General features: G+C 34.6%; 25 protein-coding genes, 1 non-coding gene and 1 pseudogene across 32 annotated transcripts in view; 8 read left to right on the forward strand and 19 right to left on the reverse strand.

The window, feature by feature from the left end:
• Positions 1 to 4913: 4913 nt before the first annotated feature.
• LOC103866357 lies at positions 4914 to 6834 on the reverse strand (annotated as a pseudogene).
• Positions 6835 to 7065: 231 nt separating this feature from the next.
• LOC103866358 (SWI/SNF complex subunit SWI3A) lies at positions 7066 to 9572 on the reverse strand. Its single transcript, XM_009144265.3, has 7 exons — positions 9255 to 9572; positions 8668 to 9173; positions 8155 to 8589; positions 7873 to 8015; positions 7742 to 7794; positions 7510 to 7655; positions 7066 to 7427 (listed from the first exon to the last, which is right to left on the reverse strand). The coding sequence occupies exons 1-7, from the start codon at positions 9337 to 9339 to the stop codon at positions 7251 to 7253; spliced, it is 1545 nt and encodes a 514-aa protein (XP_009142513.1). The 5' UTR covers positions 9340 to 9572; the 3' UTR covers positions 7066 to 7250.
• A 126-nt stretch (positions 9573 to 9698) lies between these two features.
• Positions 9699 to 11271, reverse strand: LOC103866359 (60S ribosomal protein L7a-1). Its single transcript, XM_009144267.3, has 4 exons — positions 11115 to 11271; positions 10286 to 10828; positions 10092 to 10184; positions 9699 to 9992 (listed from the first exon to the last, which is right to left on the reverse strand). Exons 1-4 carry the CDS (start codon positions 11115 to 11117, stop codon positions 9861 to 9863), a joined length of 771 nt encoding a protein of 256 aa, XP_009142515.1. The 5' UTR covers positions 11118 to 11271; the 3' UTR covers positions 9699 to 9860.
• A 1527-nt stretch (positions 11272 to 12798) lies between these two features.
• Positions 12799 to 15791, forward strand: LOC103866360 (magnesium/proton exchanger). 2 transcript variants are annotated; one of them, XM_009144268.3, is made up of 9 exons: positions 12799 to 13005; positions 13325 to 13759; positions 13825 to 14000; positions 14103 to 14221; positions 14321 to 14487; positions 14573 to 14688; positions 14815 to 15031; positions 15110 to 15239; positions 15322 to 15791. In XM_009144268.3, the coding sequence occupies exons 2-9, from the start codon at positions 13369 to 13371 to the stop codon at positions 15617 to 15619; spliced, it is 1614 nt and encodes a 537-aa protein (XP_009142516.1). In that variant the 5' UTR covers positions 12799 to 13005; positions 13325 to 13368; the 3' UTR covers positions 15620 to 15791. The 2 variants fall into 2 exon arrangements, with proteins under 2 accessions (XP_009142516.1, XP_033148021.1); XM_033292130.1 differs by having other exon boundaries at positions 12848 to 13054.
• A 160-nt stretch (positions 15792 to 15951) lies between these two features.
• On the reverse strand, positions 15952 to 17832 carry LOC103866361 (blue-light photoreceptor PHR2). The gene is made up of 4 exons (XM_009144269.3): positions 16766 to 17832; positions 16444 to 16688; positions 16302 to 16367; positions 15952 to 16210 (listed from the first exon to the last, which is right to left on the reverse strand). The coding sequence occupies exons 1-4, from the start codon at positions 17735 to 17737 to the stop codon at positions 16126 to 16128; spliced, it is 1368 nt and encodes a 455-aa protein (XP_009142517.1). The 5' UTR covers positions 17738 to 17832; the 3' UTR covers positions 15952 to 16125.
• Positions 17833 to 18919: 1087 nt separating this feature from the next.
• Positions 18920 to 19011, reverse strand: MIR164A (microRNA MIR164a). The gene has a single exon (NR_120804.1). It is a non-coding gene; the product is annotated as a microRNA MIR164a (primary transcript).
• Positions 19012 to 21557: 2546 nt separating this feature from the next.
• LOC103866362 (U1 small nuclear ribonucleoprotein A) lies at positions 21558 to 23010 on the reverse strand. The gene is made up of 5 exons (XM_009144270.3): positions 22797 to 23010; positions 22533 to 22705; positions 22271 to 22364; positions 22096 to 22181; positions 21558 to 22020 (listed from the first exon to the last, which is right to left on the reverse strand). The coding sequence occupies exons 1-5, from the start codon at positions 22918 to 22920 to the stop codon at positions 21721 to 21723; spliced, it is 777 nt and encodes a 258-aa protein (XP_009142518.1). The 5' UTR covers positions 22921 to 23010; the 3' UTR covers positions 21558 to 21720.
• Positions 23011 to 25415: 2405 nt separating this feature from the next.
• On the forward strand, positions 25416 to 26561 carry LOC103866364 (RING-H2 finger protein ATL5). The gene has a single exon (XM_009144272.3). It carries the CDS (start codon positions 25539 to 25541, stop codon positions 26226 to 26228), a length of 690 nt encoding a protein of 229 aa, XP_009142520.1. The 5' UTR covers positions 25416 to 25538; the 3' UTR covers positions 26229 to 26561.
• An 83-nt stretch (positions 26562 to 26644) lies between these two features.
• LOC103866363 (probable pectinesterase/pectinesterase inhibitor 20) lies at positions 26645 to 29247 on the reverse strand. The gene is made up of 3 exons (XM_009144271.3): positions 28644 to 29247; positions 27937 to 28383; positions 26645 to 27380 (listed from the first exon to the last, which is right to left on the reverse strand). The coding sequence occupies exons 1-3, from the start codon at positions 29188 to 29190 to the stop codon at positions 26686 to 26688; spliced, it is 1689 nt and encodes a 562-aa protein (XP_009142519.2). The 5' UTR covers positions 29191 to 29247; the 3' UTR covers positions 26645 to 26685.
• Positions 29248 to 30738: 1491 nt separating this feature from the next.
• On the reverse strand, positions 30739 to 36273 carry LOC103866368 (proline-rich protein 3). The gene is made up of 2 exons (XM_009144274.3): positions 36108 to 36273; positions 30739 to 33202 (listed from the first exon to the last, which is right to left on the reverse strand). The coding sequence occupies exons 1-2, from the start codon at positions 36271 to 36273 to the stop codon at positions 32844 to 32846; spliced, it is 525 nt and encodes a 174-aa protein (XP_009142522.1). The 3' UTR covers positions 30739 to 32843.
• On the forward strand, positions 33243 to 35943 carry LOC103866365 (transcription factor IIIB 60 kDa subunit). Its single transcript, XM_009144273.3, has 14 exons — positions 33243 to 33371; positions 33446 to 33497; positions 33619 to 33673; positions 33759 to 33880; positions 33956 to 34032; positions 34110 to 34166; positions 34239 to 34345; positions 34464 to 34558; positions 34637 to 34702; positions 34781 to 34852; positions 35001 to 35144; positions 35227 to 35337; positions 35486 to 35631; positions 35720 to 35943. The coding sequence occupies exons 1-14, from the start codon at positions 33352 to 33354 to the stop codon at positions 35721 to 35723; spliced, it is 1128 nt and encodes a 375-aa protein (XP_009142521.1). The 5' UTR covers positions 33243 to 33351; the 3' UTR covers positions 35724 to 35943.
• A 961-nt stretch (positions 36274 to 37234) lies between the features above and the next one.
• On the reverse strand, positions 37235 to 40125 carry LOC103866369 (ethylene response sensor 1). Of its 3 annotated transcripts, XM_033292128.1 has the most exons (7): positions 40107 to 40125; positions 39897 to 40013; positions 38708 to 39624; positions 38269 to 38637; positions 37935 to 38201; positions 37726 to 37853; positions 37454 to 37625 (listed from the first exon to the last, which is right to left on the reverse strand). In XM_033292128.1, exons 3-7 carry the CDS (start codon positions 39611 to 39613, stop codon positions 37454 to 37456), a joined length of 1842 nt encoding a protein of 613 aa, XP_033148019.1. In that variant the 5' UTR covers positions 39614 to 39624; positions 39897 to 40013; positions 40107 to 40125. The 3 variants fall into 3 exon arrangements, with proteins under 3 accessions (XP_033148017.1, XP_033148019.1, XP_033148018.1); XM_033292127.1 differs by lacking the exon at positions 40107 to 40125 and having other exon boundaries at positions 39897 to 40036; XM_033292126.1 differs by lacking the exons at positions 39897 to 40013; positions 40107 to 40125 and having other exon boundaries at positions 37235 to 37625; positions 38708 to 39613.
• A 911-nt stretch (positions 40126 to 41036) lies between these two features.
• On the reverse strand, positions 41037 to 44462 carry LOC103866371 (fumarate hydratase 1, mitochondrial). The gene is made up of 18 exons (XM_033292131.1): positions 44287 to 44462; positions 44039 to 44197; positions 43847 to 43964; positions 43602 to 43751; positions 43410 to 43520; positions 43233 to 43316; positions 42961 to 43059; positions 42829 to 42879; positions 42700 to 42749; positions 42539 to 42620; positions 42366 to 42460; positions 42215 to 42281; positions 42082 to 42132; positions 41898 to 41993; positions 41711 to 41809; positions 41597 to 41626; positions 41437 to 41502; positions 41037 to 41288 (listed from the first exon to the last, which is right to left on the reverse strand). The coding sequence occupies exons 2-18, from the start codon at positions 44179 to 44181 to the stop codon at positions 41202 to 41204; spliced, it is 1479 nt and encodes a 492-aa protein (XP_033148022.1). The 5' UTR covers positions 44182 to 44197; positions 44287 to 44462; the 3' UTR covers positions 41037 to 41201.
• Positions 44463 to 46277: 1815 nt separating this feature from the next.
• Positions 46278 to 51220, reverse strand: LOC103866372 (kinesin-like protein KIN-14I). Its single transcript, XM_009144278.2, has 18 exons — positions 50919 to 51220; positions 50643 to 50809; positions 50436 to 50579; positions 50130 to 50363; positions 49966 to 50037; positions 49770 to 49838; positions 49600 to 49674; positions 49398 to 49529; positions 49222 to 49303; positions 48866 to 49135; positions 48682 to 48788; positions 48424 to 48602; positions 48159 to 48320; positions 47815 to 48068; positions 47570 to 47733; positions 47363 to 47476; positions 46792 to 47288; positions 46278 to 46712 (listed from the first exon to the last, which is right to left on the reverse strand). Exons 1-18 carry the CDS (start codon positions 51037 to 51039, stop codon positions 46610 to 46612), a joined length of 2946 nt encoding a protein of 981 aa, XP_009142526.1. The 5' UTR covers positions 51040 to 51220; the 3' UTR covers positions 46278 to 46609.
• Positions 51221 to 55122: 3902 nt separating this feature from the next.
• On the reverse strand, positions 55123 to 57308 carry LOC103866373 (nicotinamide adenine dinucleotide transporter 1, chloroplastic). The gene is made up of 8 exons (XM_009144279.3): positions 56820 to 57308; positions 56625 to 56720; positions 56402 to 56508; positions 56268 to 56316; positions 56071 to 56180; positions 55750 to 55933; positions 55591 to 55685; positions 55123 to 55509 (listed from the first exon to the last, which is right to left on the reverse strand). Exons 1-8 carry the CDS (start codon positions 56881 to 56883, stop codon positions 55294 to 55296), a joined length of 921 nt encoding a protein of 306 aa, XP_009142527.1. The 5' UTR covers positions 56884 to 57308; the 3' UTR covers positions 55123 to 55293.
• Positions 57309 to 59291: 1983 nt separating this feature from the next.
• Positions 59292 to 60428, forward strand: LOC103867723. The gene has a single exon (XM_009145819.1). It carries the CDS (start codon positions 59292 to 59294, stop codon positions 60426 to 60428), a length of 1137 nt encoding a protein of 378 aa, XP_009144067.1.
• Positions 60429 to 67087: 6659 nt separating this feature from the next.
• Positions 67088 to 86110, reverse strand: LOC103866375. Its single transcript, XM_033291868.1, has 2 exons — positions 86076 to 86110; positions 67088 to 67797 (listed from the first exon to the last, which is right to left on the reverse strand). Exon 2 carries the CDS (start codon positions 67730 to 67732, stop codon positions 67307 to 67309), a length of 426 nt encoding a protein of 141 aa, XP_033147759.1. The 5' UTR covers positions 67733 to 67797; positions 86076 to 86110; the 3' UTR covers positions 67088 to 67306.
• Positions 67811 to 69949, forward strand: LOC103866376. Its single transcript, XM_009144281.3, has one exon. It carries the CDS (start codon positions 69415 to 69417, stop codon positions 69763 to 69765), a length of 351 nt encoding a protein of 116 aa, XP_009142529.1. The 5' UTR covers positions 67811 to 69414; the 3' UTR covers positions 69766 to 69949.
• On the reverse strand, positions 70490 to 72977 carry LOC103866377 (protein disulfide-isomerase like 2-1). The gene is made up of 11 exons (XM_009144285.3): positions 72730 to 72977; positions 72525 to 72609; positions 72337 to 72434; positions 72187 to 72242; positions 71822 to 71939; positions 71709 to 71736; positions 71521 to 71612; positions 71266 to 71422; positions 71054 to 71178; positions 70861 to 70960; positions 70490 to 70763 (listed from the first exon to the last, which is right to left on the reverse strand). The coding sequence occupies exons 1-11, from the start codon at positions 72879 to 72881 to the stop codon at positions 70689 to 70691; spliced, it is 1086 nt and encodes a 361-aa protein (XP_009142533.1). The 5' UTR covers positions 72882 to 72977; the 3' UTR covers positions 70490 to 70688.
• A 13395-nt stretch (positions 86111 to 99505) lies between the features above and the next one.
• On the reverse strand, positions 99506 to 105445 carry LOC103866378 (transcription factor MYB12). The gene is made up of 3 exons (XM_009144286.3): positions 102729 to 105445; positions 101834 to 101963; positions 99506 to 100678 (listed from the first exon to the last, which is right to left on the reverse strand). Exons 1-3 carry the CDS (start codon positions 102859 to 102861, stop codon positions 99793 to 99795), a joined length of 1149 nt encoding a protein of 382 aa, XP_009142534.1. The 5' UTR covers positions 102862 to 105445; the 3' UTR covers positions 99506 to 99792.
• Positions 105446 to 105719: 274 nt separating this feature from the next.
• LOC103866379 lies at positions 105720 to 108236 on the reverse strand. The gene is made up of 3 exons (XM_009144287.3): positions 107795 to 108236; positions 107290 to 107705; positions 105720 to 107202 (listed from the first exon to the last, which is right to left on the reverse strand). The coding sequence occupies exons 1-3, from the start codon at positions 107852 to 107854 to the stop codon at positions 105975 to 105977; spliced, it is 1704 nt and encodes a 567-aa protein (XP_009142535.1). The 5' UTR covers positions 107855 to 108236; the 3' UTR covers positions 105720 to 105974.
• A 2455-nt stretch (positions 108237 to 110691) lies between these two features.
• On the reverse strand, positions 110692 to 118482 carry LOC103866380. Of its 2 annotated transcripts, none has more exons than XR_001958627.2 (2): positions 115634 to 118482; positions 110692 to 115311 (listed from the first exon to the last, which is right to left on the reverse strand). XR_001958627.2 is itself a non-coding variant. In XM_009144288.3 (2 exons), the coding sequence occupies exons 1-2, from the start codon at positions 115790 to 115792 to the stop codon at positions 114920 to 114922; spliced, it is 774 nt and encodes a 257-aa protein (XP_009142536.1). In that variant the 5' UTR covers positions 115793 to 118482; the 3' UTR covers positions 110692 to 114919. The 2 variants fall into 2 exon arrangements, 1 of the variants encoding a protein (XP_009142536.1); XM_009144288.3 differs by having other exon boundaries at positions 115411 to 118482.
• A 17-nt stretch (positions 118483 to 118499) lies between these two features.
• Positions 118500 to 124741, forward strand: LOC103866381 (histidine kinase CKI1). 2 transcript variants are annotated; one of them, XM_033292571.1, is made up of 7 exons: positions 118500 to 119570; positions 120312 to 120373; positions 120953 to 121183; positions 121286 to 121870; positions 121946 to 122312; positions 122463 to 124228; positions 124296 to 124741. In XM_033292571.1, the coding sequence occupies exons 2-7, from the start codon at positions 120317 to 120319 to the stop codon at positions 124524 to 124526; spliced, it is 3237 nt and encodes a 1078-aa protein (XP_033148462.1). In that variant the 5' UTR covers positions 118500 to 119570; positions 120312 to 120316; the 3' UTR covers positions 124527 to 124741. The 2 variants fall into 2 exon arrangements, with proteins under 2 accessions (XP_033148462.1, XP_009142537.1); XM_009144289.3 differs by having other exon boundaries at positions 118500 to 120373.
• A 24-nt stretch (positions 124742 to 124765) lies between these two features.
• Positions 124766 to 126267, reverse strand: LOC103866382 (ribosomal RNA small subunit methyltransferase). The gene is made up of 2 exons (XM_009144290.3): positions 125856 to 126267; positions 124766 to 125649 (listed from the first exon to the last, which is right to left on the reverse strand). The coding sequence occupies exons 1-2, from the start codon at positions 126159 to 126161 to the stop codon at positions 124918 to 124920; spliced, it is 1038 nt and encodes a 345-aa protein (XP_009142538.1). The 5' UTR covers positions 126162 to 126267; the 3' UTR covers positions 124766 to 124917.
• Positions 126268 to 127639: 1372 nt separating this feature from the next.
• On the reverse strand, positions 127640 to 128278 carry LOC103866383 (calvin cycle protein CP12-1, chloroplastic). Its single transcript, XM_009144291.3, has one exon. It carries the CDS (start codon positions 128165 to 128167, stop codon positions 127784 to 127786), a length of 384 nt encoding a protein of 127 aa, XP_009142539.1. The 5' UTR covers positions 128168 to 128278; the 3' UTR covers positions 127640 to 127783.
• A 193-nt stretch (positions 128279 to 128471) lies between these two features.
• Positions 128472 to 132879, forward strand: LOC103866385 (probable glutamyl endopeptidase, chloroplastic). Of its 2 annotated transcripts, XM_009144293.3 has the most exons (11): positions 128542 to 128809; positions 129033 to 130014; positions 130114 to 130242; positions 130343 to 130642; positions 130770 to 131228; positions 131365 to 131430; positions 131630 to 131690; positions 131790 to 131939; positions 132040 to 132177; positions 132271 to 132554; positions 132665 to 132879. In XM_009144293.3, coding segments are annotated over exons 1-11 (2838 nt in total). In that variant the 3' UTR covers positions 132666 to 132879. The 2 variants fall into 2 exon arrangements, with proteins under 2 accessions (XP_009142540.1, XP_009142541.1); XM_009144292.3 differs by lacking the exon at positions 132665 to 132879 and having other exon boundaries at positions 128472 to 128809; positions 132271 to 132558.
• Positions 132880 to 133168: 289 nt separating this feature from the next.
• LOC103866386 overlaps positions 133169 to 133606 on the forward strand; it is a 1783-nt gene continuing 1345 nt past the window's right edge. The window contains exon 1 of the mRNA XM_009144294.3: positions 133169 to 133606. This exon is cut by the window's right edge and continues 477 nt beyond it. The gene's annotated coding sequence lies outside the window, so the exon portion shown is untranslated.

Genomic DNA, 133606 nt, shown 5'->3' on the forward strand with positions numbered 1-133606 from the left:
AAATATGAAAATACTGTTTTAATGCATAGTTTCAATATTAAGAGCATTTTCCGAAAATTCAATATTATCGTAGGGGTTTTTAACACATAGATTTTGAGAAAAATTCAAAAAATATTAAAATATTGTTTAATGCATAGTTGCATCCTTCGCCAACATATGTTGCAGTTCAAAGATGTTTGGAACTTTTGTTGTCTTCTTTTCTCTAAAAAATAGGGATTTTATAGTGCTTACTCCACCAATTTAGGGAGTATTACGAAGTTTTACTAAATTAATTGACAAAAAATTAAAACGATGCCCATGTACCATGAAAGAGAGTTTAATATACATTAATACAAATGTATAATGTGTTTAGAAATTTTAAAACAACACTAAAGATCATTGGCTTCAGTATATAGAGCATTTACCGAAAATTCAATATTTTCATAGGGGTTAACACATAGATTTTGAGAAAAATTCAATAAATATGAAAATATTGTTTTAATGTATAGTTGTATCATTCACCAACATATAATGAAGTTCAAAGATGTTTGGAACTTTTGTTGTCTTTGTTTCTCTAAAAAATAGCGATTTTATAGTGTTTAGTCCACCAATTTAGGGAGTATTACGAAGTTTTACTAAATTAATTGACAAAAACTTAAAACGATGCCCATGTACCATGAAAGAGAGGTTAATATACATTAATACAAATGTAGAATGTGTTTAGAAAATTTAAAACAACACTAAAGATCCTAGGCTTCAGTATATAGAGCATTTACTGAAAATTCAATATTTTCGTAGGGGTTAACACATAGATTTTGAGAAAATTTCGAAAATATGAAAATACTGTTTTAATGCATAGTTGCATCCTTCACCAACATATGATGAAGTTCAAAGATGTTTGGAACTTTTGTTGTCTTCGTTTCTCTAAGAAATAGCGATTTTATAGTGCTTAGTCCACCAATTTAGGGAGTATTACGAAGTTTTACTAAATTAATTGACAAAAACTCAAAACAATGTCCATGAACCATGAAATAGAGATTAATATACATTAATACAAATGAAGAATGTGTTTAGAAATTTAAAACAACTCGAAAGATCATAGGCTTCAATATATAGAGCATTTTACGAAAATTCAATATTTTCGTAGGGATTAACACATAGATTTTGAGAAAAATTCAATAAATATGAAATTATTGTTTTAATGCATAGTTGCATCCTTCACCAACATATGATGAAGTTCAAAGATGTTTGGAATTTTTGTTGTCTTCGTTTCTCTAAAATAGCGATTTTATAGTGCTTAGTCCACCAATTTAGGTAGTATTACGAAGTTTTACTAAATTAATTGACAAAAACTAAAAACGATGCCCATGTACCATGAAAAAGAAATTAATATACATTAATACAATTGAAGAATGTGTTTAGAAATTTTCAAACAACTCTAAAGATCATAGGTTTCAATATATAGAGCATTTTCCGAAAATTCAATATTTTCGTAGGGGTTGTTAACACATAGATTTTGAGAAAAATTCAAAAAATATTAAAATATCGTTTAATGCATAGTTGCATCCTTCGCCAACATATGATGAAGTTCAAAGATGTTTGAAACTTTTGTTGTCTTCGTTTCTCTAAAAAATAGGGATTTTATAGCGCTTACTCCACCAATTTAGGAAGTACTACGAAGTTTTACTAAATTAATTGATAAAAACTTAAAACGATGCCCATGTACCATGAAAGAGAGATTAATATACATTAATGCAAATGAAGAATGTGTTTAGAAATTTTAAAACAACATTAAAGATCATACGTTTCAGTATATAGAGCATTTACCGAAAATTTAATATTTTCGTAGGAGTTAACACATAGATCTTGAGAAAAATTCAAAAAATATGAAAATATTGTTTTATTGCATAGTTGCATCCTTCGCCAACATATGATAAAATTCAAAGAGGTTTGGAACTTTTGTTGTCTTCCTTTCTCTAAAAAATAGCGATTTTATAGTGCTTAGTCCACCAATTTATGGAGTATTACGAAATTTTACAAAATTAATTAACAAAAAACCTTAAACGATGTCCATGTACCATGAAAGAGAGTTTAATATACATTATTACAAATGTATAATGTGTTTAGAAATTTTAAAACAACACTAAAGATCATAGGCTTCAGTATATAGAACATTTACCGAAAATTCAATATTTTCGTAAGGGTTAACACATAGATTTTGAGAAAAATTCAAAAAAATATGAAAATATTGTTTTAATGCATAGTTACATCCTTCACCAACATATGATGAAGTTCAAAGAGGTTTGAAACTTTTTTTGTCTTCCTTTCTCTAAAATATAGCAATTTTATAGTGCTTAGTCCACCAATTTAGGGAGTATTACAAAGTTTTACTAAATTAATTGACAAAAACTTAAAACTATGCCCATGTACCATGAAAGAGAGATTAATATACATTAATACAAATATAGAATGTGTTTAGAAATTTTAAAACAACACTAAAGATCATAGGCTTCGGTATATAGAGGATTTACCGAAAAATTCAATATTTTCGTAGGAGGTTAACACATAGATTTTGAGAAAAATTCAAAAAATATGAAAATGTTGTTGTAATGCATAGTTGCATCCTTCGCCAACATATTATGAAGTTCAAAGAGGTTTGGAACTTTTGTTATCTTTGTTTCTCTAAAAAAAAGCAATGTTATAGTGTTTAGTCCACTTATTTAAGGAGTATTATGAAATTTTACTAAGTTAATTGACAAAAAATATAAAACGATGCCCATGTACCATGAAAAAGAGTTTAATATACATTAATATAAATGAAGAATGTGTTTAAAAATTTAAAAACAACTCTAAAGGTCATAGGCTTCAATATCTAAAGCATTTTCCGAAAATTCAATATTATCGTAGGGGTTGTTAACACATAGATTTTGAAAAAAATTCAAAAAATATTAAAATATTGTTTAATGCATAGTTGCATCCTTCGCCAACATATGTTGAAGTTCAAAGATGTTTGTAACTTTTGTTGTCTTCTTTTCTCTAAAAAATAGGGATTTTATAGTGCTTACTCCACCAATTTAGAGAGTATTATGAAGTTTTACTAAATTAATTGACAAAAAATTAAAACGATGCCCATGTACCATGAAAGAGAGTTTAATATACATTAATAAAAATGTAGAATGTGTTTAGAAATTTTAAAACAACACTAAAGATCATAGGCTTCAGTATATAGAGCATTTACCGAAAATTCAATATTTTCATAGGGGTTAACACATAGATTTTGAGAAAAATTCAATAAATATGAAAATATTGTTTTAATGTATAGTTGTATCATTCACCAACATATAATGAAGTTCAAAGATTTTTGGAACTTTTGTTGTCTTTGTTTCTCTAAAAAATAGCGATTTTATAGTGTTTAGTCCACCAATTTAGGGAGTATTACGAAGTTTTACTAAATTAATTGACAAAAACTTAAAACGATGCCCATGTACCATGAAAGAGAGGTTAATATACATTAATACAAATGTAGAATGTGTTTAGAAAATTTAAAACAACACTAAAGATCCTAGGCTTCAGTATATAGAGCATTTACTAAAAATTCAATATTTTCGTAGGGGTTAACACATAGATTTTGAAAAAATTTTGAAACTATGAAAATACTGTTTTAATGCATAGTTGCATCATTCACCAACATATGATGAAGTTCAAAGATGTTTGGAACTTTTGTTGTCTTCGTTTCTCTAAGAAATAGCGATTTTATAGTGCTTAGTCCATCAATTAGGGAGTATTACGAAGTTTTACTAAATTACTTGACAAAAACTAAAAATGATGCACATGTACCATGAAAGAGAGATTAATATACATTAATACAAATGTTGAATGTGTTTAGAAATTTTAAAACAACACTAAAGATCATAGGCTTCAGTATATAGAGCATTTACCGAAAATTCAATATTTTCGTAAGGGTTAAAATATAGATTTTGAGAAAATTTTAAAAAATATTAAAATATTGTTTTAATGCATAGTTGCATCCTTCGCCAACATATGATGAAGTTCAAAGAGGTTTGAAACTTTGATTGTCTTTGTTTCTCTAAAAATAGAGATGTTATAGTGCTTAGTCCACCAATTTAAGTAGTATTATGAATTTTACTAAGTTAATTGACCAAAAATTAAAACGATTTTCATGTACCATGAAAGAGAGATTAATATACATTAATACAAATGTAGAATGTGTTTAGAAATTTTAAAACAACACTAAAGATCATAGGCTTTAGTATATAGAGCATTTACCGAAAATTCAATATTTTCGTAAGGGTTAAAATATAGATTTTGAGAAAATTTTAAAAAATATTAAAATATTGTTTTAATGCATAGTTGCATCCTTCGCCAACATATGATGAAGTTTAAAGAGGTTTGAAACTTTGATTGTCTTTGTTTCTCTAAAAATAGAGATGTTATAGTGCTTAGTCCACCAATTTAAGTAGTATTATGAATTTTACTAAGTTAACTGACAAAAAATTAAAACGATTCCCATGTACCATGAAAGAGAGATTAATATACATTAATACAAATGTAGAATGTGTTTAGAAATTTTAAAACAACACTAAAGATCATAGGCTTCAGTATATAGAGCATTTACCGAAAATTCAATATTTTCGTAGGGGTTAACACAGATTTTGAGAAAAATTCAAAAAATATGAAAATATTGTTTTAATGTATAGTTGCATCTTTCACCAACATATGATGAAGTTCAAAGATGTTTGGAACTTTTGTTGTCTTCGTTTCTCTAAAAAAATAGCGATTTTATAGTGCTTAGTCCACCAATTTAGGGAGTATTACGAAATTTTACTAAATTAATTGACAAAAACTTAAAACGATTCTCATGTACCATGAAAGAGAGTTTAATATACATTAATACAAATGTAGAATGTATTTAGAAATTATAAAACAACACTAAAGATCATAGACTTCAGTATATTGAGCATTTACCGAAAATTCAATATTTTCGTAGGGATTACTAACACATAAATTTTGAAAAAAAATCAAAAATATTAAAATATTTTTTTAATGCATAGTTGCATCATTTCCCAATATATGATGAAGTTCAAAGATGTTTGGAACTTTTTTTTGTCCCAGTTTCTCTAGCAAATAGCGATTTAATAGTTGTTGATCCCTTCCCCCACACAAAGTTCTATTCTACACTATGCCTACACAAACTAAAGTCTAAACCCAAGAAGGACAGTACGTTCATTTCCATCCATCAGGCTCAATTCGAAAGCTCACAATAAGTTTACCTTAGGCATTTTCCTAATTTCCTACTTCTCATGATTCTTTGTCTGAAGATTACAACGCAACGTGGATAGTAAATATTTAAGATCCTTTTATTTGCGGTAAAAAAAAAAGGTAACTTTTTTTTATAAAAAAGAGGGTTTATGGATGCACTATCCAGCTTTCCATGAAGAAGCTACAGGGAGAGATGTAACACCAAAGATGTCTAAAACCATAAAAGGGGCATTCGATTAATTGGCAAAAGAATGGCAGAAAAACTCCAGAGATGCTTCATCTCATGCAGTTGCTATCACAAGATTCGTAAGATCAAACTAATTTCAAAGGAGGAGAAGATAACAATTTGGATATAGTTCAAAAAGTAACATGTCTCTGATAGTAATATAGCAGAAATTTCTCCAAAGAGAATTAATACATATAACAATCTCCAAAAAACTAGTTTTCGATATCTTGAGGTGGAATCTGATAAGGAACACTATGTGGACCACTTACACTATGGAGATAGAAGGGGATGTCAGACACATCCACAATTCCCATTTCATCATAATCATAGATGATAACGTTGTTACGGAACATGCTGCCAGGAAAGGAAGAAGCAGGGACACAGAAAGGTTCAGACATTGAGAGGAACATGGCGAGATCTCCCATGTCTTGAGTGTAGACAGCGTTTCCTTCATCGTCTAGCTTGAACACCATTAAAAATTCTGTTTTCATTATGTCAACACCTTCCTTGTTCTTCGCTGTCTTCTTGTACTGCTTAACCAAGAAAGTCTCACGGGTGGGTCTTGACTCAACCAAGTGCTCGATCGTGAAGCACGAATCCATAAGCTCACGTGTGGCCATGTGAAGCTTAGTAAGGTTTTGGAACTGTACTTTGTGCAGCTTGGGGTCATCGCTGCCAGCAAGGGTCCCATGACCCGATGAGGTGTCCTCCAGATCCGAGAACATGACACGGGAGGAGGAGCAGAAGCAAGGGTTTTCGATCTTAATGTTGGTCCACTCGGGACTCTGACCAGCTGGTTTGCAAAAAGCTGAGCTGAGGTCCTAAGAACTTGACAGCCACGACACAGTCCTCATCATCCTCTGGAGAAGATGATGACATTGACACGTTGGTGATGATATTGGTTTGGCAATGAGGAAGGGTCACAAGAGGAGGCAGAGGGATACGTTTCGGATTTGCATCCGATGCTACAGGGTTTAGATCGTCTACGAGACGCAGGATTCCATCTTCCTTCAGAGTAGCTATCCACCCATGAGATGCCCCTATCGTTAGGGTTTTTTCATCATCATATTCTTTAAACACCAACTCCAAAGGTATCATCTTGTCAAGATCAGTCACGGAACGTTGATTAGCATAGGCAACTTCGAGTCTTCCTAGACCGTTTTCACTAGGAATAGCGCCCATGATGGAACAAGGAGGGGTTTGCCGCCGCAAGGAATTAGTTGACAAGGCCTTAGAGAGAAGAAGAGAAACAGAGGAGGATCTTCTCACTCCAAGACGGCTGAGAAACAAAGACATATGAGTGAGTGCTGTTAAACCAAAAAACAAAAAAAGCCAAGAGAGAACTAATGATCTTCAATCTTCTCCACCTAAAACATCTCCCATTAATACAGAGAAATAGCCTTGCCCACCAAGTTTTTTTTTTAGGTCTGATATTATTCACTATTTATTTTTATTGATACAGCAAAAAGAGCCTTACTCATTACTGCCTCGTTTCTTTTATACTTGTATTTTTTTTTCCTTTATTGCCGTTTTGCTACTCTCGCGGTCAATGTAGTGGAGATCGTTGGACCTCACACCCATTTTTAAACATTCAATTATTTCTTTACCGTAGTCTCTCTCATACATGTAGTAACAACAAAGAGACACCATAAAGAAAAGGCCAAAAGTGAACACAAACAAGTCCATCTTTAATCTCTCAACCATCAATCCTCCCCTCCTACGGACTAACAAATCCTTGATCTACATTAATTAGAAGGATCATTATTTATTTCACGCAAGTATGATCCCAACGTTTGGTAATACCGCCACTAAACGCGCTTTGCAGAACGCTAATCCTCTCTTGGATAATTGTTTCCTTTGCCCCCTCCATCACTTTCTCTTCCGCATCCATTATCACTTCCAACTCCTCCAGAAACTTCAACTTGCTCTTCATCTTCTTCAGCTTCATTTCAATTAAAAAACAGAACGACTGTGGTCAAGACACAACACAACAAATAATCTTCTGTTCGAACCAAGCAACCTACCTGTTGGTCAATTACACTCGCAACTAACAATTCCATCTCTCTTTCTTCTTGATCAGCCAGGACTTTTGCATGAGCAGCCGCGGCTCCAAGAGCTGTTGCCACTGACACTCTCATCCTTAAACCTACGGGTAGGTCCTCAAGCCCCTCTGCATCGTTAATTAATAAGTATTATAAAAATCTAAAAACGTCTTGAGCTTTTCATTATAAACACTAATTGGATAATAGAATTTACCTTTCTCTTCTTGCTGTTCCTCAATATCTGATGTATCTTTGTCTCCAACAGATCTGTGAAATATCGAAAGCTTAACATTTAGACTTGGCAACGACATGAGAAGCAAATTAAGGAGGGTTGGAGAATCAAACCTGTCAGCCGCAGAATTTTTGTAATCACTGGTTGTTTCGAAAATATCTTTAGGACAAGAGGCTTCATCACAAAGAGCAGCAATTGCAGCTTTTGCAGCAGCGGTTGTGACAGATGGACCAACTTTGCATGCCATTGCTGCGACCTGTTGCACAATATATGCAAATATTGAAATCTCTTTTTGGTTCCAGTAAAGCCACTCTTTGCTACAGTTGAGAAGTCCGAGTATTACACTCAACTATGGAAAGATAATATGATGAACACAAGGCAAACGGTTTATTAACCTGTTTCATAAGGTAACTATCACCATCTGACATCATTGCAGCACGTTTCCTTTTTGCTGGAGGCTCATCTTCTTCATTTTCTTCCCTCGTCTCTGTTTCCTTGTGTTCTTGTCCGTCAGTTTTCATCTGTTCCACAAGATTGGATGGAGACGAAAGGTGTTCATCCTCGGTGGGGACAGAGGATCTGAGTCTTCCGGAGGCAGAACCCATCAGAAAGTCTCCAAACGGGAGCTCAATGAGCTTGGAGATACAGTCAAGTCTAGACTTAGTAGAAACACTTTGTGCAACGAGTTCCCAGTCATCTCCATGTTTGAGCACAGATTCTAGCAAGAGAAGGGTCTCTTCCTCGGTCCAGGCAGCTGCAGCAGAACTGCCAATCAACTCTGCGGAATTGTTCTCCCCCCCATTCTTGAAACACTTGTCGCATAAGTTACTCTGCCAAACATCTTGTATGTTAAGAAAGAAAAGACAAGCCAATCCATAAACAAACATAGAAAAAAAGGAAAAAGTAACCTTGTTATTATGTTCATAGAAAGCAGCAGAATGAGAAGGACAAGGTTGTCCACAAACCAACGCAGGCTTCTTGAAAACATCTGAGTAAGAGGTCAATGGGGGAAATGTGAGGGCAGGCTCAGCTCTTTCCTCAACAAGGGGAGGTGCGATAACAGGTCTCGTAGAATTAGGGGTAGAAGTAACTCGAATCCCAGCGGGGGTGGTCCCTTGTTCGATCTTAGCTTCACTCTCCTCCACTACCACATCATCACTTTTCTGGAGGAAATTGATCAAACCCCATTTTTCGAGGAAGAGAAACACTTTGCGGAGCAAATTGACATCGCCGATGAGGTACTTGCGGATGCTGGTGAAGGTGAGCCTGCGAGAGGTGTCTTCTCTGTACTTGTTGATGATGAAATCTCTGTACTCCTTGTAGACCTTTGGGGTTCGAGTGATAGAGCTCTCACTGAAGAACTCAGTAAACTCGCGTCTCTCGATTTCGTGTATATCATCCCATACGAACCAACCTATCACCAACCATTATCAATCGCAAAATAGAAAGATCTAAAACGATGTTAGAGATATATAAAGAGTTGAAGGAGACATACTGGATTGAGCAGGGATGGTGTAGAGCTCAAGCTCAAGCTCAAGCTCTGCGTCTTTGCTGCTGCTTCGATCTGTCGTCACTTCCATCTCCTCCTTCCTTACAACAACACAGATTCCCTCCAAATCTATTCAGCCCCCTTGAATCTCTCTCTCTCTCTGTCAATATCACTATATCTAAACTTCTGACACGATAAATTAAAATCAAAGGGTCAATTTCCTAATTACTTCTTCTAACCTTGCAGGAACTTGGGTAAATTTTAACAAGAACCAGGCCCAAGCTGTTAACCTCTTTGTCAAAGCCCAAGAGTCAATGCCATTATCTATCGGATTCGAGCCCATTTATTTTTTTTGTCCAAAGATTCATTTGACTTGGTTAATTTTGGCAGTGTCATTTTAATCTGCTATTTGAGTTTTTTTTTTTAATCAAAAGGGATTTGATGTCAAAATAACCACCAAACAAGTTTAAAATTGGCAGACACACCATAAAGATAATTAAGCTTCAAGAAGATGGGAACGGTCCGAAGAAATTGCAAAACATCCATAAAAGAAAACAAAGAGTTCCAACAGCTAAACAAAAAAACTTCGCAATAAGAAGAATAGATCCCTTCTTAGTTCATCCTCTGGGCAGCCTCCTTTGCAAGAACCCTTTCCTTGGCCTTTGTCTTCGCCTGAGATTTGGATCCCATGATGCCTCCACCCCATTTCTTCCTGTACTCCTCGTACTTGTCGTTGAAGTTTGCCTACACACCCAAAAAAACAAAAGTTAAACATCATAATTTAGTAAAAATGTTTTCTGCAATTCACCATTATTCTATTGTCAACGGAAGAAGCTAATTTACCTTGATGGCCTCAAGGATCTTGCTGAACTCTAGCTTGTCCTCGTTCTTGACCGTGGTCAAACACAAGCAAGCAGCAGTCTTCTGGTGAACGACCTGGATGTAATAATAAATCAGGGTTAAGAGTGTAGTGTGCAGACAAACACTAATATGAAATGTAAAACCTATGTAGAGAGAGGCGAGTTATATAAACATACCGTTCCAAGACGAGATTTGCCTTTAACAATGCAGTAAGGCACTTCCATCTTTCTGCAAAGAGCAGGCAGCCAGACGACCAGCTCGATGGGGTCAACATCGTGAGCAATGACAACAAGCTGCGCCTTGTTCTGCTCGATGAGGTAAGTGACGTGGTTGAGCCCATACTTGACGACAATGGGCTTCTTGGATTCAGAAGGCTTTCCCTCAGCCTCGGCTTGAGCCTTTTTCAGAAGACGATCCTTCTTTGCGGCCTTGTCCTCTGGCCTGTACTTCATCAGAACCTTGAAAAGCTGGGTTGCAAGGTTCTTGTCAAGGGTCTTGGTGAACTGGTTCAATGCCGGAGGGACCTTGAGCCTCTGCTTGAGGATGCGCTTCTGCCTCTGGAGACGGATAGACTTTGGCCATTTGATGTAGCGAGTCAAGTCCTTCTTGGGAGGCAAAGCACCACCAATACCAAATTGCTTCGGCCTCCTCTCAAATAGAGGGTTGGTTACTTTCTCAGTCTTCTTCTTGGCAGCTACCTTCACTCCTCTCTTTGGGGCCTAACAACCAAATCGAGGCGTAATCAGTTCAAATGAAGTTCGGAATGCATTCATTAGCTCTTTTATACCAAACCTAACAATCCGCAAAATCTAAGCAGGTCAGTAATGCTAGTCTTCACCGTAAGTATGTTCAAGCGAAAGCATCTAGGAGGATGTTAAAATGGCTCATACCATACGAATTGAGATCTATTCCGTTGATTCTACCATGGAACTAAACTACTACTACAAGATCTCCATCAAATCAAAAGAACGTATAAACAAACAAAGAGAGCGAAGAGAGATGTACCATCGTCGCTCTCCTGTGCTGCACTCCAAATGATGTGGTCTCTCAAACGGACGGCTGAGTCAAAAGGAAATGTTTCTTAGGGTTTTGCCTTTATATATAGCTCAACTGATAGGGTTTCTTTACTTTTGATTCAAGTTTAAATTACATATATACCCTTATTTCATTTTGTCTCTAGATTTATTAACTTACTACTTACATGTTTATTTTCACGTTGCATGTCAACAAGGCAACAACAACAATTCAAGTTTTTTTTTAAAATATATTTCTAAAAAATAACAACAATTCAAGTTCTTCAATGTTTTATTCGTTTTTCTTCAAAAGGAACACTAACACCAAGTTATTACAACATTAAAACAGAAACGAGTTAAACCATAAGGAGAATTGGAGAAACAATAGCAATTCCGACCTACACAAGGCTCGTTATTGATGATGATCTGATCATTGATAATACCAAATGCAGCTTGATTCGAATAGTCTTCTACTTATTAACAAAGACGGTTCGAATTAATTGGTATTAAAAAGGAGGGAGAGAGTTGAAGCAAAATGTAGTTTTTTTAAACGGCGGTGACGTAGAAGCTTGTTATCAAAATTGGCTTGACCGTAAGACGTTGGCTACTGAATCCAATTACACTGCTGCGCGTATATCATCAAAATGATATCTCGATAAAATTAAAATCTATATAATTATGACGTGCGTTGGATGATATTAGCACGTAATAACATACCATGACAACGAACACATATTTTGGACAATTTGGAGTCCCACAAATTACACGTGATGAATAGGTCATAGGTGTCACCGTGTCATGAATGTCACACATCAACTACTACTATTAAATAGCTAAAATAAGCGAATGTGCATCAACTATTTGCTAATCACCGCAAAATAATTATTTTCTTATGTATGTATAAATGATACATAAGTTTACCACCAGGAATATTAGCAGATATGTATCCAATATTACATAGTTTTGGTTTCACGTGACTCTCGAAGCAAACGTTGTATGGTTCATGGTTGACAAAAATAAGCAAATATGTACAGGCTCCGGGGGATAAATCGCAAAACTATCGTCCTCGTGTGAGATTCTCTTTTTCTTTTTTCTTTTTTGGTAAGCAAATGTTGCAATGTTCTTTTAAAAAAATGTTTCAATGTCAATATTGATCTTTCTAGTTTACACGTGATAAATAATAAGGTGGATTGCTGTCAATCTCACACATCAGATAATATTAAATAGCTCACTAAATATATCAAAGAAAAGTGTAGACCAACTACTCAAATAATTATGATTTACTTATGTGAACATATATATCGAGGATGTAATTCCCAAAATTACTTGTAGTTTTGGTTTCACGTGAGGCTTGCAAAAATATTTATAAGAAAATACAAATTTTAAGCAGATATAAATACTAGCTCGGAGTCGGAGGCATAAATCTCAAAAATCTTGGTCTCATATGTGAGAGATTTTATGTTGGAAGCAAACGTTTCAAGGATGATATACAAACTCATTAATCGATTACATGTGAAAAGATATGATGCTATAAATTATGTTATTCTTAAAATTAATAATAAAAAAAATTATAATAAGGGTCTGATATTCTTATAACTTGCCAAATTAAGGCGATAAAGTTAAATCTCACGAAGTCAACAAAGACATCAAATAATTTGTGGCCACGTGTCGGTCACAGATCCGTGCAGAGATACATTTGTGGAAGAGTCGTCCGTCATGCAGGGATGGGATTTTGATTTTCGATTAGAAAGAAAGCCTTGATTACAAACAATATAAATAAATGGCTCGCAAGTCGCCACCGCCAAATCCAATCAACTTGTCTCCTCGGAATCCTTCTCCCGTGATCGGCGGATTGTGAATGCCGTTCACCGAGATTTTCTCCGGTACGTTAGCATTGATTTGTTTCTATTTCTTCCATTTCCACACGTGGTGGTTATGAGTTACTCTGTTTCTTCAGATTTACCTTCTTCATTGCTTATATGCTCTCTCTCTTCTAACTTGCCTGAGATTTGTTCGTGAGGTTTTAAGAACCCAATCTTTTGATCTCTGTCTGGATTTTGATTTCACACACACATGCAAATCTCCCGAGACTAGAAAGTAGCTTTTTTTTTTTTTTTTTTTTTATTCTGGTACATTGGATTTTTACTTGCATGCTCCGTTTGTTTCGCTTTTATATTGGATTATAATCGTTGCATGTGGCAGATTCTTTTCCCCAGTGAGAGCACAAGTGTTATCATCATCCTACAATGGCCTCGATTCTTAACCAGACTCAAGAGCTGCAGCAGTCTTCTAAGGTTCTTGGCCATGTAAGATGCGAAAGCTACTTTCTATTCCCCGGAGAAAGCAATCTATCTGATGGTCTCCGAGCTGTCTTGTATTTTCTCGGTCTCGCCTACTGCTTCATCGGCTTGTCAGCCATCACCGCAAGGTTCTTCAAATCTATGGAGAATGTGGTGAAACATTCCCGTAAAGTGGTTTCAGTTGACCCCGTTACTAAAGCTCAAGTCATCACCTACAAGAAAGTTTGGAACTTTACCATCGCAGACATCAGTTTGTTGGCGTTTGGAACTAGCTTCCCTCAGATATCTCTGGCTACTATCGATGCTTTTCGCAACATGGGCGAGCGCTATGCTGGAGGTCTCGTCTTGTACTTGACTTTTTAGCTCTAAAAGTCTTGACACATTGTTGTTTTGTTTGTATAGGTCTTGGTCCTGGAACACTTGTTGGCTCAGCTGCTTTTGATCTTTTCCCTATCCATGCTGTTTGTGTCCTGATGCCTAAAGCTGGAGAACTCAAAAAGATATCCGACTTAGGTGTTTGGCTAGTCGAGCTGGTTTGGTCTTTTTGGGCTTACATTTGGCTATACATAATCCTTGAGGTAGTGTTTACTGTGAAACTACCTGCCTAAACATGTTCTGTTGAAGTTTAGTACTCAATGAACGTGGTCTTAAGATGGTGTTTCTTTTCATGTGTCACAAAGGTGTGGTCACCAAATGTAGTTACACTTGTGGAGGCATTATTAACGGTCCTGCAATACGGTTTACTTCTAGTTCATGCGTATGCGCAAGACAAGCGTTGGCCTTACTTGTCTTTACCAATGTGGGGTTTCTTCTCCAGCCTATAGTACTACTAGTTTCTGCAAAATGGATTTCCGCTAATGATTTGAATCTTTGTGTTTGTATATGATTATCAAAAAAGGTCAAGAGGTGATAGGCCAGAGGAGTGGGTTCCAGAGGAGATTGATACATCAAAAGATGACAATGATGTTCATGACGTGTATTCGGATGCTGCTCAGAGAGCTGTTGAACCAGGAAACGGAAACATTGTTGATATCTTCTCTATTCATTCAGCTACCAATGATGCAGGTAACTTCAGCGTAATTACTAATCCACGCTATCTCTGTGACTGTTGTATAATATTAAAACTTCCCTGTAACGAACACCTTTGTAGGGATCACATATCATACAGTGGCAGATACTCCAGTAGGATCTTCTACGAGTAAGCGTATGGCCAAGAATGCTACTGTTTTTGACACTTGGAAACAGCAATTCGTAGATGCAATCACGGTAAGAGTCTTCAGCCTACCGTGTGCTTTTAGATTCTTCTATACCATACCCCCTTGTGGGGGTTTTAGATCATTATCAACACAAGTGTCTTAACTTGTTTCTCTTCCAATTCCCTAATCAAAACAGTTGGAAACATCTGAATCCAAGAAAATTGATAGCATTTACCTTCGAATAGCCAAATCCTTTTGGCAATTGGTCCTTGCCCCTTGGAAAATTGTTTTTGCATTTGTGCCACCTTGCAACATTGCTCACGGTTGGATCGCTTTTATCTGCTCGCTTCTCTTCATCAGCGGAGTAGCCTTTGTTGTCACAAGATTTACCGACCTTATAAGCTGTGTCACTGGTACACACACACACACATAAAGCTTCCATCAAAAGATTCAATATAATATTAGCTTTTGAACAATTGTAACTCTTGCAGGTGTAAACCCATATGTGATAGCATTCACAGCACTAGCAGCTGGAACTTCATGGCCAGATTTAGTAGCAAGTAAAATTGCTGCAGAGCGACAACTCACAGCAGATTCAGCCATAGCAAACATCACCTGCAGGTTAAAAAGAAAAAACTCAAAAGCCATTTCAAACTAATCAAAAAGATGTTCCAATGATCTTATTATTTTTTTGTTGTTGCAGTAACTCGGTGAACATATATGTGGGGATTGGAGTTCCGTGGCTGATAAACACAGTGTACAACTACTTTGCATACAGAGAGCCTCTATACATAGAAAATGCGAAAGGACTAAGCTTCTCTCTGCTGATATTCTTTGCGACATCAGTGGGATGCATAGTGGTGCTGGTGTTGAGAAGGTTGATTATAGGAGCTGAGCTTGGAGGTCCAAGGCTGTGGGCTTGGCTTACTTCTGTTTATTTCATGTTGCTTTGGGTCATCTTCGTTGTTCTTTCTTCTTTGAAAGTTTCAGGCATCATATAAAAAAGTAGAAGCAATCAAAAGGCAAGGAGAAACTAGTTACCTGTAATAATTTGCATGGCAGTTGGCTAAACATGTATTACAAACCTAAAGCATATTGAAAATGAACTGGGTTGGAATCACTACTGGCTATACAGAAGGGTTGGTCAGATTTAATGTAGTGGTTTTTCTACGATCCATTAACGCATAAAAATAGTAGTAGTTAGGATTGCAAATTTTGATTATTTTCGTGTGCTTTTTACTTTTATTAGCATCACAAATACATTCTTAGCCCTCTCAACTTGGTGATAACACCAATGGATCGGATCGAATCGTATCGTATCACAAATGTTTTGGAACTAGAAAGCGACAACATGATCAAGCAAACAAAATGAGCTTATGATTCAATTCTCCGGACATTCTCAGGTTTCAAAAGATGTAGCAGTTAAGTCCTGCCTCAGATAGCAGATAAATTCACAACTACAAAAACTATGGGATAGACCAGATAGGGGGTTATAATTTTGAAGGGTTTAAGCAAGAGCGCCGGTACATGCTGTAGCAGGACCAGGCTCCTCCACCTGCGTCTTGGCCGAGCTGTACTTCTTCGTTATAAACCTGTTCCCAAGTTATCAAAAGAAGGATAGATTCAGACAAAAGACAAATTCTACATGTTTGATAAGTTGAAAGTAAGCAGGAGCTCGCTCACCTGAAGAAATCTCTCCATAGCAACTCATACATCAACCAGTTCAATCCCGTATCTCCTGGTCCGTTCCTGATAAAAATCATTTTCAAAGTATTTGCTAAAACTACCCCTTTAATATGTCAACCTTGAAAGAGCGACCATTTACCTTGGAGCTGAAGGGGTGGTTGAAGCAGAAATAGTTTTCTTGAGCTCGTCAAACATGGAACGAGGAGAGATGCTTCCCATGGCTAACCAAGGAGAGATCTTGCAAGAGAAGTTTGCACCAAACACACTGTTATTCCCTCCTTTCTGATTGCCTCCCTTGGCCAAACGAGCTTGACAATCAGCTGCAAAGCTCTTTAGCCTAGTCAACGCCTCTGTCTCTCCTCCAACCATCGTCGGTTTCCCCTCCTAGACAGAACAAACAAAGTTTCCAACTTTCTAAATGCTAACACATAGTAGGGGGAATCAAATAAAGCACAACAAACCTGGCTGGTTCGGGCACTAGGGTTGATGCCGAGGTCCAAGAGAGAAGGAATATCGCCAAGCTGAACGTCTCCACGAGAGGGCAAGCTTTTCAACTGATCCAAAGCTGCGATCGTCTTCCTAATCTCAAGCTTCTCAACTTTGTCCTTGAAGGCTCCGTAGTTGGAAGGCAAGTCTTCAACTTTGAAAGGCAAGTCGTCTAAATGATAGAGAGTGCTTCCCCAAAAGAACTTAACTTCAACGCCTTCCTCCTTCATAGCACTCTCTATCTTCCCTTCCGCCTTAACCTCGTCGTGAGACACTTCCCTGTGAGCGTAAACCGCGTCGGCTCCGATCTCCTTAGCCAATTCCACCAGAACAGCTTCCGGTTTCCCGACCCTGACGACGAGGTTCGACCCTCTGGCCTCGAGATTCTTCCGGAGCTCGGAGACGGACTCGATGAGAAACTGGGCGCGGAAGGGACCCGTCTTGTCGAAGCCGGAGGAGGATTTGCCGTAGTCGCGAGGGTCGAAGCAGTAAACGGGGAGAACGGAGAGGCACTCGTCGTTGGCGGAGTTGAGACACTCGTTGTCGTGGACGCGGAGGTCGTTTCGGAACCAGACGACGGCGGATCGGCGGAGGGCGGCGGCGGAGGAGGGGTCGAGGGGGCGGCGGGGGACGATGGAGAGAGGGGAGTGGAGGGGGTTGGCGGAGAAGGTGGATTTGAAGGAGATTCGGGAAGGCAAAGGAGGAGAAGGAGACGAAAGGGAGGAAAGGGAGAGGTGTGTGAGGTAAGAGGCCTGCGTTGGGATCTTGACCTTGTTTGGATGATGTGCGAAGAGGTGTGCGAATCTAAACTGTGTTGTTGTTGTTGATAAGGGAGAGAAGGAGAGAGACAGCGAGGCGATTGGTAGACAAGGACAAGTGACAATGGCGTGTGCTTCTTCTTCTTCTGTCGATTTCGTTTCTCCGTCTACTACCACCTTCGATTCCATTTTTCTGGATTAGAGAGAAGAAGAGACGACTGTGTCTGAGAGAGTGAGGACGATAAGCTATCGACGATTCTCTACCTCTTTTTCTTCATTTCTGTTTTGTCATTTAACATTTTTTTTAATCTTCTTTTTTTGGTCGTATTCAAGCCCAATGGGTATCAAAGGTAAAGAAAAAAAGGCCCAAATGTATATATCATGTTTTTTTTAATAGAGATGTTGGTTTTCTGTTGACATTTACAACAAAAAAAATTATATATATCTATTTAATTATTACATTACCTTTGCGAACATTTACATTGAAATGTTATTTTATTTTGAAACAACAATTTTTATAAATAAACTAACATAGAACTTTACAAAGACAAAGCTTGAATAATAAGAGAATTGAAATTTGGATGATGTAATGTTTTTTGGTGTAATAGTTTCTCTTTGCTATACATTTCCACTGTTATTGATCATTTCTTTCACGTATATCAAAGATATATTAATACCATATCATTCTCTTTGCTTGTATAGTATCACTAGAGGAAATCACACATAAAATATACAAAATAAATTCAAACTATTGGTGTCCAAAGACAAGAAGATATATATTAAGCTAGTTGAAAGCTTCCTAATAGTTAATTATCCTTATGCACAAATGATTTCATCATTTACAAAAAAAAAAAAAAATTAAACGTCAACTTAATTGTTAAGAAAGGTTGGAGTCAGTACACACTACTACTGAAACATTTTCTTCAACTTAGCAGCAAAACATTCTAAAAATTTCAACATCAGTCTCATTATATTCATACATGTGCATGTGCTTAATTCCCAAGAGAAAAACTAACCACCATATACAAAGAAACTGTGCAGATCAACCAACCTAATTACTGGAACCATTCGCAAACAGACTTTCCTGAAAAGTAAATATCTGTATATAGTCTCAAGTCCACTCTTACTACCGCCAAATATAGTTTAAGTTTAGCAAACGCAAACACGCATACACATGACTAAACATCCATATATATACACGAGAATTTACTAACCATTAAATTTAATTCATATAGGTCAGTAACAAAAATAATTAATAGGAGTTAAAGACCAACAAAGAAAACGTGAGCCTTGGCTGTTCTGAACCCGATCATGTTGGAGGATATGTCAAAGAAAGGTTGAAGGATATAACATCAATGTCAATGGTGAGGAGCTCATGTTGGAGGAGTGGAGCACGTGCAAATTACATGAGATAGATCTCGTGTTTGTTGGTTTGCACGTGCCCTGCTTCTCCAACGTGGAGGTTCTCATCCGCATTTCCAAGAAGATATGTGATGTTTTGTAATATGAGGAGGTGTGGTTATGGAAGCTTTGTATATATAGGCCCAAAGATCGCATTAATGGAACATATATACACGAATATGTATAATGCATATTGGCGTGACTGTGTTTTACGTAAGGCAAAAGAACCATGCCATGCTATGATGGCACCTCACGCAAAAGAAGGGCTGATGAAGAAAAGTGAGAGAGTGAAGAGCGCTAAAAAGAAACTAGATCTAAACAAATAAATTGTCTTATAATACTTGCTAGTGTACAAGCTTTTATTTTCATTCAAAAAAAAAAATTAAACGTGGGTCTTGTCTGTCCTTAATTTCACAAACTCTATATAAACCGTAGGTGTACCATATGAAGTGTTGTTTGCAGGATCCTATGCAGCCTGTCACACTTTGACAAGCAATATCTTAGGCCTACCTCTCTACTAATCTTATAGCATCTACACTATAATAAGAAACATAATTTCCTCTTATTAATTAATTTATTATACATCCGTCAAATTTTCTATAGTTTTTTTTTGTAAAAAGAAAGATTTTAAAAAATTTGAAAACCAAACAAATGCTATAGCATATCGGAATGTCAGTATTAAATTAGAATTCTGGATGTTTACTCGATTCTAGTATATTTTATAGCATATATGAAGGATATTTGATTCTAACTAACTAAGATTGAAAAAAATAGTTCAAAAAAAAAACTAACTAAGATCGACCAAACATATAATTAAAGTTCCTACTATCCAAGTATTCGACTACTCCCGAAACATACAAATGTTTTCTTTTAATCACGGATTCATCAAAATACAACTGATATTATAATTATCTATTTAGTGGTAATCTACATTACATTTTCTTAAGCTATTGTAGTATATTTTAAAGTTTTTACATTCAAATATGAAATTATACATTTTCTCTCTGTAACGTTTATATTGCATACAGAAAATGTTATCATAGTTTTCTCTGTATATCATGATGACAAATGCCAAAGTATAATAGGAGACTCATTTGAATTAATAACATACGTGTGTGTGAGACAGAGAAGGATCAAAAAAGGGGAAGGTGGGTCGTCAAAGACTGTTGGGGGCAAAAGAAGAGAAGAATAATGAAAGAGTGCACGTAGGGCTTTGCGTGTTGGCCTAACTTTCTCTAACACTAAAGAAAAGCATTCAAAATATGATGAGATTGTAAGGCCCCTATGTTGATATCATTCCTCCCTCTCATATTAATTATGTATAGTATTTGGTCTATGTATATACTGTTGAATCCTCGACGCTTGTGTAAACATAGACTCTGGATAGGTAAAGTAATTTGTGGTCTTACTAAGTTACAAGCTAGGTAAAATCCTATATTAATTGAAGAGCCTAATCGGCGAATGTTTAAAGCTAAAGGTATCCAATAGTTGTACATATAGTATAGTGACATCAAATGTACATGTTTAGAGTTCACCTATTGTGAAAAAGTATTAACATGTACATGCAGTTTTGGTTGATAACTACTAGAACGATGGGAAGAGATAGTGATTATAAAGATTTTCCTTACATATACTAACATGTAGTATTATAAAATCATGATCTATAACATTAGATGACGAACTCCCGTGCTTGCACATGCATCTACATGTGTTATAGTACGTAATTTCGCCGTTTGAAAATATAAAAGGTTTTAGGTAAAAGAATGTTTTAGGTAAAGACATACATATTAAAATGATTTTATTTTAAAAATATCACTACAACTTTAAAATAAAATCTACTTAATAAATTACAAAATAAACTATAAAATATAATTTATTACAAAATTTCTGATTTAATTAAAGTTTACTTAGAATATAAAAAACATCTTAAATACTAGAATCTCCTAAATACTAAAACATCAAAAATCTTTATTTTTCAAAAAACATCAAAAATGTTTTTCAACATCCTACATATTAGGAATAAATGGAGTACTCTCATAAGCTTTGGCCGATGATTAAAAGAAACACAAGATGGAAGAGCAGCAAGAAGTGAGTGCGATACACGAATTAGATGGTGTCACCCAGAGAATAGATGAATCAGCAAAGAAATCTTTTTACTTGTAAAGAAAAAAAGAGGAGACAGAGAGTCTGACAATGAAGTCATCACCAAATCTATAAAACACATTAAAAGCTTACGTGTCCGTATCACACTCGTGTTTCCTACTATAAATGCTCACTGCCATTTAATATGGGACATTGTCTAATGAATGCTTAGTTTTGTTGTTCAGTAACTTAAATGCATATGGAGTGTCCAAAAATCTCAAAAGGGTTTCGAGAGAGCTCACTCACTCAGTTCTATTGACGACGCAGGAGTGTTGACCTGGCTAAGAACCGCTGACGCCATCAGAAACAAAGAAAAACAGCTACACAACAAAGACTTTTCTTTGACCAATCCAACATCAAATAATGATTGCTTATTCTTTTCTTTATTCTTGAACGATAGTACTACAAGAATTCATTTTTTTTGTGCAACACTACGAGAATTCATAAACACACCACAATGCTAAGCTAAAGATAAATTGGGTCAATAAAAGCCCGTTAAAAAGGCAAATTGTCTCTGTTGTTTAACTGGATGAAAGTTTTATAAGTTAGATAATTGTAATATATAAAAATCTCCAACAAAAAACAGAAGACAGAGATGCAAAGACAATACTACAACCACCAAATGGTGTTTATTTCTTAGCATAGGTGATGCGCATAGGGGTTTGCTGAATGGTGAAACCTTCCAGTCCGTGCATGGCAACCGTAGACTGCATCTCATCAGCAAACTCAACAAAGGCAATACCAGGCTTGGCTGCAACCATCCTAACCTCCTTGAAGCCATGGTACTTGTCGAAGAGATTCTGAAGAATCTCAGGAGTGGTGTCGTGAGGAAGGTGTTGGACAAAGAGGATGTTGTTTGGGGGTGCCGGCGCCTCCGGAAGATTGCTTTTCACACCACCACCACCACCAGAGTATGGTACTTGGGAAAGCTGCGAGACAAATTTAAGAGGAGAAGGATTAGAAGAGAATGATAGTGAAAGTGAGAAAGAAGTGAATTGACTCACAGGAGGTGCAGATCCATAGACACCAGGATATGCTGGCATGGCCACACGTGTAGAATCATGGTGCTGCTCTTTCTTTTTCTTACCACCTGCAACAAAGATTCATCAAATGAAGAATGTACATGCACAACAGTTGCAGCAATGCAAGAAAAAAAGAGTAACAACAAGTCGCACGCACCTTTCTCCTCGTGTCGCTTTCGTTTCTCGCGAGGAACAAAAGTACCATCGGCCTTGGCGATAACATCTGATTTTGTTTTTGCAAATTGTATTCTCTGCCAAGGAAAGAAGATTTGATATGACACAGCCAAAGTGATTGATCATAAACTATGAGAGAACATCTCAGCAAACTTAAACAAAACAACCTAAAAAATTCCAATTTTTGACTAGTAGCAGCAAATCACCAACAGAGCTTCCTAAAGGATCAAAAGGAAGGGGGGTACCATGGGTTTGTTGTAGAAGGGGTATCCATTCATCTTGGAGATAGCATTGGAAGCAGATTCGGGATTGTCGAACACAACCCAAGCTTGTCCTTTGTGCTTCAATGTCTTAAACGCCAACACCTCCACTATCTTTCCGTACGCTGAGAACACTTCCTTCAGCGACTTCTTCACCTCTGTAATTAATTACCGTTCCCATTAGTAGTAGTAAAAAGAACAATAATCAAAATTATATTTAAAAAAAAAAAAAGAAGAAGAAGATATTACCCTCGAGCTTAATTTTTTCGTTGAGATTATTGATGTAAATCGTCTGGTTTTGAGTTACCTCCGATCCAGCCTTATTAGCTGCTGCCGCCGCCGCCGCCACCTCCTCCTGCTGCATCATCTCCATTCTTCTTCGCTAACCCTCCCTCCGCCGTTATTGAGAATTTGGGAGATTTCAAGACCACCTTCACCACCAACCCCCCCCCCCCCCCCCAAAAAAAAAAAAAGTATTCGTAAAGCTCTAAGCCCACTTATTAGCCCATCCATTCTGTTTAATGGGCCCATTTGTTAGACCTTTATTTAAATCTTACCTATCTTTTAACCCCACTCCCTGGTGCTTCAAACCTAACTCTACATTACCTCATGCTTGCAAAGCACTAGCAGATTTGGTTTCGTTTAGTAAGCAAAATGGGATAACACTACCTTTATTAGAAGCAAAATTGTGTTATCGTCCAAGTCATGCATGAAGATGTGTCTGCTATGCGTCCTTGCAGTGAATTATGAAATGTCATGTTCGTTCCAACTTGATTCAACACACTACTACTGATGATTTTAAAGTGGAGGATAATGGAATACAAATGTTCTCAGAGCCTGTTTGGTTCGGCAATAACTTCAATCTAGATTTGTTACCAACATCACATATATATTGCAGCAAAAAAAAAAACCTGAAAAACAAGGATGAGAAGAAATATAATCTCAGTAAGTTTTTTTTTGAACTGCTTTCTATATATATGTATATATTTTTTATATTATATAATAGAGTTACACTATTTTAAAAAATTATCTCAGTAAGATAATTGCAAATATTCTTAAACTTCATTCATAGAGTTATGGTTCACTTGAAAATGTGCAAGATTATGGAATTCTACTGTTTATCAATCACGGTGAACATTCGTACATGATATTTTGATAGATTTCTAGATTCCCATAGAACTCTATCCCAACTTGGGGAATGTTTTGACCAATGGAGAATTTTATTCTCTTTATGATCATACTCATATAATCACCCTTTTCTCTCTATGATTGGTTAAACAATAATAATTCGAATAAAGTTACCCCAACATGGCAAAAACTGAACACCCATTGTTTCGCTATTTCTACGGCCGCCGTAAGAGCCAACCAAGTGGATACAAAACCAACCGTGTGTACATTAAAATACTTATTAAAATAACATTTTCACCAAACTTGTTGTAGATTTATAATAGTTGTAATGGTGTTCAACATTAAGAGTGAGAAAAGGGGAGGAAATAAAAAGAAGAAAAAACGGTGAAGGCAACTAATAAGAGACGAGCAAAATTCATTTAACTAATTCTAGGATTAGACCCATGTTGTATGTGGGCGAAATATTATTTGATCATATAACAGTTCAGTTTAAAATTAAGATGAAAATATAGTAAACATTATTAAGCAATATAAGCTTTAGTGTTTGAGTTTTAATTTAAAATACATGTTATATTTAGGAAAATCAGAATATCCCAGGCTAGTGATATTATATTTGAATGACGCAAATGCCAAATTATGTTATATATATTGTAGACCAGTGTTATTTGAAGTAAGACAGGAAAAGGCGTGGAGCATTAAGGTCTTTGTCAATTTGTAAAACAGAAAAGAAAATTCCAACGGAACCCAAATCATATCCTCTTCACGACAAAGCACTTATTAGGTTCTGATGTGTAAAAATGGTCTTAAAGCCATATTCTAAAAATGACTCAAGCTAAAGAATTAAAAGCTACGTACATTTGATGAAAATATAAAAAGAAGAAAATAAATATTCATTTATAAAAACAAAGAAAAGAAGTGCAAGATCCATCAAAGCAAATGAGGAGGGAGGGTCGACGATTGAGACAGTCTCTTAGCATCTAAGCAAGCACACTTAAATGACAATATTCCTATGCGTATGTTAGTTTAATTATGATTTTTTTCCAATTCATATCTATATATAATTCAGGCATGCATTGCGTTATATCATCCCCTGTTTTTGCCATATAAAAATTTACACTGCATGTAGATATAGTCGCTGTCTGGTATTACGAGATACACAAACCATCATAATAGTTAAATATGATATGTGATAATATATGGATGCTTATTTCTGGTTATGGAGATTCTCGGCACGGCTTTGTGTTTTTACGTTCTTTATTCTTTCTATCTAGTATATTTACTTTAATGCAAGAAAACTGGTATATATATGAATGCTCAAGTAATTTTCAATAGACTGAGTAGTCACAAGCGGGTTCAAGAACTTGTAGACTTTCTTTAGGCGTATGACTAACTCTTTGATTATGATTTATGAAGAAAGTGGCAGACACTTTTCTATATTGACCCAAAAGGAAATTAGTTTCCAAATACTTACAATAATTATGACACATCAATTTCCAGCTGTGATTACTAGCTAGTAATTATTATGTTGACTGTGTAATACACTATACCATCCATTGATATTTTCCAGACGTTGGTTGATTAATGTGTTACATGATACAATCCCATAAGGGATAGTTGGTCAAACACCAAAAAAAACACACACAATTATTTGAATATCAAAAGTATATAACAACATAAAATTATATTTTTTAGCAAAAAAAAGAAAACAATTTGAAAGTTAATTTGGTTTTTATTTTTTTGTTGCGGTAGCCTATATAAATAAGGGGATCTAAAACCCATACAACATATAATAAGCAGCTATACTCTCTCTGCCTAAACACTTTCCTTTTATATTCGTAGTCTTTCTCCTCTCTCTTAGAAACCATGGGAATCGCAGAAGAAAGCAGCAAGCCAATGTGGGGGAGCATCAGCCATGCGTCTCCAGGCCACGCTCTTAGTGGCAAAATCATGATATCCTCCGTGATCATCCTCTCCGTCGCCCTTATTATGATCATCTGCTTCCACAGCTACGCCAGATGGCTATTCCGTCGTCAGAACCGTCGCATTCGCCGCCGGATTCGTGCTCACCTCCGTGCTCTCTCCGCCTCAACCATCTCCTCCTCCTCCTCACTCTCCCCTCTCGATCTAGCGATCCTCGAGAAGATTCCGATCTTCGTTTACTCCTCGGAGACTCATCATCAAACGCCACTGGAGGAGTGTTCCGTTTGCTTGTCGGAGTTCGAGGAAGAAGACCAAGGCCGTCTCCTCCCGAAATGTGGCCACGCTTTTCACGTCGATTGCATCGACACTTGGTTCCGTTCCAGTTCCACTTGCCCGCTTTGCAGAGCTCCGGTTCAACCCGAGAATATGTCCACCGAACAAACCACTCCGGTTAAACCGGTCGAGGACATAGAAACCGGAAGTTCTTCTTCCTCCTCTTCGCCGTTGAGGTTTCCTATGGAGGCGTGTGAGAGGGAACCGATCGATTTAGCTGGTATCACGGTGGAGGTTCCCACAGAATTTGAAGGCTCGATTAACCCGGTTTTATCATTGAAAAGTCTATGGAGCATCTAAACCGGATGTGGCTTGTGGGCCAAGAAAGGAAACTTCAAATGGTTGTATTTTTCGCTAAAACCGCATGAAATTTCAACACGTGGCACTAATGCGGGCCCACGCGGCCGTCACTCCTGGACCCCCGAGAGCGCCGCCTCCGTCACCTAGTGCCTGTGGTTGTGGCCTACGAAGAGCTTTTTATTTACATTAAAGTTTCATTTGTCATTTATTTAGTGTTGTCTCTTGAAACCCGTTGATTTAAAATTCATAAAAGATGAGTCGGTTGTGAATGTTGCAGAAAAAGAAGTTGTAGTAATTTATTAAGACAAATCGTAGTCATTGTTGGAGTGGGAATCAGACACCACTAAGTTATATTGACCCGAATTCACAATTATTTAAAGAAAAAAAAAGAACATATGAATGATAACTAAATGATATAAAGAAACATAGTATATATAATGTTATAGTATAAAGTTAATTATGCAATCATTCCACCCACGAAAGGCACCCCGGTTTGTCCGATCCAACCTTCGCCAACAAGAAAATTGGTGACGGTGAAATTTGAAGCATCAGTAGCGTTAATGACATGATAACCTGGCCAAGTGACTCTGTTTGTCGTGCTAGAACCAGGTCCTGTGTTATTGTATTCCGCATAGTAAAGTGTGCTCAATGCGAAATTTCCAGACCATGCGTTCCAGCCAGTCGGGTCAAGAAACCCGTCTATGTAAGTCTGCATAACAACGCTTCTCGAATATTCCTTCCACGGCCGACCAAGATAAGTTTTTACTCTATAGCTGCTCGAAGCCAAATCATCCGCGGGTCTTATCGTACACCCATGTAACACAGTTCCAGTGTTCTGGTTCGGGTCGGTACGACCTTGAGCTGTAACCTCGTTCGCCTGACCTTGACGAGGCTGACGTGGATACAAATTACACTTTTGTAACACCACTGCAGCATTGCCGAATATAAAATCAACCGTGCCATAAACATCACATTCACGATAGAACTGTCTGAGAGAATGCGTATATAAGGTATCTTGATAGGCTTCAAAACTACAACTATAGAATACAGAGAAGTCTCCACCGCTCCTTAATGCGACGGCTTGACCCTTGGTTGGTCCTGCCGTGTTGCGGATTGTTATGTTCACGCCAATAAAGTTAGGACCTGTTAGAACTGCGGTTTGTGAACAAAATGTAGAGTTAGTTGATTATTTCACTCAAACAAACCTACCAGGTTCAAAGCAAATATGATTAGTTGGTTAGCGAGGGTGGTTATATATGATAAAGAATTCTAATGGAAATAATTATAAATTATATGTAAATAAATTAAAGTTTGATTAGTTTAATGGATTATGGTATTAGGTTAGTCGAGGACACGACGAATTGACGTGGAGTCAAGACTTTCGGTGGACCATCCGACCAAGTCGCCTTCTATTGCATGGACCAAGTCTAGACTTTCGGTGGACTTGCAATAATTTTTAAAATAGTTCTATGTGACAAACAAATGTTTCTAAAATTCTAATTATAATATGCCTTGATCATATTTTCAAATATTTGTTTACTTTGTGGTAACTAAAACTCTAAATATAATATGTTCATCCAATTTAAGCCACATATTATGTTCTACGTTTTTCACGTATAACACTATGTTTTAAAGAATAAAAACGAATATTTTTTACTATATAGATTGGTTTTTACTTTATGTTTTGTGAGATATATGAAGTACTTACTAAATGTGGCGGACTTGAAAGTGGTCCATCCATCAACGACGCTCCGGTTTCCGGTGATAACAGTTTGGTTAATGCCGTCACCGATCATCATCACATACCTCTTGTACTTCGGAATCTCCACGTATTCCTCGTACAGTCCCGCCGTTACGTATATCAAGAAATAACCGTTACTACCGTCAGTTTTATTAGGCGCGGCAGCTACAGCTTCGTTTATAGTCGTGAAGTTTCCCGTCCCATTCTGATTCACCGTCACGATATCGCTGACCTGAACAGCGTCTACTCCAGTTTGGAGAAGCTTTCTCCCAGACCTAGTCACGGTGTTGTAAACGGCACGCGTCCTTTCCGTCATCTTTAACGGTAATCTACCGTTACGGAAGCCGGAAAACTTTTTGAAGCTGGCTTCTGGTTTCCAAACCGGGCTCGATCTTTTCCTTTTTGGCACCCAACCTACAAAGTGAAAACACCAATCCATAATTTCATGTGACAGTATAAAAAAATGGCTATTCAGCTAGAGATTATTATTCTACATTTTTCTGTTGTGAGTAGGTCAATGTGGTAATCATTTCTAGAAATAAAACATCAATCCCACAAGTATGTAGAAATAAAATACAGATATCGTGCCACGTTATAGAAAATTACGTGCTGAGTAGATTATAATAAATGGAGAATACGTGCATGTTAATTTTTTTTTTGTTTTGTTTATATACCTTTGGAAAAGAGGGCAAGAGAGACCCCATAGAGTTTTGTATCGTTGTAAAGATCACCAGAGAGACCATTTTCAGATGCCGTGGATTTAAGTCCTTCAAGGCAAGTCTGTTCGTTGGTGATCGCAGCACTTAGGAAAGTATGAACATCGTCAGCCCTCGAAACCGACAGCGTTTTGGTTGCATCTACGGTCTGTGAGCTACTAAGGAGGAAGTCTATAGTCAGGCTGGCTAGGAATTTGCAGTCTTCGAGTGCCCGCACGGTGGATTTAACAGCCACTTTGCCTTTCCGGTTTAGTTGATAGTCGATCATTGAGATGAACCGCCTGGCACGTGAGATGGACCGTCTGAGAGAGAAACGACCGTAGGAGTAAACATCTCCGGGCTGGTTTGGGAGAACCGATCTACAGTAAGATGGATCCGGTGCGTAGCGACATACATCTGATGGGGACGTGGTGTTTCCGGTGGCCTGAAGTCTTGCGGCGAGAGAAGGAGATGACAATATGGAGAAGAAGCTAAGGGTGATCAAGAACATGAAAATTTGAGACATCTTTTGATTTTTGTTTAGAGCTTTATTGTGTGTTCGGTTTGAGGAATTGTGTCAAGTGTGTTGGATTATTTATAGGGATTTTAAGAACGTTGATTTCTGAATACATACAAGTTCAAGTCAATAATTGTGTGTGTACATCTATAGTTTGACGGTGTCACAAAGTTCAAACATATATATCATATTACTGTTATAATAATATCCACACGTATATATATAGATCTGTTTCTCACTAAAACGATTAGACAAATAGTTACCGTAACTAAAGCGTAATTAAACTACATCCTCGACAATCATAAATTGGTGTCCAAGTTGAAGATTAATTGATCTTTAATGACTTTACTTGTATAATAAAATTTTGACCAACTTTTGTTTTCGCAATTTATAATTGTCAACCAACGTTAGGCATTTCAAGAAAAAATTCGACTATATATATAACATGTTGGTAAAACAGCACATTACACATCAACTAAAGTCAAGATCTTGATTGACATTGTTAACTTTGATAGACTACAGACTATTGTAAATAGAATTCGTTTTACGACTTTACCTTATGCTGGCTGGGAAGTTTCCATGCATGTGAGAGTAAATGAGATAAACACTTATTCCCTCCATTTCATATTATATAACGTTTTATAAGGTTTTTGATATTTTAAATTAATATGTTTTAAGATTTTAATGTTAATTTTAACTTCATCGGAAACTATTCAGTTAGTCAATTATTTACGTTTTATAGTTTTTATGATTGATAATATTTTTTTAAAGTAAGTTTTTAATCTTTGTGCTTTCAGAGCATCTCCATTAGGAGTTCACTCCCAAATCTCTCACATTTTTCAAAAAAAAAAATCTCACATTTTCCAAAAAAAGAAAATTACTTCCTCTGTTTTTAATTATAAGTAGTTTTACTTAAAAGCACAAATATTTAGAAAGTTGTTATCTAAAAAGATATATCATTTAATCAATTAATTCAACCAATTATAAAAAGTTTAACATTATTTTATTGGTCACACAATATCCAATAAATGAAAAAATAGCATTGAAATATATAAACTACTTATATTGTGAAACAAACTCTTTTTGATAAAACTACCTACATTTGAAAACAGAGGGAGTATAATATTTATGAACTATGAACCTGTCTCGCAGAAGTATCTTATTGTGAACCTGTTTCATCACTATTTCGTCGACTCCACGCCACGTAACGACCCGCAATTGGTTCAGTTATTTCTTTTTGTCATAACATTATATATTATTACGAATCAAATGGAATATAATTCATGTGACATGACGTTGTATTTGACAACATGAATTGAGTTCCAAATATAAATTGACAAATGAAATGTACATACATATATTTTGTTCTCAACAAACGAAATTTTTTATTATTGTGATATATAATTGTAGCAGCTTTAATTATTGATAAATTAACTAATTTTGTCGCATTAAATTGGCTGGGTATAGAACTTTTGTTCTTGAGTTAAGACTTAATTAGAGGACAGCCAGGAGATACATATTTGGATTTTTTTTTTTTTTGAACAACTCATATTTGGGTATGTTTGTATATATAATAAGTATTTGATCAAAAAAAAAGTATATATAATAAGTTAATAACACATGAATCGCATCAGTTTGAATAGAATGTACTAGTAGTAGATATCAATATCTTTTTCTTTTCTGATAATTGAATTCATAAGCCACACATGCATATGGCCGTAAAATCGTTTCAATATGAATTAAGGTTAACTTTTTTTGTATTTTAGGAGTTAGGGGTTTCTTTTACTTGATGGCAAACATAACTTGATTTTTCTTTTAATGTCCTAAGTTTTTAATTTGTCTCCCAGAAAATATGTATATCTTCCAACCCTAAGATATCTCTCTAATTTTAGAATTGAAGCCTATCCTTAGCTTCACTCTAGTAGATATGTATAGGTAGGTATAAAATCACACAAAATTATGAGCATATACAGTAGGACCTGGAACTAAACTAGTATAACTAATATTTTTCTTATGTTTTTACAGAAATCAATTATGGTTTTTATAGATTTTTCTTATTTCACAATATGTATTTTAGTTTTTATACATTTTTAATTAGCTAATGAGATGAGTTTTAAAACTAAAAAAATTAGCTGAAAATTTTAAATTAATATCGGTTTGAAGTCATAAAATATTGTTAAAAGATACAAAATAATTACTATGTTTTAAATATATGTGAAACTTTTTGAAAATTTATCAATTGAAAACGGTAGTGGTAGTAAACATAGGTGATAGATCAGCGAAATAATTTTTAAATTTTTTGTTAACTACATCGTGATGGTCTATTAGTTTTCACTAGAAAATGAATTGTCAAGTTGATCTAGGCAAGAGACAGATTCTCCTTTATTACAAAATTATTAGCTACACGTGTGACCATGAATATATAGATCCATTGTTTACGGTTTATTTGAATATGCGAGAGAAGGTTTATCTATAGGGTGCACCTCCATTTGGAGTTAGTTTAGGTCATTCTATAATCCCCTTTAGGCGGATACCTTCAAATTAACATTAAAAATAAAAGTAAGAGTTTTTTCGTATGGATAAATCGTAAGTCCAAAACGAAATAGAATGAAAATAAATTTGATAGGACATTGACGTTGACTTATTAGTAAATTTAATCGTGTCTCAATTCTCAAGTTTGGGATCCCATTTACACCCAAAAAAAAGTTTGGGGTCCCAAGTCACTTCTCTCTCTCTCTCTCTTTGAATAAAGAAAGTCTTGAAACCGCGACGTTATTCTCATACAACGCGTGAAGAATTTCATGCAATGCCAAAGTGTTTGCGTAACTAAGATATATGTAAACGACTTTCGTAATCGAGTTGAAGATCATTTATATGAAGTATAGTTTTCGGTTAGTATATTGTATTTACTTAAGCAAAATCCACTAGCAGTGCTAGTTGGTCGAATTACGCGGATTAGGCATGTGCCTTCTTCTTGCATTATTTGACAATGAATACACTTTTCCGCCGGAATGCTGGCTACTTTGAAATAAGGTCAATACAAGTACATCAAGCATTTTCCCTAAGTGTAATATATAGTTGGATATATCATATATGTATTGCCTATTCAAAAACACATTAAAAGAGGTATCTATGTCTGTACAAACAGTATAAGCAGATTCTAAACGAAAAAAATCACAATACAAGTACTTGTACTAGCTGCTTCTAATCAGAGCAACTACATCCATTGGTATGAAAATGTTCTCAAAAAGCGAATAGATGGTGACTATTAAAAAAAAGTAATAGATATATAGGGTTTTCGGAATCTTAAATTTCCATCCAATAGTTTCAGAAACTTTATTTTCATACCATGGATGAAAATGTTTTGAGAGGTTATATGTTTCTCATAATTCTCTTTTTGTTTTGTGTGGTAAAACCTTTGCTAATATATTCATCAATTTGTTAGCAAGGTGTTGCTGAGAAAATCAATATATGTATATGTAAGAATTTGTATTTGAAAATTCATTATAACCACTCGATACTGCCGATTTCAAAACAAGGAAGCAAGTGATGGATGTTAAACAAGAAAGAAAACAACGTTTGACAATTGTGGGATCACAAAATTATGTGTCCCACTGACGCCCGTATAAGGCATGTATAGAAAAAGGATCGTTAAATCATATTTAGTAACCATCGGGGATAGACTTGTCCTGAGTTTCCTCAGGTGAGAACACGAAAGGGCCAACGGTGAAGAGCTTCATCTTAAGCTTGTTTTCTAAGAGACGATATGTCTGGAGAATGGCTCCGCTGATTCCACGGTTGATCTCAGTCGGATAAGAACAGGTATCAGCTGGAGAAAGCTCAAGAAACGCTCTGCACTCTTTAATCTTGATTACCTTCTTCTTCAACCCCTTCACCTCCGATGGAGAAAGCGTCGCCAGGAAATAACCCTTAGCATCCGTCGCTTGGCTAAGCACCGTCACGTCCTCTCCCTCGTAACCGTATTCGTCCGCCGTCTCGCATGTCACCCTCGCCACCGCACCTGTCCACGTATTATACTACTAATTATTATAGAGGCCTGCGGCCCATCTAAAGAACTAGGACGACCTTAGGGTTTTGATATAAAAAGCGTGACGAGTGTCTGCGATTCCTCATTCTCTCAGCCTAATAAAAATCCCTCTCTCGGTTGCGATGATGGTGTGCGGTCTTTTGTAAGTGTATATCGATTTGAAGGTTTCAGTTATGATGGATGATGAGCTTCTCGTTTATGTGTTTATGATTGTAGGTTATGTGATTCATGTCGGGTAGTCCTGGAAAACTTCAGTTTTGCTGGACAGGTAACCCTAATCCCTCCCTCCCGATGTTTCTTTGTTATAGCCAGATCAAGCTTTAACTCTAATAATCGTACCATCGACATATCTTTTTATTCGACCATTTGGTGTTGCCTTTATGCTGCAGAGCCATAGTGTTCAGTGTGGGATTCGAAGCACATATGAGAGTAGAACTAGTGCAGGTACTGTTTTTTTTTTCTCGGTTAGTGCATTGTTTGTTACCTTTTGTGTCAAATTTTGATCTTTTGTGTTTTGTTTTGTGCGCAGTAAGAGAAGAGCTTATGAAATTTAAAGATGCCTTGCAAATTGGCGATGGTGATGACAGTGATGACAGTGATGACAGTGATGACAGTGGTGGTGTCGTTGGAATTGCCTCCCGACTTTTTGTGGTATGTATCGTCGCTTTTTTACATATCTGGATTCTTCTTTCTCAACTTTATATATTTAATCTTTTATTCTCAAAGAGGTCAGATGACAAAAACTTCATCAAAGGGCGCAGATCTGAACTAGTACTCGCTTCCTGTCTCTACTATGCTTGCAGGTTTGGATTCTTATTTTACAGATTTTCTAGTTACATTTTTTTTTTTTGACCAAAAAACTTTTCCTCCTCATCTGCAGGAAATACGAACTTCCTCTTCTTCTTATTGATCTTTCAAGCTACCTTGGAGTTGCCGTGTAAGTTGAGCAAATCTTTTCCCTTTTGTCTACTGACTAATGGTTTTATTTCAAAACTTTTTTTTTGTCTAGTTGCGAGTTAGGTTCTGTGCTCTTGCAACTCTGTAAAGAAGCCTTCGGTGTGGATTACTATGAGGATCTTGTTGATCCTTCAGTCTTCATTCCTCAATTCACAAACGGTAAATTATGTCATTCTTTTGGCTCCCATTCTACTTGTTCAAGTAGTTGTTGTGAGTATCAGTCAAAATATAAACACTTGTATCGAATTCTTATTTCATCACACACACACACTTGCAGCCTTATTGGAAAGTGGACTTGACGATGAATCAACAACAAAGGTCATTGGAACGGCTATCAATATTATGGCTAGTATGAAGGGAGATTGGACGCAGGTGTGACTCAACTCCTCTTTTAATTTATAGTTACCTTCATTACTACATGTTCTTTGTCTTTATTTTTCTGGCTTGCAGACCTGCCGGAAACTAAGCGGAATATGTGGTGCAGCAATTTACATAGCTGCCCTTTCTCATGATATTGTAAGAATATCTGATTATTTGTTATAAGATTAATAGAGCAGCAGTGATGATGTTTCGATTTTGATGTGTGTTTCTCAGGCAGACGTGGGTGAAGAAACAATAACCTCTATATTGATTGAGTTTGCTAATACTGAAGCTGCATGTTTAACTGTGAGTTATTTCATTTTGCAGTATATGTTACATACCGTTTCCTAGTTGTAAGAGCTATTCGCTAACTAGATGTTTTTTTTTTTTTTTTTGCCTCATTGTACTTGTTTATGTTGATTGTATTTTCAATTGTTGTACATGCTTGGCATAGGTTGAGGGGCTCAAAAAAAGCGACAGTACATTGCTTGAAAAACCTTTTACGCCAAGACCAAATTCTGACAAAGAAGTTGTGAACTGTAAACATAAGGATTCAAAAAGTTTTGGTTATGGATTATGTGAGGTCTGTCACGTTAAGGTAAAGTCTCCAGACTTGTCTCTTTCCATTTGCCCTTGACAAGTGGAGTCGACAATAAATTCTTTTTGAAATTTTCTTCCAGTTCATTGAAGTGTATGCTGCTTTCCAGCAAGCAGTGAAGGAGAGAAAGGAAAAAGAAGAAAATGAGGAGAAGAAAAGTGAAGCTTTAGATGACCTCGATGGTGATCCTGTGGTGAGCAATAATACTTTTGCTCACTTTTGTGTTGTATGTTTAACCTCTGTGGTGGTCATACTATTTTCACTGTGTCCCAATAGGCTATCTTGTCTTGTATTTCCTTCTTAAATTGTTAAAAGCTTACCAAATTTTAATTGTTTTGTAGGAATCTAAGAAGCTTTCGCATCCCGCATCCACAGCTTGGACCAGAATGCATCAGAGCAAGGGACGCTTCGATCATTCCAGAATTAAGAAAAGGAAGATAAAAAAGAGGATGAAGAACAAGACAAGAAGTAATACCAAAGACAAGACGTAATACCGATCTATAACTCTCTGTTTCCTGTTGCTATTTTATTCTTTACTAACTCCCTGTTTTTCTTTTCTTTATTGGTTATAACAGGTGAAAGGAGACTAGAAAACAAGGGAAATAATCTATTGTCTCTGTTGCAACAGTTTTTATAAAACTTATGGAGATGTTTGTTCTAAGACTTAACTGTTGTGTTTTGCTACATTCGTTTAATGCATTATTATATTACTTAATTAAGAAATTAATTAATGCATTATTTAATAAAAAAATATCTTAAAATTTTAGTAGAATTTTATTAGATTTTTGTTCTCAACTTTAAAATTTATAATTAAAATTGATTTATTATCAATATTTTTATTGGTTATTATGTCATATTATGCAATTAATAAAATAGACCTAGTAAATTTTTTATAATGGTAGATAAAAATGGTATTTTTGTTTTAACAGAGAAAATATATTATATAGAGATGAAGAAAATTACCTTGGAGAGGGGTAAGCTTGGATCCTTGTTTACAGTATATGAGACCTTGAACTCCGATCATGGAAGAAAGTATTTCTCCGTCGGTGATTGTGGCTGCTCTGGCGGCGACCAGGGACGAGAGAAGCAGCATGCAAGGAATGAAGAAAAACGAACATTGTAGGGCCATTATTTTAGTTTTTAACTTGCGAGAGAAGCAACTTTCAACTGTATTAGAGTTGTATAAATGTGTTCTGAACGAGATGTTGTGCAATGAGAGTTATATAGGGTTCTAGCGACAAAGTTTAAAAGTACAAAATTATAGATGAGAACAAGGGATGTGAGTTGGGAGCACGTTTTAGCTCATATGATCCCCAATCATTTGCATGATTATGCATTAGAGGACGTGCGTGAGGCCACTAATTATAGATGATTTAATTAGGTTCAATTTTATTCCACGATTATCTTGTCTCTTTTCTTTTCCATACGAAAAAAAATCGTTAAATATAAAAATATTTTATATTTAGGGCATGCCGCCATGGTGTCGTTTATTAGAGTACTCACAAAATACAGTCCAAGCTCTGACCTATACTTTGGGTTCTTGGCTACGGCGTGATAAGTTTCTTGGGCTTTCAACTTAAAATCAATTGGCTATTAGTAGAGTGTTCCAAATCTCTTACATATTACTCATGTCCCTTACATATTTTCGATGTGGGATCTTCTCTCCAATATAGACAAAGAAAAGAAACGTTATATATTTGCTACTAGTTTTAGGGCATGATCAAAGCTTGTCCATCATATCTTACATAAAAAATAATTGGCGGTGGTCATCTGATAATGCTTTGCGAGTCTCCTCCTCTTCCTCCTAAAGTCTAAAGACAAGAACCAATTAGTCTCAAAATGGTGTCGGAAGAGAAGACTTTTCATATGATGAGTTTTGAGGCCAAGCTAGGCGAGTAGAACGACTTGCTCAGGTACAAACCAAACCTATCTTCTGTAAATAACGAAGAGCAAATGTACGTATTTGTATTGAAGCTCTTTTATTTTATAGGCTCCTGCTGTTCAAACAGCACACAGCGAGTTCATCTTTGAACTAGTAGTACATATGCCATGTTCTCTCAAGATATAACTTCAACAGACGCTGATCAAAAGATAAAAATACACCTCCCGGCATACACATATAAATATATATATCTGTATGTATTTTTTTTATTTACAAATTACATCCAACAAAAATTCCAATAAGTTAAGATCAGTTCCAACCCTTCCGTCCATTTATATAATAATACATTCTCCTTTCTCTTCCGGCTGCGTGTGATAGTTACCCAAAAAGCTCTCCTCAATGGAAGTCACCATCCATGGTAATGTTATCACCAGTTCCATGGTCTTGTTTGTGATTTAGCTGCAAGACGTAGCGCCATTGAACCGCTGCTACTGCCAGGACCGTTGCAGATACCCAGCCTTATTATGAACGAAGCCGTGCAGCCTTTCTCTATCCCTTCGCTTTCTATCCATATGCATCCTCCCATTAGCCCAACGAACCTAGCCAAAGATCAAATGCTCTCACTCTTTAGCTCTTTTGTTACACCACCACATGCTTTACACTTCATATTAATACATGATATACTTTTGAGTGCATTACCGTTTGCAGAGAGCTAGACCGAGTCCTGCACCCGCATGGTTCCTCTGAGCTCCAGTCCGAGGCTGCACAAATTTGGTGAAGAGAAAAGGAATGTCTTGCGTGTGAATTCCACACCCTGTGTCCTTCACCTGCACCCATATCATTAACATTTTTTAGAAACAGATCGAACTGTGAAGCAAATAACTATATGTGGATTGGTTGGGACTAACCTGCACGCATAGGTAGAAGTGATTGTCGCTTGGAACTGGATAGAAGTCTGGAGATGGTAATTCTCTCAAGGACTCAGGTTTCATGATAGAAGCTATTATGGAGACGTGGCCTTCCTTGGTGAATTTCACAGCGTTCCCCATGATGTTGAGCATAGTTTGCATCAGACGTTTCTCATCACCTATAGCATACGCCGGCAAGTCTGCAGATAGGATCAGATTCGTCGATAGTTTCTTCACCGACGCGATTGGCTTTATCAGAGAGATGACCTACAGATTCAAAGCTTTTGTGTAAGACAATAAACTTCACTGCTTAATCTATATAATAAGTAGTTACCTCTTCAAAGATGGCTTGGAGACTGAATGGTTCGTTTTCCAAGAGCAAGCTCCCATCCTCCAATCTCGACAGATCCAGAACGTCGCTGATGAGTGTAGCCACGAGATTGCTACTTTTCAGTATAGTCTCGATCATAACTCTCTGCTCTGGAGATAGCTCGGTCTCAAGAAGGAGAGAAGAGAGAGAGATGATGGCATGCATCGGTGTCCTCATCTCGTGGTTCATGACAGCTAGGAAGTCATTCCGAGCATGCACTGCCATCTCTGCCTCTTGACGAGCCTTGTCTAACGCAAAGTTCTGCTCCATAAGCTGGTCACGAGCGTGCATTGATTCCTCCAGAATCGCTGCGTGTGAAAGAGCCACAGCCACCTGAAATCAATAAAGCGAGAGTCAGAGACACAGATTGCAAAAATCAAAAACATATTATGAAGATATGGACCTGATCGGCCACAACTTCGACAAGTTCCAGCTCATGGTCTCTCCATTTTCTCGCACCATCAGTTGGAAGAATCAGGACCATGATAGCGTAGCCTTTACCAGAGAGATCAGACCAGTCACTTCCCTGGAAATTCGAGAGATGCAGAAGAGGTACACGGACAGAGACAACCTCAGGAGGCGCATATCTCCCAACAGGAGGCCCAATCTTAGCCAAGGGACACGTGTGAGGTATGTGCATCGCTTGAGCGCTGTTGAAGAGCTGGTTAATAATCGGGAGATTAATAGGCACACTGCTTCCGACTTGTATCTTATGGCTCAAAGTATGAGAAAGCTGAAGATACAAACCACTCTGCGAGGGCATCCACAAGGCGCACTCCTCGAGGCAAAGAGTCTTACCAAGCTCCACAAGCGTGGTCCTTAGGATAGTGTGTCTATCAAGAGTGCTTCTGATCTCATGAGTAAGCATCCTCACGTGCCTCCCGGTCTCCTCCTGGGTGAGAATCAGACCCATCTCTCTGTCAAGCTCGTCGGCCTTCTTCTTGAGGAACAGCTCACGGTTCTTGACGCTGAGAAGATCAGGGATGATGTGAACGAGCATGAGGGCGGTGGCGCAGGAGACGGCGGCGCAGGAGACTTTGGCGAGGGTCATGACGATGGCGACGACTTTGGAGTGGTTGAAGAACATCCAGAGGTTGATGAAGTGGGTGGCGCCGCAGAGGATGATGAAGGCGCCGAACTGCATCAGGACCCATTTGTAAGGGAAGAAGGCTGACTTGTTGACGAAGTAGATGAGCTCTAGTGGGATTGAGAAGTAGGCGAGGGCGATTAGCGCGTCCGAGATGTATTGGTATTTCACTAACAGATCGTCCTGATTCGCATTCGTCTCGAAACAATCACACGGCTCCATTTTTTTTGGACCTGCTCAAAACACACACACACACATCAACAGTTTTTTTTTTTTTTTTTCATTTTAATTCTCCAGTAACGTTCAAGAGACTTGGAGTAAATCGGAATCAATACAAAAAAAAAAAACGATCCAAGTCCGATCTGAGAGAAACTTAACTACACAGATCGATTAGAAGAAATGCTAAATCAGTGAAATCAAACTACGCCTAAAGCTATGGAGATTCTCATCAAACTTACGAAACTTGTACAGATGAAATGAAGAAGAAGGAGAAGAGATGACAAACCTTGGAAGGTCGTAGCTTATGAAGAAAAGGGAAAGCTCTCTTTCTCTCGGAGAGTCAGAGATCTCTCGTCTTAGCTTTCATGGAAAAAGAGACGACAGACAGTGAATCAAAGTGAACCTGCGAGGGAGAGAGAAAAAAGCGTCACGGAGAGAGAAGAGAGAGTCATGGCACGTGCCAAAGCTGACGTGGAGGTAATAACTCAATCCATACGTGGGAATAAGGTGACGTGTCGGTAGGTGATTGGATGTAGTTTAGGGCCTCCCAGCCCATACTTCAGAGTCCAATCTCAAGTTGTACGTACGTTCAATTATATATTTTATTAGGTTTTCCTTTATCGATTTCTCGATGTTCAGATGCAATGTTTCTAAAACTTTCTACTTACTTTAAGACATATAAAATGCGCTTTCTTTCAGTGATCTGTATTATATACTAAACACATGCCATGCATTAGCCAAAGTTGGTCCAAAATAATGAACTAGTCTAACAAATACATATTCTTAAAGGGAAATAAAACAAGTTTTGTTCATGATTTGAAGAAAGACAATTAAAAAAAAAAAAGAGAAGAAGACTGAAAAGGGAAGATACATTGAACCAACAATTGATTGATTGAGACAGGAAATAAATAAAAATCCAACAAAAACGGAAAAGTGTTCAGACAGATACATTGGACGCCCTCTGTTTTCTATAATTTTTATTTAAACAAATATTTTTCTGCCCTACAAGTGGGGGCGCTGCGATCCACCCACACGCGCGCCTTTTCTCCTAGATCCTCGGTTTAGCGCGTACGTTTGTTTGCGCATGGCAAAATCTCATTTCAGGCTTTCCGGATGTATTTGAACTAAATTTTGGGCTACTTTGACATGGCCCCATACTAAATAAAATCTGATTTATAATAAAACCGATTTCTTGGCTAGTTTAATAGGCCCATATTAAACAAATTGATACAGACCAAGTTGTAAATGTATCCTAAAGCCACAAAAGGCCTTCGAAAATATTGGCAAAGCGTCAACTCATCGTCAAGTCCTACCCCAGCACCCGTATCACACTCACCAAAGCTTTACCTTATGTAACACAAGCACTCAGTCTTCTCCTTCCTTCATCCTGGCATGAATAAATAGTTTACTTTTTCTTGTTTTGGTCTAAACATGAATAGTTGCTCTTTTATTCAACATAAAAGTAACTGTGTGATACATAAAGAATTGAATCCTTCCAAATGCAAAATTTGAGTCTGGGGATTTGCTTATTTGTCATTACAACCTCTTTATCAAGAATAAAACATGGCAAAATGAAGCTTTTGGCTCAACATCAATCGGAGGGACCGATCATCTTCTCGGGAACAACAAGGGTATCAAACTCTTCAGAAGTAAGAACACCTAACTTCAGAGCCGCTTCCTGTATGATAAAAAAAATTAAACTCAGAGATTTAACAAACTGATACAGCCTAAAAAACTCTGTTTATTTTCTTCTTGCAAATCAATTTTAACCTCTTCTCAAGTAAGTTTGATTTCCTAATGAAGCATAAAGACTTTGTTGTTTTTACCTTCAGTGTCGATCCTTCTTTGTGAGCTTTCTTGGCAACTGCTGCAGCATTGTCATATCCGATTTTCTGGTAAAGTAAACAATATGGTTTAAAAATTTCGCACTGACTTAAATTTTTTTTTGTAAAAAAAAAAAGCAGAGTTACACATTTGGAGACTTACCGGATTCAATGATGTCACAAGCATAAGAGACTACACATCCAGAAAAAAAATCATTATTTCATATTGGTGAATACTTTTGAGACCAGAAAAGTAATGAGAAGAAGACCTATATACCTCGTGCAATAGCTTTGAGATCCTTTCTCTGTTGGCCTCAATACCCCTTACACAGTTTTTCTCAAACGAAGCTGAAGCATCTGCTATTAACCTCACGGACTGTCAAAGACGCAAGTTCAATAGGTTAATATATTGGTACATTTTATAAGAAATATGTGCACAAAGGGAGAGAGAGAGATTAACGTACATGCAAGAGAGCGCTTGCAATCACCGGCTTAAATACATTCAGTTCGAAATGACCATTTGACCCACCAACTGTCACAGCTACATGGTTGCCCATTACCTGCAATTTTGTAGGATGCAACTCAAAAGAGTCAGGAACAATTTAGACTCCTATGTCAATAAGAATGTACTGATCAACAGGAACTTACCTGAGCACAAACCATAGTCAAGGCCTCACACTGTGTAGGATTTACCTTCCCCTGAGAGACAGCCAACGATTAAAATTCATTTGAAAAAAAAAGTATCGACAATGACGGATATAAAGGAAGACTGCATTCATACAGGCATGATGCTGCTTCCTGGCTCATTTTCAGGCAGAACAAGTTCACCAAGACCACATCTTGGACCACTATATAAAGACATGTTTGATCCATAAGAACATATTGCAACTCTTGAATAAAGATCAAAATTAAAACAAATCCCTGAAGATTACCTTCCAAGAAAACGTATATCATTGGCAATCTTCATCAACGATGTGGCGATTGTGTTGAGTGACCCACTGGTTTCAACACAAGCATCATGTGCAGCCTGGAAAGAGCAGAAAAACTCAGAAACTGATTTCATGTAGCAACAATATAAAGCATATTATCTCGTTTAGAGGCTAACCAGAGCTTCAAACTTGTTTTCTGCAGTGACAAACGGCAGGTTTGTTTCTTCGGCTACTGCAGCAGCTATCTTTACATCAAACCTGAACAGATATTACAAAAAAAGTGGACTATGAGGAGATGAACTTGAGATGGAAATAAATATTAAAATGAGACATATACCCTTTCTTGGTGTTTAATCCTGTCCCGACCGCAGTTCCACCTTGTGCAAGCTGGCCAAACATTTCTGGCAAGTTAGAGTTCAGTGAAAATTGGACAAAGCAGATCCTCAAAAGATATCATTTCACAAACCTGATAGAGGCGGGGTAGAGTGCATGTGACTCGATTAAGTCCATACTTAACCTGCGAACATGAGGATCCAAATTTAAAAAAAAAAAAGAATTCCTGACTGCACATGAATTTCAATTTTGGTAGAGAGCATACCTGAGTAGCATAGCCACCAAATTCTTGTCCTAGCGTCAAAGGAGTAGCATCTTGAGTGTGAGTTCTTCCAATTTTCACAATATCTTTAAACTCGAAGGACTGCCAGAAAACGAGATAAGTTTGAAAGATTTCAGAATACAGAGCAAAATTAACAAACGCAAGAGATATGCAAAGAGGAATATCTAGAAGAAAAAAAAAGAACAAAGCGCAGAAGATGTTCCTTAAAACGCAACATCTACAAAGCAACTGTCAGTTGAGAAGAGAGGAGAGACCTTAGAGTCGAGAGTGGTATGCAAAGTTTTCAGACTAGGGATGAGCCTCGAATTAATCTCGGTTGCAGCTGCAATGTGCATGACCTAGACAAAACCAAAATCAATACGAGACAATTAGTATAGAAGAAACAGCTTAAGCAATTCAACAAATAGCAGTAACTAAAAGCAAAAGCTTACGGTAGGGAAAGTGTCGTTAGAAGACTGAGATCTGTTGACATGGTCATTAGGGTGGACACATTTTTCACCACGTTTGCGACCAAGAATCTCAGCTGCTCTGTTGGCAATAACCTGCAGAAAATTAAAGAGCAAAACATAAACACAATGCCCTTGTATGTATTGTACCACTAAACAATGAGAGAAGAAAGTGACCTCATTAGCATTCATGTTACTCTGAGTGCCACTACCAGTTTGCCAAACAACAAGGGGGAAATGATCATTGAGCTTGCCCTCAGCAACTTCCTGAGCAGCTTGCATAATCGCTTTCCCAATCGTTGGATCAAGTCCATACTCCATGTTAACCTAAATTAAAGTTACTCAGCTCATCACCAACCCAAAACGACAACGCATAGATGACAAGAAAATCTCCAAAACCTTTAAGAGTATAATAGGTGTACCTTGGCAGCGCACTTCTTCAAGACGCCAAAAGCGCGGACGATTGGCTCGGGCATTCGCTCGCGCTCGCCGCCGATCTCGAAGTTCTGCAGCGATCTCTGCGTCTGGGCTCCCCACAACCTGACGACGCAGAAACAACAACGATTAGACAATACTGAGATAGTCAAATGGTAAAAAAAAATGAGATCCCGAACTTATCGGAAGGAACTTGGATCGGGCCGAAGGTGTCCCTCTCCTCCCTGAACGAGGTCGAATAAGATCTCAGAGCAGTGGCATAACGCAGCGTCGCCGCGGTTGTTCTGGCGGAAAGCCGCCGTGACGCGACGTAAATCGCCATGGGGTTCTTCTTCTGCCTAATAGTAGACGAGGGAAGAAGAGTTCATCAGATTAAGCATTTCTCAGATCAGAAGAACACTGCGACTTGACGAATCTGTAAACGTACCTTGGGGAGACGAGATGGTGGAGAGTTGCGGGCGCGATGTATCACGTTGCAGAAGATAGGGCTAACAAATGGCAAATTATTATATTCCAGAAACGATTCAACGAACCAACTCTCAACTTGGTTGGTCGAATTTTGAAATGTATTGTATTGGGCCGATAAAACTATTTTCTATAGTATTAATAATGCCTTTTCTATCAGTTGATAATTCTTTTTGACAATATTCTAATAAAATCTATTCTATTAAAACAGCAGTATGACCAATTGATAAAATGTTGTGTCCAATTTAAAAATATAACTGCAATGAACTGATTAAATAGAATATATCAATATATTGTTATTTGTCCTGATATGTTAATAACTGCAACGATCCATGTTTTTGTAACTGCATTCAACTGATTAAATAGAATATATTATTATCTATAGTGATGTAACTGCATCGAACCATATTTTTATAACGGCATCAAACTGAATAACTGCATGAACTATTTGTACACTTCGTAAGTTGGAGTATCTTTACAGTTATATCATTGACATATCTTTTTATAATGATATGTTAATTGTTTCTCATAATCTGGGTTAAGAAGTATAAAATGTAATTATTAAATTACACACTTTATATTTGTTAAGAAATACAAAAGAAAACACTTATAGTAGTTTTACTTTTTATTTTCACCCCTAATATTACGAAAGAAAATATATACTCTTTTCGTTCTCAAAAGATCCATGTTTTAATATTTTCACATTTTTTAATAAAACATATTAAAACTAAGCTACAAATACATAGTTTTTTATAATTTTATATTTCTTATATTTTTAAACCAATAAGATTTTAAGAAATACAATTATTTTTTTAATTTCTCATTATTAGTTGACAAAAATTGCATTGAAAATATAGAATATGTATCTTTTTGAAACATTTTTTTATTTAGAATATAGATCTTTTAGGAACGGAGAGAGTACTATTGTCACTGATTATTACATCATAATATCTAACTATAATAAACTTTGATATATTTTTCAAAAATCATTATCACACTACAGTACACATAACTTATATTTCAATCCAAAAAATTGAGACTTATTCAATCAGACATTAATTTAATCAAATTTGAAATATTCTACACAAACATTAAGTTTATCGTTTAACAAAGCACGAGATGTTAAAATAAAGTTTAACGGGGTTTAAGTGAATTTTTAATTGAAATAAATATTCATATAAACTCATTTAGTACAATAGGTTTTAAATAGGTTGTTCGATTAATTTTTTTTATTAAATATGATCTTACTTCAAGTTAGTGAAGACCATATATATATATATAAATAGTTGAACACTTTAGAAATAAATTTTGAAAATAATTTCTGAAATGTGTACGGCACAAGTGTATAGTTATGCAACTTTACATATTTAATATATTTACTAAAAAATATTAAATTAAATTTATAGTAAGCATGAATATGATTAAAAACTCAAATAGAAAAAATTAAATTTCTCAAAAAAAAATTAAAACAAAAAATATACAAAGGGCGGGTTAGAAGCTATTAATATGTTAAAACTGTTTTTTGCTTTTTGATTTTTACACGAGTCTAACAATAATGGTATATATAATCAATACTTTTAAATTAGGAACATGACCTATTCATAGGTGTGGTCTAACTATTTTTATAAAATTATAAAATCTTTTATTAATTATTTAAAAAATATTATACAAAGAAAAACACAGATATAACTAAAAACTAAAATATAAAAACTAAAAGTTATAAAAATATAAAACAAAAATATACCCGCCCTTAAGGGCGGGTCATAATCTAGTCACTTTTTCATTTTTCAACAGATAAATTGTCTGTATTTTTTAATTTTTATGGAATGGTAGATGATCAGAAGATAGCAAAAGTTGGCAACTCAATAGAAAAAATGCATTAACTAAATATTCTGGCCTCTGATTTGAAAGAATTAAACATGCCCAGTTTTACCTCTGCAAAATCAAGGAGAAAATAAAAGAAAACTCCAAACATTACATAAAAAAATCTCAAGCAAATAGTGTTACATACAAATCTCGTTTATGTTCAGCTACTGAAAGAATATACATAGAAGAACAGACAAAAGAAGAAAACAAAACCCAAGAATGAGAAGAAGAGCAACAAGAACAAACTATTGCTGCATTCTGTAGCTATCAACCATTGTCTGTGTTATATATATAGAAACATGCACAGCCAGAAAAAAAAAAAAAAAGAAGAAGAAACCAGAGTGGAAGAAAATAATCAAATAAAGAACCAGGTGTCGACTGTATTGTATATATTTATGCGTGTGTGAGTGAATGGTCTTTCAACGTCTGACGCTTGCTTTTCGCTTCATATCAGCAGCAAGACCAACCTGTTTCGTGCCACGAGAACCATTCGCTAAAGGACGTGTCACCGTGTTTGAGTTCCTGTTAATGAAAAACTGTTAAAAAGAGATTCTATATTCTTGTTTCACAAAGAAGTTTCAATGTAGTAGGTGAAAAGAACCTGAGTTGAGGACTTCTTATCGGTCTTGAGACAGGTTTCTTTGCTTTTGTTGACTCAATAGTGCTTGTTGTCGATGACATCTTGGAGGCGGATTGGTTATATTGCCAGAGCAAGTCTGGCTCAGATGACTCACTTGTGGCTGCATCTAGATCGTCTGCGCTGCTGTTGTTGTTTCCCATGAAGATGTTGTAAGAATGTTCAGAGAATATTCTTGAACTGTCTGAAGACACATCTCTCCTGTAAAAATCTTCCGGCAGAACACTTATCCCATTGTCTGTCATTCCTCCTCCCCAAAGACTCTCCACTCTCCTCATCTCGTCTTGCCTGTTATTCACCATAACCTTATCAACCCACTCACTTGACCCGAAACTTGGGTCTTCCTCTCTGTAGGTTTGGCCTGGACTGGCTACCGGTGGCCAAGGTGGTGAGTTTACTGTAATCTCCTCCACTTCACAGCTCTCTGATTTCTTTGTCATGATACTACTACTGTTATGAATCTGCAATCACAATATCCAGTTTGAGACATGGTTTTTAAATCAGAAGACTGAGTCTGAGAAGAGCGTAGAATCACCTCTACTTCACCAGTTCTGGCTTTGTGTTTCTCAGAGCCACCAGGAGTTGTTAATATATTGTTCTGTTGTGAACCTGCTTCTTTTCTAGCGAGTGCTGCTTTAAGAGTAGCAATCTAATAACATAGCAAAGCCCAAGTATGAGTCAGTTTAATCTACTATCAGCCAAGAAACTAAAAACCATGAGATTCAGTTAAAGCATACAAGACCTGTTCCTTGAGTTCCTTAACATCTGAAGTATCATTGTTTACTCGGGCAGCACCAAGCTCAACTGTAGCTACTCTCTCCGCAAACTTCAAAGTGCTTATTGTTTCTCCAACTGCATCTGCTTCAGGACTAATGTGCACAAACATCAATGTCTTTGCTTGTCCTCCTGATATAACATATGATCACAAACATAGTTAAGAACACAACGAGTTCTAAGCTGCAAAATGTTCAGGAACAAATACTTTACCAAGAGAATCCTGAAGGAGTTGTGTGAGTTTGCTGTTTCTGTAAGGAACATGAGGGTTCTTGTGAGCTAGTGAAGCAATCACATCTCCTAAAGCAGATAGAGATTTATTGATGTGCTGTGCTTCTTTTAATCTGTCTCCAGTAACTTCGGATTTATCTACCCTTTCACTGCCTGCTAGATCCACAAGGTGCATACATCCACGAAGAACAGCTCCTGAAGTCAAGTCTCTTCCTTGAACATGAACCGTCAAGCAACTGCAAAGAAGTTGACCATAATTTGCATAAGACATTTCAAAGATTAATGGGTTCTCTCTCTCTGCTCTTGAAAATATTTTTCCCTTTTACCTATGAGAACGGCTGCTTCGATCATTCAAGGCTGTTGATCCAACAGCACGATTCTTATGCCCAAGTTTCATTAGATCAATCACGTCACATGTTGAAGAAACCGGCACAAGACTTGCATCCGGTACACTTAGACCCTTTTGAGAGCTATTCCTGATCTCTAACGTATCAAAGACGTTAAGGAATATGAAACTAAAACATATAAAATGAACTCTCTCAAACCAAAACATTAAGAAGCAGAAACATTCATGAATAAAGAAAAGGATATCTTTTGGTGCTTCCATCAGTAACCAGAAGGTCTCTGACTTGTTCATTATAAATTTCAATCATCTGAACAGCAATATCATAACGGAATGTGTCTTTTCTTTGTTCAGCAAGAAGAAACAGGTCACCTAGTGCTCTGTAATTAACTCCTTGGCTCTTCTCCGTTATATCTCTCGGTCCACTCTAGAGAAAATTATACAAGGGGAAAACATATAAGATCTCTTACATTCAAAATGTCACAATCTTCCAACTATAATCTTACCATTGTGTATGTTTTCCCGGATCCAGTTTGACCATATGCAAATATGCAGACATTGTATCCATCAAGAACAGAACGGACCAGTGGCTGCATATCAGAGAATACCTCCTCTACAAAGAGCAAGAGATATCCTTCAGAATCAACTCAATCACTGGAGAGTAAGAGAGAGGCATTTTAGTTTCTTTACCTTGAGTCGCAGATGGGCCAAAGACTTTATTGAAACTGAAGGATTTGAGTGATTTTCCATGTCTTGACGCAGTGTTAATCCCTATGCTATCGTCCTGCATGCTCCCAATTGTACTGGAAAAGCTAGATTGTCCAGGCAAAAATGGTCGTACACGACAATACACACGGATGCTACCCTTGAGGTCTTGCACCTGATTGTAAAGTTTTCGGTTTTCTTCAAGAACTCGGTGATAGCCAGAAGCAGCGTGAGCTAGGCCATGAATGTGCATGCCTGTGGACATATATTGATCCATTAATTTCAAATTATTGGATAACCAAAAACTATCTCAGAAAGTAAGAGAATAAAGATGTGAATACCAAGAGAAGAGAACTCTTCTTGAAACTTCTTCTGCATAAATTTCATACCAGCTTTTGTAGTGTAGAGTGTCTGTCTTAGTCCCTATAAAACATAAAGAGCAGTGGACACACTCAGAATCTGTGGTATGGTATCTTAAACTCGAAGAAAGTTTGAAATGGAGTAGTGTAGTGCTTACTTCTATATCTTCTTGCTGTTGGTTGAAGATTGTCAGTTGTTTAAATTGTCGATTTTTCAACTCTTCATCAAGAACCAGGCTTTTCTGATTGGTTTCGTCTTTCTTTATTGCTCTGAAACTCTTCTCTTCCCTCTACAATGACAATCAGCAATCAGTGAAATTCCCAAACCTATCTTTTACAGAAAAAGTGTGAAGACTTTACCTCTCTTGCACCAACAGGTTTATGAAATGATCTGCTGTTAAGTGAAGAAGTTGATTCTGATGGGGCTGCTTGGGCCTTCATGTGACAGGAATATTTTGATTAGAAGAGTTTTGACACAACCGAAAAACATATTTTATGAACCAAGAGACAGAAGAAAGTTAAAAACATACCAACTTATACTGGTTTGTAACTCGATTTTCAAACTCCTCGACAACTTTGCTTAGCAGAGATTCAATCAGCTGTTATCACAACATTAGGCCGTTAGATTAAGAACATAACAAAGCCACATTACTTAAAGTAACCAGAAGAAACAGAAATGCCAAAGTTATATAACTTAGAAATTAAGTGAAGTCATTTGATACTCACTTTGGGCACTTCCTCAGGCCTTTTATCTGATAGAACAGCGCGGACCAGTGTGCTCAATGAACCTGAATTGGACTGAAAACAGAAATACAAAGACACTTAATACATCAAGCACTCTACTTCAGAAGACAGTACCAACAACCAGAGACACAGTTAAAGAGGCTAACCAGGTTGTTAGAATCAGTCTCAGAAGGAGACTTCTCGTTGTTGATAGAAGAGGTTCTGGATAAAGAGTTCATGAAGGGCTCCGAGTTTTTCCTCACGAAAGATGATGCTTTAGCCAGTGAAGGAGGCTTAATGCCACCACCAAACTTCCAAACACCAATTCCACCACTTTGTTTCCATTCATCATACGACTTAATTGCCAAAACACAATTCACTATACGAGAAGCTTTTCCTCCCTACAAATTAAAAAAAAAAGCCTATCAATGAGCAGTTCTTGAAGATTCTAAACAAGTTTTAAAAAATCATACTTGCTCAAGATCAGAAGCTTCAAAAGTAGGAAAGCCCATATCCTGGATAGCAACAAGGAAGTTCCTAACATTCTCAAAATACTGAAACGCTGATAAAGGAGCTCCATCAGCAACAAGAACCGCGTCACAAGGACCTTCCACAACCTGATCCAACAAACTAATAATCAAAACCTGTTCCTACAAATCAAAGCTGGAAAAGTTAGTTACCTTGGAAACAGCACCAGGGTGAACCTTATTGAGGACTTTGCAAAGGATGATTCCACTTCTTAAACCAAGCCTAAAACCTTCTTCCGTTGGCTCAGCAGGCAGATCTTTAGCTCCCACCACTCCTACCATCTTCCTCAGCCAATTAGCCGCCTCGTATCTCCTCGATGCTACACAAAATTCACAAGATCCACATTTATATATTCAGCAAAATGATCCAAAGCATTCTCTGTAATCATCAGCTAGACGCTAAGAGGATAATCATAAATGGAGTATTACCAGCTTCTTCAGCACGACGAGAGTCTAGATCATGATCTCTAAGGCCGTTTCCGTGTTGCTGCAACACATCCTCCATTACTGATGCCACCGTGAACCTCATTGCTCCATCCTCCGTCGTCATCTACCCCCTCCCCCGTCTAAGTTGCTCCAGAGAAAATGGAGAGAGAGAGAAATTGAGTTTATTATTATGATGAAAAAGGTAATGTGAGAGAGAGAGAGAGAGAGTCTCCTTTAGTATATAGCAATTGAGAGGAGAATACTCATAAGCACCATGAATGAATGCTCTCAAATACAAGGTTGTAAAGCTAAACTCTCTCTGCTTTATACTCTGTCTTCTTCACTCTTCCTTCTCATTCTCCGAACCTCCAGCTTCGGAGTTTATTAAAAACAAAAACGTATTTGAAGTTTTTTTTTTTTGCTCTTTTTTTCCCGCGCGTGTGGAGCAAGCGAGAATCTTTTTCGGTTAAGCCTCCCACTACCGTTTGGATTTTCTAACCTTACTTACTATTTCTATCGATTTTTAAGTTTCTTACTAATTATTTATTTATTGTTGCGTGAATTGGATGATAAATGATAGTTGTTGTTGCTATTATTATTAGATTTCTTTAATTATACTAGTATAGTCTTTGTCGAATCCAAATTTTATTGCAACTTTTTTTTCCTTGGAAGCAAGATATTAAAATTGTCATTTGGAAGTAAAATATTTGGGATCGTGTTTTGATTGTATTATGATTATCTTTTGATGAACATAGTGCAAATCTAATGTGGTAATTGATATGGCTAATTATTAAAAATTGTTTTTTTTTTGTTTTACTAGTGTTTAGTCTACTGCATTTTATTAATTTTAAGGAAATTCAGATATTGGTTATATGTAAATTTCTCAAGATTAATTAAGAAGAGGGATCGTTAAAATGGGCAACAAATCGATGTAGATGGAACAGTAGTTGTGAATAAGTTGATTCCATGTGTCTTTGCAATGCTTTAGAAGCAAAGAAATAAGGTTTTACGTTAGCATTGAGTGACCTAAGCTAAACATTTAATTACAATGAATGCTTATTTATTTTTTATAAAGTTGTTTGTTATATAAGTAGTAGAATGTTTGGCGAAACATTCCTTTCCTAATACACAGTTACTCCATTTAGGTCCATTACCCAATCTCTTCACTATTTTATTCCCCATTTTTTCTAGTAAACGATCCATTTCATTACATTTGGTAAGTTGCATAGGATTCTTTCCCCCAACTAAGTTATATATATAACGGTTGGCTCATTACTTTACCTTTTTTGTATATATAGTTAACTCTTTATTATTCCTAAATATAGTACTTTTTAATAGTACTTAGTATTTTCTTAAACAACAAATATAACATAGTAAGTATTAGCATGATCCTAAAATATATTACCATCTTGATACATGATTAAAATATTTATTTTTAAGTCGAGAAAATATGAAAAGATAAAAGTGAGAAAACTATTCAATGAATTTCATATGGCTAATTTGTTTTTTGTGTTTTTGCTTTAACTTTGGAATATGACTCATTTATTAAACAATGTTGTATACCAGATAGATTTTTGGTCTTTAAAAAAGACAATTAGACAAATATATATTGATTAACTGGTAATGACAAATCCTGTGATTAATAATTTGATCATTTCTTTTTTGGTCCATAACGGACGCACTTAGTTGATATGGAAATTTATTATAATCACGGTCTGAATTCCATGTTGATAATAAAGAAAACATTGTATATGGGCAACATATCAACATCCGACGGTGTCGATGAGATCACCACACCACCAAACACTGACGGCAATATTTTTGATTAAGACATCCGGTTAGGCGATTACATATTAGATTTTATAGTAAGGTTATAATAATCTTATTTAGAAAAGGAAAAGCGCATAGACGAACCGAAGTGGGTTAGCTTCAACGTTCAAAAAATTCAAACTGCTGCCTCGGACCCGAACTTAATCAGGTTGGGAATGCGAGCCTAGCAGGTAACCCCACGTAGAGCGTTTCTGACGGGGACCACGTCGCACAAAGAATTCAACTATGGAGGGTACTACGACCGACGGTTTACCTAAGTCAATAGCACAAGCGAATAGATTTTTGACACGTCTCTTATTGACATTTTCTATTCAGTCGTTTTGTATTAGCAATGACCACTCGCCTGAATAATTGAAAACTATATATTTTGAAATTTCAAACTGTTACCTGATCAAAGAGTCGACTAATAAAATATATTTTTGACTTTGGTTATGAAACATAAGAATTATTTATATATTGTCCTTATGTGTAAACATAATGATTTACTGCATTTACCTTTATAAAAACTTTAGGTGGTTAAACAAAATTGAGGAGAAAGAAAAGAATAAAGAGGAGAAACAGAGCATGTGAGATTCAATCATACTTCCAAGAAGACAGTTTTGATGTTTCGATGCCCCTTTATTTTTCTGGTGAATTAAAGCATCTTTTTATCTCCTAATAATCCACTTTATTCCATTGTTTTAAAGAGATTAACGAAAAAACATTGATATTTTGTATATATCAACAATGATGATAACAATTATTCTGATTATACTTTCCAAGAAAAAGATAGTACCTAACATGGACACTGCTAAGAAAAGCTACATCTTGCACTATAAAAAATCATTACTAGAAAGAACTGTTTTAACTAGTATTAGCATTGTAAATTTGAAAAGAAAAAAAAATCATGCGGCGTCATTTATCCATCATCCTTGTGTTTTGCACTGGAATCACGACATGAGAGATGATGAGTAATATTGATTAAAGCATCAGCTTACTTAGGCTGCAACTTGCAACTGGAATGACATTTTTTGAAATAAAATCACTTGGAATAGATCATTCCATGGAATTCTATAAATTAGTTACCGTTTATCATGAAAGTTTTCAGAACACAATTCTAAGCATTTCATTTTTGGAATGAAACAAAAAAATAAATCATTTGTAAAAGTATTCATTTTATTCATAATTCTAAACTGTCGTGAATGCATGGAATGTGTGAAATTTCTATTGCATTTATAATTTTAGTTTTTATTCCATTTTTAACATCATTCCAATTTTTATATTCCACAAAATAATCATTTTTTATTCTTAATATTCATATTAGGAATAACCAGTTACACCTTTAATTTTATTACTGTAAAACATGATATATTTTTGTCATTTTTATATTAGCATATAGTGTTGGTCAAAAAAGAAATTAGTATATAGTAAGAGTATATCACATGATTCACATCCTATGAAAAAGAAGAAAGAATTTTTGAATTGATGATTTCACCGCACTCACATCACATGTAATGCCGATCCGATCCGATCCCACAAACAAACATGGTTGTTAAATCGTATGGAGCTAGCTACTACGTACAGAATGCTGCGATCACATGTTGTCATGACTATGATGCTTCTTCACAAAAGATGTACTTTCGATTCATATGATTCCTTTTTCATACTTTCTTTTTTATTTGGTTTCCCTTTTTCGGTTTCTTTTTTGTTGTTTAGCTTAATCAGGAATTTCGACAAATAAAACTTGTATATATAAAAAAAAAAATGTATGCAAATGTGTGGACGTCGAGGAGCAGGCACGTCCTTAGTATTGAAAAATCATACATCATTTCATGTGTTGGTTTCCTGTTTAGAGAGTTCTGCCCTATTCATGTAATAATGCACACTCTATTTCTACTTCACTAGGTCGCAGGATTAGGTGCCTAAATGAAGATGAAGATATTTGTTGGATTGAGCAAAGCTGTGTCCCCATATGTTTCTTGTCTCCCATCTCAATTTTTTTGAGCTGAAACAGTATGATGGAGCAGAAATGAAAATAACAAGTGGCGATTTATATTTTCAAAAACGCTAGGCGGTTAGAGCATTTGAGCTTACAAATGGGCTCAAGAAAAATACTATAACCAAATGTGGTGAACAGTCTAGTAGTTAAATGTTGGTTATATATCACAAGCTACATCTTACAGGAGTAACATGAAGTCCAGCTGGTCGACCATCACTGGCGACTTGAGAGACCACAAACTCTCTCTCTTCATAAAAATATGAAAAGAAACAAAAAAAAAAAAAAAAAGAGAGAGAGATAAAAGAATCAGTCTCTCCAGGTTTCTCTTCTTAAGAAACCACTACACACACATCTTCTGATTTTTCCAACAGAAACATAAAAGCATGTGAGCTGAATCTAAGGCTTTGTCCAAAAACGTAACTCATGTTTTGATCTATTCAACCCCCAAAAAGGGAGTAAATAAACTTCTTTAATTCTGTAAAAATAACCCTGTTTACCTCTCACTTAACCACACATCTATTCGTCATCATCATCATCATAAAAAAAAACAATCTAAAGTATAGAGCTTAGCTATGAAGGTAAGTGAGTGACAAGGAAACGATGAACCATTTCGAAGCTAGTGAAAGTGATAGCAGCAGCAGGAGTTGTTCTCAGGAGATTAGTGGCACATCCTCTGTAAAAACCCCTAACACCATCTTTCTCAAACACTTTCTTTATGCAATCTCTTACCCCCGAGTAACGTTTCTCACTATGGTGTCCTTGCTCCTGAAGCCTAGCTCTTACCACCTACAGATTCAACACGTCATATATACTAAGCTGAATACCGAACTATAAGAAATACGGGACGATGGAAGTAGAGGTTTGTACCTCGTGCGGGTAAGTTAGTGTGGAAGCAAATATCTTTGCAATTGAAGAGGCAACTGCTACATCACGAGCATTGAGATCATCGATTGATTTGTTACCTGTTAGGTTTACACACTTTCAGTCTCATCTTATCCACAAAGACTAATGGGATAATAAAATTACCTTTGTTGGCCAAGTAGGTTTTGACCAGCTCATAAGTAGGAAACTGGATGGCAACGTGACTGATACCAGCTAGTGCAGGCACAAGTCCACTGTACAACCCGCGGATCCCTTCCTCGTAAGCTATTCTCCTTAAAGCAGAGAGTGTACTCTTGTATGGCACTACACCCTCTCTCATTCCTTGTGTCTGGAAGACGAATCAATATTCTAAATTTACATCTATGTGCGGTGAGGTTCTATAGGAACAAATGGCAACGCAGCTTGGTACAATTTTTGCAAATTAACAGTTCCTTTATTTTCACTAAAAATGAAAAGAAAACGGACCTGAAGACGAGTCTTGACAACCCAAAGAGGATTAGTGGCAATAGTAGTAGCAGCTCCAGCACCAGAGGCAGCCATTACGTTAGCACCAACGCTAAATTTGTGATCCTTATCTATTATTGTATGTTAAAAATAAAGAATATTAATTACACTTTTGATAGCAAACAAAGAAACAGGAGCAGAGGCAAGTAAGGACTAACCATTTGAGATTAAAAAGCTCTTGAGCTGGTCATACATTGTAAAATAAACCTGCCAAAAAAGAAAAATTACAACTTGTTTAGAACAAGAAAATCTACTTAAGTTCCTCCAGGATCAAAAGTTGTAACGAACTCACCGCCCAATTGGAGAGAAGAGCCATGACGGTAGGGGAAAGACCACGGTATAAGCCACGCATGCCTTCTTGCTTGAAGATCTGCTTAAGACTCCCAACAATTATACTACCTGACCGACCAACCAAAGGACAAGACAAGACAAGACAATCATCGGGGTCATGAAACAGAGCATTTTGGTGGGTGACAAGAAGACATATATAGAAAAGAACAAAAAAAAGGAGAAACCTTTGATGTTGGGATGAGCAAGCTTAGGGAGGCCATGAACCTGAAACCTCGTTTTAATAACGTCAAGAGGACACACAAACGTTGCCGCAAATACCCCTACCCCCAATCCAATCCCCAACAAACAAACAAAAAGTATTCAGCTTTCTAAATCGAGAGGAGATAAGTTTCAATTTCCTTACTAGATGGGAGAATTACCGGCGGCGGCACCGGCGGCGGCATTACAGAGGACATTGGTAGTAGGATGAGAATTAGCGGACATGTCTTGGATCTGAACGGATAAGAAGAGACTTGTGGAAGATTACTTTCGAAGAAGAGAATGACAAAAAGGTTGATTCCTCTCTGGAGAGGGATATGGCGGCGGCGAAGCAGCGTCGCATGGCCGAGGAAGAGGATCTCGAGTCAGAGTCGGAGTCTTATGTCTCCCTCTCTTACGATAATCTGAGTCAACGGAGTTAAAAATGAATCTGAAGGAAGATGATCATATCAATTATACGACAGAACAGAACAGAACATGGGGAAGAATCTTTAGAGAAACAGAACAGAGCCGTGTTTGTGTTTTTTTTGTCTGTTCAACGAGAGGAGAGGAGAGGAGGGAGAGACGACGAGAAAAATTCAATTGTTTTTATTTGATTGGCTCTCGTTTTTCTACGAAAAAAAATTATTAAACGAATCAGAGCCAGACCCAACCAACTAACCAATCACCAAACTCTGGTCCCGTCACCATGCCGTAAATGCTTGTAATAATTTTATTTTATTAATGCTTAATGGATGTGTGTGTAGGCTTGGCTTGACTTTATGGACCTCACCTGACCATGTTACTTTATAAGCCTGGCCTATTAATATGGGCCAGTAGAATTCCAATTTGGGGTGGTCCTCTTCCCACCTCCACCATCAATTTCTATCTATTTACTAACCCATGAATTTTTGTTTAATGGTTCCAAATACTGACTTTTACTTTGGGCGTAAGGATTATTTACTGGGCTTCTAAAGATCTATAATTACAAAGTAAACTGTTGAGTTAGCCTGGACGTCGGAGCTGTTTCGGTTGATTCGAATTTCCGATTTTCGATATTATGCTCGTAAGTCTCGTCCGGATTTTACTAATATTGGATCCGTTTCAGTTTCTTCCAGATTTAGTTTGGATCGGATTATAACCGATGTTTTAAATCGTTCAAAAATATTTATTTAAAACCTAAAAAATTAAAGAAAAAAAAATTAAATTATAAAATTTATTCACAAATCTAATTAAAAATTAGTTAAACTATCAAAACTAACTAAAAATTATTCAAAATAAAAATAAATCAAACTACAAAATCTTTAGAATGCTATAAAATATCTAAATTACTTTAACATATATTAAAAACATTAACACATCTATCATTGAGTCGCTGTATATGATGTAAGCAATGACGGTTCTTAGAGCATCTCCAAAAAAGAACTCTATTTTGAAGTTTCCAAAACTCTATATTTGAAGTTTCAACATGTTCTTCTCCAAAAGTAAAACTTCAAACCTAACTTCAAAATTATTTATATTTTACACTATGGTCCTTATATTTGTCATAGTTGATGTAAATTCATAAAACTTCTATAAATAACTAGTACATATATATAAATATTACAGAAATGTTAACTAAAAAAATCTTACACTAAAATATAAAATTATAAATAAAAGTACATAATTAAATATTAAACTGCAAGCAAATATTACATTACTAGGATAAGACCCGCGCCTTGCGCGGGATTAATTTATTATTTTTATTATATTTTGGAGAATGAAACAATAGTTTGGCTTCATTTGGATTACGGGTGTTCAATCCGGATATCGGATTGGTTTCGGTTCGGTTCGGTTTTTTCGGTATTTGGTTAGTAAAATATAACTACTATTCTAAATCCATATGTACTTTGATTTTAGTCTTTCACATATTTTTGAAAGATTTCAACTGGACGACTAAATTGATCAGCCAATTTTGTTGCTTTAAATCATTAGTGTTTATATATATATATATATATATATATATTATTTAGTTTGAATATTTATTAAATAAAAATTCATATGCGTTATATTTTATGATCATTTGTAACTTATTATAACAAAAAAAAATAATCTATTGATCACAAAATTTTCAGAGTGGGAATATTCAAATTTCTAATAATATATAGACGTTTTGAAAAATTCAAATATAACATATAAGAAAAAATATAAATGTTTTAATTATATATTTAATGTGATTTTTTAATATCTTTCAATAATATAAAATTAAAAAAAAAGAACTAAGATACCAAAATTGTTATCAAATATTTATTATTCATAATAATTAATTTTCATATATACGTTAATCATATTAGGTAATTTCGTAGATTCTAATTAAGGAAAGTGCAAAAAAAAAAATTTGGTAGATTATTTATCAATTCGATAGTTAGTTTAATAAAAAATATAATGTAAGTCAAGATGGGCAACCTATTTTTCTAAGAATAGTATATTTTATATAGTCATTTATTAAATGAGAATTTATAATCATACAATTCAATAATCATTCATATCATTTTATAACTGAATATTTAGATAACTTTTTCTCTCTCTTCGCAAGGCGATCTCTAGAATTCTCTAGGAGAAAAACGAAACTCAACTCGATCTTCGATTCTACCCCAATCAATCACAAATTCATCATGCAATCGGAGGATAAACACCAAGAGCAGGATCAGAATCATCCCTATCAGCAACCAGATCCGACGAGGGTGATATGGAAGGCGTTACAAAGGATGAAGCTCGGAGCTGATAGATCGAGATGGTCTGTTCATGATGAAGCCCAGAAAGAATTCGAAAAAGATCATCGACTCTGCCTTGTAGCCAAAGGCCTTAATATGGAGCATCAAAACTCGCCTGGAATCAAGGTAGCTCTACCTAAGACTTGGCAACTTGTTGGTAAAGTAGAGGGTCAGATTAACGATGATGGAACTGTCAACTTTTACTTCGATACCGAACACCATCTACTTATGGTCCTGGAGAAACAGCCCTATACGTATCGAGGATGGCTGGTGGCGTTGGATAGGTGGACCAACAGAGACAGTCCGACCTTCTTAAAACAGATACCCTTCAAAATCCGAGTTGAAAAGCTTCCTGATGTCTACAGGAGACATAGTATTGTCGAAAGTATCTGCTCAAAGTTGGGACATGTCGAAGAGGTCACAATTGTCGAGCCTTCTATCTTCAGAGAAGCTGAAGTTACTGTCAAGGTGCATTTTGATGTTGATGATCAGATTACCCTAACGCGAGAAGTTGAAATTATTAAGGGTAAACCTCCGGTGGAGCTTGATTTTCGTTATGAAGGCCTGCAGAAGTTCTGTCTTCTCTGTGGGAGTCTCAGACATGAATATGAGATATGTAGTGAATTCTCTAAGATGCAACCACGCCAATTTGAACTGATGGATATTGGAACTAACCCATATGCCTCAGTTCAGGTGAGAGATGCGGCCATCAGAGAGTACATCACTATAAAGGAGATTGGAGAACCCTCTGGTACTGCTACTGCTACTCTTATGCAAACAGAGCCGACTCCTGCACTTTCAGCTCCTAGACAGATGGCACAATCAAGGGGCCAAGGAATAGTCATAAACCCAAATGAAGCCGCTTCAACTCAAGCTCATCCGCAAGTCGTCCCAGCTACCTTTGTTCCAGACCAACGATCGAAGAGGAAGACACCAGATGATAAAGAAGAACAAGCTTCAACATCAGCAAAGCGTATTGAAACAGAACAACCCAACTATGGTTCGGTGGTTATCCTTAAACCACAAGGAGAACCATGAAGCTCTTGCATTGGAATTGTCAAGGTTTAGGAAGCCCCTTGACAATTCCACATATAAAAGATATCAGGAGGTCTCACAACCCTGATATAATGCTTCTAGTAGAAACTAAGAATGTAAATAGTGTTGTGCAAAACCTAGCTAAGGATCTTGGGTATAAGAATGTAGAAATAGTACCAGCTAGTGGGAGTAGTGGTGGGGTAGCCATATTTTGGAGTGACAGGGTTAAGTTATCTTTTTTGAGAAACCCTGACTTGTATTGTACTCATATGACTGTGGAAGATGGCGCCAATACTTTTTGGTTGACCTATATATATGGAAACCCTGTTTTAAAGTATCGTCAGAAGCAATGGTCTCAGCTAATAGCATCTGAAAATGCAGGTTTTTTGGAGCATAAGCCTCGTGTACTAATAGGTGACTTCAATGATATTAAAAGAAGTGAGGAGAAGCAAGGAGGCATACCAAGGACTGTTCGTTCATGTTCTTTGTTCACTCGCATGCTTACTGTACTTGGCCTTCATGACATCAAGACTTTAGGTGGGCGCTTCACTTGGTTCGGAAAAAGATCAAACTACTCCATTATGTCCAAGATTGACAGGGCTGTCGCAAACTGTAATTGGTTAGATATGTATCCTTTGGCCACTGTCTCTCTTCTTCCCTGCATTGGGTCAGATCACAGGCCTTTGCTTCTCAATACTGATGGCACAAAACACAAAAAATCCTCTTTCTTTAGATATGACAGCAGGTGGAGGCTCTATCCTGGTCTGAAGCATGTGGTTGAACAAGCTTGTAATCAAGAGAGTTCCAACATATCCAATGGGAACATTCATTCAATCATCTGCAGTTGCCGAAGGGCCTTATCTAAATGGAGGAGTAAGCAAAATACTAATTCGGGGAAACTCATTCAAGAGCTCAAGAAAGAAATACAACGGGTATATGATTCCCCGGTTATAGATTATGCTATGCTTACTGCTTTAAAGGCAAAATTGCAGCTTCAGTACAGGCTTGAAGAGGAATTCTGGAGAACAAAAAGCCGGGTGCTCTGGTTGCGAGCAGGGGACAAGAACACCAAGTACTTCCACAACAAAGCGAGACAGAGAAGGCACTATAACAGGATCAATCACATTCAAGATGATCAAGGGAAGCCATTCTCCAGGGCAGTAGACATTCAAAAGCATATAGAAAACTATTTCCGTACGTTATATAAATCTAATGGGAGCTCCCTTGATAGAAGTCTAATGAATGGTATTCCTGTAACAGTATCTGCGGAGATGAACCGAGCACTTACTGCTCCAGTTACTGAGAAGGAAGTGAGGGATGCCGTCTTCAAAATGAACCCTGAGAAGGCCCCTGGACCTGATGGAATGACTCCAAGTTTCTATAGACAACATTGGGATGCAATCAAATCAGGTCTCATTTCTTTTATTAAGATTTTCTTTGAGCAAAATAGATTGGATCCCAAGGTTAACCAAACCCATATCTCTCTCATACCAAAGATTGAGAACCCTGCTACAATCAAGGATTACAGACCGATCAGTTTGGCTAATGTCGCTTATAAAACCATCTCGAAGATCCTTGCTGAAAGGTTGAAACCATGGCTGAATGATATAATTACTGAGAATCAATCTGCTTTCATTCCAGAAAGGCTCATCACAGATAATGTTCTTATTGCCCATGAGTTAATGCATTCATTACATACTAAAAATCTTAGCAATAAATTTATGGCTTTAAAGTTAGATATTGCTAAGGCTTTTGATAGAGTTGAATGGAAATTTATAGATGCAGTGATGGAAAGGATGGGCTTCTGTCAACAGTGGAGAAGATGGATTATGCTGTGCATTACAACGGTCACATACTCGGTGTTGATCAACGGGGAACCCACAAAAATTATAAAGCCAAGTCGTGGACTCCGTCAAGGTGATCCAATTTCTCCCTATTTGTATATTATCTGTACTGAAGGCCTCTCTAGATTGATTAAGCAGAACATTCAGAATCAGAAGATCCACGGATTCAAGGCGTCGAAGAGTGGTCCTGCTATCTCTCACTTGCTCTTCGCAGATGATTCACTTGTCTTTTGCAAAGCAACAGAAGAAGAAGGTCGTCACCTCTCTGCTATTCTCGCCACGTACCAGAAGGCATCAGGACAGGAAGTGAACTATGCAAAGTCTGCCATCTCTTTTGGAAAAGGTACACCTTCAACAGTTCAATCAAACATATCTAACATCTTTGGTATCACAAAAATTGGAGGGTTTGGTCGTTACTTGGGGCTTCCTGAGCAGATAGGAAGAAAAAGAAAAGAAGCTTTCCATTTTATTGTTGACAGGATTAAAAATAAGTTAGACAGTTGGTACTCAAAATTCCTTTCTCCTGCTGGGAAGGAGGTTCTACTAAAGGCGGTAGTTACGGCTTTACCAACATATACTATGTCCTGTTTCCTATTGCCAAAGACGTTGATTCAGGAAATCACTAAGGCAATGCGGAAGTTTTGGTGGTCTGCTTCTCCAGACAAGCATTCAATTTCGTGGATAGCCTGGAACAAAATAACGGCTTCCAAAAAAGATGGTGGGTTAGGATTCAGAGATATGATGGCTTTTAATAAAGCGCTGCTTGCTAAACAAGCATGGAGGTTAGTTACACGTCCCTCATCTTTACTTGCTCGTGTTTACAAGGCCAAATATTACAGGAAAACGGGTTTCATGGAAGCACGTACTTATCAAAGTTCAAGCTTAGCTTGGAGGAGCATTATCCAAACGCAACCATTGCTTAGAAAAGGAATGCACTGGGCTGTTGGCAATGGTGACCAGATCAGAGTCTGGCAGGACAACTGGCTGCTTGGAGATCCACAACCAACGCCAACAGGTCCTGGTAGGTCCTTTTACCCTAATCTCAAGGTTAAGGACTTGTTTTCCCCTGGAGCATTCTCATGGAATCAACCTCTGCTGAATCAATTATTTCAACCTGAGGATGCACAGAGAATATTGCGCCTTCGCCCAAGCATAACCGGAGCTCAAGACTTGTTGTATTGGAAACTCAGTAAAACAGGATCATACACAGTTAGGTCGGGCTACTATGTGCAGAGGGCGCTTGACAATGAAAATGCTCAGCAAGCTCAGGTCATTCCCTCTCCTTCTTTGCAACTACGAAATCAGCTCATACAGAAAATTTGGACACTGAAATTACCACCTAAACTCAAAAATTTTTGGTGGAAGGTGCTCCACAATGGCTTACCAGTTGCAGAGAATCTACATAGAAGGGGCTGCAGGGTTAATCCTGAGTGTCAACTCTGTGGAGAAGGTATGGAAACAATAGCTCATCTGCTATATAAATGTCGAGTATCTAGAGAAATTTGGCAGTTAGCTTATCCTGACCTCTTCCAGAGCCTAGATCCTGATACTAATCTCTTGACGTTTGTCCACAAAATTGTAAATGAGGATACAAGAGATTTTCCAAGTAATCTAGCTTGGTTTATAGGGTGGAGGATATGGAAGATGCGGAACAGGTTATTATTTGATAATAACCGGGAACATATCGTAAATGTCATCAAAGCATCTTTCATGGATTTCAATTTGTGGAAGGAGGCTATATACCATAATGAACCTACCTTCCCAACTCAGGTTAGAGATCATCGACCGTGCTCCATCATTGATGTCCTCCCGCAAGAATCAATGCTTTACTGCATTGCTGATGCCTCTTGGAAGTCTGAACATGAAGCTGTAGGCATAGGGTGGTCCTTATACAGTCGACAAGGCACTCTCATTATGCAAGGAAGCTCAGCAATTGCAACAACAAATTCAGCCTTTGAAGCCGAGGCAGTGGCAACTTTGCTAGCTGTTCAACAATTACATAAACTGCACTACAAAAATGTTATATTTCTAGGTGACAACGCTCAGTTGTTTAAAAGCTTGAAGCCTAATCGAGGATGTGAAAATACTGCTCGACATGAAGCTTCTGTGATGGTGCAAGACATCCTCAATCTGGCCAAGCTAAATGATTACTCTTTCAAACAGGTCCCTAGGAATTTAATTTACCATGTTGATCAATTAGCAAAGAGAGCTAGACTATCTGAACAGGAATATGTAATAGCTTGGCTCTCACCATAAACCATTGTACTTGTCTTCAATGTTGAATAAAATGAAGTTGTCGCCAAAAAAAAAAAAAAAAAAAAAACTGAATATTTAAATCATCAATAACAAAATTTTCAATGTGAAATCTTTAATAAGTTTATAATTTATAAATGTTTTTGAAAATTCATTGAAAGTTTTAATATTAAAATATTTATGTAATCTTATGGTATATAGTATAATCTATATATATATATATAAATATATATGTTTTATTATTAAATGATATTTTTTACTCATATGGTTTTAAAATAATGTGTATCTTCTTATAATATTAAATAAAAGTTCATATTAATACAATTTTATGATCATTTGTAACTTATTATGACAAAAAAAAATCTATTGATCACAAAATTTTCAGAGTGGGGATCTTCAAATTTCTAATAATTTATAGACGTTTTGAAAAATTCAAAATATAACATATAAGAAAAATTATAAATGTTTTTATTATATATTTAATGTGATTTTTAAATATATTTTAATAATATAAAATTTAAAAAAAAGAACTAAGATACAAAAACTGTTATCAAATATTTATTATTCATTATAATTAATTTTCACATATACGTTAATCATATTAGGTAATTTCGTAGCTTTTATTTAAGGAAAGTGCAAAACATTTTTTGGTACGTTATTTATCAATTCGATAGTTAGTTTAATAAAAAGTGTAATATAAGTTAAGATAGACCAACCTATTTTTCTAGGAATAGTATATTTTGTATAGTTATTTATTAAATAAGAATTTATAATCATACGGTTCTATGATCGTTCATATCGTTTTATAACAAAATATTTAAATCATCGATAACAAAATTTTCAATCTGAAATCTTTAATAAGTTTATAATTTATAAATGTTCTTGAAAATTCATTGAAAGTTTTAATATTAAAATATTTATGTAATCTTATGGTATATAGTGTTTAATATATATATATATATATATTTATTTATTTTATTATTAAATGATATTTTTTACTCATATGGTTTTAAAATCATGTGTATCTTCTTATAATAAAAATGTTAAACCATTGATCATTAATTTTTAACATAATAATTTTAATAGTTTTAGTCATTTATTGTCGTTTTTAAAAATTCAAAATATAACATATACGAAAAAATCTAAATTTTCTTTTTATAGCTAATTTGATTGTTTAATTTATTTTAATAATATAAAATTAAACAAAAAATGATGGAGGAGATATACATTGTTATCAAATCTTTATTATTAAACTCATTAATTGTCATATATGTATTAGTCATTTATGGTAATTCCGTAGGTTTTATTTAAGGAAAGAAAATATCATATCATATCATTATATCATATAGTTTGACCAACTTATATATCTAACAACATATAAAAATCGAATGTGGACCTACTTATTTTTCAATTGAATGTAATTGACTACCTAATTGAGTGACACCTATGCATTGGGGCCTCTTTTAATTAATACAAAATTGAGGTTACATCTTTTCAAATGTTCCTCAATTAATATATAAGGGATTCCATAAAATTATTTCCATAATGCTCTCATATATGATCAACTAGTGCATTTCGAAGTAAGAAATGATTCTCTTTATTTTTTATTTGTAGATTACGAGCCCAAAATTGTTGAAATCGGATATCTTCATAATATGGCTGCTGATAGTTTGATATCATCAAACGAAAAAATCCTTGATCTTTTAAACGAAAGTACAACAAGCAGGGAAAGAGATCATGAGATGATTGAATTACGACTGCAAAATGAAGCAAAAAAGTTAGCTTTTAAAGAAGTAAAAGAGGAAAATAAAATATTGCTAAAAAACTTAGCTTCTATCAATGATGTTAATATTCGTGAATACATTCGATCTGAATAAGAAAGAATCATACGAAAAATGCGTCAAGAGCAACAACAACAATCATCTTTGGTTACACAAATTTGTTTGGACAATATTTTGGAGATTTTGGAGGTTCCGGAGCAAATTTGGCATACTATTAGTGTTGTTATAATATTTAAATTTGAGTAATAATTATGTCTTCATGTGTCTTTTTAATAAGTTTGTATTATGGTTTTTTGTAATATTCTTGTTGTTTAATTCTAGTTTTAAAATATTATAAATCTTGTTTTAAATTTTTTTATTTAATTTCATGTGTAAAAATTAAATTTATAAAATAAATTTAAAATATTTATGAGATATAAAAGTTTTAAGGATTAAAAAAATAAACAAAAAAATATTTAAGAATTATAAATATGATGTATAATTGTAAGGACCAAAATGCAAATAAAAGATGAAACTTCAAATTTGAAGTTTTGAAAAGTGAAACTCTATATTTGGAGTTTCAATTTTCAAAACTTCAAATTTGAAGTTTTGAAATTCCTTTTTGGAGAGCAAAAAACTCTATATTTGGAGTTATAGAGTTTCTTTTGGAGATGCTCTTAGAGACTTGATGCTTTGGACACAACCAAGTACTCGTAACTTGTACAGTGTTCTTATAATTGGTCGGTATCCACAAAATCATAACCACAAGTAAAGATACGATTGTAGTTGGTCAAGCAAACCAAATGTCAACCAAATACTTATATTATTCGAAAACATTACACTAAATTATTCTCCATGCCAACACCTCATAAATGCAAACCATTTTATAAAAGGCTGGATCCACTATTATTTGATTAATATAGTATTTGATAGTTTCAGAACTGTAACTTTAACACAGATTACAATCACAACTTTAACATCGATAATCCCCATATTTTGTTTTAGTGCAACTAAATCGATGTAATTACATAAGAGGTGAGAGTTTTATAGAATCAGCCGAAAGCTTAGGTACGTCGCGGTGTACGAGAGACCCCTGCGCCATCAACATGGATTTGTAAATCTCCACCAGCTTCTTCTCATCATACTCCCTCGACGCTAACCCCGACCCGTACCCATATTCACCGAACCCGTAAGACGACTCAATGACCCGAGAATTGGCGAAGCTCAGCATCATATTGACGTAAGCATCTCGAAGCCACGTTAAAAGCTTCTTAGGCGACGCCTTTTTCAAGACCCTCAGCTTCGGCACTATCTTGATCCTCCAAAACCGTCTCTTCCGGGTGGGATCAAACTTGACTCGCTTTACGTTTCTCCCACCAGATTTGGCCCTCTTCGCCGATCCATCAACCCTTTCGTATCCTCTAGACTTCTGCCAATACCTTATCTTCATCGCACTCTCTCACCGTATATATGTAATTGTATTTATTATCTACAGATCTAGAGAGAGAGAGAGAGCAGTGGGGAGTTTTAGTTAAAGAAAGGGAGACTTCTTGGTTTGTTTATAAAGAGCATGGATCGATGTATTTGCATATTCGATTACGTAAATATCATGCGATATACTTAATTAATTATTTTTATTCCGAAATAACAAAGTCTTTCATGTAGGACAACTTTTAAAGTTACTAAGCATCTATCGAGTTTCTCATCCGACAAAACAACGAAATTATCATATTATCCAGAATGAAAAGTCAAGACTAAGCTTTTAATTAAAAAGCATAAAAAGATATGTATCATACAGCAAGATGATTGCTGTTGCAATAAATGTTTGTAACCCCCTGAAAGAATTTTAACCCTTGGATCTCTTTTCGTCCCTTCTGATCATGTGAATTGCACTTTTCTTTTTCTCTTTCTGGATGATGATTTAATGTTTGTTTTGGACCTTGGTTTAATCATCAATTGGGAATATGACATACCAGTCAAGGAAAAATTTGTTTCTAGTATTTTAAATAGTATATGTGTGTCAGCGTATAATAATATGAAATATGGGAACGTAAAATTTGAATGCAGAGAGACTGATATAAAGGACCAACCAAAGATGAATGTTTCATGCTGCTTTTTGTGCGCTTATTATAGAAAATGGAACAAAGAGTGTGACGACTGACGAACCAACTACACAACAGTACAACACCACCAACTCCTTGCATGTCACTTCTGTGGTTCCGGAGTGTGCAATGTGTATAGGCCTTACTCAAAGTTGGCCTATAATTGATTTACAAAAGCCCTAGTGCCCATTCTGCTGAATGCCTAAAGAGGACTCTATGAATTAGGATTGATCCTTTAGCAAACCATATCCACATCATAACTGGATCTATGAAATTTTACATAAGATAAACTCGGACACTAGAAAAGACACCAACTTACATTTTTGGTCCACATTATGAAGATATCCTTATTTATTTGTTAGCTGATAAAACTGAAACTGAATCCAAACAAAACAAAAACTTAATCAAACTGTATGGAACTAATCTATATGATTTTTTTTTGTCTTTTATGAGATTAGTAGTTGTTTTTATACAAAACAGAAAGAACTCCAACTAAAACTGGAATCAACACGTATAATAACGTATGCACAGTCTCTTCATAATTACAACTGTAGAAATTAGACATTTTAGATTTAATTAACAGTTTTTTGTTTGTGCATGCATGACAGCGTATATTTAAAGGAATCATTTAAATTTTTTAACTGTATTGAAAATGAACAGCTGCCATATCGTAAAAAAGAATATAGTAATATACATATTCAACAGAATGGTTGTATTACTACCTAAACGAAAAACAAACAAGTACAGTGAATCCAGAAAAGTACGTGAATGTGACGGTAGATTTAGTAGGACAGGTGGTTCAGGTATCCTAAGCTAGTAGTGAGCTGTAAATGCATGTTGATTACAGTTTTACTAATATAAATAAAAACTTAATTTTATTTAAACGTAAAAAAACAAAAACTTCATTAGAAAATAACGACAAAAAGACCAAACAGGAGTTCGAGTTCTCCACCGCCTGAATTTCTTTCTGTATCTTTTGCCATTTCTCCTCGAGTCTAATTAACCCGAACGCCCCGGAGCAAGGGAGGAAATGGCCGGCCAAGTTGGGTATGGATCCGGGTCGGGTCAGAGAACCTACGTCGTTGACCGGAGGACAGAAATCGTGAGCGGTAAAGGCTACGGCGTTGGAGGAAGTAATCAGATCTACGGGACTCAAGATTTTCCTCCGTCTTTGCAGACTCCGCCGGGAGAAGTGGCGGCGCGTAGGAGCAATGCATCGTCGACGAGGCCGTCTTGGGGTGTAAACGATGCGGAGATGAAGAGGAAGAAGAGAATCGCGAGGTATAAAGCTTATACTGTGGAAGGAAAAGTTAAATCGACTTTCAAGAATGGATTCCGATGGATTAAGAATAAGTGTTATCAGATTGTTCATGGTTTTTGACTTTGCTTTGTATTCATTTTTTCTCGACTGAGTTTTTGTTGAAGGCTGTCTCTCCCTCCGTGCATGCGGTGGTTGCCGGCTTTTTAAGAATATGAATAGTTTTGCTCTGTTTTTGCGTTCTATTGGGACTTTAATTTGATTTTACGGTATATGTTGTCACATGCATTATGCATTTCGAGTACTATTTACTCTTTCATTAAAGCTTGGGGAAATCATTTTCACAAACTGAACTATGTTTTACAATCAAGTACACGATGTGTCTATGAGGTAGGAATTATAAATGGAGATAGTGCATGTACAAATTCAAAATTTGCAGAGGAAAAAATGTTTTATTATGATTTTAGATGTGCCAGATTTATAATTTGTATCGGATGAGGCTGGCCCATTTTTGTTGAAAAGTAGTCTCCTTCGGTTGAAAAAGGCCTTTTAAATAACTTCAAGTTTCTTTCATTGAACATATACAAAAACTACAGTGGACATTTGAGATTGCATTTGATATTGGATTTGATTGATAACCACAATAACAAAACTACCAAGAGCACATGTGATCTTCTTAGTAACCGGAGTGTTACTTTTAAAGAGGGATGTATTCACGCAGAGATTAGTTGATGTTCATTTGGAGAATTGGTATTACTAATAGTACTGTGATAGATGAACCTTTTCTTTTTACTGATTCATATAAGTGTACCATGCATTGGGCAACTCACATTAGAGAATTTATAAGAGCTGAAAATTTGTAACTCGCATTAGAGAAAAGCAAAAACAAGTTTTTTTTTTTATGATTTATCGTACGAAAGACAAGAAACTTGGTTCAAAAGAACAACCACAAATCTCGACAGACAGACATAAGACCTCCAAAACACCAGGTTCGTATCAGTTATATAAAGTCTATCGACGACTCCTATTCTTCAATCTTTAGGCTTCTAAGAAGAAGCAACGAACGTGTTCAGGATGTTTCTCTTGAGAGTCAACTCATCAGCTTTCACCGGACTCATCGACTGCACCCAAAACACAACAAAAATGTCAATACAAAAGTCTCCATTGTTTCTGGACTGTAAAGCAATATGCAATAAGAAGAAGAAATGATGTTCAGACCTTGCTAAGGACGCGTCCAAGCCGCTCAGCTTCTTTGGTAGCATATCCTGAACCTTTTTCTATGTACTTCTTTGCGAGTGACGAGTAAAGCTTTCCATACCTATTATATAGAAAGACCATCATCATTTAAGCTCAGGAATTAAAAGAAACTTTACCATCCGTATTTGATTTAAACGCTATTACTACAACATACCTTGCTGTGGAGCCCTTAAGGTTACTAGCTTCCTCTTCAATGCGAGACAAGATTGCCTTCTTCTCATCTTCACTGGCTGCAACTAGCTCCTTTACCAACGCATCTAAGCTTTCAACTACACCAGCCTATATCAAAAAAAAGATATCAACAAAAGCTTACAAAAGTTAGATTGAATTCTGTGATTCTACAAGAGACATGTTTTTTTTTATTACCTTTGAAGTAAGCTGCCCTTTACTGTCTCTGCTGGTTCCAACTTTCTCATTGATGAAGGTTACAAAGTCATCCAAATCCCGTCCACCGTCATAATCTTGACCGGCTTTGTTGTCCTTTGGGAAGAACTTTAATGTTGGGAATCCACTTACTCCATACCTGTGGAGCAAAACAAAGGTTATCTGTTTTCATCCTACGGTTCTACGAATATAATACAGTAAATATCAGTGAAGTAAAAAAGTCCTTGTAAAACTTACTTCTCGCCAAGGCTCTTGTGTGCATCAGCATCCAAGTTGGCTATGACTACACCATCTTCCTGCTTAAACACCGTGGCTACCTTTTCATATACCTGACGAATTAAAAAAAAAAACACAACAACATTAGTAAGAAAGGAAAAGTAGACTATTGTTATCACAAAAGTAGACAAATGGTTGAGAGAGTATACAGGAGCGAGGGACTTGCAGTGGCCGCACCTGGAAGATGTAAAACTCAGAAATTAGAAAACGGCATGAAAAGCAAAACCATGAGACGGAAGAAAGAGGTAGTAGTAATAGTTACCATGGTGCATAAAACTCGACCAAGACATCTTTGTTCTGATCCAGTACAATCTCATCGAAGTTATCAGGTGTTAACACAACTACATTCTGTGGAACTGCAGCTAGTTTGACATTGGTACCTGAAAACATATTTGTTCAGCAAAAAGAAGTTGTTTGCAGCATAGGTGTAAGTACACAAGAACAGTTATGACTGAGGATTAGAAACAAGAGTAAAAATGAATAAAAACAAGTCTAAGAAAACAAATCAAATCAAATATTCTCCAGAAACAAATGATTATGAACAATTCGTCAGCTTAATATAACTCATAAATAATGCCTAAACATTAGACTAGCTTAAATATCAGTATGATGAAGGAGAGAGAGTACCTCCTTCCTTGTTGACAAATTCAGCCAAAGCTTCAGCATTGCGTGGACCCTCGTACCTGTTAAATAAATATACATAAGAAAACTGTATATCCAATAATAGATTAGCTTCAAGAATCATATTTAAAAAAAAAAAAAAAAGTAGGTGAATACTTTTGGGGTTCAAGGGAGCCTTTAGGGAACCACTTAATAGTGGGATATCCACTAACATCATACTTAGTGCAGACACCCTTATGCTCATCACAATCAACCTGCAATACAATACACACACACACAAGTTAATAAGTAAAGAAAATCAAATCAATCTGTATAACAATGGAGAGTGGTCTTGAGACAATGACCTTAGCAATCAAGACAGACTTAGCCTTCTTGAAGCTGGCAGCAAGCTTTTCATACTCTGGAGCTAGTTTCTTGCAGTGCCCACACCTATTTAATCAATCAGTAACCATATAAGACTGCGATCCACAAATCAAAACATTCCCCCCAGATAAATCTACGAATCTAATACTTAGGAATATCACTGAATAGCTAGAATGATCCAATTACCAGGGAGCGTAAAACTCGACGAGAGCTCCTTTATCTTTACCAACCTCCTTCTCAAAGCTATCCTCCGTCAGCACAACCACATCGTCCGCTACAGCTGACACCACCAGCAACGCCACCAAGGCTAAGCCAAACCAGATCTGAGATTTCGCCATTCTTCCTTCTTTCACGGTAGAACAAGTGCGCTCTGTTATTAAAAACGTTTTCCCTTAGAGAAGAAGATACATAAAAATGAGTTTAAAAAAAATTCAAATGATGACATGGCGTCATCTGAAACGTCCATTTATAACGAACGGTGATCGATGGTTCTTTCTACGTGGCTTGGTTACATGTCCGATGATGACTGGTTTGCCCACTCCACATCTTTCACGGACAAGACGAGCGAATAAGTCTTTCCAAAACTGCTAGGAAGACCCTCAACTTTATATAAAGTTTTGATATACGCCTCTACTTTTAAATTTTGTCAAATCTAACCACCCAATCCAAAACATACTATCATTTTAGTTACATTTCTAACCTTTTCACTTTATAATTTGATCACTTTTGACTAAAAACTTAAGAAATGTGCAACCTAAAAAGATCCAAAGACTCTATCACTTTATTTTTCTTTACGGAAACATCGAGTTCGGGATGGAGCTTAACTCGGCTCTCTGTAACTCACTGATAAGCTTGTACTCAAAATCCGGAGCTGAGTAAGTTTTCAAGAGCACGGGTAATTTCGATGTACACTACGGTGTACAATGTGTACGCCTGATGTACATTGCGCCTGGGTGTACGCACCGTTGTACAAGGTGTTGAATTTTTCTCAAAATCTAAAGGTTACCTCTACGAAAATATTTAATTTTTCAGTAAATATTTTATATATGGAAGCCTAATGATCTTTAATGATGTTTTAAAATTTATTAACACATTTACATTTATATTAATGTATATTAAACTCTCTTTCTTGGTACACATGCATCGTTTTAACTTTTTGTCAATTAATTTAGTAAAACTTCATAATACTCCATAATTTGGTGGACTAACCACTATAAAATCGTTATTTGCTAGAGAAATGGAGACAACAAAAGTTTCAAACCTCTTTGAACTTCATCATATGTTGGTGAATGATGCAACTATGCATTAAAAAAATATTTTCACTCCTAAATTTTTTTCAAAATCTATGGGTTAACCCCTACGAAAATATTGAATTTTCGGTAAATGTTCTATATACTGAAGCATATGATCTTTAGTGTTGTTTTAAAATTTCTAAACATATTCTAAATTTGTATTAATGTATATTAAACTATCTTTCATGGTACATGAACATATATTTTAATTTTTTGTCAATAAATTTAGTAAAATTTCATAATAGTCCCTAAATTAATGGAATAACCAATATAAAATCGTTATTTGCTAGAGAAAGGGAGACAACAAAAGTTCCAAATCTCTTTGAACTTCATTATATGTCGGTGAAGGATGCAACTATGCATTAAAAAAGTATTTTCATACTTTTGATTTTTTCTCAAAATCTATGTGTTAACCCCTACGAAAATATTGAATTTTCGGTAAATGTTCTATATACTGAAGCCTATGATCTTTAGTGTTGTTTTAAAATTTCTAAATTTGTATTAATGTATATTAAACTCTCTTTCATGGTACATGAGCATCGTTTTAATTTTTTGTCAATTAATTTACTAAAACTTCATAACAGTCCCTAAATTGGTGGACTAACCACTATAAAATCGTTTTTGCTAGAGAAAGAGAGACAAAAAAAGTTCCAAACCTCTTTGAAATTCATCATATGTCAGTGAAGGATGCAACCATGCATTAAAACAGTATTTTCATATTTTTGAATTTTTCTCAAAATTTATGGGTTAACCCCCTACGAAAATATTGAATTTTCGGTAAACGCTATATATTCTGAAGCCTATGATCTTTAGTGTTGTTTTAAAATTTCTAACCGCATTCTAAATTTATATTAATGTATACTAAACTCTCTTTCATGGTACATGGACATCGTTTTAATTTTTTGTCAATTAATTTACTAAAACTTCATAACAGTCCCTAAATTGGTGGACTAACCATATAAAATCGTTATTTGCTAGAGAAACGGAGACAACAAAAGTTCCAAACCTCTTTGAACTTCATTATATGTTGGTGAAGGATGCAACTATGAATTAAAAATCTATTTTCATATTTTTGAATTTTTCTAAAAATCTATGGGTTAACTAACCCCTACGAAAATATTGAATTTTCGGTAAATGCTCTACATACTGAAGCCTTGATCTTTAGTGTTGTTTTAAAATCTCTAAACACATTCTACATTTTTATTAATGTATATTAAACTCTCATTCGTGGTACATGGGCATCTTTTTAATTTTTTGTCAATTAAATTAGTAAAACTTCATAATATTCCCTAAATTGGTGGACTAACCACTATAAAATCGTTTTTTGCTAGAGAAACGGACACAACCTAATGTTCCAAACGTCTTTGAACTTCATCATATATTGGTGAAGGATTCAACTATGCATTAAAACAGTATTTTCACACTTTTGAATTTTTCTCAAAATCTATGGGTTAACCCCTACGAAAATATTGAATTTTCGGTAAATGCTCTAAATACTGAAGCCTATGATCTGTAGTATTGTTTTAAAATTTTTAAACACATTCTACATTTTTATTAATGTATATTAAACTCTCATTCATGGTACATGGGCATCGTTTTAATTTTTTGTCAATTAATTTAGTAAAACTTTATAAGACTCCCTAAATTGGTTGACTAACAACTATAAACTCGTTATTTGCTAGAGAAACGGAGACAACAAAGTTTCAAACCTCTTTGAACTTCATCATATGTTGGTGAAGGATGCAATTATGCATTAAAACTGTATTTTCATATTTTTGAAATTTTCTCAAAATCTATGGGTTAACCCTACGAAAATATTGAATTTTCGGTAAATGCTTTACATACTGAAGCTTATGATCTTTAGTGTTGTTTAAAAATTTCTAAACGCATTCTACATTTTTGTTAATGTATATTAAACTTCATTCATTGTACATGGGCATAGTTTTAATTTTTTGTCAATTAAATTAGTAAAACTTCATAACAGTCCCTAAATTGGTGGACAAACCACTATAAAATCGTTATTTGCTATAGAAACGGAGACAACAAAAGTTCCAAACTTCTTTGAAGTTCATCATATGTTGGTGAAGGATGCAACTATGCATTAAAACAGTATTTTCACACTTTTGAATTTTTCTCAAAATCTATGGGTTAACCCCTACGAAAATATTGAATTTTCGGTAAATGCTCTAAATACTGAAGCCTATGATCTGTAGTGTTGTTTTAAAATTTTTAAACACATTCTACATTTTTATTAATGTATATTAAACTCTCATTCATGGTACATGGGCATCGTTTTAATTTTTTGTCAATTAATTTAGTAAAACTTTATAAGACTCCCTAAATTGGTGGATAAACCACTATAAAATCGTTATTTGCTAGAGAAACGGAGACAACAAAAGTTTCAAACCTCTTTGAACTTCATCATATGTTTGTGAAGGATGAAACCATGCATTAAAACAGTATTTTCATATTTTTGATTTTTTCTCAAAATTTATGGGTTAACCCCTACGAAAATATTGAATTTTCGGTAAATGCTATATATTCCGAAGCCTATGATCTTTAGTGTTGTTTTAAAATTTCTAACCGCATTCTAAATTTATATTAATGTATACTAAACTTTCTTTCATGGTACATGGACATCGTTTTAATTTTTTGTCAATTAATTTAGTCTATAAAATCGTTATTTGCTAGAGAAACGAAACAAAAAAAGTTCCAAACCTCTATGAACTTCATAATATGTTGGTGAATGATGCAACTATGCATTAAAACAGTATTTTCATATTTATGATATTTTCTCAAAATATATGGGTTAACCCCTACGAAAATATTGAATTTTCTATAAATGCTCTATATACTGAAGCCTATGATCTTTAGTGTTGTTTTAAAATTTCTAAACACATTCTAAATTTGTATTAATGTATATTAAACTTTCTTTTTTGGTACATGGGCATCGTTTTAATTTTTTTGTCAATTAATTTAATCTATAAAATTGTTATTTGCTAGAAAAACGGAAACAAAAAAAGTTCCAAACCTATATGAACTTCATAATATGTTGGTGACTGATGCAACTATGCATTAAAATGTATTTTCATATTTTTGAATTTTTCTCAAAATCTATGGGTTAACCCCTACGAAAATATTGAATTTTCAGTAAATGCTCTGTTAGGCCTGGGCAATCGGGCGACCAAGCGGGTGTCGGTTCGGGTTCAATCGGGTTATGGGTTTTCGGTTGTAGAAAAAACAGCACCATTCAGATTTTTAAAGAATACGGGTCGATCTCGGTTCGGTTTATAGTCGGGTTTGGTTTGGGTATTGTAACACCACAAAGTTGCAACAAACCCGTAATGCATTCGGATATTGGTTCTTGATCGGGTTTCGGTTATGAAAACACTATATTTTAATTGTTTTGTAGTGATAAACACTTAGTAGTTGGTACTCTTGCTCTGTATGGTCAACAATTACAATCATCCCATTCGTTTTCATCTCGAGTCAGACACATACTCGGCCTCGAATTTTAAACAAAACTTGCATGCAAACGTCAGACACATAAAGAAACACAATCAAACTCATAAGTCATAACACATGTGACACAAAAGTGAATGCAACTTTAAAACTTTATTAGAGTAGAAGTGATACAAAGATCACCATTATTGAAATGAAAAACAAAACAAAGATCACCATTATCCAACTGAAAACCAAACAAAAAGCAACAAGATTCAGTGAAATAAAAATAAACTCTTTCAAACTTCAAACTCCATCCTTCAACCTTCAGAAACCAGACTTCAATCATCAAGATTGTGAGCTTCAAACTCTGATAATGTAACTAAGGACCTCGGATTGATTACTTTCTGTGTAAAGAGGTGGAATGGCTTGTCAAGTCTAAGGATTCGCAGAGACATATATAGGAGCTGGAATAAAGGTTCCAAGTTCGAATCGACGATAGAATCATTGAGGATATTTGATTTTCGGGTAATGGAAAGGATTTCGGATTGAATATAGGGAAGTTGAGATTTTGGAAAAGTTTGATTGAGATTTGCGAAGAGAATCTGGGTGTACATATTCTCTCGATTCGCAATTGAAAGAAAGAGGGGTTAGGTTTGAGTTTGTATCGGGTATTGGTGATTAACAATTGGTTGTCGGGTTTTTACCCGATCCGACCCGACACCCATTATAACTCTGAAACATGAACCGTATGGTTTATTTATAAAATCCGAAACCGAATCGAACCGCTTTTATCGGACCGGATACCGATCGGTTGTTCGGTTCTCGGATATATTGCCCAGACCTATGCTCTATATACTAAAGCCTATGATCTTTAGTGTTGTTTTAAAATTTCTAAACACATTATAAATTTATATTAATGTAAATTAAACTCTCTTTTACGGCACATGGACATCGTTTTAATTTTTTGTCAATTAATTTAGTAAAACTTCATAATACTCCATAAATTGATGAACTAACCACTATAAAATCGTTATTTGCTAGAGAAACGGAAACAAAAAAAGTTCCAAACCTTTATGAACTTCATAATATGTTGGTGAACGATGCAACTATGCATTAAAACAGTATTTTCATATTTTTGAATTTTTTCTCAAAATCTATGGGTTAACCCCTACGAAAATATTGAATTTTTGGTAAATGCTCTATATACTGAAGCCTATGATCTTTAGTGTTGTTTTAAAACTTCTAAACACATTCTACATTTTTGTTAATGTATATTAAACTCTCATTTATGGTACATATGCATCGTTTTAATTTTTTGTCAATTAAATTAGTAAAACTTCATAACAGTCCCTAAATTGGTGGTCAAACCACTATAAAATCGCTATTTTCTAGATAAACGGAGACAACAAAAGTTCCAAACCGCTTTGAGCTTTATCATATGTTGGTGAAGGATGCAACTATGCATTAAAACTGTATTTTCATCTCTTTAAATTTTTCTCAAAATCTATGGGTTAACCCCCTACGAAAATATTGAATTTTCGGTAAATACTCTATATACTGAAGCCTATGATCTTTAGTGTTGTTTTAAAATTTCTAAACACATTATACACTTGTATTAATGTATATTAAACACTCATTCATGGTATATGGGCATCGTTTTAATTTTTTATCAATTAATTTACTAAAACTTCATTACAGTCTCTAAATTGGTGGATTAACCAATATAAATCGTAATTTGCTAGGGAAACGGAGACAACAAAAGGTCCAAACCTCTTTGAACTTCATCATATGTTGGTGAAGGATGAAACTATGCATTAAAACACTATTTTTCATATTTTTGAATTTTTCTCAAAATCTATGGGTTAACCCCTACGAAAATATTGAATTTTCGGTAAATGCTCTTCATACTGAAGCCTATGATCTTTAGTGTTGTTTTAAAATTTCTAAACACATTCTACATTTTTGTTAATGTATATTAAACTCTCATTCATGGTACATGGGCATCATTTTAATTTTTTGTCAATTAAATTAGTAAAACTTCATAATAGTCCCTAAATTGGTGGACTAACCACTATAAAATCGTATTTGCTATAGAAACGGACACAACAAAAATTCCAAACCTCTTTGAACTTCATCATATATTGGTGAAAGATACAACTATGCACTAAAACAGTATTTTCAAATTTTTAAATTTTTCTCAAAATCTATGGGTTAACCCCTACGAAAATATTGAATTTTCAGTAAATGCTCTATATACTGAAGCCTATGATCTTTAGTGTTGTTTTAAAATTTCTAAACACATTCTAAATTATATTAATGTATATTAAACTCTCTTTTATAGTACATGGGCATCGTTTTAATTTTTTGTCAACTAATTTAGTAAAACTTCATAATACTTCCTAAATTGATGGACTAACCACTATAAAATCGTTATTTGCTAGAGAAACGGAAACAAAAAAAACTCCAAACCTTTATGAACTTCATAATATGTTGGTGAAGGATGAAACTATGCATTAAAACAGTATTTTCATATTTTTGAATTTTTTTCAAAATCTATGGGTTAACCCATACGAAAATATTGAATTTTCGGTAAATGTTCTACATACTGAAGCCTATGATCTTTAGTGTTGTTTTAAAATTTCTAAACACATTCTAAATTTGTATTAATGTATATTAAACTCCTTTCATGGTACATGGGCATCGTTTTAATTTTTTGTCAACTAATTTAGTAAAACTTCATAACAGTCCCTAAATTGGTGGACTAACCACTATAAAATCGTTATTTGCTAGAGAAACGGACACGCCAAAAATTCCAAACCTCTTTGAAATTCATCATATGTTGGTGAAGGATGCAACTATGCACTAAAATAGTATTCTCAAATTTTTAATTTTTTCTCAAAATCTATGGGTTAACCCCTACGAAAATATTGAATTTTCAGTAAATGCTCTATATACTGAAGCCTATGATCTTTAGTGTTGTTTTAAAATTTATAAACACATTCTAAATTTGTATTAATGTATATTAAACTCTCTTTCATGGTACATGGGCATCGTTTTAATTTTTTGTCAATTAATTTACTAAAACTTCGTAACAGTCCCTAAATTGGTAGACAAACCACTATAAAATCATTATTTGCTTGAGAAACGGACACAACCTAAAGTTCCAAATCTCTTTAAACTTCATCATATGTTAGTGAAGGCAGCAACTATGCATTAAAAAAATATTTTCATATTTTTTATTTTTTCTCAAAATATATGGGTAACCCCTACGAAAGTATTGAATTTTCGGTAAATGCTCTATATACTGAAGTCTATGATCTTTAGTGTTGTTTTAAAATTTCTAAACACATTGTAAATTTGTATTAATGTATATTAAACTATCTCTCATGGTACATGGGCATCGTTTTATTTTTTTGTCAATTAATTTTGTAAAACTTCATAACAGTCCCTAAATTGGTGGACAAACCACTATAAAATCGCTATTTTCTAGAGAAACGGAGAGAACAAAAGTTCCAAACCTCTTTGAGCTTCATCATATGTTGGTGAAGGATGCAACTATGCATTAAACCAGTATTTTCATCTCTTGCAATTTTTCTCAAAATCTATGGGTTAACCCCCTACGAAAATATTGAATTTTCGGTAAATGTTCTACATACTGAAGCCTATGATCTTTAGTGTTGTTTTAAAATTTCTAAACACATTCTAAATTTGTATTAATGTATATTAAACTCCTTTCATGGTATATGGGCATCGTTTTAATTTTTTGTCAACTAATTTAGTAAAACTTCATAACAGTCCCTAAATTGGTGGACTAACCATTATAAAATCGTTATTTGCTAGAGAAACGGACACGACAAAAATTCCAAACCTCTTTGAAATTCATTATATGTTGGTAAAGGATGCAACTATGCACTAAAATAGTATTTTCAAATTTTTAATTTTTTCTTAAAATCTATGGGTTAACCCATATGAAAATAATGAATTTTCAGTAAATGCTCTATATACTGAAGCCTATGATCTTTAGTGTTGTTTTAAAATTTATAAACACATTCTAAATTTGTATTAATGTATATTAAACTCTCTTTCATGGTACATGGGCATCGTTTTAATTTTTTGTCAATTAATTTACTAAAACTTCGTAACAGTCCCTAAATTGGTAGACAAACCACTATAAAATTGTTATTTGCTAGAGAAACGGACACAACCTAAAGTTCCAAACCTCTTTGAACTTTATCATATGCTAGTGAATGATGCAACTATGCATTAAAAAATATTTTCATATTTTTGATTTTTTCTCAAAATCTATGGGTTAACCCCTACGATAGTATTGAATTTTCGGTAAATGCTCTATATACTGAAGCCTATGATCATTAGTGTTGTTTGAAAATTTCTAAACACAATGTAAATTTGTATTAATGTATATTAAATTATCTCTCATGGTACATGGGCATCGTTTTAATTTTTTTGTCAACTAATTTAGTAAAACTTCATAACAGTTCCTAAATTGGTGGACAAACCATTATAAAATCATTATTTGCTAGAGAAACGGACACAACCTAAAGTTCCAAACCTCATTGATCTTCATCATATATTGGTGAAGGATGCAACTATGCATTAAAAAAGTATTTTCAAATTTTTAAATTTTTCTCAAAATCTATGGGCTAACCCCTACGAAAATATTGAATTTTCAGTAAATGCTCTATATACTGAAGCCTATGATCTTTAATGTTGTTTTAAAATTTCTAAACATATTCTAAATTTATATTAATGTAAATTAAACTCTCTTTTATGGTACATGGACATCGTTTTAATTTTTTGCCAATTAATTTAGTAAAACTTCATAATACTCCCAAAATTGATGGACTAACCACTATAAAATCGTTATTTGCTAGAGAAACGGAAACAAAAAAAAGTTCCAAACCTTTATGAACTTCATAATATGTTAGTGAAGGATGCAACTATGCATTAAAACAGTATTTTGATATTTTTGAATTTTTCTCAAAATCTATGGGTCCCTACGAAAATATTGAATTTTCGGTAAACGATCTATATACTGAAGCCTATGATCTTTAGTGTTGTTTTAAAACTTCTAAACACATTCTACATTTTTGTTAATGTATATTAAACTCTCATTCATGGTACATGTGCATCGTTTTAATTTTTTGTCAATTAAATTAGTAGAACTTCATAACAGTCCCTAAATTGGTGGTCAAACCACTATAAAATCGCTATTTTGTAGAGAAACGGAGACAACAAAAGTTCCAAACCTCTTTGAGCTTCATCATATGTTGGTGAAGGATGTAACTATGCATTAAAACTGTATTTTCATCTCTTTAAATTTTTCTCAAAATCTATGGGTTAACCCCTACGAAAATATTGAATTTTCGGTAAATACTCTATATACTGAACCCTATGATCATTAGTGTTGTTTTAAAATTTCTAAACACAGTATACACTTGGATTAATGTATATTGAACACTCATTCAAGGTACATGGGCATCGTTTTAATTTTTTATCAATTAATTTACTAAAACTTCATTACAGTCCCTAAATTGGTGGATTAACCAATATAAAATCGTAATTTGCTAGGGAAACGGATACAACAAAAGGTCCAAACCTCTTTGAACTTTATCATATGTTGGTGAAGGATGAAAGTATGCATTAAAACAGTATTTTTCATATTTTTGAATTTTTCTCAAAATCTATGGGTTAACCCCAACGAAAATATTGAATTTTCGGTAAATGCTCTACATACTGAAGCCTATGATCTTTAGTGTTGTTTTAAAATTTTTAAACACATTCTACATTTTTGTTAATGTATATTAAACTCTCATTCATGGTACATGGACATCGTTTTAATTTTTTGTCAATTAAATTAGTAAAACTTCATAACAGTCCCTAAATTGGTGGACTAACCACTATAAAATCATATTTGCTAGAGAAACGGATACAACAAAAATTTCAAACCTCTTTAAACTTCATCATATATTGGTGAAAGATGCAACTATGCATTAAAACAGTATTTTCAAATTTTTAAATTTTTCTCAAAATCTATGGGTTAACAACCCCTACGAAAATATTGAATTTTGAGTAAATGCTCTATATACTGAAGCCTATGATCTTTAGGGTTGTTCTAAAATTTCTAAACACATTCTAAATTTATATTAATGTATATTAAACTCTTTTTTATGGTACATGGGCATCGTTTTATTTTTTTGTCAATTAATTTAGTAAAACTTCATAATACTCCCAAAATTGATGGACTAACCACTATAAAATCGTTATTTGCTAGAGAAACGGAAACGAAAAAAATTCCAAACCTTTATGAACTTCATAATATGTTGGTGAAGGATGCAACTATGCATTAAAACAGTATTTTTATATTTTTGAATTTTTCTCAAAATCTATGGGTTTAACCCCTACGAAAATATTGAATTTTCGGTAAATGCTCTATATACCGAAACCTATGATTTTTAGTGTTGTTTTAAAATTTATAAACACATTCTACATTTTTGTTAATGTATATTAAACTCTCATTCATGGTACATATGCATCGTTTTAATTTTTTGTCAATTAAATTAGTAAAACTTCATAACAGTCCATAAATTGGTGGACAAACCACTTTAAAATCGCTATTTTCTAGAGAAACGGAGACAACAAAAGTTCCAAACCTCTTTGAAATTCATCATATGTTGGTGAAGGATGCAACTATGCATTAAAACTGTATTTTCATCTCTTCAAATTTTTCTCAAAATCTATGGGTTAACCCCCTACGAAAATATTGAATTTTCGGTAAATGCTCTACATACTGAAGCCTATGATCTTTAGTGTTGTTTTAAAATTTCTAAACACATTCTAAAATTCTATTAATGTATATTAAACTATCTCTCATGGTACATGGGCATCGTTTTAATTTTTTGTCAATTAATTTAGTAAAACTTCATAATACTCCCTATATTGATGGACTAACCACTATAAAATCGTTATTTGCTAGAGAAACGGAAACAAAAAAAGTTCCAAACCTCTTTGAACTTCATCATATGTTAGTGAAGGATGCAACTATGCATTAAAAAAATATTTTCATATTTTTGATTTTTTCTCAAAATCAATGGGTTAACCCCTACGAAAGTATTGAATTTTCGGTAAATGCTCTATATACTTGAAGCCTATTATCTTTAGTATTGTTTTAAAATTTCTAAACACATTGTAAATTTGTATTAATGTATATTAAACTATCTTTCATGGTACATGGGCATCGTTTTAATTTTTTGTCAATTAATTTAGTAAAACTTCATAACAGTTCCTAAATTGGTGGACAAACCATTATAAAATCATTATTTGCTAGAGAAGCGGACACAACCTAAAGTTCCAAACCTCTTTGACCTTCATCATATATTGGTGAAGGATGCAACTATGCATTAAAAAAGTATTTTCAAATTTTTAAATTTTTTTCAAAATCTATGGGCTAACCCCTACGAAAATATTGAATTTTGAGTAAATGCTCTATATACTGAAGCCTATGATTTTTAGTTCTGTTTTGAAATTTCTAAACATATTCTAAATTTATATTAATTTAAATTAAACTCTCTTTTATGGTACATGGGCATCGTTTTAATTTTTTGTCAATTAATTTAGTAAAACTTCATAATACTCCCTAAATTGATGGACTAACCACTATAAAATCGTTATTTGCTAGAAACGGAAACAAAAAAAGTTCCAAACCTTTATGAACTTCATAATATGTTGGTGAAGGATGCAACTATGCATTAAAACAGTATTTTCATATTTTTGAATTTTTCTCAAAATCTATAGGTTAACCCCTACGAAAATATTGAATTTTCGGTAAATGCTCTATATACTGAAGCCTATGATCTTTAGTGTTGTTTTAAAATTTATAAACACATTGTAAATTTGTATTAATGTATATTAAACTATCTTTCATGGTACATGGGCATCGTTTTAAATTTTTGTCAATTAATTTAGTAAAACTTCATAACAGTTCCTAAATTGGTGGACAAACCATTATAAAATCATTATTTGCTAGAGAAACTGACACAACCTAAAGTTCCAAACCTCTTTGATCTTCATCATATATTGGTGAAGGATGCAACTATGCATTAAAAAAGTATTTTCAAATTTTTATATTTTTCTCAAAATCTATGGGCTACCCCTACGAAAATATTGAATTTTCAGTAAATGCTCTATATACTGAAGCCTATGATCTTTAGTGTTGTTTTAAAATTTCTAAACATATTCTAAATTTATATTAATGTAAATTAAACTCTCTTTTATGGTACATGGGCATCGTTTTAATTTTTTTGTCAATTAATTTAGTAAAACTTCATAATACTCCCTAAATTGATGGAGTAACCACTATAAAATCGTTATTTGCTAGAGAAACGGAAACAAAAAAAGTTCCAAACCTTTATGAACTTCATAATATGTTGGTGAAGGATGCAACTATGCATTAAAACAGTATTTTCATATTTTTGAATTTTTCTCAAAATCTATGGGTTAACCCCTACGATAATCTAGAGGCCGCCATCTTCTTGTTGATCTCTCCACCGCTGGCAAACTTGAGCGTCATGCCTCCTCCTCCGCCTTTTCATCCTGCCTCTTCCGCTGTCTGTTCGTCCAGCTTCCTCCACCTCGCTTCCTCCACGTCGTGAATTCTCCGTCCTCCTCCATCAAGCTTCTCTGCCTCCTCCAACTTTCTTTACCAACACAAAAACAAATCAAAATCAAAACTCACACACACAGAGAGAGAGAGAGAGAGAGAGAGAGAGAGAGAGAGAGAGAGAGAGAGAGAGAGAGATGTAACCGTGACAGAGCCAGGCACGGGAGAGAGAGAGAGAGAGATCCGGCATGGCATAGAGGAGAGAGGAGACCGGTCGTGGCTCTCGCCTTCTCTAGAGCGAGGCATGTGAGAGAGAGAGATCCGGCATGGCAGAGAGGAGAGAGGAGACCGGTGGTGTCTCTCGCCTTCTCTAGAGCGAGGCACGGGATAGATCGAGAGAGAGAGAGAGATCCGGCATGGCAGAGAGGAGAGAGGAGACCAGTGAAATCGGAGGCGTTAGAGATACCGAATAAGGGGAAAAAACAAAAAAAACGTAACCAATTAAGCGCCGACACGTGGCGACATATGCCCACCCCTAAAGAAGGACGTGGCTGCAGGAGGTGGGAGAAAACTCTCCTTTATTATTATAGATGGGCATCGTTTTATTTTTTTGTCAATTAATTTAGTAAAACTTCATAATACTCCCAAAATTGATGGACTAACCACTATAAAATCGTTATTTGCTAGAGAAACGGAAACGAAAAAAATTCCAAACCTTTATGAACTTCATAATATGTTGGTGAATGATGCAACTATGCATTAAAACAGTATTTTCATATTTTTGAATTTTTCTCAAAATCTATGGGTTAACCCCTACGAAAATATTGAATTTTTGGTAAATGCTCTATATACCGAAGCCTATGATTTTTAGTGTTGTTTTAAAATTTATAAACACATTCTACATTTTTGTTAATGTATATTAAACTCTCATTCATGGTACATGTGCATCGTTTTAATTTTTTGTCAATTAAATTAGTAAAACTTCATAACAGTCCATAAATTGGTGGACAAACCACTTTAAAATCGCTATTTTCTAGAGAAACGGAGACAACAAAAGTTCCAAACCTCTTTGAACTTCATCATATGTTGGTGAAAGATGCAACTATGCATTAAAACTGTATTTTCATCTCTTCAAATTTTTCTCAAAATCTATGGGTTAACCCGTACAAAAATATTGAATTTTCGGTAAATGTTCTACATACTGAAGCCTATGATCTTTAGTGTTGTTTTTAAATTTCTAAACACATTCTAAATTTGTATTAATGTATATTAAAGTCCTTTCATGGTACATCGGCATCGTTTTAATTTTTTGTCAACTAATTTAGTAAAACTTCATAACAGTCCCTAAATTGGTGGACTAACCACTATAAAATCGTTATTTGCTAGAGAAACAGACATAACAAAAATTCCAAACCTCTTTGAAATTCATCATATGTTGGTGAAGGATGCAACTATAAACTAAAATAGTATTTTCAAATTTTTAATTTTATCTCAAAATCTATGGGTTAACCCCTACGAAAATATTGAATTTTCAGTAAATGCTCTATATACTGAAGACTATGATCTTTAGTGTTGTTTTAAAATTTATAAACACATTCAAAATTTGTATTAATGTATATTAAACTCTCTTTCATGGTACATGGACATCGTTTTAGTTTTTTGTCAATTAATTTACTAAAACTTCGTAACAGTCCCTAAATTGGTAGACAAACCACTATAAAACCGTTATTTGCTAGAGAAACAGACACAACCTAAAGTTCCAAACCTCTTTGAACTTCATCATATGTTAGTGAAGGATGCAACTATGCATTAAAAAAATATTTTCATATTTTTGATTTTTTCTCAAAATCTATGGGTTAACCCCTACGAAAGTATTGAATTTTCGGTAAATGCTCTATATATACTGAAGCCTATGATCTTTAGTGTTGTTTTAAAATTTCTAAACACATTGTAAATTTCTATTAATGTATATTAAACTATCTTTCATGGTACATGGGCATCGTTTTAATTTTTTGTCAATTATTTTAGTAAAACTTCATAACAGTTCCTAAATTGGTGGACAAACCATTATAAAATCATTATTTGCTAGAGAAACGGACACAACCTAAAGTTCCAAACCTCATTGATCTTCATCATATATTGGTGAAGGATGCAACTATGCATTAAAAAAGTATTTTCAAATTTTTAAATTTTTCTCAAAATCTATGGGCTAACCCCTACGAAAATATTGAATTTTCAGTAAATGCTCTATATACTGAAGCCTATGATCTTTAATGTTGTTTTAAAATTTCTAAACATATTCTAAATTTATATTAATGTAAATTAAACTCTCTTTTATGGTACATGGGCATCGTTTTAATTTTTTTGTCAATTAATTTAGTAAAACTTCATAATACTCCCAAAATTGATGGACTAACCACTATAAAATCGTTATTTGCTAGAGAAACGGAAACAAAAAAAGTTTCAAACCTTTATGAACTTCATAATATGTTGGTGAAGGATGCAACTATGCATTAAAACAGTATTTTCATATTTTTGAATTTTTCTCAAAATCTATGGGTTAACCCCTACGAAAATATTGAATTTTCGGTAAATGCTCTATATACTGAAGCCTATGATCTTTAGTGTTGTTTTAAAATTTCTAAACACATTGTAAATTTGTATTAATGTATATTAAACTATCTTTCATGGTACATGGGCATCGTTTTAATTTTTTATCAATTAATTTAGTAAAACTTCATAACAGTTCCTAAATTGGTGGACAAACCATTATAAAATCATTATTTGCTAGAGAAACTGACACAACCTAAAGTTCCAAACCTCTTTGATCTTCATCATATATTGGTGAAGGATGCAACTATGCATTAAGAAAGTATTTTCAAATTTTTAAATTTTTCTCAAAATCTATGGGCTACCCCTACGAAAATATTGAATTTTCAGTAAATGCTCTATATACTGAAGCCTATGATCTTTTGTGTTGTTTTAAAATTTCTAAACATATTCTAAATTTATATTAATGTAAATTAAACTCTCTTTTATGGTACATGGGCATCGTTTTAATTTTTTGTCAATTAAATTAGTAAAACTTCATAACAGTCCCTAAATTGGTGGACTAACCACTATAAAATCATATTTGCTAGAGAAACGGATACAACAAAAATTCCAAACCTCTTTGAACTTCATCATATATTGGTGAAAGATGCAACTATGCATTAAAATAGTATTTTCAAATTTTTAAATGTTTCTCAAAATCTATGGGTTAACCCCTACGAAAATATTGAATTTTCAGTAAATGCTCTATATACTGAAGCCTATGATCTTTAGGGTTGTTCTAAAATTTCTAAACACATTCTAAATTTATATTAATGTATATTAAACTCTGTTTTATGGTACATGGGCATTGTTTCATTTTTTTGTCAATTAATTTAGTAATACTTCATAATACTCCCAAAATTGATGGACTAACCACTGTAAAATCGTTATTTGCTAGAGAAACGGAAACGAAAAAAAATTCCAAACCTTTATGAACTTCATAATATGTTGGTGAATGATGCAACTATGCATTAAAACAATATTTTTATATTTTTGAATTTTTCTCAAAATCTATGGGTTAACCCCTACGAAAATATTAAATTTTCGGTAAATGCTCTATATACCGAAGCCTATGATTTTTAGTGTTGTTTTAAAATTTATAAACACATTCTACATTTTTGTTAATGTATATTAAACTCTCATTCATGGTACATGTGCATCGTTTTAATTTTGTGTCAATTATATTAGTAAAACTTCATAATAGTCCATAAATTGGTGGACAAACCACTTTAAAATCGCTATTTTCTAGAGAAACGGAGACAACAAATGTTCCAAACCTCTTTGAACTTCATCATATGTTGGTGAAGGATGCAACTATACACTAAAATAGTATTTTCAAATTTTTAATTTTATCTCAAAATCTATGGGTTAACCCCTACGAAAGTATTGAATTTTTAGTAAATGCTCTATATACTGAAGACTATGATCTTTAGTGTTGTTTTAAAATTTATAAACACATTCAAAATTTGTATTAATGTATATTAAACTCTCTTTCATGGTACATGGACATCGTTTTAGTTTTTTGTCAATTAATTTACTAAAACTTCGTAACAGTCCCTAAATTGATAGACAAACCACTATAAAACCGTTATTTGCTAGAGAAACGGACACAACCTAAAGTTCCAAACCTCTTTGAACTTCATCATATGTTATTGAAGGATGCAACTATGCATTAAAAAAATATTTTCATATTTTTGATTTTTTCTCAAAATCTATGGGTTAACCCCTACGAAAGTATTGAATTTTCGGTAAATGCTCTATATACTGAAGCCTATGATCTTTAGTGTTGTTTTAAAATTTCTAAACACATTGTAAATTTGTATTAATGTATATTAAACTATCTTTCATGGTACATGGGCATCGTTTTAATTTTTTGTCAATTATTTTAGTAAAACTTCATAACAGTTCCTAAATTGGTGGACAAACCATTATAAAATCATTATTTGCTAGAGAAACGGACACAACCTAAAGTTCCAAACCTCATTGATCTTCATCATATATTGGTGAAGGATGCAACTATGCATTAAAAAAGTATTTTCAAATTTTTAAATTTTTCTCAAAATCTATGGGCTAACCCCTACGAAAATATTGAATTTTCAGTAAATGCTCTATATACTGAAGCCTATGATCTTTAATGTTGTTTTAAAATTTCTAAACATATTCTAAATTTATATTAATGTAAATTAAACTCTCTTTTATGGTACATGGGCATCGTTTTAATTTTTTTGTCAATTAATTTAGTAAAACTTCATAATACTCCCAAAATTGATGGTCTAACCACTATAAAATCGTTATTTGCTAGAGAAACGGAAACAAAAAAAGTTCCAAACCTTTATGAACTTCATAATATGTTGGTGAAGGATGCAACTATGCATTAAAACAGTATTTTCATATTTTTGAATTTTTCTCAAAATCTATGGGTTAACCCCTATGAAAATATTGAATTTTCGGTAAATGCTCTATATACTGAAGCCTATGATCTTTAGTGTTGTTTTAAAATTTCTAAACACATTGTAAATTTGTAGTAATGTATATTAAACTATCTTTCATGGTACATGGGCATCGTTTTAATTTTTTATCAATTAATTTAGTAAAACTTCATAACAGTTCCTAAATTGGTGGACAAACCATTATAAAATCATTATTTGCTAGAGAAACTGACACAACCTAAAGTTCCAAACCTCTTTGATCTTCATCATATATTGGTGAAGGATGCAACTATGCATTAAAAAAGTATTTTCAAATTTTTAAATTTTTCTTAAAATCTATGGGCTACCCCTACGAAAATATTGAATTTTCAGTAAATGCTCTATATACTGAAGCCTATGATCTTTAGTGTTGTTTTAAAATTTCTAAACATATTCTAAATTTATATTAATGTAAATTAAACTCTCTTTTATGATACATGTGCATCGTTTTAACTTTTTGTCAATTAAATTAGTAAAACTTCATAACAGTCCCTAAATTGGTGGACTAACCACTATAAAATCATATTTGCTAGAGAAACGGATACAACAAAAATTCCAAACCTCTTTGAACTTCATCATATATTGGTGAAAGATGCAACTATGCATTAAAACAGTATTTTCAAATTTTTAAATGTTTCTCAAAATCTATGGGTTAACCCCTACGAAAATATTGAATTTTCAGTAAATGCTCTATATACTGAAGCCTATGATCTTTAGGGTTGTTCTAAAATTTCTAAACACATTCTCAATTTATATTAATGTATATTAAACTCTGTTTTATGGTACATGGGCATCGTTTCATTTTTTTGTCAATTAATTTAGTAATACTTCATAATACTCCCAAAATTGATGGACTAACCACTGTAAAATCGTTATTTGCTAGAGAAACGGAAACGAAAAAAATTCCAAACCTTTATGAACTTCATAATATGTTGGTGAATGATGCAACTATGCATTAAAACAGTATTTTCATATTTTTGAATTTTTCTCAAAATCTATGGGTTAACCCCTACGAAAATATTAAATTTTCGGTAAATGCTCTATATACCGAAGCCTATGATTTTTAGTGTTGTTTTAAAATTTATAAACACATTCTACATTTTTGTTAATGTATATTAAACTCTCATTCATGGTACATGTGCATCGTTTTAATTTTTTGTCAATTAAATTAGTAAAACTTCATAATAGTCCATAAATTGGTGGACAAACCACTTTAAAATCGCTATTTTCTAGAGAAACGGAGACAACAAAAGTTCCAAACCTCTTTGAACTTCATCATATGTTGGTGAAGGATGCAACTATGCATTAAAACTGTATTTTCATCTCTTCAAATTTTTCTCAAAATCTATGGGTTAACCCGTACAAAAATATTGAATTTTCGGTAAATGTTCTACATACTGAAGCCTATGATCTTTAGTGTTGTTTTTAAATTTCTAAACACATTATAAATTTGTATTAATGTATATTAAAGTCCTTTCATGGTACATCGGCATCGTTTTAATTTTTTGTCAACTAATTTAGTAAAACTTCATAACAGTCCCTAAATTGGTGGACTAACCACTATAAAATCGTTATTTGGTAGAGAAACAGACATAACAAAAATTCAAACCTCTTTGAAATTCATCATATGTTGGTGAAGGATGCAACTATACACTAAAATAGTATTTTCAAATTTTTAATTTTATCTCAAAATCTATGGGTTAACCCCTACGAAAATATTGAATTTTCAGTAAATGCTCTATATACTGAAGACTATGATCTTTAGTGTTGTTTTAAAATTTATAAACACATTTAAAATTTGTATTAATGTATATTAAACTCTCTTTCATGGTACATAGACATCGTTTTAGTTTTTTGTCAATTAATTTACTAAAACTTCGTAACAGTCCCTAAATTGGTAGACAAACCACTATAAAACCGTTATTTGCTAGAGAAACGGACACAACCTAAAGTTCCAAACCTCTTTGAACTTCATCATATGTTAGTGAAGGATGCAACTATGCATTAAAAAAATATTTTCATATTTTTGATTTTTTCTCAAAATCTATGGGTTAACCCCTACGAAAGTATTGAATTTTCGGTAAATGCTCTATATACTGAAGCCTATGATCTTTAGTGTTGTTTTAAAATTTCTAAACACATTGTAAATTTCTATTAATGTATATTAAACTATCTTTCAAGGTACATGGGCATCGTTTTAATTTTTTGTCAATTATTTTAGTAAAACTTCATAACAGTTCCTAAATTGGTGGACAAACCATTATAAAATCATTATTTGCTAGAGAAACGGACACAACCTAAAGTTCCAAACCTCATTGATCTTCATCATATATTGGTGAAGGATGCAACTATGCATTAAAAAAGTATTTTCAAATTTTTAAATTTTTCTCAAAATCTATGGGCTAACCCCTACGAAAATATTGAATTTTCAGTAAATGCTCTATATACTGAAGCCTATGATCTTTAATGTTGTTTTAAAATTTCTAAACATATTCTAAATTTATATTAATGTAAATTAAACTCTCTTTTATGGTACATGGGCATCGTTTTAATTTTTTTGTCAATTAATTTAGTAAAACTTCATAATACTCCCAAAATTGATGGACTAACCACTATAAAATCGTTATTTGCTAGAGAAACGGAAACAAAAAAAGTTCCAAACCTTTATGAACTTCATAATATGTTGGTGAAGGATGCAACTATGCATTAAAACAGTATTTTCATATTTTTGAATTTTTCTCAAAATCTATGGGTTAACCCCTACGAAAATATTGAATTTTCGGTAAATGCTCTATATACTGAAGCCTATGATCTTTAGTGTTGTTTTAAAACTTCTAAACACATTCTACATTTTTGTTAATGTATATTAAACTCTCATTCATGGTACATGTGCATCGTTTTAATTTTTTGTCAATTAAATTAGTAAAACTTCATAACAGTCCCTAAATTGGTGGTCAAACCACTATAAAATCGCTATTTTCTAGAGAAACGGAGACAACAAAAGTTTCAAACCTCTTTGAGCTTCATCGTATGTTGGTGAAGGATGCAACTATGCATTAAAACTGTATTTTCATCTGTTTAAATTTTCTCAAAATCTATGGGTTAACCCCTACGAAAATATTGAATTTTCAGTAAATGCTCTATATACTGAAGCCTATGATCTTTAGTGTTGTTTTAAAATTTCTAAACATATTCTAAATTTATATTAATGTAAATTAAACTCTCTTTTATGGTACATGGGCATCGTTTTAATTTTTTTGTCAATTAATTTAGTAAAACTTCATAATACTCCCTAAATTGATGGACTAACCACTATAAAATCGTTATTTGCTAGAGAAACGGACACAACAAAAATTCCAAACCTCTTTTAACTTCATCATATATTGGTGAAAGATGCAACTATGCATTAAAACAGTATTTTTAAATTTTTAAATTTTTCTCAAAATCTATGGGTTAACCCCTACGAAAATATTGAATTTTCAGTAAATGCTCTATATACTGAAGACTATGATCTTTAGTGTTGTTTTAAAATTTATAAACACATTCTAAATTTGTATTAATGTATATTAAACTCTCTTTCATGGTACATGGGTATCGTTTTAAGTTTTTGTCAATTAATTTACTAAAACTTCGTAATAGTCCCTAAATTGGTAGACAAACCACTATAAAATCGTTATTTGCTAGAGAAACGGACACAACCTAAAGTTCCAAACCTCTTTGAACTTCATCATATGTTAGTGAAGGATGCAACTATGCATTAAAAAAATATTTTCATATTTTTGATTTTTTCTCAAAATCTATGGGTTAACCCCTACGAAAGTATTGAATTTTCGGTAAATGCTCTATATACTGAAGTCTATGATCTTTAGTGTTGTTTTAAAATTTATAAACACATTGTAAATTTGTATTAATGTATATTAAACTATCTTTCATGGTACATGGGCATCGTTTTAATTTTTTATCAATTATTTTCGTAAAACTTCATAACAGTTCCTAAATTGGTGGACAAACCATTATAAAATTATTATTTGCTAGAGAAACGGACACAACCTAAAGTTCCAAACCTCTTTGATCTTCATCATATATTGGTGAAGGATGCAACTATGCATTAAAAAAGTATTTTCAAATTTTTAAACTTTTCTCAAAATCTATGGGCTAACCCCTACGAAAATATTGAATTTTCAGTAAATGCTCTATATACTGAAGCCTATGATCTTTTGTGTTGTTTTAAAATTTCTAAACATATTCTAAATTTATATTAATGTAAATTAAACTCTCTTTTATGGTACATGGGCATCGTTTTAATTTTTTGTCAATTAATTTAGTAAAACTTCATAATACTCCCTAAATTGATGGACTAACCACTATAAAATCGTTATTTGCTAGAGAAACGGAAACAAAAAAAGTTCCAATTTCATAATATGTTGGTGAAGGATGCAACTATGCATTAAAACAGTATTTTCATATTTTTGAATTTTTCTCAAAATCTATGGGTTAACTCCTACGAAAATATTGAATTTTCGGTAAATGCTCTATATACTGAAGCCTATGATCTTTAGTGTTGTTTTAAAACTTCTAAACACATTCAACATTTTTGTTAATGTATATTAAACTCTCATTCATAGTACATGTGCATCGTTTTAATTTTTTGTCAATTAAATTAGTAAAACTTCATAACAGTCCCTAAATTGGTGGTCAAACCACTATAAAATCGCTATTTTCTAGAGAAACGGAGACAACAAAAGTTTCAAACCTCTTTGAGCTTCATCGTATGTTGGTGAAGGATGCAACTATGCATTAAAACTGTATTTTCATCTGTTTAAATTTTTCTCAAAATCTATGGGTTAACCCCTACGAAAATATTGAATTTTCAGTAAATGCTCTATATACTGAAGCCTATGATCTTTAGTGTTGTTTTAAAATTTCTAAACATATTCTAAATTTATATTAATGTAAATTAAACTCTCTTTTATGGTACATGGGCATCGTTTTAATTTTTTTGTCAATTAATTTAGTAAAACTTCATAATACTCCCTAAATTGATGGACTAACCACTATAAAATCGTTATTTGCTAGAGAAACGGACACAACAAAAATTCCAAACATATTTTAACTTCATCATATATTGGTGAATGATGCAACTATGCATTAAAACAGTATTTTCAAATTTTTAAATTTTTTTCAAAATCTATGGGTTAACCCCTATGAAAATATTGAATTTTCAGTAAATGCTCTATATACTGAAGACTATGATCTTTAGTGTTGTTTTAAAATTTATAAACACATTCTAAATTTGTATTAATGTATATTAAACTCTCTTTCATGGTACATGGGCATCGTTTTAATTTTTTATCAATTAATTTACTAAAACTTCGTAACAGTCCCTAAATTGGTAAACAAACCACTATAAAATCGTTATTTGCTAGAGAAACGGACACAACCTAAAGTTTCAAACCTCTTTGAACTTCATCATATGTTAGTCAAGGATGCAACTATGCATTAAAAAAATATTTTCATATTTTTGATTTTTTCTCAAAATCTATGGGTTAGCCCCTACGAAAGTATTGAATTTTCGGTAAATGCTCTATATATACTGAAGCCTATGATCTTTAGTGTTGTTTTTAAATTTCTAAACACATTGTAAATTTGTATTAATGTATATTAAACTATCTTTCATGGTACATGGACATCGTTTTAATTTTTTGTCAATTTATTTAGTAAAACTTCATAACAGTTCCTAAATTGGTGGACAAACCACTATAAAACCGCTATTTTCTAGAGAAACGGAGACAACAAAAGTTCCAAACCTCTTTGAGCTTCATCATATGTTGGTGGAGGATGCAACTATGCATTAAAACTATATTTTCATATCTTTGAATTTTTCTCAAAATATATGGGTTAACCCCTACGAAAATATTAAATTTTCGGTAAATTCTCTCTATGATCTTTAGTGTTGTTTTAAAATTTCTAAATACATCCTAAATTTGTACTAATGTATATTAAACTCTCTTTCATGGTACATGGGCATCGTTTTAATTTTTTGTCAACTAATTTAGTAAAACTTCATAACAGTCCCTAAATTGGTGGACTAACCACTATAAAATTGTTATTTGCTAGAGAAACGGACACAACAAAAATTTCAAACCTCTTTGAAATTCATCATATGTTGGTGAAAGATGCAACTATGTACTAAAATAGTATTTTCAAATTTTTGATTTTTTTCTCAAAATCTATGGGTTAACACCAACGAAAATATTGAATTTTCAGTAAATGCTCTATATACTGAAGCCTATGATCTTTAGTGTTGTTTTAAAATTTAGAAAAACATTCTAAATTTGTATTAATGTATATTAAACTCTCTTTCATGGTACATGGGCATCGTTTTAATTTTTTGTCAATTAATTTACTAAAACTTCTTAACAGTCCCTAAATTGGGGACAAACCACAATAAAATCGTTATTTGTTAGAGAAACAGAGACAACAAAAGTTCCAAACCTCTTTGAACTTCATCATATGTTGGTGAAGGATGCAACTATGCATTAAAACAGTATTTTCATATTTTTAAATTTTTCTCAAAATCTATGGGTTAACCCCTACGAAAATATTGAATTTTCGGTAAATGCTCTACATACTGAAGCCTATGATCTTTAGTGTTGTTTTAAAATTTCTAAACACATTCTACATTTTTTTTAATATATATTAAACTCTCATTCATGGTACATAGGCATCACTCTAATTTTTTTAACAATTAATTTAATAAAATCTATATATTGTTTAAATCATTGGACTAACCACTATAAATATATATTCTCCAGAGAAATGGACACAAGATCTCAAAATATTTTAAACCTTTTTGACCATTATCCTATGTCAGTGCAGGATGCAATTATGCAATAAAACAAGATTGTCATAATTTTTAAATTTTATCTCAAAATATGAATGTTAACACCCAAACGAAATTTGATTTTGGGTAAATACCCTATATAATGAAGTTTTCTCTGTTTAGTGGTGTGTAAAAATTTTTAATCACATTATATATTTTTATTAATGTATTATAAACTCTCTTTCATATACATGAATATTGTCTTTAATTTTTTAACTGCTAATTTAATACGATGTACATTACTTTGTACACCTTTGTATACGCTACGTTGTACACTACAGTGTACGCTAAGTTGTACACTACAATGTGTGCTATGTTGCATACTATGGTGTTGTACATTGTAATATACGTCTGGTGTGCACTCCTATGTACGCCCAAATGTATGCCATGTGTACGCCGGTGTTCGCCGTGTATGCTCTAGTGTACGCTAACGTGTACGCTCTGATGTACAACCTAGTGTATGCTATAGTGTACACCCTAGTGTACGCTATAGTGTACACCCTAGTGTACGCTATAGTGTACACCCTAGTGTACGCTAAGGTGTACGACGTGTACGCACATGTGACGCTCCAGTGTACGCTCACATGTACATTACAGTGTACACTCCGATGTACACCATAATGTACGCTATGGTGTACACTATGGTGTACAATATGGTGTACAACCGTGTACACTCTAGTGTACACTGTAGTGTACGCTCCAGTGTATGCGCTTGTGTACACTCCGGTGAGTGCCCATGTGTACGCTCTTGTGAACATCATTGTGTACGTCCAGTATAAGCACGAGTGTACGCTCCGATGTACATTCTAGTGTACGCTCCGATGTACATTCTAGTGTATGCTATGGTGTACATTCTAGTATACGCTTCGATGTACATTCTATTGTATGCTACAGTGTATAATCTAGTGTACTAGAGTATATACCGTAAACTCTCGTGTACGCTGCGATGTACACCTAGTGTACTGGTATACACTAATATAGTGTATACCGTACATTTTGGGGTACACTATGTTCTACACCTTGGTGTACACTGCGGTGTATGCCCTTGTGTATGCCTTTGGGTACACCCCAGTATATGTCCAGTGTAGGCTTTAGTGTATGCTATGATATATACCTTAATGTATGCGACGGTGTACATTCCGATGTACTATTACATTGTACAACGTACACCACATTGTACACCGTACACCATGTGTACGCCTGTTGTATGCCTTCGTGCTCCAGTGTACGCTTAAGTGTATGTTATGGTGTATATCTTAATGTACGTGTACGCCTTTGTGTATGCTACAGTGTACACTTCAGTGTACTATTAGAAGGCAACGGACCTCCCGTTCTGGTCCAATCGATCTCGGTGGTGGCAAAAGGAGAAGAAGCAAGACTGCAAGAAGAAATTCTAAGAAAATAGAAAAGAAAAAAAGTACATGGCATCACGTGGGCGTTCCAAAGATTATGGAACCAAGTAGGACTATAAGAAAGAGACTGTTTTATGTTATTCAAAATATCAACTTAATAATAAAAAAAAAACTTTTATGTTGTAAATGCCAAGTTGCCAACTGGTATTTCATAAATCAATCTTCCGAACATAAATTTAATGCGTGGGTCGTTCCCTCGAAAATACTATATTGGTCCCTCCCTTTTATAATTTTGTGTTATGAAAACTCGTAAATGCATCCTAATTGCTAATAGTTCATATACTTTAAACGGTTCTACTCATACATCTTGTACCTCTTTATTAAATTACATAAAAAATGGTAATAAGTAGGACGGGAAAATATATAGGTTTTCCTTTAGAAACGATGATATGTTATTTTGATCTTTCAAAACCCGTTTTATTGCAATAAGCATACCAGAAGGCATACGCGCACAAGTTGAGATGACACCGTCACCACATGGAGTGGACTCCAACTGTAGTTGCACGAAAGACTACAAACTTAACACAAATCATTAACATCTTCAAGACAGAAGCCAAGCGACCAACGCATTTTCCTCGTCATGATCCAACGGTTCCCCAAATTTTTCGCAGTTACTTTGCCCGATCGTGGCCTCATCGTCACCGTTCAAAAGCCACGACACCACTGGATCAGAAGCCTCTTTCTCATCGCAAAGTTTATTGCTCTTATTACCTTCTTGCCAAACACAGTCCCAATCAATAAACTCATCCGTCAACGCATCGTTGACTTGATGCTCGTAGTTGAGAAACGACTCCACCGACCGACAAGGCTGAAGACATTCGAGGTTACCTAGGTTTGAAGTCTCTGATGACCCTCTGGCTATCGTAGAGTCTCCTAAAGGACTCAACTCCCCATCACCAACACTCGATGTAAACACGTTGCCTGGATCTGACTCGTCCAACAAAAGATCAATGATGTCATGTTCATCAAAGGACAAAACTCCACTGTCACCATTAATATTAATGCTCATGAGATTATTATTATTATTATTAGTATTGCAACAGTCTCCTACTTCGTGACACGCTCCATAGTAGTAGTCATCACGTGGTCCTAGGTCAGCCTCGGCTCCACTTAACTCTATCATTAATGCCTCTTCTCCCACCACCGCGTTAACTACTACGTTGGAGTCTAGCTCTGGCGATGCAGACGTTTTCTTAGTTTTTCTAGTTTTTGGTTTGTGAGTTTTGGGTTTCATGGCGGATCTGCTGGTTCTCCCTAGTCTCCGTTTCTCCGGCAGACGTTGTGACGTCGGAGGAGCGTTCATGATTACGGCGGGGACGTCGTGAGACTTTCTGATGTAGTGGAGTTTACGGCTGAGATGAGAGTTCCAATAATTTTTTATTTCGTTGTCTGTTCTCCCGGGTAGATGACTCGCAATCAGTGACCACCTAATATTGCATTATATTAGATCAGTATCAAATATTATTAACCCTCTACTAGCAATTTTTTATATTTATGAACAACCTTAAAAACAAAACAAAAATATCTTTCCGAGGAATAAGGGAACTTCGTGGCCCAATGGGAATCAACAGAAACGTTGATATGACGGCTGATCAAACCATGCTTCTAAAAATACATGCATATATAGTACTACTAGAAATTACTCACGCAATGTGACCAATGTTAATAATGAGTGACGGTGACTCGGATCTACGTTTAAAAGATTTTTTTTTAAAGGGTCTGGCACTATTCCAGGTAATAAGAAAGCAGTGCAAGGAAAGATTAACCAACCTGCCAAGCCAAAAACAAACGAAGAGCATAAAGAAGTTTTTAGTATTATTAAATTTTATTCAAACTGCTAATAAAGATGCTTTGTGCATTGACTATATATGAAAGTTGTTGAAAGGAAAAAAATATCATTAAATTTCTATATAAATTAACTAAGTGCTATATAAACTATAAGATATCCATAAACTTAGAAATCACATAACGAAATGTCATTTGTGACGAAATCAATACATACTAGCTCTCATGATAAGCCAAAAATATATTTAAAATGTCATATATACTCGAATTAATGCTTATGCAATAATGTGAAATATACATTTATTAGAGTCCTTTTAGTTTGTCTCAACTAAAAGAGAAAAAGTTTTGACAACCAAGGGTTGTAAAAGCATCGAGAGGGAGACCCACAACGAAAAAAATCATGATATGTCTTGCCTAATGCCTTATTATGTTATTTTTTTACTATTCTACCTTGTTGGATTTCTTCATCTGCTTTCATTAATAAAAATTGATGAAAACAACTTTTGTAATCTACTGACTTAGATCAACGAAAGATGGTTAAGCTAAAAGAGAGAATAAAATTAAGTCTTAAGTGTAAACGCAAACATCTACCTCCTGCTGCTATGTCTTTCTAAATTCGAATGAAAAATCATAGCTTGTATTATTTACATGCATTTTAGTGGAATATCCTCTAACAAAAATAATAATAATAACATTAAGCCTTACTTATTTGGTCGATAAGCAATCATTATTATATGATACTCTGAATATAAATCATTTGTCCGAAAATAGATTGGAAAATTAATGGACACTTGTACCTGTTTCCCAAAGTGGAATGCATTTTGACAACGAGTTCTTCTTCTTCTGGAGTTATGTTCCCACGCCTGAGGTCAGATCTAAGATAATTAACCCATCTCAATCTACAGCTCTTTCCACACCTTTTTAATCCTTTTTACAAAAAAATAAAAATTAACAAAGTAATAATACACGTCGAATTTTAAATATAAGTAAGCATTTAAGATATTTATTTTGGTACAGGTTTATTTTTGAACTATTTAATGTATTTGTTGTCTAAATAAATATGGGGTCTGATATATGATAATGATATGACTACTCACGAGTTCTTTAGCATTCTGATCCTTGTATTCGTATATCATATACATACACAACTACAAATTATCTCAACAACTGCATTAATTAATCATGTCTTTTAAAGCGAGTTAGATTTTTAAAGCGAGTTGGATATCAAATCAAAATTGGTCATATGGATTTGATCTGATTCATGCTATAATATACAAAGGACAAGATATCAAATACGCCTCTATTTGCATTTCCCAATAAACATTAGTCTGTAATGTATACACCATATATATAAAGTGCATACATCCAACTTTTTAAAGCGCACACGTGGCAGCACTTTATATACATACGTACATTCACAACTCACTGTGACTGTGACACTGACCAATAACCAAAGACAGAAATGAAACTGAGACGAGATTAGTGTTGAGATTAAACTTCTCATCTTACACTAAAAATATAGTTAACCCAAACTAACTAACAATCCATGATTTCATGAGATTACGAAAAGAGCCAGGATTACTTCTCTTCTCTCTAACTCAGTGCCGTAGTTTGAAGTTCATGTTACATGGTATTGTTGTATTTGTAGTCTACCATTTGAAAAAAACAAAAAAAATGTTTAAATGTTATTACCGGCATTTTGGGGGAGAGATCTCCAAGAGCCTTCGCCATTGGATTGAATGTAGCTGGAGAGAATCTGGTCTTCCTCCGCTGTCCACCGCCCTCTCTTTATCCCGACCTTCTCGCAACACGGCGCTCTTCCCATCTTCTCCGGCGGTGGTTATATATACGTGTGACTATTTATGATTCTCTCACTGACCACAAAAGTCAAGCAAATGGGAGAGAGAGTGTGTCTATGCACGCCATAAGTTACTGTGTTACAGACAATAGAAGGAATAGTGACTGAGTTGGTATTTATAGCGAAAGATCGACAATTAATTAAAAAGATGACTAATGAGCTCGAGCTTTCGAGGGGAATGGAGATGATGACACGTGTATGGTATAGGAGGTGCCACGTTGGCGTAGAAGGAGACTGAAGTCGTGGCTTATTCACCGTCGAGAGACTCGTGATCGGTCCGTTTAGGCTCGTCGTGGTTCTTTTAGACGCTAATTGTATAGTGTGCCTGCCTAGATCATTGTCATCGCTTTTCCTTTTCGTGGTTCTTTTAGACGTTAATTCTAGTGTGTGCCTAACTAGATCATTGTCATCGCTTTTTCTTTTTAAAAAGTTTTCTTTTGATTTCTTAACCATTTTTTTGTGTATGTACCTACGTGTATGCATAAATTGAGAGATGTATATAGTTGTTGATGGTCACGTGAATACGTAGATCAAATAGTAATCGCATAATCTGAATATAATATATAAATATCCGAATCTTGATCCGTTGAGGTTGACCAGATGGTCTTTGACGCTTTGCTCGAACTACATAACACGTGTGCCTTCGTAAATATGCGTAAGCTTACATTAGCGATAAGCCGGCACCATTTCAACTATGCATACATCATATCAAAATTACGAGAACAAAGTTTCCTCACATCACACTATATATTGATTAGTCCAAACTACAAGTTGTAATACTCATTTTTTTACCTTAATGGCAAAAAAGTTTGTTATTAAGAGAAATCGTAGACAAAAAACCTCAAAACTCTCGATTAGATCTTCCTCTTGTAGAATTATCACCCGTTTGCTTTCTATATGTGCATCGAAGCAAAATGTAAAAGGAGGTCATTTTAAATTTGAAACTTAAAACAAAGTGATAAAATGTAGTCGCTGTGTTCAGTGGCAGAGCCAGTTCAAGAGGACCCACATGAAATCTATAAAATTTAAGTTATAGGCTTGTTATCATAATTATTATTGTGGTGAACTGGTAAAACTTTCTTTTATGACCCCATGTCTTGAGTTCAAATACTACACTTCCCTTTTTAGCTATAATAAATGAATAAATGACCCATGTAAAACTAATGTCTAGCTCCGGTTGTGTTTGGTCCTAATCAAGTGAAACGAGTCACATTGGTTAACATATACATGCAAACAACCTAATTAAGAGGTATCATCGGCCATATCCTTTGGCAGTACAAATACTGAACTACCAATTATATATTCGTAGGGATCTTATGGAATCACTAGAGAATTAAATTTTACAAGTTTCCTTATCTAACACATTACACGAAAGTATGAGGACAACCAACAAAAATATGTTTCCCATTTACTGCTCATTTAACTACGTGTTCCCCACATGCCATTTATTTGCCGTTTCATATTGTGTTGAGAAAGACCATAGTACATAGTACTACTATTCATTTTCCTAATTGCAAGTTTTTTTAGTAGTATACCAAAACCCAACTAATCTTCGCTCGAACAACTATATAGTCGAGCTAATATTGGTTGGTTTTATTTCGAGAATCTCCAAGAACAAAGAAAACTTAGCTATTATGCAATACTAAACTTTGTTATAGACGATGAAGACCCTACAATCATAAACACAATTGTAAGAAGTTGAGAGTATCAGTGATTTATTATACAAGGAGTACCAACTCTACATACATGCTTGTTCATCTGGGGACGATTGTCTATGTTGTCGCCTTTAGCTTTCTCCATATGAAAAACCTTAGGAACCACAAACATCGATCATCCTGCCAAGCTTGCTCTTCAGTCTGATCTCTACCATGAGTTATATGTCTTGCTTTTTATGCCTATGCGGAGAGAATATAGTGCAGTTGATTTGTTCAACTCCTTCATTAAACCTGCTATCATTTTTTTTCATCAAACTGCTTCCATTAATCGTAGGTAGAATTGGTGAAAAAAACAAAATAAAAACAAAATTAGATTTCTAGAAAGAGGAGAGAGAGATAGGAAGAGATGAAAGTTTTGGTTAATTATTTAATCTGAGATTTTTGTTTGGTTATAGGGTGCAATTTTTCTATATCTTAAAGAATACAGGTACACTCTTCTGTTTACCAACAAGAATTTAAGTTTAATCAAGACTTACGACCCAGTCGCCCCTATGATTTTGGGCTTCCATCCTGGACCGGGTCAGGTAACAACTAGGAAATAGAATAACATTTGTAAGCTAAATATTTTTCATTTGAGTTTTAAAGGTATGACACTATGACATGCCCCGAAAAAAAGAAGAAGAAAAAAACGTTATGATATGGTTTTTCGAGTTTTTTTGCTTACGTGTGTTGCAAAGAAATCGAGGGGGTTCGATCCCGATTGAGGAGATGGATGAGTTTTACGTCCATAGTGCCTCAACTTAAAAAAAGAGAGCTAAGTATTGTTGATATTAAATACCAACGACACATCTCACTACAAATAACCATTATCAATTTATCTTACAACATGTAGTACTCCTATATGATACTCCAAAATTAATTTAATTTAATTTGGGAAATCGTAATTAAGTCTGCCAAATTAATCATCCCAATACCATTAATGCATTGAATAGGAGCCGAACTTTGTAGATAGGGTTCATCCGAATATTACTAACTTCTGTCAGACTCACAACTCATTTCTAGGCAGATCTCGTGAACCCCCTACCTATACCAAATATTCAATTGCCCATTGGCTCAATATAATTTAATTTACGTGTGAAAATTTGAGCTTCTGTGACTTTTATATGCACATTTAAAGAAAGAGACGAACATTGAAGATATATAAGTAACGTTACAAAATTTTCCTGCATTGGATCAACCTTCATTGCAATACCTAAACATCGTTTTCATATGTAATCATCCATATACTATTATTTTATTATTCTTTTCCTTCTGACGGCTGAATGATTTTTGCTTTTCTGTTCAGAGACGAGTGGTCAAGAAACGAGAAAACGACATCGTTTCCATTCGCTGACTTGGTAGAAAAATAATAATCGGTTCAATGTTTTAGCAGGTGAGAGCTTCATATTTAACCGGAATTGGATGGTTGAAACCAGCCCGGGTTAGTAGATTTCCGACCGCAGCGAGATCTCTACAGAACACTCCTTGGTACGCATTGGAATTAACCGGTTTCGGTTCAGTATTCGCGGTTATCTTAGATTTCTCCAATGCTTTCGGTTCAGTAAACTCGGTTATCGTAACCATAACGGCTTTTTTAACCGCTTTCTGCTCTTCAACCTTGTGCATTGGCGTCTGAGCTGGCGCTTGAACCGCCGCAGCGTTCTTTCTCCGCTTCTCCGCCGCCTCCGCCTCCTCGGCTATGATACCCTTCACGGCAGCATATCCTTTCTGAATCAAACGGTAGAGAAGCAGCGAAGACATCTTCGCTCGATCTCTAACCGAATCAACTTCGTTCTGATCGGTGAACTCACACCGATCAATAAAAGACGAGGCTCGATCAGGTTTGTATCGTAAACACAGCAAGAGATGAGCTCGATCCAGCTCCGATCTTGTACAACCGCGTCTCACTCCGATTAAACCGTAATAATCAACGTTTCCAGTTTCTCCGTTTGCGATCTTCTGCTTCAGTTTCTGCGTTTTCGTGGTCAACACGCAAAGCTTCCCGGGGATCTCTCTGTATTTCACATTGTGGCGTTTCCACGCCGGACCTGGAAGCTTCCGATCACGTAGAATCGTGTTGTATAAAAGCTTCAAGTGCTCAAGATCGTGAAGCGAATCTGGATAACACCGCACCGTTTCCAGAAGTGCTGCTCTAGTCTCCAGCGCTTGGATGCACGACGGCTCGAGAGCTAGCGTTTTGTTGCAATCGGCGATCGCCTCCGCGACTCGACCGGCGGATCTATACGCGGTGGCTCGATGCATATAGCATTCCGCGAGGAATCCTTGCGGCGCGGGACGACGGCCGTCGACGATCTTTGAGAAGTGGCGGATTGATTCAGAGTAAAGTCCGGCGTCGAGTGCGGCGATCGCGGCGGCGCGGCGACGGAGGAGGAGCTTTATGTGAGCGAGGAGGTGAGTGAAGTTCTCACCCTCCGTGAGGTTGCGTGGCGGAGACGTCGACGAGGATTCGGTGAGGAGAGTGAAGCTATCGTCGGACCAGCAGATACTCCGGCGACGAAACTCGGCGGAGGCGAGACGTTTCCCGGTTTGGAGGAGAACCATCGCATCCTCCATTAGTCCAAGATAGCAACAAGCTTGCCCCAACACAACGTACCTGGAACAAAGTTTTTTAAAATGTATAAATAAAAGCGTTTTAAAAAATAAGCGTTTGCGTTTTCTGCGGTGCGTTACGAGATAATACCTCCATTGCCCTTCTTTGTCGCATTTTTTACAGATCCCTGCCATCACTTTCTTGGTCAAGTCAGAAACAGAGAAGCATTTAAACGACGACTCACGTCCCGGCAAGGATGCGTCCGGGAGAAGCTTGACTCCGTCGCGTGAGGAGGAGGAGGAAGAGGAGGAGCCTTCCGATGAAGGAGGTGATGCTTCTTCTTCGTTAGCGGTCAGCTTAAGACTGGGAATGTAATCTTGAAGCATATCGGCGACTTCTTTGAAACGACGGAGGAAGAGAAGAGATCTAGCCTTAAGCTCTAACGCCGTCTCCAAACGAGGCGACATGGACAAGGCTGCGTCGAGTAAATGAAGAGCTGAAGTGACGTCGTTTAGCTCCTCACTCGCCATTAAAGTCTTTGCATCTTTAATGTACTTATCAACAAGCTAAGAGATATAACAGAACAAACAGTCAAAATCTTTGAATTGAATATTGATGGTGATTCTCTTTTAGAGGGAGTTTGAGATTATATTACCTTTCTTTGAGTGAACCACCAGTGTTTCTTATCGCCATTAACGTTAGAACAAACCGCCATTGGTTCTTGTTTGGAAATGAAAAATAGCTTTTGATTTGATTCAAGCGATTCGAATCATCAAGAACAGTCCAATGCGTATAAGCTTTCTAATGTTTCCCCTCAAAATTCTTTGCTTCTTCTCCCCTCAAGATTTGTAAAGAGAAGTGATTGTAAAGGAACAGAGAACTTGAGAGAGATAGAGAGAGAGTGTGTGTATGTGTGTGAATGTGGAGAGAAACAGAACACTATAAGGAAGAGAGAGAAAGAGATGACAGCTTTAGCCTTAAGAGAAAGAAAGCTTTGATCCTTCAAATTCATAGCTGGCACCATTTCTCTTTTTCATATTCTCTTTCTCTCTCTCTCTCTCTTCAATAAATCTCTATTATTCTACATTGCCATATTTTTAGATTTCACACTGTCATTCTCCCGAATTTTCATTAGTAATCAAATATTGTCTTCTTGTTGAACCAAAAAAATAGTATCAAATAATGTCTTCTTGTTGAACCCATTTTGTTCAACCTATCCCTTATATATTAATTGAGGAACATTTGAAAAGATGTAACCTCAATTTTGTATTAATTAAAAGAGGCCCCAATGCATAGGTGGCACTCAATTAGGTAGTCAATTACATTCAATTGAAAAATAAGTAGGTCCACATTCGATTTTTATATGTTGTTAGATACATAAGTTGATCAAACTATATGATATAATGATATGATATGATATTTTCTTTCCTTAAATAAAACCTACGGAATTACCATAAATGACTAATATATATATGACAATTAATGAGTTTAATAATAAAGATTTGATAACAATGTATATCTCCTCCATCATTTTTTGTTTAATTTTATATTATTAAAATAAATTAAACAATCAAATTAGCTATAAAAATAAAATTTAGATTTTTTCGTATATGTTATATTTTGAATTTTTAAAAACGACAATAAATGACTAAAACTATTAAAATTATTATGTTAAAAATTAATGATCAATGGTTTAACATTTTTATTATAAGAATATACACATGATTTTAAAACCATATGAGTAAAAAATATCATTTAATAATAAAATAAATAAATATATATATATATATTAAACACTATATACCATAAGATTACATAAATATTTTAATATTAAAACTTTCAATGAATTTTCAAGAACATTTATAAATTATAAACTTATTAAAGATTTCAGATTGGAAATTTTGTTATCGATGATTTAAATATTTTGTTATAAAACGATATGAACGATCATAGAACCGTATGATTATAAATTCTTATTTAATAAATAACTATACAAAATATACTATTTCTAGAAAAATAGGTTGGTCCATCTTAACTTATATTACACTTTTTATTAAACTAACTATCGAATTGATAAATAACGTACCAAAAAATGTTTTGCACTTTCCTTAAATAAAAGCTACGAAATTATCTAATATGATTAACGTATATATGAAAATTAATTATAATGAATAATAAATATTTGATAACAACTTTTGTATCTTAGTTCTTTTTTTAATTTTATATTATTAAAATATATTTAAAAATCACATTAAATATATAATAAAAACATTTTTAATTTTTCTTATATGTTATATTTTGAATTTTTCAAAACGTCTATAAATTATTAGAAATTTGAAGATCCCCACTCTGAAAATTTTGTGATCAATAGATTATTTTTTTTGTCATAATAAGTTTCAAATGATCATAAAATTGTATTAATATGAACTTTTATTTAATATTATAAGAAGATACACATTATTTTAAAACCATATGAGTAAAAAATATCATTTAATAATAAAACATATATATTTATATATATATATATAGATTATACTATATACCATAAGATTACATAAATATTTTAATATTTAAACTTTCAATGAATTTTCAAAAACATTTATAAATTATAAACTTATTAACGATTTCACATTGAAAATTTTGTTATCGATGATTTAAATATTCAGTTATAAAATGATATGAATGATCATAAAACTGTATGATTATAAATTCTCATTTAATAAATGACTATATAAAATATACTATTCTTAGAAAAATAGGTTGGTCCATCTTGACTTACATTATATTTTTATTAAACTAACTATCGAATTGATAAATAATCTACCAAATTTTTTTTTGCACTTTCCTTTATTAGAAGCTACGAAATTACCTAATATGATTAACGTATATATGAAAATTAATTATTATGAATAATAAATATTTGATAACAATTTTGGTATCTTAGTTTTTTTTTAAAAAAATTTTATATTATTGAAAGATATTAAAAAATCACATTAAATATATAATAAAAACATTTATATTTTTTCTTATATATTATTAGAAATTTGAATATTCCCACTCTGAAAATTTTGTGATCAATAGATTATTTTTTTGTTATAATAAGTTACAAATAATCATAAAATATAACGCATATGAATTTTTATTTAATAAATATTCAAACTAAAATATATATATATATATATATATATATATATATATATATATATAAACACTAATGATTTAAAGCAACAAGATTGGCTGATCAATTTAGTCGTCCAGTTGAAATCTTTCAAAAGTATGTGAAAGACTAAAGTCAAAGTAAATATGAATTTAGAATAGTAGTTATATTTTACTAACCAAATACCGAAAAAAACCGAACCGAACCGAAACCAACCCGATATCCGGATTGAACACCCGTAATCCAAATGAAGCCAAACTATTGTTTCATTCTCCAAAATATAATAAAAATAATAACTTAATCCCGCGCAAGGCGCGGGTCTTATCCTAGTTAGGTTACTAATTCAAAGTGTTTTACTAGTTGATTTTTAAAAAACATTTGTCTTAGACGTACTGTTATATGTTATTTTGTCCCAAAATAAAATATATAATTTATAGTATGATTTATTTTCATAATTCTTGTTCGATATAAATAGTCGCTAACATTCTATGATTGTTGATTTTCTCTTTAACTCTTTATCTTTACGTATCAATGTAAGTGGTGTTTAAAAAATTTTATTTTGTTTCATAATAAATTACGTTTTCATTATTTTAGATAAAATCTAATGTCATTTAAAATTTGTGACCAATTACAAAAGACTTTATTTTTTATTGGTTGAACTAATTTTATTTAATGCTAATTTTGTCTAACTAATATAAATTACATAAAAATTTGTACTTTTTAAATTTTTGTGCAAAAAATTTTAACGCCGCTTAAAACGATATATATACTGCTGTAACATTGGACGAACGAAACTATTGCATTTCTTTTAGAACTCATAACGATTATTGTCATTATCATTTATTCAACTCGCTCTGTTTTGTTATTTAGAAAAATAAAAAATGAGCATGTAATGTTGATAATGGGACGTTTAAGTCTTGACCATGTGAATATTTGCGTACATATAGTGGCACGTTATAATGCTTAGATAGTGGATACATGATAGTTTGCATGTTATATAGTTCAATGATATACTGATATATGAATATATAACACATTGGATTTCATAAACATTAATAAACAATGGACACCCTCTGACCCTCATTCTAATTCATGATCTATCGATTGGGTAGGTGTCTCAAGCGTTTACTTGAGTTAAATTAATACCCGGACTAAGATTATAGTTTCTGTAAACCAACATGCCCTACTTGGACGATAGACGTTTGTACACATGTTACGGGTGCTCAAACAAGATAAATAGTTTAAACGGTATGATTTACGTACTAATTAATTATATAAAAAGTAATCAAAAGCCAAGCTAAATTTTGATTTTGTGAAAATGGTTTTTGTTTATCTGCAAAATAAAATTCTAAAACCGAATCTAAGTTGTTAACCCTCATGCGCTTGTTAGGTTTTGGAATTGTGGTTAGTTCAAGAAGAGTACGATCTAAAATTTAAACCGTAAAAAAAACTGAACTAGCTCGTTAAATAACTTAATGGGCACATGAAAGCATGTGAAAACGGTAATTAAAATCGATTACTAGAGAGGTAAGTGGTAAACTTAGAAACTAACATTATGATTTGTGTTAACGAAAAAGGTTCTTAATTATTTTGCAAGCTGTAAGGAGCAAGACAAGAATCGTGCTTTCCTATTTTTAATCAACTATTCACAAACTTTATATTTACTTTTATACCTTTTTATTTATGTCGAGATAATTAAACTTGATACTAGTAAAAAGTATGTCGATTTATTCTAAGCTTAAAAAAGAATTACGTACTCTGCGTGCAAATATGATACGGACCTCACTCAAAAATGGCTGTTCTTGTGTTTTAACTTTTATATGGCTCTGTTTAATTAGTCAATTTTTTTTTTTGACAATTATTCATAAAAGTCAAATCAAATAATTAAATACATTGCCATATCAGAATTGTCCAGTTAATAACTTAATATGGCGGTACGTGTCATTTTCATGTTATAGGTTAACCAATGAACTGGAGGAGTGGTACTTGTACAGATCAGCGTTGTGCATAGCCACACATCATTATTACCTATTTGGCAGAACAAACTCTCTTAATTTGTATATTTACCTAAATCATCATTCATCATCGTGATTTTTAAACCGCTGGTTTTTTGTTATTTGAATCCGAATAAAGCACACATTACCAGCAACCATCTGTGTTAATTATACAAGACTTGTGCTTCCACGTATATATACCATCTTGAACTCTATATTAATCTTTAGAGATTCAATATAACCTGTAATCGTCTTATGACATTTTTGTTTACTGTATTTTTGAAGAACGAATATATGACATATGATTGTGTCTGGATTCAAACATACTGGTCGTTAAAATCTTATAATTAACGAAGAAGTTCAAAAAAAAATATTGAGAAATTAGGTGAAAGCGGGAGCAGTAGAATTTAGTCTGATTGGAGCTGTGGCCATCGCAATAATTGCGGAAGATTCCATTAGAGTCTGACTTAATTTAAGTGGTGCGAATTATGTTCTGCAAGAAAATAAGATTGGGTCCATACACACACACATATATAAATCGTTATATGTCGCCAGTGTTTTTAATATATTCTAAGAAAATAAAGGGAACTAAATAAGTTATGTGCATATATAAATTTATTATTAAACTACAACCCGGAATTTGATAACTTTATTACGAGCATATATAAACTAAAACAAAAACACATTCTACTTTATAATTATAAAATATTATAAAATGGTGTATTTTTCTTTAAAATTCCTGAAATTGAGATCCTACTTTTATAATACTAGTTACAAACTTACAATACAATGGGTTACAATAGTTTTTTCCTTACTTAAATATTGGTCAATCTTTCACAAGTGTCATAAAAAGAAATTATCATTACAAAATGGTTGTATAAGAATGTTGAAAAAACCAAGTTATTATACACATATACTTGAAGGGCTTGAGGAACATTGAACAAGAAGATGGCAAAAACAAAAAGACAGGCTCATCATAAAGAAATAAATGCAGAAGTGGAAAAACACATGTTGTGGCTCCTTTTCCTTTGAATTATATCAAATAAGTTTGTTTCTAATAGAAAAACTTGACAAAAAAATCAAATAAGTATATTAAACGATTATAGACAAATGCATATTATTCCATTCATACGATTAAGGGAGCGCTTGGGAACTCTATTTTCCCGATAAGAATATCACTAATACAACCGCCTCTTGTCTCTGTCATCCGAGATTAATCGGGTCTTTACGGTCTGGATGACCTCGGGTCATCATAAAAAAACATATCAATAATATAATCTAACAACAAGAAAATAAAATGATTACTTGATTATTTTACAGGAACGACTTCCTCCCGTATTTATTTTCACCTGTATACAAATTAATACATTATATATATATATATATATATATATATATATATATATATATATATATAAATTGTGAGTTAAGTATATATAATCACTTTGAGACACAAAAGGATGAACATATAATTAATTAGGGTATTCATACGTATATATGTCAGGCCCTGTCATGGATCGAGACGTTAGGTTTAAAGTTAGTGGTCACAGATTTTGCCAGAATGGTTCGAGTAAAATTTAAAGCACTGGAATCTATCTGTTATTATAATGACATCAGGAATATATTTTAATAGACTAGTACTCTAATTTTATTTTATCATTGTATAGAGTTGTAAAAGGTTTAAATTCAAGATATATAAAATGAGGTTTGATTAAACGTAATTAACGGTCCCCATTCTCTAAACATGTTCGTATCCGAGGAGGCACACACTATTAATGACGCATAGCCGCATATACATAAAGCATTAAAATGATTAAAACCTCCACATAGTGATAAGATATGCGCATATATTATCACAAAACTAAAAAAAACTTACAGTTTGTTAAAATTTACTTATTATCATTACGGCTATTCGATCTTACTGATTCGTAAACAACAGACCTTGCCAATAAAACAAGTGAGAAATCAAATCAGAAAGAAGATAAATCAATTTGATTTCAATTTCTTTCATGTGCATCCTTGTGAAAGTCTAGCCAAACAAGTAAATGTGCTTATCTCTAATCTTTGAGGGGTACTTGTCTGAGTTGTCTCTAATTTGAGCAGGGTTCAGTAGCTTCTTCTACTCTTGTGGTAATAGCCATCTCTAATGTGAGCTTTGTTGTAAGCTTTTTTTTTGGTCAAACACGTTCATAATTCATATAAATATATTTAAGACCAAATACCAAAAAAAAACAGCTGCTAAAACCCAAAATCATAAAAATATATTTTGAATATATACTCTCAAATTTTCATAATACTATTTCATCTTTCACTATATATATGCATATGTTTGATCCTCGCATAATTCATATAAGAAATGTACATATGTTTCTTAAAAAAGATTGCCATAGACTAAAATATCTTTGGAGATATTTGTACGAAATTCTAACGAAACATTTCATAAATTATTTACAAAAAAACATTTCATAAATTAAATATCCAATGATCTCATACATACTTATAAACAAAATACACATATATTATATATATCATGTATGGTGCTACCATCATTCATTGCATGGTTCCAAACGACTCATATAGTCTTTTTTTTTTATCAAAAGCATAACTTAGATTAAGAGTAGCACGGAGGCTAAATTGTTGCAGTTACAGAAGAGTGAAGAGAGTACAAAGCTGACTTCGCAAGAGAGTCAGCTACAACATTTGTTAAACGCGGAATGAAATGAAAAGAGATAGATTGAAAAGTTTGCGCCATGATAAAGATATCATGAAGAACACCTTTCAAGGCAACATCCTGTGTTTGAGACTTCAGCAACGAGATGAGCACCTTAGAGTCAGAGAAGACATTTAAACTACTGACATGGGAGGAGGTAGCTGCCATAAATGCAGCCTTAACCGCCAAAGCCTCAGCCACTAGAGCCGAGGAAACAAAGCGACGGTGTGATGAAAAACAATCGGTGTGAACCTTCTCAGCATCCTGGAGATACCAACCAAGGCCACAGTTTCCAGTTGAAGGGTTCCAAGCTGCATCCGAGTAAACAGACCAAGTATAAGAGTTAGTAACAGGAACATTAACATTAACAGCAGGAACCACATGGTGTGGTAATGAGATTTTTTCGATACAGGTTTGGGCTGCCTTCCAAGCTCGGGCGTCTTGGATTGCTTTCAATACCGAGTTCTCTTCCGAGAACTGTTTGTTCTCAAACAAGAGTTTATTCCTATTGGTCCATAGGACCCATAGGACCCAAGGGTACAAAGGTATATCTCCTAGTCCCAGTGGTGGAAGAGAGATCATCTTCCGGCAACATTGAAGCAGCGCTGAGACAGAGTTAATGACACTAGTTACCGGTTTATGCAGGCATGGTACAAGATCCCAAACTTTCTCGGCGAAAGGGCATTGGAGGAGAACATGTAGTTCCGTTTCTCGAGCTCCACATCTTTGACAGACAGGTGAGACAGAGAGGCCTCTACTCTCCAGCAAGGATCCAACCGGCGTACAGTTCATTATCTATTATTATACTGTATATAATTTGGTTGCTGCAAACGGAATCATATCCCAAGACATGGGTTTTAGATAGAACAAAATAAGTGTCCGAATGAATACTATTTTAAACCAAACATAGTTTAAATATCATAATCGCAAATGCAAACGCCATTATTTTGTAATTTACTACTACTAAAAAACAAATGATGTTTACGTTGGGCAACCAAGAATTTAGTTACGCCCAAATTCACACAATTTAGACCTCTTAGTATTTTGATTTTTTTTAAAGTTATTTTCCTACTCTTTTTTTCCTTATATCTGCTCGAACTGAACTAATTATCAAAAAAGGAGTCAGAGAGACCTCTGAGGAAAGGCACGTGTTCTCGGATTAGGTTTCACGTGGGAATGAGTTATCCCATGTGCCATTCCACAAAAAAACCCTGTTTTTTTCACAATCTAGTATTATTAAATTTTCGATTTCTTCTTTTCTCTCTGTTATTAAAGCTTTTTTTGATCTATACGTTAAGCTATATATGCTTTGTTTTATTCGTTTATTTTGAAACAAATAGTTGCTTATGAAAACGAGGTTGTTTAGATTTGATTTACAATATTATAAAAAATACATTCTGACATTGACGTTGAAGGATTCTATTAAAACGAAGACCAAGCTTCTGAAACAATTACATATCATTCTAACAATTAGTTATTTAATTTGTTTTGACATCATTACTTAAAGTTTTGGTTTCTTTACTTAGAGAGTAGAATATATCATTACATAGAGATAGTTTCAAGAAAGAAAGAAAATAGTAGAAGAAGGCATCAAAAAAGGGTCCGGCACCAGCTTGGCAATGCTTAGCTAAAAAGTTGTAAATAATGCAATAAGAACTTAACGGAAATAAATAAAAATAAATATGTAAGGAAAATAGATCGGAATATCGAAAATGATATATTTTGTAGTTATGGAGACAAGAATCGATCCAAAGGTGTACTCTGGACTTGAAAGCAAAGATAAAAAAGCGAATGACAATAATTGGGAAAACATGTGAACAAAAGTCTTGAATTCACAGATTTTGATGATATAGTTTCATGGGTTTTTCTCTCATCACAGGACAGAATCTTATCTTAATAGTAGCAGCCGCTAATATGCACTGTGTTTGGCGGTTACGATTAGCGTTCAGGAATTAGACTTTGAAATGTGTTTTATTGAGAGTGGGACACTTAAAGCATAAGGATCATACAACAATGGAGACTCACATGTATATCACATAAGTGGATGGTCCTCATTGCGCTCTACGTAGGACATAGATTTGTGAGTATGTCAAAACATATTTCACATGGTACACTCATACATTAGCCCCACTTTGTAGTGTCTAGATAAAAGATTGGGACTAAATATTTTTAGCTCGAATATGGCCTCTTAGATGCAAAGTGGCTGTGTAAGCAGATTGTGGATACAATTTACTCTGTAACTAAATCTTCATTTTCAGTAATGACATTTACAATTTAGCAAAAAAAAAAAAAAGGATCAGCCTTGGTGTCAGGGTCGGACGTACACTCATATTTCTTTGATGTAGTGTTGTTTGTAAATTCTCCTCATAACACGTAGACGCGAGTTCAATTTTCCCTCCATCTTTTTTCTTTGTTTGTTTTTTGATAATCACAATAATTAAAAGAGTTGATCGTAGACTGTGATCACCTTTTCAAACAACTTTGATTTCCTTATATGTCTATGTATATTATAATAATTGAAGAAGTATATAAACTACCTAAATTAAATAACAGTTAATTTTTTTTTTTTAACAACCACAGTTAATTATTTTCTTATCCTTAGCAGTTAACGTTTTTTCTCTTAACTTTTCATCATTTTTGTTTCTTCTCTGCCGATTGATTATCATGATAAAAGTATTTCATCTGTTAATCTTGTTTTTCTGGAATAAGCGCCTCTCCCAAACTCCATGTAAGTTTTCCTCTCCTTTATTTCTCTGTTTTTTTGTAAGTTTTTATATTTTTCATTAGAAATTTCTAAAAAAATTGCAAACTGATAGATGTTATAAAAATTGTTTGAATTTCAGAAATAATTTTTAAAAGTTCTTAATAAAGTAAAATCAGTCTAAGTTTTACTTGCAAAAAAAAAATTGCAAACTTGACAAAACCTTGTAAACGGATAGTATTAACAAAATTTGATCAAAAGCCGAGCCATACGAAGCAAAAAAAAAGTAAAAATAGTTAAAATTAAGTGCATTATTTTAAGATAAATTTGGCCTAAATGGAATTCCAAACAGTAAAATAGTTGGCTTATGTAAAATAAATTTTAAACCCGATTAAATTTGACCTATAATACTATTTATCTTCGAGGTAAATATTCTATTAACTCTAATTTCACACATTGACGTCATTATCACTGTTTTTGAGTTTGATCAGCTTATATGTGTATACACACACACACACACATATATATATATATAATATGTTTTAAGATAAAATATGATTAATTCAATAAATAGTTTATCATTTTAATTTCAGTTTTGAGAACATTCTCATCGTCTTAGTTATGCTATTTCACTATTCTTATGCTTAATTATCTTTATTTCATATAGTATATCAATATAATCTATCTTATCAAAATTTTTTAAAATACTGAATAATTTTAATATGTTTAATAATAATTCTAAAACATCATAATTTTATATTTTTAAATAGATAAAATAAATAGAAATGGAAACAACTTTTTCTTTTGTATACAGAAATAAATTTTATTAATGTTCTATCATCTTGTTTGTCTTTAGTAATTGATAAATTATCTGTCTTATTTAAACTTTTAAAAAGATCTTTAATTTTTCATATTATCATTTATGACTAATTCAAAATGAATGAAGAATGATGATTTTAAACACGGCTTTTACTTCAAGGTTCTTACTTTCAATTAATTTATAAATGTTAGTATAATTATTCTAGATAAAGTGAATTAATTTAATAAATATTGAATTTTGTCATTTTATTTTAGGTTTTGAAAAAATCTCATCCTATTAGTTATACTATTTCATTATTTTTCAATTTAATTATATTTATTTCATATAATATATCAATATAATCAATTTTATCAAACATTTTTAAAAAATTGAATAATTTTTAATATGTTTAATAGTATTTTACAACATCATAATTGCTATGTAATTTATTTCTATTTTTAAATAGTTATAAGTAAATAAAAATGGATACCAATTTTTTTTATTTTGTACTGACATAAATTTTATTGATACTATATCATCTTGTTCGTCTTTAATAATTGATAGATATTCGTTCTTATTCAAAATTTTCTAAAAGATCATAAATTTAGACTAAATTTTGATATTATAATTTATAACTAGTCCAAAATAAAAAAACTAATAATAGTATATAAGTAATTGTATTGGACACATATTGATTTTTACAAATAATATTTTTAATATAAAATATTTTATGCACCATAAATTATGATAAATTAAACTAAAAACATGATTACTATAAATATTTAACTTTAAATGTTTTAGAATTATTTTATAAAAATGATTTCAATTATTCTTATTCCAAAACTTTGTTATTTACTAGATGTGATGTCAAACCTAAAAGAAAATTTTCGGCTTCCATAAATCAAAGTCAGCCTCCTTGATTTTACTACATATATATATGTTCATCCTAACACTGTAACACATACATGTATAAACAATTGCATATGCATCAAACTCTATACATAAGGATATCATAAAGAATGTCAGCACTTTTATCTTCTATTCGCAATTCACATTGCATTTTCACAAAGGTTATATGGTTTTATTAGCCACAAAGATACCCATTTTCTTGTTATCTAAGGTTTAAATCAATGATTTTTGTGTGAAATGATTTACATGTAATTTAATTGCATGAGATATATTGTTAAAACTTAAATCCTAGTGGCTAATGCCTGAGATTGCTTTCTCAAATCAGATATGCTTTTATATATTATTATGATTTGTTTGTGCTAACCTTCCTTTTATCCCTTTGCAATAGATACCATATATTCATACATATTCGTGATATTGTGTTATCGTACTTGAATTTCATAAGATTTTAATTTATTTGGTGGAGATCTACATAATCTACAGTATTTTATATTTCTTTGTTGTCAAATATGGTAATCGACAGATACTTTTTGAAAAAATATCAAGGATCAAACTGTTTAAGAGTTTAATCCAATAATCCATTACAGAAGAAAAGATCAAGTGAAATCCTCTTTTTAGATACAAAGATTAGTAGCTACTAGAAGGAGACATTGAAAGAGATTAGCAGTTTTCTAGGGTTTTTAGAACTGAGTACTTTAACGTCTTTGTAACACGGTTAAGAGTGGTACTTTATTGGCAATAATACTTAATGAGAAAGTTATATATTGTTTTTGCCAAAATTTTGTAAGAAAATATATATAGAAAAGGATCTTGAGAATCAAAGTAACGAAAAGATAAAGAGATACACTTATTAATTAGTTTGATTTTTCTTGTTTTTGTTTTGTGGATCTTCAAATCTACAGAAGTGATGGTGAAAGTTACAAAGTTTGTTTCTTCTCGTCCATTAGTCAGCCTCATCCTCCTGGTAATTTTTCTGCATCTTCAAATTATTTTTATCATAAAATTTTGGTTACTTAGTAGTGTTTTGAGTTCATACGATTATTTGTGTTTTTCCTTTTGGTTCTTAATCTTTGATTAGCAAAAATGATAATCTATGTTTTGCTTTTGCCGTGCTTTTAGGGTTTTCACGAATTAATATGTTGTTGATTGTTTCGTTTGTTATTTTTTTAGCGTCTTTAGGGTTTTAGGATGTACCTTTTCTTTTGTTCTCAGTGAGCGTTTGATCAGACATGGTTTATAACTCTGATTTCTTCAACTTTGTTTGCTTTCATCCCTTCATTATTTGACAGACTTTTAATGTGTTTTACAAGCCGAACTCAATAATGATATATATATATATATATATAACTGAGCGTGTTGATGAAATCAAAGAAGTTTCTGATTGTATATTATCCATTCCGCACAGAAATATCATATATAAACATTATATAAGAACTGCATGTTAACCTATTAAAATTATCTAAATGTTGTATTGTTATGTGTATGCATATATCATATTTTTTTTGTGAATAAAGGTTGTTCACTAACAAAGAACAAATTCTAGGTTGTTTTCGGAACCATACCGATTGTGATATGGTGCATAGCAACGAAGAACATAAGAAACAACGTTGATTCACTCACTGAAGATCGTCGGTCAAGTCTAGTTTCTGAAATCGAAAACATCGGAAGATTCATTTATCCAAAGACGAACTCATCTACAATAAGTTTAGCAGGAGTGATAGACTCTTTTATCACCAACAACAACAATATACATTTCACGGAGATTCAAACACAGGTTGTTCATTTTGGCTACTACTGTTTATAACTACATAGTTATTACATATAAACTTCATTAATATACATAACTGTTAATTGTTGTTGATATTGTATTTTTCAGATCGCACCAGTGTTGTTTCATGCTTACTCAATGATCCCTGAAGTCTCACAAGTGTCATACATGAGTACAGACGGTCTCTTGTTTTCTTACATCACGGGAATAAACACAAGCTTCGCGGTTTTTGCCAATTCAACTGGTGGAGACTACACTTGGTACACTCAAACCATTGATCAGAGAACCGGTCTTCTCAACGGCGATGCAACGAGATCTCAGCCGTTAGATGTGACTAATACAGATTGGTTCCATGCAGCACAGAGAGATCACGTTACCGCCTTTGTGGGAACTGGTTTGGGAGGACAAGATAACGAGAGACTGTTTCAGACAGTGGTTAGCTTGGACAGCAAGAAAGGAGTTGTTTCGTTAGGGTTTCCGGTTAAATCTTTTACCAGTGACTTGAACCGTTTGAATCTTCGCGGCGGAGAGCTTTACATGTGGACTAAGGACGGAACAGTACTTGTTTATGAAAGTTCACTCAATGTTTCTTCCTTCATCCCCAGAGATTGCAGTTCCGGTTGGGTGAAGGAGACCAAAGGATCAAAATTCGAAGCTTACTGCTCAGTTCTTGAAGTGTCTGGCGTCCCTCTGGTAAATGTTTATATCATCTTCTGTGAGATAGATTAATTCATCACTTCTAATGTTCATTTTTCTTCTTTAAATCAGAGTTACACACTCATGTCTCCCAACAAAGGAGAAGGAACAAGCATCAGTAATGCGGCGATGTATATGCTTATTTTCATGGCTATTTATGCCTTCTTCTGGCCTCTAGGGTTTGTTGTGTGTATGGTGAGAGCAGCAAGAAGAGAGATGGATCTACGTTCATCGCTGATAAACCAAATGGAAGCAACACAACAAGCTGAGAGGAAGAGCATGAACAAGAGTCAAGCCTTTGCACAAGCTAGCCATGACATTAGAGGTTCCCTGGCCGGGATCACCGGTCTGATTGATCTCTGCCGTCAAGAAGTTAAACCTGGCTCTGACGTTGATGCTAGTCTTCAGCAAATGAATGTATGCACCAACGATCTCGTTGGTAAGTCTCTTGAATCTTATGCGCATGGTTGGAGGCTATAAACATTTTTTAAAAAAATTAATAAAGCATATTTTTTTCGTAATTTTGGAGATTAAAAAATCTTTAAAAATATTGGAGGCCGAGGCTAATGTTTCATGTTTGTTGAAACAGCTCTGCTTAACTCAGTATTGGACATGAGCAAAATCGAAAGCGGGAAGATGCTTCTAGAGGAAGAAGAGTTCAACCTAGCAAAGCTTCTCGAAGACGTGGTAGACTTCTTCCACCCTATGGCCATGAAGAAAAAGGTCGACGTGGTTTTGGATCTTCACGACGGCTCAATCTTGAAATCCTCCAACGTGAGAGGAGACAGCGGCAAGCTCAAGCAAATCCTGAACAATCTCGTTAGCAATGCGGTCAAGTTCACAGTGGAGGGACACATTTCGATCAGAGCTTGGGCCCAGAAGCCAGGGCCCAAGAGCTCCGTTGTCTTGGCATCAGAACCCAAAGGAAGCGTATCAATGTTTTCAAAGCTCATGTTGTGCATGAGCAAAGACCAGTCTTCATCATCAGTCTATGAGAATGAGATATCGAACTCCATAAGAAACAACGCGAACACTATGGAGTTTGTGTTTGAAGTGGACGATACGGGGAAAGGGATACCTGTGGAGATGCGTAAGTCAGTGTTTGAGAACTACGTTCAGGTGAGAGAAACAGCTCGAGGACAGCAAGGCACTGGACTAGGGTTAGGGATTGTGCAGTCTCTGGTGAGGTTAATGGGAGGAGAGATAAGAATCACTGAGAAAGCTATGGGAGAGAAGGGGACTTGTTTCCAGTTCAATGTTTTGTTGTTGACAGCCTCAGAGACCGACGTGAACGCGAGAGAGGACATTGAATCAGTAGCAGGAGGAGATTACGTGGCATCCACGCCAAACCTCGGCTTGACGATAAACACTTCTTCGGGAGGTAGTATGAACATACGTCACCACCTGAGTCCTAGGTTCAACAACTGTCTCAGCTCCAGTCCAAAGCAGGAGGCTTCACGAGTGGTTCTCCTTTTAAAAGACGAAGAACGGAGAAGAGTCACAGAGAAGAGCATAAAGATACTTGGGATCAAAGTCACTGTAGTTGAAAAATGGGAGCATCTGAGTAACGCCTTGGAGAGACTCTTTGGGTTCTCACCACAGAGCTCCATGGAGTCTAGTTTGAGAAACGAGTTATCAAGCACGAGCTCGAGGGAGTTGCCTTTGATTGGAACGGATGGTGTTGATTCAAGAAGCCAGTTACCTCGGAGGAGAAGCGCTAGCTTCTCTGCGTTCGTTCTTCTTATGATCGACGCAAACGCTGGACCGTTTCTTGAGATGAACGACGTCGTTGAAAAGTTTCGTAGAGGCTTGCACCATGGCGTAGTCTGTAAAGTTGTTTGGCTTAACGAGCCAACAGGCCGGGGAAGCGAGAGAGGGGACGTTTGTTGTCTGAAGCCTTTGCACGGATCTCGTCTTAACCGAGTGCTGAAGATGTTGCCTGAGCTTGGAGGAATCGTTCCAAGAGAATCATCGCTACTGAGACATACTCTTGTTGCGACATCACCAAAGGGTGCTACGAGTTGTGAGATCCAAGAGGTAGAAGAAGAAGAAGAACCGAGCTTAAGGTATAACAAAAAACTAGGCAAGACAATAATGGGACCAAAGCCTGTTGGGAACTCAGAGGAAGAGCGAGTAGCATCCAATGCGAGCTGTGATGGACTCTTGAAAGGGAAAAGAGTTATGGTTGTTGATGACAATCGAATAACATCTTCTGTTGCAACAAGAAAGCTGAAGAAGATGGGAGTGTTAGATGTCAAACAATGCGACAATGGGAAGGAAGCTGTGAGATTAGTCAGTGAAGGACTAACACAAGGAGATGTGCTTCCGTTTGACTACATATTCATGGACTGCCAGGTAATCTAATTTATAAGCCTTTCATAAAATAAAATTGGTAAATGAACATCTTTGTTTGTGTGCACAGATGCCAGTGATGGATGGATATGAAACAACCAGAGAGATTAGGAAAGTGGAGAGAAACTATGGTGTGCATATACCAATTATAGCTGTATCTGGTCATGATCCTGGTTCAACGGAAGCAAAAAATACCATACAAGCTGGAATGGACGCCTTCTTAGAGAAAAACATGAATCAGGACCAACTTGGGAAGATCATCAGAGAAATCGAAAGCAAGAGGACTGTAACTGTTGAGTAGATTTTATAACTAGATAGGTGGACAGGTACTTCTTGCTGACATGTTGTGTTAAGGCTAATACCATTTTTTTTTTTTTTTGGTTTTCAATTCCCATGCGTACAGAAAGGTTAAACAATACAGTAATATGACAATATAATATCTGTTTCTGAAGAATAATGAAGATAATACAGCAGTAAACAGCTTTATATTTAGTTGAATATTATGGTTCAAAAGATGTAGAATATAATAAAGACTTGGTCTAATATAACTTGATCAATTTTTTTCATTTCTTTGTAAACTCAAAGCAAGACTCCATAGTAGTCAATAATAACTCAGAACACTATCAAGGACAAAGATACAGGGTACACTTTCTCCTTTGATGAAAAAACAATAAGAAGGGACAAAAATTTTTTTAAGAGAAGTGAATACCAGACTTGTTGAATAAGGAAAGAAGATACAAAAACTCTTGTTGTGATAGCTTTGAAGACCTCTTCTCCTCGAACCCACCTTCCTTCAACACATTCATAACCTTCTCCTTAAACTCTCCTCCTCCTCCCTGTCCTTCGTCCATCTCCATATCCTCATCATCATCCTCCATCTCGTTGTCATCATCTTCCATTCCCATGCTCTGGTCACCAACATCCATCACAGCAGCCTCTCCAGTCACACCATTCAGCGAAGCTAGCACCGCCTGAAGAGTCTTGAAGTTCTTCTCCAGCATCAAAACAACAGACTTCTGCCTGAAAATCGCTCCCAGAGTCTTGTTCTTCCTAATAAAACAGACCCTCAAGAACCCATCCCACTCCTTCTTGTTCACCTGAGGCTGCGGCTTCCTCGGTTCGATCCTAACGACAGAGGAATCCACCTTCGGAGGCGGTCGGAAGTTGTTTTTCCCGACTTTGAGGAGGTGGGAGACTCTAGCATACAGCTGAGTGTTGACTGAGAGACGGCAGTAGAGATTGTCTCCAGGCTGAGCAACGAGCCTCATCGCGAACTCACGCTGGTACATGATCACAGCGCACCTGAAGCTCGTCGGGTGGAAGAGAAGCTTGAAAGTGAGAGGAGATGATATCTGATAAGGAATGTTAGCCACACATATGTCAAACCGTGGAAGCTCTGTCTTTAGCACATCACCTTGGATCACCTTATTACACAACAAACACAGACAACATTAACTCAAGCATCTCATTGTAATAAACAGACAAGAGCCAATAATGTAAAAGATGATATTGTTAGTTACAGAAGAGTCATTTACAAGTAAGATACTAAACCGGACTAAACCAGACTAAACCAGACTTAAATTACATGTACAGTATAACCAATCTAAACCGGATAATATGTTTGTGTTACCTTCAAGCGGTTAGAATAGGGAGTGCCTTGGAAACGTCGCTGAAGCTCGAGAACCATACGAGAATCGAGTTCGACGGCGATGACTTCTTTACCAGCTTCTAGAAGCTTCTTGGTCAAGTTACCGGTACCTGGACCGATCTCGAGGATCACGTCGGTGCTCTTGATCCCTGCTTTCTGGACGATTGAGTCGACGAGGAGAGGGTTCTTGAGGATATGCTGTCCTTTCGATTTGTGGAAGGAGATTCCTCCTTGGTAATTGTTTGATGGTGCCTTTGGCTTCTCCTTCCTTATCTTTCCTCCCGCCATTGTCAGCTCGATTTTTTTTTCTCAAAGCTTTTTTTCACGCCGCCTCTCGCCTCTTGGTTCAGACAGAGAAAAGACTAGGGTTTTGTCTTAATTTGAGCCCGCGTTTCTATTTAATGTCGTTTCTTATACGTGTTTATATTTTATTTTTATTAGTTTGTTCGTCCCTCAGTTTCATTTGTTTCTAAATTGAGCTCATTACTTTTTTATATGCCGATGAGAAATTCTTGGGTTCACCCCCTAGGGTGAACCTCTAGGTTCACCAACCAATAGTGTTTGAGTATTTGATATTTGATATCTTTTAAAAAAGGAAACACAATTGAATATCCAAATTAAATTATATTTTAAAAATAAAATAATAAAAATACATGAAAATAGTTACAAAAAATAAATAAATAAATATTGTTAAACCTTCAGCAAAATACTAAACCCTATACCCTAAATCCTAAACCCTAAACCCTAAACGTTAAACCTTAAACTTTGGATAAACTCTAAACGTTGAAAAATCTTAAACCCTAAATCATACATTAAAAACTAAATTTTAATAACACTAAACCCTAAATCCTAATCACTAAACCCTAAACCTTGGGTAAACTATGAACCCTTGGAGAAATCACAAACTCTAGGGTTTAATTTTAAATATTTTTGATTTAGAGTTTATGATTTATCCAAGGGTTCAGGGTTTATCCAAGGGTTTAGTGATTAGGGTTTAGTGTTATTAAGATTTAGTTTTTAATGTATGATTTAGGGTTTAAAATTTTCCAATGGTTTACGGTTTATCCAAGATTTAAGATTTATAATTTAGGGTTTAGAGTTTAGGATTTAGGATATAGGATTTAGTATATTGCTAAAGGTTTAATAATATTTATTTATTTATTTTTTGTAACTATTTTTATGTATTTTTATTGTTTTATTTTAAAAATATAATCTTATTTGGAAATTCAATTTTGTTTCCTTTTTTAAAAGATATCAAATATTAAATACTTAAACACTATTGGTTGGTGAATCTAGAGGTTCACACTAGGGGGTGAATCCAAGAATTTCTCTATGCCGATTGATACTATAGGACCATGTTTAAGAGAGACCAATATATTCTGCAGCTCACAAGTGTTATACATTGTCACTAGCATCACCATAAAATTATAAATCATTAGAGAAAAAAATAAAACCATTTGCAATTATTTTTAATGAAAATTTGCAATTTTTTTCTTTCGCAGTAAAACATTTCACGTTTTGGCTTACGGGCCATCACTTGATCTCCAGATTTTATAACGCTAAATGCAATGATATATACAATTTGTTTTGGTACACAATGCACAATATGTTCAAGTTGTATGGAGAGAGCCCAGCATGAATTGATCATGTCAAAACCCAAAAAGATTGGTGAACCATAGATTCCAACTAAACCCATGAAGGCGTGAATAATAAATCATTCAAAGTTAAAATATACTACTTGTTTGTTCTGTAGATCTCTCAGTAAACTCATATTTGAAAACTATGAAACACCTTATGTGTATTCATCATATTCAGTATCACATTACAAGCACCAAACAAACCAAACAGGACGACAACAACAAGAAAGATGTTCAGACAGCACCTAAATTTTCAGACATCAAAAACATGTTTCAATTATCATAAGTACGGCACTCATCAGTCTCAGGATTATCACTGCAGTATTCTTCCAAAGGATCCGATCCACCAGCCTTCTTCTTGTCCCTTGCATGACTCGCCGCTGCACTCAGCTCCTCCACCTCGTCCCACGCTGCCACACACTCTCCGCTCACCGGATCGTCTGCGCAAGTCTCCTTCGCTTCCTGAATACTCTTCTCCACCTTATCCGATATGATCTCTCCTTCCGATGTCGCCTTAACCGACATAACCATCCGTTTCGTCGAACTGAATTTCCACGGGTAGTTCAAACGGACCGGGGCGGATAGACTAGTCACCACCGGTCGAACGAACGCTCTTGGGGTCGCGACGTTGAGACCGGTTGCAGCTATGCTTGTCATCGTTGGAGGATTATGATGGAGGAGAGATCTAACTTTGATGCAAAGAGAAGAAGATAAATACTTTTGTTGCTGTTTAACTCTCTGTGAACACCATCCTCTTATCTCCTAACAACCAAGCATATTACGCCGCGTGTATTTAGATATTTCTACAAAAAATATTCCACCAAAGAGAGCCATAGTCTAGAGAAAAAGAATAATTAGATGGGCCAATGGTAAGGCCCACATTAGCAAGTGACGCTCACTAAGATAGGGTGAACTCGACCGTATCTGAATATTTTCCTGATTGGATCGGATCTTCTTATAACAACAACCGTCGAATAAAATACGAGAGAATATCGCACTTTAAAAAAGCTTAAAAAGTCAGAATAAAAAAGATGATTCGCTTTCACAGAGTTTGTCTTCGTCTCTCTCTCTCGCCTCTCTGCCAGTTCTCTCCGCCGTCTGCTTCCCTCAAGCTTTCCACGCTCCGTTGCGCAAGAGTTCGACGATTCTCCGGAAACTCGCTGACCACTGTCATGACTTCACGTTCTGCTTCTAGGCTTAGCTTCCTCGCATCTGTGTGTCCCGGAGGTGGAGAAGACGGTGGTGGTAGCAGCTCTAATGGCTCAGCTTCAATCTCCGCTACAGCAGCTGAAGATGATGGTAATCACTCACTCAATCTCCGCCGATTTTGTTCGATTCAATCGGTCGATTTGTAGAATTTGGAAATGAAATATTAATTTGGATATTTATTGTATTAGTTTGTTAGTTGTTACTAAAATCGAACTCTCATCTGTAGATGATTGCGTCTTATGTGATATTGTCTAGTCAGATAGATATGTTTATTTACATAAGTTTGTTTTTGTTTGAACTATGAACTATGTAGAATTGGCCTTAGGCACTGGTTATCGCCTTCCTCCACCAGAGATCAGAGACATAGTCGATGCCCCACCAGTCCCCGCACTCTCATTTTCACCTCACAGGGATAAGATCTTGTTTCTCAAGCGAAGAGCTCTCCCTCCGTTAGCAGATTTAGCCAGACCTGAGCTGAAGCTCGCTGGTGTTCGAATCGATGGATATTGCAATACCAGAAGCAGGATGTCTTTCTATACTGGCTTAGGCATCCACCAGCTACTCCCTGATGGTACTTTGAGTCCTGAGAAGGAGATCACTGGCATTCCAGACGGTGGTAAGATTAACTTTGTTACGTGGTCTAACGATGGTAAGCATCTGGCTTTCAGCATCCGGGTCGATGAGGATGGGAATAGTAGTAAGCCTGTTGTGTGGGTTGCTGATGTTGAGACTGGAGAAGCTAGACCGTTGTTTAAGTCGGAAGATATTTATCTGAATGCGATTTTCGAGAGTTTTGTTTGGATTGGTGATTCCACTTTGTTGGTGAGCACAATCCCTTCTTCTCGTGGAGATCCACCAAAGAAGCCTTTAGTCCCGCCTGGTCCCAAAACTCTGTCAAACGAGAAGAGTGATGTTGTCCAAGTTAGAACATTCCAGGATTTGCTTAAGGATGAATACGATGCTGATTTGTTTGACTACTATGCCACATCACAACTGGTACTTGCTTCTTTGGACGGCACAGCGAAGGAAGTTGGGCCGCCTGCAGTGTATACGTCGTTGGACCCTTCGACAGACCATAAGTACTTGTTGGTTTCTTCACTTCACAGGCCATATTCTTTCATTGTAACTTGTGGTCGATTTCCAAAGAAGGTGGAAGTCTGGACAGCTGATGGTAGATTTGTAAGACAGCTTTGTGACTTGCCCCTAGCAGAAGATATCCCCATTGCCTCTAACAGTGTGCGGAAAGGAATGCGTTCAATAAATTGGCGAGCAGACAAGCCGTCAACACTCTACTGGTATGAATATCTGGGATTCAAATTGATTCGCATGTGATACTTGTTCCAAAATGTGCTTTAACAATAATAATTCGTGTACAACTCCTTTGAGATATGTAGGGCTGAGACACAAGACGGAGGTGATGCCAAAGTGGAAGTTTCACCGCGTGATATAGTTTATATGCAGTCTGCGGAACCGCTGGCAGGAGAAGAACCAGAAGTTTTGCACAAGCTTGATCTTCGCTATGGGTAAACACTAAACCGCAGCCGACGTTGTAGATTATAAATGTCATCTCTAACTTCATGGAGGTTTTATAGCTACTAACATTGATCCGATTTATTTGTGCAGAGGAATTTCTTGGTGTGATGATGCATTAGCTCTGGTTTATGAATCATGGTATAAAACACGACGGACAAGGACGTGGGTTATCTCTCCTGGATCTAACGATGTCAGTCCACGCATCTTGTTTGATAGATCATCGGAAGATGTGTACTCAGACCCTGGCTCAACCATGCTTAGGAGAACCGCTTCGGGAACATATGTAATAGCAAAGATAAAGAAGGAAAACGATGAAGGCACTTATGTCTTACTGAACGGAAGTGGGGCTACACCACAAGGGAATGTACCCTTCCTTGACTTGTTTGACATGTAAGCCTTTACTTGTTTGACCTGAAAAGGGCTTCTCTTTCGTGCCTTTTCTCCCTTGGTATTGGTATAATGTGGTAACAAACTGTGGTATGTTAACTGTGGTATGTTTTCTACAAAATTTATCTAGAAACACAGGCAACAAAGAACGGATCTGGGAGAGTGACAAGGAAAAGTATTTTGAAACGGTTGTGGCTTTGATGTCTGATCAGAAGGAAGGGGATTTGAGAATGGAGGAGCTGAAGATTCTGACATCAAAGGAGTCTAAAACCGAGAACACCCAATATTCTCTCCAACTCTGGCCTGACAGGAAAGTGCAACAGATTACAAACTTTCCTCATCCTTATCCACAGTTGGCTTCGTTACAGAAAGAGATGATCAGGTATCAACGAAAAGACGGGGTTCAACTTACTGCGACACTATACCTACCACCAGGCTATGATCCATCAAAAGATGGTCCTCTTCCTTGTCTGTTTTGGTCTTATCCCGGTGAATTCAAGAGCAAAGATGCTGCTAGTCAAGTCCGTGGCTCTCCAAATGAATTTGCAGGCATCGGTTCAACTTCTGCCCTTCTTTGGCTTGCTAGAAGGTATCAAACATTTTCCAACTCTACGCTTGTTTAGCCATGATACTGTTTTTGCTGTTTAAGTGTCATGGAGTCTATTTCGTTGAGCTAATTTATTGAGTGTTAGCTTATACCATGTGGATTCTTCTGCATTGTGCAGGTTCGCTATATTATCCGGACCTACTATACCTATAATTGGTGAAGGTGATGAAGAGGCTAATGATAGGTACTTTTGACAAGCTTGAACTAAACCATGGAAACCATTGTCGTTTTATTGGCAAAATGTCCTGCAAGCATAAGCAGATTAAATTCAATGAAAGCCAGTGACATACTTGAAAAATAGAAGAAAGCCACTTAAATTTTAGATCTAAGATGTGCATGAGTTTGACAGGTTCTAATGTTAACAACTGAAACACCATGTGTAGGTATGTAGAGCAATTGGTTGCAAGTGCAGAGGCTGCTGTAGATGAAGTCGTCAGGCGTGGAGTAAGCATCACCTGATCTAGATTTCATCATCTTACGATTGTATCATAAGTCCTCAAAAGTGTTGAAGCTTAGTATTTTCTTGGTCGTCCATTTTTCAAGGTGGCTCATCCAAGCAAAATTGCTGTTGGGGGACACTCGTATGGAGCTTTTATGACTGCAAATCTCCTTGCTCATGCTCCTCATCTTTTCTCCTGCGGAATAGCTCGATCTGGGGCTTACAATAGAACACTCACGCCATTTGGTTTCCAGGTGCCACCATAGCCATTTTATCTCTCGTCTCATTCTCTGCTTTCGGATCGATATTTACTCATCTCTGGTTAACCTTGTAACTATGCCTGAAAATTTTCAGAACGAGGACCGAACACTGTGGGAAGCTACTAACGTCTATGTCGAGATGAGCCCATTCATGTCTGCTGATAAAATCAAGAAGCCAATCTTGCTCATCCATGGTGAAGAAGACAATAACCCAGGAACTCTAACAATGCAGGTTATAATTAACTTCAATAGAAATCCACACCAATTTTTTTCTGCATTGGTTCTCTCTTTGACTATATTCATTTCATATACTTTGTTATAACAGTCGGACAGATTCTTCAACGCACTGAAAGGACACGGCGCTCTTTGCCGCCTTGTTATTCTTCCTCACGAGAGCCATGGGTACTCAGCACGAGAAAGCATTATGCACGTTCTTTGGGAAACTGACCGCTGGCTTCAAAAATACTGCGTTCCAAACACATCAGATGCAGATTCAAGTCCAGATAAGTCCAAAGAAGGATCAGATTCTGCAGACAAAGTAGCTACTGCCACAGGAGGTGGTAATCCCGAGTTTGAAGATCACTCCAAGCTTAGGAGATCACTTCTCTGGTAAAAAAAAAAAGTCTCACCATTCAAAAACAGAAGATAAAACCATAAGAGTTCTCACGTTTGATTAGCTGATTCAAGTTTGTTGAATTTTCTCGTTATGCTTGTTTCAGAGTTTCTGTCCCCGGTACAAAGGCAGATACAGCATTCTAATGTGCTTGCGGAAACAGAGGAACACATCAGTGGCAAATGCAACACAAAACTTTTTTTATATTTGTTTCGTAAAACATTCTGATTCATATAACAAAGGCCACCGAAAAGGTGTTGAAACACACTCTGTCGAGTGACTTAGTATTTCCATGAATAAAGTTTTTTCTTTTTTTTTTGGGTAAAATCCATGAATAAAGTTTCAACAATATTTAACTTTATTTTAAAGTACTCTGACTTCTCTCTAAGAAAGCCGCCGCCGTGAAATAGTTGCTCCGGTCAGGAGTGGCTTCCACAACCACCGTCGGTCCGGTTTTTGAGTTTTCTTTATTTTTCTGCGCATGTCTTACAAAATGAATGGAAGTCTACTATAATAGTCTCCCATCGTACTCATTGGGCTCACATCTTAACCCAGCCCATGTATTCAAACATATCATCAACTAAGAGTTTTTTTTAAGAACAGAACATCTACTACATGTGATATTCAAACATATATTTTCTTTTGGCGGCCCCACTTGAGGCCATATTCTTCTAAACCCCAGCATTAGTGTCAATTAGATGGGAAAATAAAATAAAAAAAGGCTTAAGATGTTTTTCTCTCTTTAGTAGTATAAATGGCCAAACAATGGCATCTAATATCACACCAAATAAGCTTCAATGCAAATCCTAACATTCCTAGAAAGTCTCTTGCATTAAATTGGCAAAGAAAAGTACAACAGAGATTGTATAATTATTAGTATTGAATTCTAGATACACCTCTCTGGCCCATTATTCATTTAACGGGCCACCAAATAGCTGGCCCCACTTTACTAATTGTCCTAAAAGTCGAACCGAACGTGTTCGCTCGCTCACCAACTATGTTCCACACATTACTTAAAAGGTCTCTCGGTCTTTGTCGTACTTGTACC

The sequence above is a fragment of the Brassica rapa genome, chromosome A05 (genome assembly GCF_000309985.2).
Source record: "Brassica rapa cultivar Chiifu-401-42 chromosome A05, CAAS_Brap_v3.01, whole genome shotgun sequence".
Classification (NCBI taxonomy): Eukaryota; Viridiplantae; Streptophyta; class Magnoliopsida; order Brassicales; family Brassicaceae; genus Brassica; species Brassica rapa.

What these genes read in the sequence shown, in the direction of transcription:
- LOC103866382 (XM_009144290.3), bottom strand. Translation starts at nt 126,161, where the DNA reads ATGGCGGGAGGAAAGATAAGGAAGGAGAAGCCAAAGGCACCATCAAAC. An exon ending in CCTATTCTAACCGCTTGAAG is followed by an intron (nt 125,650 to 125,855) that starts GTAACACAAACA and finishes TTGTGTAATAAG; the next exon opens with GTGATCCAAGGTGATGTGCT.
- LOC103866380 (XM_009144288.3), bottom strand. Translation starts at nt 115,792, where the DNA reads ATGAACTGTACGCCGGTTGGATCCTTGCTGGAGAGTAGAGGCCTCTCT. An exon ending in TTGGAAGGCAGCCCAAACCT is followed by an intron (nt 115,312 to 115,410) that starts GTATCGAAAAAA and finishes ACTCGGATGCAG; the next exon opens with CTTGGAACCCTTCAACTGGA.
- LOC103866377 (XM_009144285.3), bottom strand. Translation starts at nt 72,881, where the DNA reads ATGGCGAAATCTCAGATCTGGTTTGGCTTAGCCTTGGTGGCGTTGCTG. An exon ending in GGCTCCCTTGAACCCCAAAA is followed by an intron (nt 72,243 to 72,336) that starts GTATTCACCTAC and finishes TTTATTTAACAG; the next exon opens with GTACGAGGGTCCACGCAATG. An exon ending in ACTGCAAGTCCCTCGCTCCT is followed by an intron (nt 71,613 to 71,708) that starts GTATACTCTCTC and finishes TTAATTCGTCAG; the next exon opens with GTATATGAAAAGGTAGCCAC.
- LOC103866385 (XM_009144292.3), top strand. Translation starts at nt 128,542, where the DNA reads ATGATTCGCTTTCACAGAGTTTGTCTTCGTCTCTCTCTCTCGCCTCTC. An exon ending in TTCCTTGACTTGTTTGACAT is followed by an intron (nt 130,643 to 130,769) that starts GTAAGCCTTTAC and finishes AAATTTATCTAG; the next exon opens with AAACACAGGCAACAAAGAAC. An exon ending in CTTCTTTGGCTTGCTAGAAG is followed by an intron (nt 131,229 to 131,364) that starts GTATCAAACATT and finishes TGCATTGTGCAG; the next exon opens with GTTCGCTATATTATCCGGAC.
- LOC103866358 (XM_009144265.3), bottom strand. Translation starts at nt 9,339, where the DNA reads ATGGAAGTGACGACAGATCGAAGCAGCAGCAAAGACGCAGAGCTTGAG. An exon ending in GGAACAGCAAGAAGAGAAAG is followed by an intron (nt 7,656 to 7,741) that starts GTAAATTCTATT and finishes TTAACGATGCAG; the next exon opens with AGGGGCTTGAGGACCTACCC. An exon ending in CGAGTGTAATTGACCAACAG is followed by an intron (nt 7,428 to 7,509) that starts GTAGGTTGCTTG and finishes ATTGAAATGAAG; the next exon opens with CTGAAGAAGATGAAGAGCAA.
- LOC103866359 (XM_009144267.3), bottom strand. An exon ending in GCAAATCTCGTCTTGGAACG is followed by an intron (nt 10,185 to 10,285) that starts GTATGTTTATAT and finishes TATTACATCCAG; the next exon opens with GTCGTTCACCAGAAGACTGC. An exon ending in AGATCCTTGAGGCCATCAAG is followed by an intron (nt 9,993 to 10,091) that starts GTAAATTAGCTT and finishes TTGGGTGTGTAG; the next exon opens with GCAAACTTCAACGACAAGTA.
- LOC103866373 (XM_009144279.3), bottom strand. Translation starts at nt 56,883, where the DNA reads ATGTCCGCTAATTCTCATCCTACTACCAATGTCCTCTGTAATGCCGCC. An exon ending in TTGTCAAGACTCGTCTTCAG is followed by an intron (nt 55,934 to 56,070) that starts GTCCGTTTTCTT and finishes TTCGTCTTCCAG; the next exon opens with ACACAAGGAATGAGAGAGGG. An exon ending in CACTAACTTACCCGCACGAG is followed by an intron (nt 55,510 to 55,590) that starts GTACAAACCTCT and finishes TTGAATCTGTAG; the next exon opens with GTGGTAAGAGCTAGGCTTCA.
- LOC103866360 (XM_009144268.3), top strand. Translation starts at nt 13,369, where the DNA reads ATGGCCTCGATTCTTAACCAGACTCAAGAGCTGCAGCAGTCTTCTAAG. An exon ending in CCTTACTTGTCTTTACCAAT is followed by an intron (nt 14,222 to 14,320) that starts GTGGGGTTTCTT and finishes TTATCAAAAAAG; the next exon opens with GTCAAGAGGTGATAGGCCAG. An exon ending in TTCAGCTACCAATGATGCAG is followed by an intron (nt 14,488 to 14,572) that starts GTAACTTCAGCG and finishes ACACCTTTGTAG; the next exon opens with GGATCACATATCATACAGTG.
- LOC103867723 (XM_009145819.1), top strand. Translation starts at nt 59,292, where the DNA reads ATGCAATCGGAGGATAAACACCAAGAGCAGGATCAGAATCATCCCTAT.
- LOC103866379 (XM_009144287.3), bottom strand. Translation starts at nt 107,854, where the DNA reads ATGGCGGTTTGTTCTAACGTTAATGGCGATAAGAAACACTGGTGGTTC. An exon ending in GGTGGTTCACTCAAAGAAAG is followed by an intron (nt 107,706 to 107,794) that starts GTAATATAATCT and finishes TATATCTCTTAG; the next exon opens with CTTGTTGATAAGTACATTAA. An exon ending in GACAAAGAAGGGCAATGGAG is followed by an intron (nt 107,203 to 107,289) that starts GTATTATCTCGT and finishes ACTTTGTTCCAG; the next exon opens with GTACGTTGTGTTGGGGCAAG.
- LOC103866371 (XM_033292131.1), bottom strand. Translation starts at nt 44,181, where the DNA reads ATGGCGATTTACGTCGCGTCACGGCGGCTTTCCGCCAGAACAACCGCG. An exon ending in TGACTATGGTTTGTGCTCAG is followed by an intron (nt 41,994 to 42,081) that starts GTAAGTTCCTGT and finishes ACAAAATTGCAG; the next exon opens with GTAATGGGCAACCATGTAGC. An exon ending in TCTCAAAGCTATTGCACGAG is followed by an intron (nt 41,627 to 41,710) that starts GTATATAGGTCT and finishes CTGGATGTGTAG; the next exon opens with TCTCTTATGCTTGTGACATC.
- LOC103866365 (XM_009144273.3), top strand. Translation starts at nt 33,352, where the DNA reads ATGATGGTGTGCGGTCTTTT. An exon ending in TGTCTCTACTATGCTTGCAG is followed by an intron (nt 34,033 to 34,109) that starts GTTTGGATTCTT and finishes CCTCATCTGCAG; the next exon opens with GAAATACGAACTTCCTCTTC. An exon ending in AGCTACCTTGGAGTTGCCGT is followed by an intron (nt 34,167 to 34,238) that starts GTAAGTTGAGCA and finishes TTTTTTGTCTAG; the next exon opens with TTGCGAGTTAGGTTCTGTGC.
- LOC103866378 (XM_009144286.3), bottom strand. Translation starts at nt 102,861, where the DNA reads ATGGGAAGAGCGCCGTGTTGCGAGAAGGTCGGGATAAAGAGAGGGCGG. An exon ending in ATCTCTCCCCCAAAATGCCG is followed by an intron (nt 101,964 to 102,728) that starts GTAATAACATTT and finishes TTTTGTAAAAAG; the next exon opens with GATTAAAAAGGTGTGGAAAG. An exon ending in CATTCCACTTTGGGAAACAG is followed by an intron (nt 100,679 to 101,833) that starts GTACAAGTGTCC and finishes ATGCAATATTAG; the next exon opens with GTGGTCACTGATTGCGAGTC.
- LOC103866376 (XM_009144281.3), top strand. Translation starts at nt 69,415, where the DNA reads ATGGCCGGCCAAGTTGGGTATGGATCCGGGTCGGGTCAGAGAACCTAC.
- LOC103866363 (XM_009144271.3), bottom strand. Translation starts at nt 29,190, where the DNA reads ATGTCTCAAATTTTCATGTTCTTGATCACCCTTAGCTTCTTCTCCATA. An exon ending in TCTTGCCCTCTTTTCCAAAG is followed by an intron (nt 28,384 to 28,643) that starts GTATATAAACAA and finishes TTCACTTTGTAG; the next exon opens with GTTGGGTGCCAAAAAGGAAA. An exon ending in TTTCAAGTCCGCCACATTTA is followed by an intron (nt 27,381 to 27,936) that starts GTAAGTACTTCA and finishes CACAAACCGCAG; the next exon opens with TTCTAACAGGTCCTAACTTT.
- LOC103866381 (XM_009144289.3), top strand. Translation starts at nt 120,317, where the DNA reads ATGGTGAAAGTTACAAAGTTTGTTTCTTCTCGTCCATTAGTCAGCCTC. An exon ending in TAGTCAGCCTCATCCTCCTG is followed by an intron (nt 120,374 to 120,952) that starts GTAATTTTTCTG and finishes AACAAATTCTAG; the next exon opens with GTTGTTTTCGGAACCATACC. An exon ending in ACATATTCATGGACTGCCAG is followed by an intron (nt 124,229 to 124,295) that starts GTAATCTAATTT and finishes TTGTGTGCACAG; the next exon opens with ATGCCAGTGATGGATGGATA.
- LOC103866375 (XM_033291868.1), bottom strand. Translation starts at nt 67,732, where the DNA reads ATGAAGATAAGGTATTGGCAGAAGTCTAGAGGATACGAAAGGGTTGAT.
- LOC103866383 (XM_009144291.3), bottom strand. Translation starts at nt 128,167, where the DNA reads ATGACAAGCATAGCTGCAACCGGTCTCAACGTCGCGACCCCAAGAGCG.
- LOC103866368 (XM_009144274.3), bottom strand. Translation starts at nt 36,273, where the DNA reads ATGGCCCTACAATGTTCGTTTTTCTTCATTCCTTGCATGCTGCTTCTC. An exon ending in CAAGCTTACCCCTCTCCAAG is followed by an intron (nt 33,203 to 36,107) that starts GTAATTTTCTTC and finishes ATACGTGGACAG; the next exon opens with GTGCGGTGGCGAGGGTGACA.
- LOC103866372 (XM_009144278.2), bottom strand. Translation starts at nt 51,039, where the DNA reads ATGACGACGGAGGATGGAGCAATGAGGTTCACGGTGGCATCAGTAATG. An exon ending in TTAAGGAACTCAAGGAACAG is followed by an intron (nt 47,477 to 47,569) that starts GTCTTGTATGCT and finishes CTATGTTATTAG; the next exon opens with ATTGCTACTCTTAAAGCAGC. An exon ending in ATAAGAAGTCCTCAACTCAG is followed by an intron (nt 46,713 to 46,791) that starts GTTCTTTTCACC and finishes TTTCATTAACAG; the next exon opens with GAACTCAAACACGGTGACAC.
- LOC103866364 (XM_009144272.3), top strand. Translation starts at nt 25,539, where the DNA reads ATGGGAATCGCAGAAGAAAGCAGCAAGCCAATGTGGGGGAGCATCAGC.
- LOC103866361 (XM_009144269.3), bottom strand. Translation starts at nt 17,737, where the DNA reads ATGGAATCGAAGGTGGTAGTAGACGGAGAAACGAAATCGACAGAAGAA. An exon ending in ACCACCCCTTCAGCTCCAAG is followed by an intron (nt 16,368 to 16,443) that starts GTAAATGGTCGC and finishes GATTTTTATCAG; the next exon opens with GAACGGACCAGGAGATACGG. An exon ending in CTATGGAGAGATTTCTTCAG is followed by an intron (nt 16,211 to 16,301) that starts GTGAGCGAGCTC and finishes ACTTGGGAACAG; the next exon opens with GTTTATAACGAAGAAGTACA.
- LOC103866362 (XM_009144270.3), bottom strand. Translation starts at nt 22,920, where the DNA reads ATGGAGATGATGCAGCAGGAGGAGGTGGCGGCGGCGGCGGCAGCAGCT. An exon ending in CGAAAAAATTAAGCTCGAGG is followed by an intron (nt 22,706 to 22,796) that starts GTAATATCTTCT and finishes AATTAATTACAG; the next exon opens with AGGTGAAGAAGTCGCTGAAG. An exon ending in TCTATGGATCTGCACCTCCT is followed by an intron (nt 22,021 to 22,095) that starts GTGAGTCAATTC and finishes TTTGTCTCGCAG; the next exon opens with CTTTCCCAAGTACCATACTC.
- LOC103866369 (XM_033292126.1), bottom strand. Translation starts at nt 39,613, where the DNA reads ATGGAGCCGTGTGATTGTTTCGAGACGAATGCGAATCAGGACGATCTG. An exon ending in TCCAAGCCATCTTTGAAGAG is followed by an intron (nt 38,202 to 38,268) that starts GTAACTACTTAT and finishes TTGAATCTGTAG; the next exon opens with GTCATCTCTCTGATAAAGCC. An exon ending in ACTTCTACCTATGCGTGCAG is followed by an intron (nt 37,854 to 37,934) that starts GTTAGTCCCAAC and finishes ATATGGGTGCAG; the next exon opens with GTGAAGGACACAGGGTGTGG.